Source organism: Manacus vitellinus, unplaced genomic scaffold, assembly GCF_001715985.3.
Source record: "Manacus vitellinus isolate BGI_N305 unplaced genomic scaffold, ASM171598v3 scaffold_6_pilon, whole genome shotgun sequence".
NCBI lineage: Eukaryota > Metazoa > Chordata > Aves > Passeriformes > Pipridae > Manacus > Manacus vitellinus.
In genome coordinates, this window is record NW_021940750.1 from 15,411,611 (window position 1) to 15,533,506 (window position 121,896).

Here is a 121,896-nt window from a genome sequence, read left to right on the forward strand (position 1 = left end):
TTCAATAAAACCAATTTGGATACAATACTCAGAACTGGTACTTACTGCAATATCCAGTGTTGGTGACAGGCTGCCTGGAGTCCTGCCAATGCTGATTTAGCAGTATATGCCAGCTCAGTGAGTCAGAAACAGTTTTTACATGTGCCAGCTCAATTGTGCAAGGTTGCTCAGAAATCTCTTTCAATATCCAGGCAGAATAATTGCTGTATTTCCAATCTACTTTCCTTAGGAGAAAGGAAAAAAGGAAAAGAGAAGCATCAATAGAATAGCTTTTACTATCAATTTTGTAGCCTGCCATGGAAGGTCACTGCTTTGAAAATATTTCACTGTAAGTGAATATTTAGGTCATGTGATAGTGGGTGCAGCTTTCTGTTATTCAAGTATGCGAAAGAGAAAAATAGTATTTGAAAGAATAAGTGCTATGAAACAGCAAGAATAAGGGTTTAAAAAGTCACTTGCCTTGGAAAAATATAGAGTTTAGCAGAGACTGAGGAACATACATGTGTATTTTTATGTAAATTTAGCTAACATATCATATCTGAGAGCAAAAGTGAAAGACGGAACACAGGTATGATTTTAAATGTGTCTTTAATGAAATGATGTGGTAACAGTATAGTTGTAGGGATGTTACTTTCCCCCTCAGTATAGAATGACTTTGTAGAAAATGGGTTTCAGACCAATTCCTGTAGAGTTCCTCTGTTCAGCTCACTATGAAATATGAAAACAGCATTTTTAAGAGTCAAGTCAAAATAGATATTCAACATTTGCCTGGGACAGCATCATTACGTACTGGTTGCATAAAAAACAAATTGTAATTTAGGACACCAGAACCCAACTGGAATAGGTATGTATTGCTTTATTTAAAAACTAGTAAAAAACTAGATAAGAGGATAAAATTTACATTCTAATAGTCATCAAAATCAATAACTGTTACTTAACAAGTACCTGTCACAAGACTGGTTCAGTGTAAAACAAAGAAAAGTTGCCATCTACTCGAATTTTTTTATGAGGAATTAACAATCTCTGTAAGAGAAATGTTGTTTAAACACCTAAACCCATGTTCCCTACCCCAAATAGGTGATTTTGAAAACAAATTCTCCACTTCTAGGCTTTGAATGAATAACCGACATGCTTTGCAATGCTGTTTGTTACCAAGGGCTGAAGCACCTCCTTGTGCTCCCACCTGTCTTTCTTACATGACAAATGACCCTTGACTCCGATGAATTTAAGAGTCAGATAACTTCTGCTATTTTTAACCTCTGAAAAATCCCTCTCAGTATTTTGTACCAGTCTCTCTTTCTTATCTGCTTCCACCACTGGCTCTAACAGAGGCAGATGACCCTCCCATCAGAATTCCTACTTGATGAGTTTTCTATGCCTGTTTTCTTTTATTTCATGTCTCAGCTTTATCACACAGGCCTCTGTATCTAAGGCCTAGCTTATGCCATTCTAATCACTTGAAACACTGAAAAACAATTCCTTTTTATTTTTTTCTAGATGTTATTTACCTTCTACACTTCTCCAAAAGGAAATGCTCAAGAGTTCTTAACAGCTGATGCAGTGCTTATAATAATCACTTAGATAATAAAATTAAAACAACACCCAAAAAAATTTTTTTTAATACTGACCCCCATTCCTTCTTAAATATGGCTCCCAATAAAAACTGAAGCAAAAAGATGCAAAGGGAATTTTTTTAAGTTCAAAATTATATTATCATCATTAGCAGAAATTAACCTTTCAACAAAATCATCAATTCAAATTAAATTTCAGTATATTTTAAATCTAAAGCAATGTCAGTGTAAGTAGGCTGATTGGATGGGGCTAAACCAAGACTGGATGAGGTTTTGAGTGCTTCAGCTTCTCCTTTAAAATACCTGCATTGAAAGACACACTCAAAAACTGTAAGTCCAAAACAGTGCTAAAAACAATAACATCAAACATATCTTTAGGTAGAAAAAAAATTTTTTAAAAAAGCTGAATTTGCAAGTCTCCATGTAATCTCTTGTCTGCAGGTTGATTGTTCATAAACTCCATTTTCACAATGCAAAATTTAGCTCATGACAGATCTTAAACTTCTCTCAGAGAAACGTAGCCATCTGAGAAATGTGGTGGGTGTCATTGCAAAATATTGCATCATATAATGATATTACAAGTGTCATAGTGACATGTTATGCCAGACCTGTGGTCTGGCAGTCCGTATAGCTCACCTACTGAGCTGCGCAAATACTAATGGGGGGGCTGAGAGTACCATGCCCTCTTTGCAGGATGGAAACAAGGTTGGAATAACAGAGGTAAACAACTTTGACTTCATTTCTGAATTACATATATCTTCACCCAGGCATATATGCATGTTCAAAGGTTATAGGGACCAGAAAACTTCAGCCTAATCAGGCATAATCTGAAACTCAATATTAAAATGATTTGTGTAGTCTTCTTTATTAATCAGAGTTTGTAATTTTTTCTATACTGAACAAAGTCTTATTACTGATGAAAAGTCACAACACGTTTCTGCACAGTTCCTGAGGAAAGTGAATGTGTTTGTCAAATTACTTTTGATATAAAATATGTAAGTTTTCTGCAATAACAGCTTTGAAATGACTGACGAAATAGGGAAGGTTCGAACAGCACTAGTTAATCTCATGGTTGACATCTGCAATACTGGGCACTGTGTGTTAATTATGTTGTCTGCATGGGTGGCAGGTCCCTATGATATTTGTGTACAAGTACACAATTTAAAAAAATAAGAAATGTGGAAACATGGAATTTTGATAGTGATGGATCATTGAATTCCCAAGACAGAATATAGCTGGTATTCTTAAGAATTCCCAATGTTACATGTGACAACCATATAACTATTCCCATGCTTTAATCTCTTCCTGCAGTATGAAGAGTGGAGTAAGTCCAGTAAATTAATTCAGAGGTTATAAAACCATCATCCACTAAATCAAATTTTCTTCCAAAAACTAGAGTGTGTAAGGCAAGGTGGCCGTTGACCTGTAGAAAGAAAAGATATACATAGCATAAGTGAGCTAATGTGCAATGATTGGAGTGTGGGAGACAGTCTGGTCCAGTCATTCTTTTCTTCCCACTCATCCTAAACTGTTTCTACCTACACTACTGCTTTCTGTTCTTTTGAGGAAAATAACCTGGGGTATATTGGAAATCAGTCAGAGCAAGAGAGAAACTTTTCCCCAATTGCTATTAAAGGAGCCTGATCAAAAGAATTAGAGCTGGAAATTAGCTGTGATGGGATAAATAAAATCAGGTTCCAAAATCTGGTTGGGAAAGAACACCATGTTCAAGGGATGTGATAACACTTCCTTTGCAAAGCTTTTGCTGTTTCTTCTCTATATATCTACTTTAAAAATAAAAATGTTGTATTGCACTTAAAGAGAAAAGCACTGGTTTTGTCTAAGCGAGACCAATTTCTTGTAGTGGCCCTTTAAGGCACCTCTCAGTATGTAGTTTGGGCTATATAAATTCAGGTACACTTTTTTTTCTACCTGTTTTTCTCATTATTATGCATTATACTTATATCACACTCTAATATCTAATAACATCTCTTTAGGCAGAAGTTACTAGAAAAAAAGAAATATATGTAAATTGTCTTATGTAAAATTTTTAGGGTTTGAATATATAGAACTGCTCTTCAAAAACATTTACTTCAATCTTGATTCTGTCTCTGATTTGCTATAAAATGTCAAATGCAATGTTTTCCTCAGATCTTCCAGTAACAGTGCTTTGGTTCTGTCCTTTCTAACTAGTCTATTTGGAGATGTTAGAGCATGTCCTCTGCCATTTCCCCTACTACTCAGCAAGTAAGGTCCTGTTTCTACTGATTACACTCATTTAATATATTCCCAGAGACCAGAAGGGGATGAGAGCTTTTGCAATCACCAAAAGATCATGTGCCTTTCAGTTGTTTGTACGCTTGTCTTGCCAATTTGAGCAACAGCGATATTATCATTCAGTACTGATAGCCATAAAGCCTCATGTTTTCAGATTGCTCAGATGTTGTGAGACAGGGTATCCCTGTTGCTGATTAGAGTCAGGTGAAGTAATTTGAATAAGGCAAAGTAATTATATCTGAATGTTCTTGGCTGCAAAACTATGTCACAGATTGAGCGTATGAATGGTAAGATTGTACCTTTGGGCTGGTTTATGACAGTGGCAAGTGAGCACTCTTTTATCCCTAGTGAAATCTGCTTACACTGGAGAGAGTTACCAACATACAAGAAAGCAATAAATTAATGGTCCTGACAAATCTAAAATTCGATATTTGATTTTACAGATTAAATATGAAGCTATTGAATTCAATAAATTTGAAGGAATCATCGGAATGGGGAGAAAAAAACACTGAAAATAAACAATCTTCATTATTATTTAGGTAAAGAATATATAAGGTTACACTGTAATCAAGGCTTTATCTGTTCAACTAAAATGTGTGAACCTACATGGGCAAAAATGTAGACATTTTTGCATTAAACTGATGAAAACTTTCCAAATTTGCCCTCTATAATTTTTCATTTTACAGATACATATCTGTCAAGCTCATGATTACTAAACGCAGTTCTGTCACATTAAAAAAATGTATCTGTGACAAAGATGAGATGACTGCGAACAAGGCCAGTGACACTGAGCTACAGCAGGACAGAATAAAGCAGAAGGTTTGATAATGAGAGCTTACACTTTCCAGCTATTCTTGAGGACCAGAGGGAGGGAATTATTTGGCTTATGCTGGCAGCAATTTCCCTAAGCCATGTGAGATGGCATACCTCAAGCTGTTGCAAATGTAGGCAGAACAACCACAGGCCATGGCTCTTGGTTGGATCTAGATTCCCCAGGGTATAAAATATATTGAAAAGGCTCCTAAATAGGGGCTGATCACATAATTTGACTGTTTGAATGGAAGTCCCACATATTCTTCAATCACGAATCCTTGTTCACAGCTCCCTTGAAGTTTAATAATCACTTCTGATTATTTTTTTAAAATTAGATTAGCTGCTCATAGTTACAGTTTTACAACTGTAACATATCAGATGTGTTAAGCAGAACTTATGGACTGTACCCTTTTCTAGGTTCTGTAAAGCTGCAATGGACAAAGGTTATTAAGTTCCTGCTGTGTTTAAGTTTCCTACCGATCAGTTTTAATAAAATGTTTATTTCTTCAGAAGTGTACAGTAGCCACATTAATCCTCAGTCCTTGAAAACTTAAAACTTAAGCCAAGATTTCCCAAAGAACATTTGAAAACAGAAATATATTAGTATTCATTTACGGGTATTTAATTAGCCCATGATTTATATTTTTCTGTAAGGAAATTGTGATTAATTGCAATGGTTAAAGATTGTGTTGTGCATTTTTCAGAAGTGATAATACTTATAGCTTTTTGTCCTTTATACTGTCACTGCAAGAAAAAAGTCATTCAAAGTTTTCAGTTTTAGTGAACAAGAATCACCTTTAACGAAATACAAAAAACATCTATTCTTATGCAAATTCTATTTCAGACATCTAAATGACCTCTTTTGTCATTCCTCTACAGGAGCTGATTGATTCATGCTACTAGTCTAAAATATACATACAAATCAGAGCACTAAAAAAATTTTCTTTTCATAATGTCAGATAACGTAAACTTTATTATAAAATACTTCGCAATTACATATATTGTATTTCAATTTAAACCCAGTCAGGTGTTCTGCAAGGATAATATGCCCTAGACTGAAGTAAGGTACTTATACTAAAAATGTACCAATTTTATCCACCTCATTCTGTGAAAGTAGGTAAGAATGTAAATGTGTGTATGTGTGTCTGCTTGTGTGTGTATCATGCAGACCACTTGTAAACTGTCATGAAGATTAGTCACCTAATTAGTCACTGTATATTATTTTTTAAAAGATCCTGATAGAAGATGCATTGGCAAATGTTCAGACCATCTTTATGTTATTATATCTAATTGTAAACATCAACACATTTAATTATCATGCAAGCATGAACAATTATGCCATTACTTTGTAAACATACATGAAAGGTTATTCATCACTGCCATATATTACAAAATATTAGTAATATCATGAAATAAAACCATATCAAACTTTTTCCCCAATCTTTGGTCTACTCATCATTTGAGAAATTTATAGTAATGAGGTCACTAACATGGAAGAGTGTTTTTTCTGAGGGAGAATATATATCTGTTCTATCTGAAACTGAGATGTTCTATCTGAAACTGAAGATATATCTGCATTATCTTCCCATTAATTCCTCTTTGAAGTTTTTTATACAAATTTATACATCCTTGACAATATTTAGTCACATACACGCCACCACAGGAAACAGAAGCAAACATCCATTTCCCTTCTGAAGAGGCCTTATGAAAACTGACTTAGACATGTTTCAAGAAACAGGGGAGAAAAGAATCTAGGATCATAGAAGCCAAACCAAAATCAAAATGCTTTTCAATTTGTTTGAAAGCAGGTAAGGAGTAGGCTAACAAAAAGGTAGTAATTTTATATTATCATGTTACGCATGCTCCTACACATAAAAGATACTAATTTTACTAAATATCTGGACTTAAAGTTGTCTAATGCTTTACCATTTTAATATTCAAATTTGACTTACATTTAAATTTGCTAAATTTTCAAACTCTGGACTGAAATTCTCAAGTCAGGTGTTGGATGCCAAATACTGCATGGATGAAAACTTGCTATTATAAAATTCTTTCATAAGGAATTCTTAGCCCATATGTGCTTTGAAGGAAAAATCTCAATTTTGTCCAGCCAAATACAGCCAAGTTATAAACTTTAAGATATTACAATTCATCTTGTACTAAGGAATATCACATACTAGATCTCAGTAAGAAGATTTTAGAATTGAGTGATATAATTTCCTGACCAATAGACATACTTAACTAACTCAAAAATTGAGTTTGTGCACTAGGCATCCTTCAACTCTACCCAGCAGCCAACATGCCCATACAGTCCAATGTATTCCAATTTAAAAAGTCCAGAAATGGTTTAGGCATGTCAGATCCAAACTGCATCCATTCTAATACACCTGCTAAGACCACAGGCTCATTAGCTACAGAGCATCAATCTGCCAACATAATTATACTATTTCCCACTTAATTGCTCTGGAATTCTTCTGTTGTGAGAAAAAATACCTGTGAAGCACGCTGGGAAAATGGCTGTAACATCAGCTTAAAGAAAATAGCCTATTACTTACCACCTATTTTTTCAGATATATTACTAAAGTTCTGTTCTGTTAATTACATACGAGAGATATATATGCATTATTACTTTACAGCTAATTTTTGCTATTTATTTTCTGCAGGAAAAAATAAAATCAGAAGTTGTATGTATTGCAGTACAAGAACGTTAACTTTCTAAGTTCAAAACTTAGGAAACCTAAGAAATAAGGTTGATTCAGCAATGTTAATTCAGCCCTCACATCTACATTTTAGTTTGTAGTTCCTTATTTATCTGTTCATGGAAGAATTTTTTTCACATTCTGGCTAATTAAATAGAATACATTCTGTTCTGGAAGCATATAAAGCATAAACCGTGAGGGACAATAATGACCAAAAGAAAACTGATTAATCCATCATATAACTAGGAAAGTCTGTAGGACCAGGGTATGTCTGGAAATGGCAGGTGAAGGATAATGGATTTGAATCATGACAGTGAGAACTGCATCTACCACAAAGTTCTAATGTGATGGTAATTGAGACACTTACACCAACATTTTCATATGGCTGCTAATGGCTGCTAAAAATGGCCACATTTTCTAGGTACCTATTTGAGTCATCCTTGGCAGATTCATAGAAGTGCCAAGTGATCGCAGCTGGGCTGAAATGAGTTGGATCTATGCTTGTTATTTAAAATGCTCTAAAAATTCAGGTCCAAACTTGTTCAATTAGCAAAATACTAGTGAAAACATGATAATTTTAATCTCTTTCAAATATTTATTTTCTTGCACAGATTCCTTAATAGGGGAAGAATTATTTTACAAGTTCTTGAGGTTTTAATCATCTTAGGGTTTTAATACAAAAATTTTTTGTCATTTTGATGTAGCTTACATAGGCAGACTTAAATGCTCAGACTCAACCAATAATACACCAAATTATCTGTGCCCAGCGTCAAATTCAGAAATTACATTAATGCTTGCAATATTGTTTTCACTTTCACTAAGCCAGTTGAGCCTCTGAATGAATTTAGCACTGTAATGTTAGACTGACTGTAAATCTTAGCTGGTTTAATGAAGTTTCAGACGAGCATAGAGATGCTATTTCTATTGCATTTATCCAGGAATTCACTTTCTTGCTTGTTTTCACTGTTCCTACACCCACTGGAAATGTGGAGCGTCTTCACCATTTTCAGAAACTTACAGACAGCATCATGCAAGGACATATGTTGAAGACTGAGATAATCAAGCATACATCAAAGATTTCAGTTTCTGACCTCTGGGCTACTTCCAAGCTAGCTTTCATCTGAGATGTGTTTTTATTTTTTTAATTAATTAAAGTAACTGACAGTTTATTTCCTGGTGGTAACAAGATCATATTTATAAACAGGATATATCCTTTATATCCTATTTTGCAGCAACAGAATTTTAATAGGAAATCTTGGCTGTTTCTAGCTAATGAAAGAAATTAGCCTGGGAGGATCACAGAAGGGTTGAGGTTGGAAGGTCTTTAGTCCCACCCCTTACTCAGGCAGGGTCAGCTAATGCAGGTTTCTCAGGACCAAGTCTAGTCAGGTGTTAAGATTGTCTCCAGAGACAAGAACTCCACAACTTCACTCAACTAACATACCTGTATTGAAGTTAGCTTATATTTTTTCTATCTTATTTTTCTTTCTCAAATTGCTTGAAGTCCTTGCTACTAAATAGTTATACCATTATAACATAACAGGGATGAATATTCATCGGTTTTCATCAACCTCTAACCTACTTCTTGGACAACTAATTTATTAAATCAAATGCAAATTAAACACAGTACCTTCCAAGTCTGATAATCAGAAGTGGCAGACCAAAATCTTATAGAATTAAAGTCACAATGATTTTGACTGAATTAAATTCTGTATTTATAGATTTTCATTCACTGTACAGATTTTAAACTGTATAGTCTGCATTTTCTACTCAGGTGCTGAGGCTGTAAAGGTGTAACCTGTGCTTAAATTTAATGGATTTTATGTCCATTGAATTCCAAAGCATTAAAGTTTCCTATGTTGTAAAGTTTCCATGTTTCACATGGTTGTTCTGCCATTGAAAAAGAGCTGGTGTTCGTAGTCTGAGAAAAAACATTTTCATTAATTTTGTTGAATATCATCTGTTCTTCCTGAAAATTGAGCTTTGAGCACTTACAATGTATGACCACTGATAAATTGATAGTAATATTTTTACTGTGATGGGTTGCCAGCTACTTTCTTTTTAAACTCGAACATATTTTCCAAGTTATTGCTTGGGCTAACTGTTTGGCATTCCTGTTCCATTATTGTTTAGGTAGGTTTTTCTGGATTCTTTTGCTACTGTTTACTATTTTTTGCTGAAGAGCATACTGAAATTTGGCAATAAAGCATATGTTCTTCTTCCTATAAAGCTCATGATTATTGATTCTGATTAAATATTGTGAAAGATATTGTAATAGTTCTGTACATTATTCTCTTGGGGAGACTGAAGAGATAGAAAAGTCTGTAGCTAACACAGGCAGTCTCCCTCCATGCAAAATTCATCATTGACTTTGTAGCTATATGCTCAGACTCTTCAGTCAGTAAGTAGTGCTGGTGGTGCAGGACAGGGTATGCGTGTGTGAGTTGTAGGGCTATGGCGAGATATGGGCTTTATTATAAAGGGAAGTGAGCTTTCAATCAAAGGAAAAGCTTTGATCTTGAAAGGGAATGTGGGAAAGGAAAGAGAGAAGAACAATACCCTGAGCCTCAAAGTGTCAAGTGATGGAAGTTTCAGTGTTGAAGTGTTGGTCCTGAGTGCAAAATGATCAAACAGGAGGAAGAGGAAATGGGATAACATGAAATGGGATAACATTTCTGAAGACAGAGCTTAATTTCTCTTGGAGATCTTAAGTATGAGCTCAAAATGGTTCAATTATGTTGTCAAAACTCAGAGCAGAAGAAAATGTAAAATAAATCACATATAGAATTGGTGGTGTGCATGTTGACATAAGAGGACAAGGCTTGAGCTAGATGTGAATGAATGAAATTGAGAGTGAAGACAGGGAAAAGGTGACACTGATAAAAATTTATCCCAACCTGTCCTTACTACAAAATGTCAGAGTTTTCTATTTTAGTACTGAAAGCAAGATGAAGAGTGCCCCCTTTTTTCGTTTTTTTTTTTGGTTGGTTGGTTGGTTCGATCTTTTTTTTTAATTTCCGGCCAACTTCCATTTTCCCTGTGCCAGAATGTTTCCCTGAGAACGCCTGAACACAACACCCCAGTTTTTCACTTTAAAAATACGATCAGTCTGCAAGGAGATAGAAAGAATCTTCAGATTGCTACTGAGTTACCAGTTAGTTTGGCATAATTTTCCACATGACCTATCTTGGATGATATTTTAACTCACTTTCTGAATGATGCTTCCAAATGGAAACCTCGATCTTTAATGGTTGATTTTGCAGCACCAGACAGTCTCATAATTTTGATCTGAGTAACATCTTGGTCTGATGCTTTTCATATTTGCTGTGTTTGCTTTCAGCTACACCAGTGTAAATATACTCATATTAAGTCTCTCAGCCTACTGAAGTACAATTCATTTTGAATTTTGGTCTATCATATCACAAGGTACAACAGAGGTTCAAAACCCACACCAACTTTCTAGAATGTGGTTAGTCTTTTGGTAATCATCTACCTTCATCAGCTGATTGAATACTTAGTATATTCTATCTGACAAATAATTACTGATTTTCAGGCAAAATGATTCCAAATATCTGTCATGACAGCTAGAAAACTAGAATCTCACCAAAAGTCTCTGGATGTAAATATAGATTTGATGTTTTAAGGATAGAAGCGGTTGGTCAGAAAGGGAAACAAAACCATTCATCTTTGACAGAAAATATAAAATAGATTCTGATTTCCTCATCCCTAATTACCTAGGAATGACCTGGGAATTCCATTTGAGCTTAAGTCCAGTGGGAAGAAAACAACACAATCTACATTCTCTTGGATCCTCAAACGTCTGCCATCCTACTGGGGTGACAGTTTTTCTTCCTCTTTTGGCAAAAGAGGAAAAGGACATTCTTCATCCGTTGTGTCAGAGAATATATTCCACTATCATTTAAAATGCGGTTTTCCCCCATACTGAGTAAGCTGTAGTATTTAGCTTCCTAAAACAGCCTCTGGATAGAAGTGCAATGTGTTCAAATAGAGTTTGCTTTCACATGTGCAATTTGTTTGTGACTCATGAATCCCCATCAATATGCCTTCTGTAGAAGATGTTATAAATGGCATCAATCCTTTACTTGTATTTGAATCACATGCATAAGGCGCTGAGATTTCATAAGATACCAAGCAGATTTTGGGAGGACAGCAGTTTTCAGCTTCAGAACAAAAAAAAAAAAAAATCATTTATGTGCAAGATTTCAGTGTAAATTCAATGTGAAAGAGCAACAGAAATTCTTGACAATGCCTCCTCCCCTTCAATCCCTCCTGCTGCCTCTCTGTTGTCATCCTTCTTAAGTATCACCTCTCCTTTCCATCAGGACTGGCACTCAAGGATAACAGATGGCAGCCTCAAGATTGTAGCACCCTTTAATGTCTGCCCTTTACTGTCTGGCAAAAGTGTTGACATTTCTGCCTTGAATGAGAACTGAAAACATGTAAAAATATATTCAACATGAACATTCAGTGTCTAAGATGTTTACACACTGCTAATGGGCTTTGACTTTAATAGAATGATCCTTAGGTCTGCAGAACCCACAGTCAGGTGTGAACTGTATATTTTCTTCTGTTATTTCCACTGCATTAGAGAAATAACCAGCCTTGTTACCCATGGACTTAAGAGCTGTGCATACTATTTCCATCAGCAAATATGAAGGCACTGTTGTGAGTTTTCTTGCAAGCATCAATCAAGCTACGGGAGTACAATCTCCTAGAACTGCCCACAGGAAGTTCTGTCTCCTCCTCTGGGAGGAGTCACTAAATGGGTAGGATCAGGAAGAGATAAACTAAGAAGCTCAGGTGCTATTAAACACTGGAGTCTTGAGCAGTTACTGAATTTTAATACTCATCATCACAGGTTTTTGTCTTTCATAGTGCACTGATGTTCAGAAGATAAATTGTATAAATGACTCTTTGTTGCTAAAAGTAAAGTTAATTTATTTGTTTGCTGAACTGAGCACAGAAATAATGGACTGAATTGTTCGTTTCTAAGAGTAAGCTTCAGGGAAATCTCTGGAATTATTTTTTTCTTAGGGACTCAAAATAGGTGCCTGAATTCATAAGACCAGTATTTCTGTAAAACATTAAACTCTCTCAACGTACAGTGGAGCAGAGCTACGTCACAGTATTGGGCATTGGCTGAATGCCCCCCTGGCACTTTTCAAGGAAGCACTGCAACTCCTGCAACTCATTTTTAGCACCAATTTATTTCTGATGGAAATTAAAAATCCCTGCCTCCTCTTCATCATAAACTATTAGATAGATCTTACCATAAGGTTTTTGAAACAGCATTTCATGTTTTATCCGTTTGTAGAGGGGTTTTTTTTGTTATTGTTTGCCTTTTAAGTATTGTCAGTTGTTATAAGGTAGAAATTTCCCATTAAAAATATATATGCCCCTTCAATCTTCAAATATGTGGAACAATTCAAGTCATATGGGTGACAAAATACAGGACATAATTTACAAACAAATCCCTCAAATTAATGTATACTGCTTAAAGATTTTGCACAGGAGGACTACACACGTCTGGGAAATGTGGACTACTTTCTGCTTGCAAACCCTGTATTTTGACAGGCTGTATTATCTTGAGATAGAACGTCAGAAAAAGAATGAATAATTTAATCAGAAATAAATGAGACAAATTGTGTAAGGGACAGTACATGGATTTCCTTCTTGAAAGCTGAAGTCTGCCCATGCTTCACATGACCGGCCAACCATTCCACACTAAATGGTGAGCTGATCAGAAGCAGGTTTCTTCCTGCTAGTTTTTAAACCAAATAAATAAAACATTCAGATTGCTAGGAGATGCAGTGAGTTGTTCTGTGGATTTAAAGAGGCACATAGCTTTTAGTACCCTTAATAAAAGCCTGTAAAGTAATTTTAAAATTACAACTACTATCCGGTTGATCTGAAAATTTTTAATCCATTTTTGTATTCAACAAAATAATGAAAACAGTAAGATTCACTTCCATAAAAATATTACATGGATTTACTTTTTCGCAAGCAAGCTTTTAACTGAAATAATATTCCATACATTCCATTGCTTATCTGAAAAAATTGAATACCTTTGTACTTCATTAGACATCTCCCTTCTCTGCCTCAGCAACATGAGGAACTGTAGCCCAGAGTTATTTTTAGATGGAGTGAGCAGTGTGAGAAAATCTGTGTCTTATTTAGGAAAAAATACGTATATTAAGAATTAAATGTGAATGGTCTCCTTTGATCAAAAGTGTTGGAATAAGCATGTGGGACACAAATGCCTGATGTCGAGGCATGCTGTTCCTGCATTGCCTAACTGTTCTTTCAGATTTCAAATGCTGTTTTATTTAATCTTCACATTAGAACATGCTGAGTGATAGGGTTAGAGAGACCTAGTGTTTTTAAATTTGCACGTCTAAATCCTGTTTATTGGTATTTTGATGACATCTAGTGGTGACAAAACTGTTAGCCGGATTTCTGTCCTATGTTGATGTAGCAGGATCATCACATTATGAAGAATGCTTGTAAATGTGGGTGTAAGGCTCGCATTTTGTAAGATGCAGAAGAAAAGGCTCAGCAACCACTCCCCTCTTTCACTGTCTAATCATAGGGAACAGCAAACTTCTGGTACTTTCAAATATAAAGAAACTTATTCTTGTAGTTTATTTTAGGATTTCAAAGGCAAGTTCCACTGATACTGTCAAAAGGGGTAGCAAAATAGAAAACTAGAACCAGGGTTAGACGAAGCCATAGTGAATCTATGCTAGCCAGCCTGTTCTTCAGTCTCCACCCACTGCCAACAAGTTAAAAATATTGTGTACAAACAGGAAGTGTTTGCCTGCAATAAAGCAATACCTGGTGCTGACAAAGAATCACACGGTGGTTTTGGATGTGTCTAAATGAAAGAGAGCAAATCTCAGCTGCCCTAGTTGTGAATATCAAACCAATTCTACATATATTAGATGGTTGCCCTTGTTACAATTCACCTATATATCTGCAAAATCTGTCTCAGGCCCAGTGTATGTAATAAAATAAAAAAAAGGAATCGAGCTGTGAGAATTCTCTTCCCCCTCCCTCAGAGAATTAGTGTTGAATGAATAGAGATACTTTGGTTGAACAGCACTACTTTCTACAACACAAATGTTTTACTTTTAATAAATATTTATGAGGAGTTGGCAGGGGAGGAAGAGGTTATATTTTGATGATTAGAAAAAACAGTGATTCAATAAATGACATTAACTTACTAGCTTCTCTGCTTTTGTTTCAAAACTATGAACATGTAGTGAGAGAGTGTGTGAGTGTGCGTCTGTGTGTGTGTGTGTCTGTGTGTGTGTATGTGTTTGAAAGAGAGAGAGTGTGTGAGACAGGTGGCAGTGGGGTTGCTATAGCAATTACTTGTCACTAATGATAGGAGGGTAATTACTGCAGCAAATTCCCACATAGCTATTCAGCACACAAGTTAGACTATTTCCCATCCCAAAATATTCTTTCTGTATGTGCAAGATTACCTTTTTCACCAGATGGCTACTGGCTACATTTCTAAAATTTAAAATAGTGTAAAACCAGAAGTTCATTAATTATGGTTTCGCTGGAATCAGCATTTAGTCGCCCCCATCAATTTTGAAAGAGGCAGTGAAGTTCTGTCCTAGGAGGTATACTTTTCTTAAGGTGCAATACAAAATTTTGTTTTTCAGAACACTTTTTGTAAGTTCAATGTCAAAAACATCTTGAGGTCACCTTCAATGTTGCATTCAAGAAATCGAGATTAGTATGTGATTGAGTCTGACTCATCACTTAATTGCACAAGATGTAAATCAGGTTTTCCTGCAGTGAACTAATAAAATTAAACTATTAATAACTGTGAAAACAACTACAAATCAGGCCATGTTCGAAGGAAAATAGACACAGGTATTGAGAAACTCATTGACAGAGTTTCTTTGCAATATGTTCATTAGCATATTTTTCATTCCCTTTCTTTCCATGATTTGTAGCTTAACAGTGGGTTATCACCTTATGCAAATCAGAAAACCATCTACATTGCATTTCATTTTTAGGCTGGTTCATTCTACAGTATTTAAAACATTTCCAAAGGAATAAATATAGATGCAAGTTCTTTGCTAACATATGTAACGAAAATTTTTGCTTTTGTATAATCTGCACTAATAAAATGGTCTCCAAAGATGTGTATCTTATTTCCACAAAAGCATGATGTTACCTAAGCTACAGTATTTCTTAATGATTCTTTCTATCCTTTTACCTTCCTTTTACTGAAGGAAATACAAATTACAGACATTATTTTTTAATTAACTGGTGGGAAATATGTGGAATTAAAAGCTGCGTTAGAGAGTTCATTTTTTGCCCCTCAGCTGGCTGGACTGTGATAATGTGAGAGAATATACAATATTTTCTCTCTTTTCCAGAAGATGAAGTAATGAATTTCAGAACTAGGGGCTAGAAAGGTAGCACCTGGGCTTCCTTGGTGGATGAGATTGTCTACTATGCCATATTGAACAAATGTTTGATTCACTCCTACTTGTGTATTTCTTTCTGATTCGCTTGTTATGAAATTTAAACCTGTACATCTCTCTGGTTACTCATATTAAAAAACAGTACGAATCTGCTTAAGCTTAGTTCACTTTCCATCCAACGTTGCATTTTATTAATGTGAAAAGAAAAAGATAACTGTTACTTTGTGTTAATAATGCTAGAAGAAACCTTTATAAAATGCAACTGTTTTCAGATATTTTTTGGTACAGTTATTTCAATTCATAAATAAAACCAGGTGAATATGCTGGAAGTTAAAATCCAGCTGGTGACCTTGTACAAGTAAGTAAAATAATACTTGCTGTAACAACACAAATAATTGTATGTTTAATAAGGATTTTCACAATTTTGTTTCCTTTGTGTATGCCTCTAGTGAGGTTGCTTTATAATCTGCTTCTGATGTGCGAATCAGTAAATCTTATGAATCAGTTTATCCTCAAAGACAGCACTTGAATTCCCAAGGATTTAATGAAAAGTGCTTTCCATTTTTCTCACTAAAAATATATAGCTTGGTGCCAATTAAAATTCAGTGCACAGTGTATCCAGTAACCCTGATAATCAGTAAAAACATGTCAGAGAGCAAAATGGTTTCTCCAACTGAATGGAAATCTCAACGAGCAGTTAACCTACAATAGGAAGAAACTCATTACTAGGATAGCTTGCTGCCTTACAGCATTTGAAAAGCTGATTAAAGAAATAATGACGGGAAACTATATAAAATCCTGGCAAAAGTGACAGGGAGGATAATGACACATATTTCAGCTTGTACCAATACTTATTTTGCCTCAGAACAACAACAAAAAATGTTGATCAGACTGCTGCATGTTACATCAATGTACAAGAATGACAATTTCTTCCCTAAAACGCCACACTGTTTTTATTGTTTCAGCTCTTTGACTCTTGCTGACTTGAGTTCAAGTCCCAAACGGACTTCTGATCAGCAGGGTAGCTGATTTCAGAATACGGAGAGAGAGAAAATGTGTAAACTTGGCAAAGTACTCCACAAGCTCCAGCTTGCAAACCTCACAGAGATTGCAGCCCATCCAGCTCGCAAGCTCTCACCTAATATAACATGCTGTAAGTTGTGAAGAAATGTGTTTAAGTATAAATAGTCTCTACTAGCTTCAGGAAGTAAAACTGTTCCCTTAGTTTAGTCAACACATTGCTTGCTGTGGAAGCTGAGAGGCCAATGTCCTAGACTCACCAGTGATTTCTCCCTGTAAAATAAAAGTTACCAATAATTGTGTGTATAGTATTGTCTATTAGGTGGTGCATAAGGGCTTGCATTGTATGTACATACTGTAATTGTATAGAAAACATTACGGAGTGAGCCTGCTTTTAGCCTGATGCCTCATACAGTGGTAATTAAGGAGAACAGTCTTTTGATTTGCTACTATTTGCAGTTCTGTAGGAAAACTGAGTTTAGGCTATCTTGTGCTGTGCACTGTTGCCATGTTTAATCTCCTGATTCGCTAGGAACAATTACATGCGACACCTATGGGGAATTTAATTGCTTTGCTCCTGCCTTTATGGCAATTGTAATTATGGTGTAGTACTATTGGGGGGGTGGGGCGGAGGAGGAAGAGAAAAAAATGTGATGTTTTTTAGAACATAGCACTGAATAATATCAAGGTTAGATTTATACAACAGCATAGCTCCAAGAATTAGCTTCCAGAATTAAACCTGTGCTTCTTTTCATGAGAGGCCAGACAAAGTAAAGCACTGGTTATTGCAAATATTCTCATGTAAAGCTTTCCATTCAAGCCTATCAAATGCATGTATCCTCCCAATATATGTGGGAGTTAGCACAGCTTCTTTTTTTCCCCCTCCTTCTCCAGCTGAGGAAACTAAGGCACAGAAATGTGCTGCCTGATTTGTCTTTATGAAAAATCCAAAGGAGAGCAAATTAGTATGTAAGAAATTTTGAATTTCTAGCATTTCCAAGCTCCTTTTACTTTTAGTGGATGCAGCTTTGAAGGAAACATAATGGGCAAAACACATGGCTTTTTAAGCTATAAGACCTTAAAAAAACCCTGTAAAATGGAACATAATAAATAAATGAAAAAATGTTGCCGTGCACTATTCTGCTGATAAATCCTGTTGAGTAGAATTGAAAATGTCATTGTCTGAATCATACTGCATGATCCCAAGCAAAGGAAGTTGTAGACAGGATTATCCTATTGCATTCTGAGGGAAATTTTAAAGAGAATCCAAAGAGCAGTACTATATTAGAATTTCTTTTATTCCTTGTAGAAAAGAAAAAATGATCACTGCTTCATTTGCAGTAAGGCCTTTTGATTTCTTTTATCATCTAGATGATTTTCAGAACTGATCTTGATGGCAATTCAGTTAGAAATTAAATTCTCATCAAGAAGTCCTCCAGTGGCTTCACAAGTTAACACTCTTTGAGAAGTGGTGTACAGATCAAAATCAGGACAAATGCTCCACAGAATAGAGTCTGTTCTGGCTGAAGAACTCCATAATAATGCAGAGGTTTACTTGTCTCAAATAAACGCTAATCAGACAGAAGTGAAATGCACTCACAATTCTCCATAAGTTACCTGTTCACCTTCAACACCTGCAGTAGTTCCTTTTAAATGATATACAACATGGCCAAACACGTGACCTGTAGATAGCAAAAAGGCAAACCACTCCTTTGGTATAATTATACTGTACAAGAAATACATGTTTAAGATAACTACTGGGGTTTTCTCTTTGCAGCCTATCCAACATAAGTTTAGTCATGTCAGCGAAGGTATAATGCAACAGTTGCCTGTATGAATCTTGGTAGCATTTAGACAATGTGCTGCAAAAGTGAAGGCACACAGTACATACCCCTGCAGATCTGCTGCTATGATTAACCTGAGAAATTTTGTATGAGAAAGAAAGTAACTAAGAGAAATGTGTTTTCTTCAGATAATTATCAACTTCTTTTCATACTGACATCAACAGAACTGACAAGATCTCTTTGAACGTCAAGAGTACCTTTCTGGAGGTTTTGCATTCTTTCTTACTAAAAGAAAAAAATATCTTCGTTGACGTTTTAAGCTTTTCCCAATTTTCATCTTACAAAAGGTAAGGAGTTGATGGAAGACCCTTCCAAGGTCAAAAGGAATAATTCTCATACAAGAGCCAGTATAATTTTTTCCACAGAGTATATTCTTTTTCCTTTCTCTCAGTTAGTAACTGTAACTCCATATAGTTATGAAAACAGCTATAGCCTTTTCACTGAATTAACAGTTCCATGTGTAAACGATCCATATCCATTCTCCCCACCTTTTATTATGCTGTAAAAGGCTTCTGGACTGGTACAAGACAGGTCAGGTTTTCCACTCAGAACACAGTATGTGTGTTCACAGTCAATGTGATGATCTCCTTGAGAAGTCAGTACATGGGAACTATCATTTGAAGGCCTGTATTTGGCCACTATCTGGCCAAACAACATTGGATAAGTCACTTGCAGTCTTTGTTCGAATTTCTTGTTTATAAAGCCATTATCGACCAATATTTGCAAATTGCTTTGTGTTTCTGTTGTACATTAAAAGTCATTTTTGTTTTTATTTTAAAACCATGTTCTGACTTTGTTTCCTCCAAATTTACATATCTAACCCTCAATCAAGCCCAAACTGCATCCCTTGTTTTGCAATGTTAACAGTGCAGGCATAGTACAAAAGAGAAGAGACTCCAAACAGTGAATCTGAATGCACTTTTAAACATGCCTTTCCATTGCAGATATTTACAAATGAAACCCTCTGATGCAGCATTTAATTCCCACAAGAAGTACTATTCTCATTGTATCTTCTGTCAGTATACAAGCTTCTGCTGTGTTACTTGTATTGCCATTTTCAGCAGGGACTCAGAAGAGAGAAAGGATAGGAACTCAGACAGAATTACTAAACTGAAACACAAAGATAATGAACTCTAATGCAACAGGACAGCAAATTAGAAGACTGGGAAGTTGTTAGCCCATGTAAAAATAGGAAGAAAAAGAGCTTTATTCCATACTTTTCAAGCATTCTTCAAAGCTCAGAGAGCCTACTAAACGACGCAGTCCAGTTAATCTGCCTAGAGCTCCTCAGTTCGGCTCTCTTTACAAAAGAAATCCAAGCAGACATTTTTAAGAGCAATTATTTTTTTATGAAAAGGAAATAACTAAGACCTAGAAAGGCACATTAGGGGCTAGGAGACAACCAATCAGGAAATGATTTAAAATGCCCATTCAGCTCAATTTGCTTTAAAGTATTTCAAACCCCCTGAATACAGCAAATTCTACAAATAGCCAAGTGGCTGGGAGACATAGTGCATATTGCCAAACAGATTTAAATGCAAAACCAAGACTCCTGTTTCCCAAAGCTGTGGAGGGTGATTTTAACACTGTCTAGTCTTAAGGCAAAGCTAGTCTCTCTGTTTTTATGCATTCCCTACCAGTGTCCTAATGTTCCCCTTCTGTGCAAATATACCTACAGATAAACATATGTATACAGAAATTTGGTAGTTCCAAAAATGACACAGATTTGGCAAAATTGTGTCCTTTTTCACAACATTATCAGCCACAAGCATTCAAACATCATAAAATACCCCATGTCCTTTGCTTTGGGACCGAAATTATAAAGATTTGAAATTATACATTTAATAACATATTTTATTTACCTTCCATTTTGATAAGTCTTGTGAAAATCTAGATAATATATTAATTTTTTTAGAAACATGAAGTTATGAATTTATGTTTTCATTAAAACAAATCCTCAGATTCCCCCTCTATACAAATTATTTTAGCAGCTGAAACATACAGAAATGCATCACATATCACAAAACTGTGATAAAATTTGGAAGATGACAATATTGGATCCATGGGTTGCACTATAGTTTTATTATTCTAGAAGTTTATGGGTACTGTCATATGAAAGGGTACAAATCTATTATAATCCTGACCTTTTCAAGTAACTGACATTCTGAAAATGTTCTGACACTTATATGGAATGGGAGAATTTTATTTTTATTCTGGAAAAAAATAAGACATCTAAATCTCTAAGTCTGGATAGGAACTTGAGAATTGAAAGAAATGAAGGCAATGTTTCCAGATTTTTGTAGGGAAAAAAAAAAAAAAGCACTACCACTCAGGAAATCAGATACTCAGCTGTGTCTATGGAAAGCTACGACATAATCTTTCTGCAGAATGAGAGAGTCCTTTGAAAGGCTTCCAAGACAGAATAATTCAGAATATTTCTAACAAGACTATTGATTGCAAAAGCACATTTCCTTTCCACTTACCCACACTTTGTGATTTTAAAGGCCTACACGATAATGGTGAAGTTATATGAAGCCTAAAAACTAGTAAAAGCTGCACACAGAATCCCCGATATCTGATCAAAGGCAAGCTATTTCATAAGCAATCACAACTCTTTGAAAGATAAACTAAAACCATCTATTAAGAGATAATATTTGAAATAATGTCTGCTAAATAAAAATTACTAAATGGGTATTAAAACAGAATATGAATATAGTCAAATGGCAAATATCAGATTTTTTTCTAAGACACATGGAAACAATTTCAGAGATTTTCAGTAAAGAAGCACCATGTGACACACAGTAAAACCAGTCAGCTTCCATGTTTCAGCACAAGTTGTACCACACAGTGTAAAGAACAGCAGAAGTTTATTAATAAGCATGTAACTAGAAGACACCTGCCATGATGACCACAGTTGTGCAGAAAAAGATTCTTTCTTGGATTTCATAAAAATGTGCAGAAATTTTTTTCAGATGACATATTTTCCACATTAAAGAAGGATTAGGAATTATGATGACCTCGTGGAAAAAGGTATAAATTATGCCTCTTTTATGTGTAGATGGATGTTGCATAATTCACAATGGCTTTTTTCTGGAATACTAGCCATCCTTCAGATTGTGAAACAAAAGTCTGAATGCAAAACCCAAAGGTGGGTCCTCATTATCTGAAGAAAGAGGTGGGGAAGAAAAACACCTTAACTAGCTTGATGATGTCCAAAATTACAATATATGAAAAGTATAATACTGAAAACCATGTGAAATAGCTGTATTACATGTAAGATTCAGATTCATAACCATTCAGACTAAGTAAAAGCTGACCATGACTGAATTCCCAATCATGTGACTGGAAAATCAGCGTTTACCACAATAAAGCAAAACTATTCAAGAAGTATTATGGAATAAGAGCTCTAAGTAGGTGAACAAAATTCCTCTTTACAGAAGTGCTGTAGAACACAGTTGCAAGACATTGGTGTGAAAACAGAACTACGGCAAGAATGATAATTGCATGTAGACGAAATGTTGTGACTTCAACCTTTCCAAATAATGGTGAAGTGATTCATTCCATGGTCATGATAGCTATTCTTGCAGTCTGGTCACACTCATTACTGAGGATCAGTCCTCCAAAAAGCACCAAACTAAAGAAAACTAAAGCTTACAATTATGTCAGGATACTCAAAATACTACAGCCTATGTTCCTTCACTGACAAATTGTTACCTAATCACTAATAGTGAAAGTCATTGCACACACAGAAAAGAAAGAAGCCTAGATGAATTAATTGTTTGGATAATAAAGCCCTGAGATTCAATATTTAAATCCTATGAAGAAATGTCTAGTGGAATGTAGAATCACTTTGGCTACAAATTTGCCTGTCTCCTGGACTGTGCTGCTAAGTGATTTTACTGGGCATTTGTTGCTGGTTTTATTTGGCATTATGTTTAAGGTTTCATTTGCAGTAAGTGTTAAGCAAAATGAAGTCTCAACTTCAGTGTTCAATTAGTTTTATTTAAACATTAAAATAATTTACTGTTTCATGGAATCTACCTTCCTTTTAGCCAGGTTTTATATACTTTTTGTCACTACCTTTTCCTATCCTTCAAAGGATGTTTCAAGAAAAATGTTTATAAAAATCTCGTTTTGTTCTGCTAACCCTGAAAACTAAACATGTTTCATTTATTTTTAAATTAAGTGAAAATTAGCCAGGTGTGATAGATAAGTTTTCTATACACAGGTCTAAATATTGACAAAAGGAGACATGTCACAGGAAAAATCATCAGTCTAGCAATTATCACGTTAGCATGTTAAGCGGAAAAAGATGTGAAACTTCCAAATGTGTCAATACAGATTATTTCATTTCCACCAGCTATCAGCTATACTGTGAACATCAGTGCCTTAATGTCTACTCAGCAGCAAGTTAGTTTTTGCAAGCAAATATCTTAACGTGACACCCAGAATTGTCAGATCTCTGGCAAAACCATGTGTATCCCCTTAAGAAATCATCTGCCAAGTAAATATTTGACATTTCTAGAAGGACAGATAGTACAGAGATAGAGCCAGAGGACAGGGACAGGAACAAACACTCAGCTCTCACAAACATGGCAGTGACTTTCAGGTCCAAACCTGAGTGGACAGGGAAAAGAGCAGAAGGAGCTGGTCACCATGTCCCCAGAGAGGCAGTAGTGGCAAAAATGTGCTAAAACTCTTTTGAACAGTAGGTCCAGAAACCAGCTGCGATTTTAAGGGCTGGTTCTGCCAATTTAAATCAGGTCTCCTTCTGTACAGTCTTGATCCTTTCACATTTCCTTGCCTAAAACTTAAACAGGATTGGCAGCCAAAGAAGAAGCATTTTCCTCACTTTCTTCCAATCTCTGCTACTCTTTCAGATTCCCTACATATTAATAATTTCTCATATAAGGAATGTATTTGTAATATTCATAATCTAGTCAATGTCACATTATTTGCAAGTCAGTTTAACCTTTTCTGTTGCTGTTGTCCATCAAAAATTTTTCCAAGAAGTTAAATTAAGGTGCTCTCACTAATGAGCAGCAGACAAAGCAAGAAAGATAGAAAAATGATCCATGTAGTTGAACAGGGGGCATTTAAAACACATATTTTACTTTACAATGTAAATAATTAATTTCAAGATCCCTGAGTAGACTAGTGCTTAAATAGGTTTTAAGTTCTAACTCTTTCTCTGGTGAACAATAGTACTGGCAATTTTGTAGCAGCTTATGAAAGCCAGAATCACAGAATAATAGCTCACAGGATGCATTATTTTGGAGAGGGAACTTACAGAAGGTTGTCACCCCAGTGAGAACTAACAGCGTGAGATAAACACACTTGAGACCAATAACACTTTCTTGCAAAGATCTCATATAATCTTAAGAATTTTTAATATAATTTTTAAAATTTACTTTTGAAAAGCCAGTATTACATGATGTGTGCTCAAAACATGACATATTTTTGGTACTGATTAATCCAACAAGTATCAATATAAGGTCGGCAGCATGGACAGCGCCTCAAACAAAGCCTGGGACATTATAGAGAAACAACAACCGATTTCATTGACTTTGCTTCAGACCATTACTGAATGACTCCAGGCCACACGTGCAATTTGTATGGTAGTTTTGTTAAGACCTACAGTACTCAACTATTGTTTTCTGTCTAAATTATGTCCCACCTTTGCAGACTAGGAGGCCCTGTAGAATGCATGTGGGCAAGATAGAATTTATGATGTAACTTGATCACAGGTGCTGGATTTGTTTATAACCGCATTAATTGTACCATGGTCTAATAGACCTTTTTAGGTGAAGAACAACAAAATCTTCTTAATTTTATTTGTACTGCTTTTTTCTTAGAAGCATCCTTATTTGACATTTTAAGCCTATTTTGCCTTAGAAGTACATTATGCAGGCTGCTGGCGGGATAGGGAAAACATTATTCAAAAGTTGAAATTACTTTTCCAAGGAAACAAATCTGCATATGCTAACTTCTAATAAGTACTGGCAAATTATTAAGATGTATTACCCTCCCATATATTTCCTTCAAAATTTTACTATTCTTTGACTTCTAAGCAAGAATTCTCAAACACATAAAACAGTGACAAAGAGATTACTTTCAGACAAATATCAGGATTTTTATGTAAAATGCCTCAAGGAACAAATGTTTTTTTCCTATTTTTCATTGTAAACAGTTGGCATGGTATTAAATTTAAGATATTTTAATCATCCCATTCATCTCTTTTTCATTGTCCTCAGGAGTCCAGGGCTTGCAATCCCTTGGCACAAATAAGAAGTATTTCAACATAAAATTTCAGAAGCAAACAAAAAAGATATTTTAATATTTCCTTTATATCTTTTTTTACTCTCCCTTGGTGCTCAGCATCAAGCAAGATTTGGCCCCAAGTCATGGAGATTTTAGGCAATAGTTTCCCCATGCTTAAATTTTAAAAGTAGTTGCCATAGCAACTGCCAGACACGGCATATGGTGCGTCTGTTACCTCCAAGATAACAGAGCAAGTTCTAAAGAATTTTCTTTACAATATGTTAAGAACCTTTGTACTTTTTACAATTTTTCAGAGTGCAGTATAAGGTACTGTTGTTCCCTGACATTCTCTTCAAAATGAATGCTCATTTTGTAATTCTCTCTTTCATATTAGGGAAATATTTCCCTCTTTCATGTATTTCTATTCATCCAATATTCAGCAAAACAAGAAAGAATAAAGTGGGGAAAAGGACACATCTACTAAGTTTTATCTAAAGATTCTACTTAGTTTTGCTACAGTGTTTCCTTCACAGTGAAATCCAAAAGACAAAAAAAAAAAAAAGACACAAATCTTATTAAAATTCCTCTATTATATAGGTGCTGGGCATGCAGACATTTTGTGGAACTCTATGCAGCCTTCAGCCTTTGACTCCTGTACATGCCCACCTTCTCATTTCAAATGAAGAATTAGTATCTGTGCTAAGCGGCCTCAAACAAGAGGAACTCAGAAACACACCTGTCACCTCTTGTTTGGTATGTAGTACATGCCCCTTGGATAGCAAAGACCTGTATTGCAGACCCCCTTCCAAAATGGTTTGTTTTTGCTGTGTGCACCTCCTGAAAAGAAAACCCCTAGGACAGCTTGTGGGTGGGATGACACTTCCTACCTTCCTCCACACCCTGAGAAGATCCCACTGTCCAGCAGAGCTCTCAGCAGTTCAACCTTTCAATGCTTGCCTTGCTTTGCAGGATCCCATGCAGACTCAAGAAATAAGGGAAATAGGCCTTTATTCCTCCTTCTGCACCTTTGTGGTTGTATAGATCGAGACAGGATTAAAAAGAATAGTTACTAGGATACATAATAATGTTCTGCTCTATAATTCTCTGTCCCCTGAGTCCTTCATTCTGACAACTTTCTGCAATTCAGGCACTTTCTGCATAAATCTTCTAAAAAATTAAAAAATAAAACCCCACCAAAACAGGATGTAAGAGTGCACATTTAACTCTCCCTCTGAGGAGAAGTTAAAAAAAGGAATGAACCATTCATTATACACTTCACTTAATGCACAACTACATGATGCTGACACTACTCTGATGAAGACACAAGATAGTGTAAGACCAGAGTAAAATATTTTAAAGGAGACTTTGCATGTTTGTGGGGTTTTTTCTTGTATTTAGTCTTCATTTACCACAGTTACTTCTCAAGGATGGGGTGGTCATTTTGTATTTGGAATTGCATGTAATTGCCTTCAAGTAATACTTGTTTTGCAAAGAAATGCTTATATTTATTTAACAAGTTGCATGGTTCATTAGAGTAATTTATAGTGGAGATTTTTTTTTTTAAATCTTCTTTTGCTGCCTGGTCAAGGGAAGAGAGAGACTAAAGAGCATAGCAGCAGGTACTATTTCTGAGCTATAGCTTTCAGTGTAGCTTTCAGTAAAGGCTGAATGATTCTGTTGTGAGGAAAAAAAAAGACATTTTTGCTGCTGAAAAGAGACTAGGGACAGTATTTTTTTTCTCTAGTAATAGCAGTTGAAATTAACTAATAAGAGGAAAATACAGGAAAAGCAATGGTAGGAACTCCAGATTTTCGCTGCTAAATAGCATATAAGAGAAGGTGGGTCATGTGTGAGTTTCACCTCATCTTGGTGATGCATTATTGATTTATTATTCTGTAGCATTTAGAAGAAGAAAATTACTCATGGTGTCCTGACTGATTGAGGGATGGTGAGAAAAATATTATAAATACGTTAATTTTAAAAAATATTATTGTATTTATCATAATGTAAAAATTGTGATGAAATGAAAATTCTATAATGCAGGAGACATAGTTGTCACTCTCCATGCCTCACTTTTATTTTATGCTGTAGACAATATCAGACTGCATAAGTAGATCATCAGTTAAGTTACTTCAATACCCATGAATGCCATGTTTCTCTCAAATTGTAATTTCATAGGTTCTTATGCCTTAGTTTTCCTTGCCAGCCCATGGATGGCATTATTTGTTCCATTGGACATACACTTGACATTAGATCTCCACAAGTTCCTAAAGAAACACATACTTATTCACTTCCTTCTTCTAAAACAAGCTCTTTCCACTTAATTGTGATTTTTTTCTAGTTCTCGTCTTGGCAATCAGCAAGCAAATCTCCGTGGACATTGGCTGTCTGTACCAGCCAGCCACCAGACCACACAGTGCACAAGAAGGGGCTGAAAGAAGCAGTTCATTCAGTCCTGAGAAGAACAAACAAAGGGAGATCTTAGTGACCTTCTTGCTGTCTTCAACTACTTGCTAGGAGGGTATGGAAGAACAGAGCCTAAGTCCTTCTAGTGGACACAATTATAGGATGAGAGTTGGTGAGCACAAATTGTAACATGGGAAATTCCAAGTATATAGTAGGAAAAATATTTTCATCATAGTCAAACAGTGGAACAGGTTTCCCAGAGAAGTTGTGGCATCGCCATCACTCAAAACTCAATCAGGCAAGGTACTGAGTAACCTAATTAAGTTGATCCTGCTTTGAGTGGGGCCAGATGACCTCAAAAGTTCTCTTCCAACCTAAATTATGTTGTGATTCTGGGATTCTATTCAGTTCAGGAGAGCTCAGCAGGCAGTGTTTGCCATTGAAAAAACTACTCTAATTGAAAATCTGAGTATGTCTGACAGAATAGGTCTCTCTTATAAGTGAAAGGGTGTGATTTATTTAAAGTAGTTTGTGCCACAGAGGGAGAGGTTGCTATTGTTCTCTTTTGGATGGTTTTTTCCTTTATTAGTATAGAGTATGTTGAATTTAGTAAAGTTATTCCTGGTGAAATTACAAATAGCAGAGAATCAACTCTTAAACATTAATTTACCCAAAATAAAATAACGCTTAAGTTTCCTTTCAGTATGGCTTATTCTATTTCAGGAAACATAGGACCCAATAAGTTATATGCAAAGCCCCTCTATAATTAAGTGTAAGTGAAGTATACTGCTACACTGTATTAGTGACTTGATATAAACATATTTTCCTCCTGAATGGTTATAAACAGGCTCACCATAACCTCATTTTTAGCTTTTTTTTCCACATTATAAATTCATTTTTCTCTTTGCAAAATGTCACTTTCTTTCCAGCAGGTTAATCCCAGGAGGCCTGGTAACTACAATTACTCCATTTAAATATTCCACAGATCTGTTAAGAGTCAAAAGAATTCTGTAGTGTCAGTTTAAATATAAATATATATAATTCTAGTTAATAGTCATCACTTCAAGTCTGTTATGAAAACTGTATTACTCATTCAGAGTGTGTGTGATGTTATGTATGCAGCATTTGTTGCAGTATTTTCATTGATTTATTGGTTAAAAAAACAACCATACTAATAGCAACATATCAATGACCTCATGCAGAAACCAATGCTTTACACAGGTTAACTGGTCTATAAGTGTTTTTTCTCATTACTTAAGGAAAGAGCACCAGAAAGTTCCTAGCTTTTCATACAGAGAAATCTGAAAGTGTATATACTACTGTAAAAGTATATACCAGCAAAATATATTTGATGCTTTTCATGTCTATAACATTTCCATCTAAAGAAAATACTTTCATTTACCAGTGACCAGAACCTTATTTTTTTCTTGGTGGGTGGTAGGGAGGTTTGGAGAAGTTGACAATTTTCTGCTACCTTATAAATAGCCTGAAAACACTACACAGTTAAAAGACAAGTCTCTTAATGGCTTCAAAACTAAAATTGTGATGTTAATCAAAAATAGAACACAGTTTATTTTCTTCAACTTTAGTGTGCTCATCAGGTGTTTATTTACTTTTCCTGCTAGAATAGCCTTTGCAAAACAGGTAGAAGTGTAGCTGTTTTTACAACGAAAGTTTCAGAGTAGCAGAATGAATACCTTTATGCCCAGCAAACACAACTAATACCAAGGAATAGTATTCTGAAGCTTTTTATCTCCATGACAACCCACCTCAGATTCTTCAATAAAATGCCACAAACATACTCATTTATATACACCTACCATGTGTTCATAAATATCACCAGTGTTGTGTATCTTAAAACCATACTATCGATGTCCTCTCAGAAAACTAATCAGTCAGCACTCCAGCTAACAACTTCATTTGTATCCTTCTGCTTATATTAACTGTTGAATAAACAGTTCAGTAGAATAAGAACACAAAGAAATACATACAAAATATGGCTCAAACATATAAGAACATTCCTCGAGTTTGGCAATCATAAGGAAAAATAAAGAAATGGGAAGAATTACTTCAAATACCTACACACCAGAATCACAAATTGCACAGCAGAACTATTCACAGTACTTTTTCTGTCTCAGAAAGGAAATAGCTAACTTAAATATTATAAGCAGAGTGCTCACTAAGCTGTGTGAGTAAGGATCTAATTATTGATATGAGTCACTTACTGATGTAAATGTCGCTTAAATTAAGGCTGGAAAAATCACAATAAAATGTTTAAAAAACTGTCCCAAGACCAAAGTTCAATTTAAGCCACTCTGGGAAATGCGATATTACAGACATCTACCCAGGTAAAGGAAACAGATACCCACTGCCATTTGCTCAGCATTCACAAAATTCAGCAGTTACACTCCATTATCTTGCCTGGTTTGTGTTGTTAGGACTGATTCCCTGGGCCACCCATGCTGCCACAGCTGTAACATACGTGCTGGGGAGATGCATGGCATCGGTGCAGAGCAAAGTATTGTCACAAACGAAAGAATACTGTATGTTCAGGCCTGGATGAAAGCTTGCCAAACTTTTATGCATGGCCTGAATGGCTGTCGTGAGTTTACTGTGGCCGGATTCAAACCCCTAAAAAATTGCTAAAAGGTGAGAGAGGTTCACAACAGGCAAGACAGATTTTTTATGAGGAATAATATTAAATTTATTGCTAACAGAATAGAAACTAAAAAGTAATAAAATACACAGTATTAAACACACTTTTAACCACCCCTTGGCCCCTTGCATCAATGAAGGAGGAAAAAGTCTCAGGGCGATAGCTGAAGTCTCTCTTCATCAGAGTGCAGGGGGTCTCCGCACCCCTCCAATGGTCTTTCATGGGCTGTGAGGGGGCAACTCCCTTCACCATGATCTTCACCACATATCACGGAGAGTTAAAGCTCTGAGTCTTTTTGCTGCTACATGGGGTCCCTCCCAGGGGAATAAATTCTCGGGGGACCCCTCCAAGTCAGGACCATACCTCCCCCCAGTCACAGGTTTTGGGGTTCATCTCAGTCTTTATACCCTGATAGTTTTCACCAGAGTCCCACTCAGAATAAACCTGCTCAGCGTGGCTTCTCTCTCTATCTCTCTCCGAGTTGCAAATTTGAGTGGCGGTGGTAGCTGTGCTGGCTGTGCTTCTCTCTCCACTCCGCTCCTGGGCACGCTCCGTGCCATGCGCTGCTGCCGCTCCTCGCTCCATCTTCAGTTGCAGGGGGCTAGTAAACCCACGACAATGGCTCACAGTAGCTGCAACCCATACCTCCTACAGCCTCTACCTTCGAGAGGCAGTGTGACCCCTACCCCAACTCTCCGGAGCCTCCACTCCAGCACATTCTTGCCAGCATTTCCACATAACCTGTTTTAACAATCACTCATAGCTAACACCCCTACCCAAACACACAGACTTCATTAGTCGTGGTTAATTGCACATATTTCAAATACCATTTGTACCTGTTAAGCCACTCTGCAAGATAATAGCTGACAAACCAGGCATATCTCTTTTTCCTGCCTTCTCCCAGGGTGTGTCAAAGGGTAGCCTAACATCAGCATCAATTTTGGGAAAAGCAAAAGAAAAGGGGAAAAAAAAAGTCAGAAGCAGCTTTCAGCTGTGGGAATCAGCCTTATCTGTGGCATCACAGGCCATCCCTCATTTTGGCATGAGTCTGCTCATCACAAGCCATTTTATCCCAATTTGTATGGTCAGTGCATAGCAGCTGAAATAAAACACCTGTGAATCTCCCTGCCAGTCTAGAAGCACAGGTTATAAACTCAGCTGAGAGAACTCTGAAATACCACCAGATATCTTTACTGATAGACATGAACGAAAATTCTGTGCGTTTTCCTCTTCTCTGGTCCTTTCTACCATCCCTGCACTGAACTCCACTATGGAACAACACCACATTTATAGGGGAACAAAGGTCACTTCAGCATACCCGTATTTCCATGGTATGTCACAGGACTCAGGGCATATTGAAGACCTTCAGCATGCATATGAGTGATTTGGTCCCTAAAAGAGTCTCAGAAAGCATTATGAATGCAGGCTCGTTGGCTCCTGTACCTTGCTAGAAGACACATAATAGAATTGTGCTTCAGAAAATGTGAGGGGTCAGGGCAGAAGGGGTTCTTTGCAGTCTTGGACTAACAAGTGCTGCACTATCTGGCTACTCTGAGACATTCTCCAGCAGTAATCTAGTATATAAAATAACTCTGCCTATGCATTTAAGATTAGCTGTAAACTCAATAAAAATGCCAGTTTTAATATCAGCACAAACTTCTGCTTTTGCTTTAGGTGTCCATCCAAAAAAAAAAAAAAGCTTCCTGCAGCCCTCCTATAATGCATCAATACTAACAATGCTGTCTGTCCCAAAAACCTCCAGTGTGGTCACTCCTATTCCTATGACTCTATCAGTAATGAAGACATATTTGCATTCTAAAATGGCATTGCATTATACTATCAAATATTGTATTCCTCAAGTTTCATAGATAACTGCGCTAAATTATTACATTTATTTTCGGACTTCAGTACATGAAGTCTGCAGTCCATTTCACTGCAAGCCAACAAAATAAGTTTGTCAAGACATATTCCTCAAAATTTCTTGCTTTGCCCTGTAACTTCTTCATATAACATTTTCCCTGCCTGAGAAACTGCAATATGATCCAGAAAGTCATCTTTCCTTTAATTAGACATTTGTGCTCAGTCTAAACATGGCAAAAGGACAGGAAGTCTAAAAGCTGAAAACTTAATTGTTTCCCTAAAGAAGACTTAAATATTTTCTCATACTAAAAAGGTTCTAGAGTGTCAGGGCTATATACAATACTTTATAAGGCAAAACGAAACCTTCCTACAGAAAACCCTCGAAAAAAAACCCTTGAAGTTCTTCCTCTTCTAGCTTTTTCTCACTAATGGTCAGGTGCATCACTTCAAAGTTTTCATTACCATCCCTACATTAAAATGACAACATAAGTCACCAAAAGACAATGTACAATATATATTTCATGCATGTTGAATGCCACTTGCAGTGTCAAAATACTAATGCTTGATTGTACTATCTGTCTAGACTGAGCATCTAAATTTCATGCCTAGAGCTTCCCTGAAATGCTTAATTTTGTAAGCCAGTGCCGATGGTGCCAAAAAGGGCTCAACTACATTTTTTAGGTAGTCACTACTCAAGCACAACAAAAGATAGGAGTTGTCTTTTATCTGCATTTCTAAGATGTAGACAGCCCAAGGTTGGGGAGTTAGAGCAACCACTAGAGCAGAAATCATTGTAGAATATAAACCTAAAGAGATTAACCTTATTGTTTTCTCACTGTTTCTTTAAGCCACTATTAAAATAGAATTAAAAAGACAGAGAGCTGAACTTCTCATGGTGCCTGAATATAGCCGAGAGTAGCTTAAGAAAGTCACAAGTCCGGAGACACTAAATCTTATTAATCATAATGATATTTTTTACATTATAGCAACCACATTAGTAACAACTTCATTTTAGATAAAAAACTCTGCGAACATGTGTTTCTAATGGAAATCTAATATAGGGACCATAGGTTTTACATGGAATTAGCAGAACTTTTGAGCTGCCAAGGCCCAGTGCAGGTTATTAGAAGATTTAGCCATGTAACTCATAGTAAAAATAAGCACTTTCTTCCTACTGAATGAGTTTAAGTTCTAAACCAATACTTCACTTTTTAAAAAAAAGTTTTATCTGTTCATTTTATAACTACTGCATCCCAGTTAATTCTCAAGTCAAAAATACTGTTTGTCTAGGATCCTAATGACATTTACAAGGCCTACAATTAATGAACAAAAGATACTTTACCATCTCTCAGTGTCTTGTCCGTATAAAAATTATGTACCGCACTTCTACAGAAATGTATCTTTTCTTCTGTTTAGTTTATTACCTACAGAAAAGAAGTTTTACATAACTTTTTATGTCTTGTAGCTGTAGTCTCTAAACTATATGCAGCTACTTTCAATGAAAAGAGAAAAAACTATAGTGGGAATAGCTTTAATGTCATATTTTTACTAGTGGGTGTGAGAAGTGATTTAACTTACAGGTACTGATTATTTAATTGTATTGATATAGAGCATAGAGCCTACCATGACTAGTGAATCATTCAGACTGACAAGAGGAGGTGTAAAAACCCTTCTTGCTTCTATTCTGCCACATCCTTCCAGTTTAACAAAAGAAAAAGCTTTATTCACAGGTGGGGGTTAGTAAGCCATTAAAGTTCTTGATAACAGCTATGAATGCATAAAACAAACATGTCAAATCCATGCAGTATAATTCTGAAATTGATTGGATAATCAAACAAACTATTCCAAGAGATGACTGTATCATCAGATGCACAATAAAACTGACTGTGAGCCTACGGATGTTTTAAAAATAATCTTTGTAAACTTTACAAAATTAAGCCTGTATAGTGTGTTCCATTTCATTTGTTAGTGTGTGGTCTTTATTCAATGCAATTGTTGTATAAAGCCATTTGTTTAGATTTGAAAAGATACCACAAACTATTAAAGTTTTAGCTACCTCATTGTGTATGAAAGTAATTGCACTGTGTATTTTTAAACCTATGGCCCTGCAGCAGTAGTTTTCATCAAGGAACCTGACTCTAGTCTGCAAAATAATTGTTTTTTGGACAATACTTAACCAAAAACAAATATCAGTCACCAGTGTGCCCTGGCAGTCAAAAGGGACAACTGTGTCCTGGGGTGCATCAGGCACAGCATCCTGATTGAGGTAATTGTCCCACTCTACTCTGCTCACCTTGAGTATTGTATGCAGTTTTGGGCACTGCAATATAAGAAGGTTATAAAGCTATTAGAGAATGTCCAAAGGAGGGCTATGAAGATGGGGAAGGGTCTAGAGGGGAAGCCATGTAAGGAATGGCTGAGGTCACTTGGCTTGTTCAGCCTGAAGAAGAGACTGCAGTTTACAACTTCCTTGTGAGGGGAAGAGGAGGGGCAGACACTGATCTCTTCTCTGTGATGACCAGTGACAGGACTTGAGGGAATGGAATGAAGCCGTTTCAGGAAAGCTTCAGGCTGGATAATAGGAAGAGGTTCTTCACCCAGAGGATGGCTGATGGTTGGAACAGGCTCCCCAGGGAAGTGGTCACATCACCAAGCCTGACAGAGTTCAAGAAGCATTTGGACAACACGCTCAGGCACATGGTGTGATTCTTGGGGTGTCTTGTGCAGTGCCAGGAGTTGGATTGGATGATCCTTGTGGTCCCTTGCAAGTAAGGATATTCTATGATTCTAAGAAAAATAATTAACAGAATTTAGATAAATTCTCAGTCTGGCTTTCAGCAACCTGAATAGAAAAAGCTACCTATAGATAGGTTTGAATATGACTATTTGTGTTCTACAGTAATACTATAAAGGAATAATAGAGCTCACATTTTAGATATTTAACAAAGCACAGGCTTCTGGATCAAAAAAGTCTGTTTTCCTTTTCTTCCTCATCAATTTTATCTTTTTCACTAAACACAAGATGATGAAAAGCAAACAAGCAAGGGATTCACCTAAAACTTTTAATCTCTTTTCAATATCATTTTATGATAAGGGTAATCAAAAATACAATGCAAATCATCTGCTTTCTTTAAATAGTTATAATTTTTATTATTTACAGCCAACAATAGATTTTCAAATTATACTTTTCCCATCATTTTTTCTATAGTATTTAAATAATGCATACTTTTCTGTTTGTGTGGTTTTTTACTATGTAGTATGCATATAAAAAATTTTTATCTTCTATTTTCAGTATCATTACTATTTCCTTTATTGGTATAAATCAATATTCTAGAAAGCTGAGTAAAAGCAATATACTGAAGGCATTAACTAATGTGCCTAGTAAAAGAAACATTAAATGTAAGATGAGCTTTTTATTTTTATTTGGGTTTTTTGTTGCTATTGTAAGAAGAAACAAAGTAGGGTAAAAGCTGTATTAGAAGAGATTCAGCATTGGTAAAAGAGTTATGACCTAGTGATCATATTCACTAAAAGGTGAGAGTTCCTTTTAAGTACTGCCACATACTTGTTTTGCCAGAAATGAAGCGGTTTCTTCAACAAATTACTACAAATCTGCCTAGTACTTGTAGTCCAAGAAAAGCAATGTTATTGAAAGGAAACCTTATCTTCTTTTTTCATTTTGTACAAAAGATAACCCCATTGGGTCTATTTGCAGGGCAAAATCCTCAGAAAATGAAGCTGAGAATGGTTGTATATTCTGCACAACTTCAGAAGAGACATATTCAGAAGTGGCCCATTGGAAGAAAGTTGGCATATCTGGACAATTCTTTAGTGAAAACAAGTTTTATTTTACAGAAGCTAGACTATACTAAGTAATGCAACATGAAAAAATTTTTACAATAATCCTGGTCTAAGGTGAACTTTGCAGATCCTGACAGAGGAATCTTTGTGCTTATAAATTTAGCACAATTTACTCCTAACAAATGGGATTTCATGATTGTTGATGATATCCAAGTTGCTTTTCAGAAAAGTGCATAACAGTATTTTTATTTAAACATGAACTAAAAACTATAAGTCTGGCAATTCACCCTATTTATCAATTTCTAATTAATGAAAAGGATGAAAACATTAGAATTGAACTTACCCTTTGAAATGACAAGGCTGAAGAGAATCATAAGAACAACTTGGATACATGAATACGGAAAGTGAGCGCTGATACAGGATGTTGTAAGTCTCATAAAGAATTCTATTCAAATATTGCTATTCAGCATCAAATTGTAAAAAATCCTTTTAGATGAGGTGAAAAATCATAGAATTTTAAAGCTCAAAGAACAGGTAATGTAATTATAACAAGATACAGGGGAGCTACATAAATTATCATATTCCACTTAACTCAGTGATCATAATCATTTTGCAGCTCTATTATATCGAGCTATGAAGAATAATTTAGAAAATCATTGACTCCATCTAGTGGTAATTTTCTGTAATTTTCACTTGCAACTCTGCTTCAGTAGAGAACTAAATTCCAAACTTTAGTTTTAATTTGTTACAAGCCAAGAAACAACAACAGATAACAACAATCCAGAAAATCAATGGCTAGTAATGCCCACATCTCTTCCAAAACCAGTGCTCAAGATATTCTGCAAAGAAATTCAACATCATTTTTCATACACTTAGCTTGGGAAGCTGAGAGAGGGAAATTAGACAATTTTGACTAGTGCCAGAACGTGGACAAGAACCTCAGCTTCCCCAACAGGGTTGTCCCCCAGAGAACAAGGATGAGGGAGACAATCTTTCTCCCTGCATGGCTTTGCCTCAGATCACCAGTAGACTAATGGTGACTGATATGATGAAATGAAATGAAATAAATTAATGAAATGAAATTGTATTTTTCTTTTTTATAACTTAGAGGGGGTAGTCGTATCACTACAGCCACCACCTCAGTCATTACAAGTAACCACATTTGCAGCCCTCTGAGACAATATAGACTCAGACTTCAGAATATGTTCTGCTTATTCAGACCCCACACAATGTACAATTGAATCAAAGTGACAGCATGGCATGAAGAAATTTACACTGCCACTCCCCAATCTACCTTATTCCATAAAACAAAACAGAACAACACCAAACAACAGGTCAAATCCCCAGGGCCATAACTGTAATTTTTCAAAAGCATTTAATCCAGATGAAGTAATTTTGGATATTCTTGTTTATATAACAACTAAAATATAAGTATGCCTGAGAAGTCTGAGAGAAGTGGAAAGCAGTAATGGGGAGGCTTCCACATGTTTATTCAGGGTCATTGAAATGAAAATTAAGTCTACAGTGATCAGAATCAAAGGAACCACAGAGAAAAGTGATTTTAACATTTTGAAGGTTTGGGGCTTTGAGGGAATTTGGACATCAAAAAAGGTTAATTTTTATTTCTATTTTTACAATAATACTTGTTATATTCAAGCAATATGGTGGACCTCAGGAAGGAGGCCCAGTATTCATCTCCAGAGTTTCCATGACAGGGCAACAAAAATGTCATAAATACTGTTCTATTCTATGTAAAGTCAAATACATAACACTTCCCAATTAATAATTTGGAAAGCAATCAATAAATTTTGAACAACTACGAGAAAAATATCAGTTACTGACAGAAATAAACATAATTCCATAAGCACAAGGATTGGGGTTCAACTCAAGTTTGATCTGATTATCAGTCATAGTCTACACAGCCATAACACCTATGACACTGAGCAAAGGATGAGCACTATAGTAAACTGAGCTTTCAGAGCTAAAATTTGAATTATGAAAACATTCACTGGTGAAATTACCCAAATATTATTTTGAATGAGTAAACTTGGCAAACAGAGCGGTCTCCTAAAGGCAGTATAAATATTACATGTCATTAAAAAAGGTTGCTTAGCCTCTGCTGTTTTAATCAACCACAGTTGATTTACAGAATTTCTACACCTGAGCCCTCTCCCACTCTAACCTATCTTCCTTTGACAAGACTACTAATGAAAATTCACTGAACTGAAGAAATTTTTAGCTACTAGCATTCCTTCTCCCAACCCATTATGTTCAGTGTTCAGTACATTGCTTCTAGGACAAAGTAGTTGTATTCTACATGCTGTCCTTGTCAACTCCTGTGAATGAACAGAGCATTTTTAAATAATTCTCTAGACAACTGAGAGTGACTCTGTAGAAAACCAGTTAAAAAAATGCTGGAATTTCATAGAATAGTTATCTCTCAGATTATCAAAACAAACAAACAAAAAAATAGAGGAAAAGTTCTTTTTTAAAAATTTTCAAATAATGGAGATACAGGGTGACTTCAGGTCTTCATATGAGCTAACTGCAGCCTAGCAAGGGGTCTGTCAGTTAGGATATATGACATCCTCTACGGCATCTTACTAATAATTTGGTATAAGTAGTTTGATCTGATGATGAGCTCGCTTCTGACTGTTTATAAATGAGATGTAGATCAACACGACAAATGCAGAACTTGAAAAAAACACAGTAACTATATATTTCATGGTAAATCATGCAGCATTACAGAGCTGTAAAAAACCCAGCTTATTAATGTATTAAAAATAGCAGTGTCAGGTACCGGCACTTTTCTATTTGCCTTTTAAATTATACCACAGAGATGATCCCCAGTGCATAGTTCTAGTACTGCAGTCTTATAGCTGTATATTAGAACCTTCTTCTCCTATTACAGTCATACCTTAGAGAAAGGAAAATTGTCTGAACAGACCTCTTAATAAGCATAATTTCCCAGGCTTCTAGTTAAAAAACTATCTATTTCATAATAAAATTCTTCATTTGTAACTATTTGTATTTTTTAAAATAATAAAGGCTGTTCTCCCTTGATAATGATCAATAAAAGAATGTATTCAAGGTATTAAGTAATCTCCTGCTATTTTCAATCTTTTGTCTAGCCAATTTTCATATCTTTGGCAATTTGAAGAATGTGAGAAGTCTGGATAATCATGGATTGTGCTAGTGAGTTTTAGCTCTAAATTTCTGCAATGAGATAACACTTATGAGACAACATCTCAACTTAAACTATTTCTGTTCTCCAAAGAAGGTCTTCCTCGATAGAATAGAGGATAGTAAATTAAACACAGAATCCTTATGTAAGTGTACCACAGCTAAATTCAGGTGCAGAATATATCATAATCATTAAAACAATCAAGATTTCAGGTTGTCTAGCCATTTCAGAGTTGAGAATTTAACCTCATCTCAGCACTTGAGAAGAAATAATAGAGAGCTCTAAGAACAAATTTTCTTTCTCTGTAAATACAAAAGAAGACATTAGTAATAAATACACAAATGAAGACTCGGACTCATTTGTCACCAGTCAATAATGCTTCCTTGGCTGCTGTTTGTTCATCTGATATTTCCCTTACATCTATCCACAAACTTCGTAAGCGCAGGTCCTTCCCCCACAGAGTCTTTATTGGGGAAAAAAAATGTAGATATTGCAACCCCTTGATATCTTCCTGCTTTTTACTTTTACCCACCAAAGCCACGCTATTGCTCCCCTCCACAACTGGATAGGGGAAGAAAGAAAATATAATAAAAAGCTCATGAGTTGAGATAAAGAACATGAGAGATCACTCATCGACTGCCTTCACAGGCAAAACAAACTCGATTTGGGGACATTAATTGAATTTATTACCAATCAAAATCGGAGGAGGATAATGAGAAGTAAAAGAAAATCTTAAAACACCTTCCCCCCACCCTTCCATCCTTTTTCAGGGTTATACATTCTCTTCCCTCCCTCCCCCTGCCCCTCCCTGCTCGGTGACCCAGGCAGGCAGGAAATGGGGATTACGGTCAGTTCATCACAGGTTGTTTCTGCCGCTGCTCAACGGCAAAGGAGTCCTTCCCCTGCTCCAGCGTGGGGTCCCTCGCACAAGAGACAGTCCTCCACAAACTTCTCCGGTGTGAGTTCTTCCCACGGGGTACTGCTCTTCACGAACAGGCTGCCCCAGAGTGGATTCCCCACAGAGTCACAAGTCCTAACAGGAAACCTGCTCTAGCGTGGGCTCCTCTTGAGGCTAACATCTTAAGAGTCAGAAATATTTAACAATTTGCCGAGAGAGTTACAATGAATGAGAAGGGGGTTATGAAACCGGGTCCTGCCTTATTATTGCAAAATGTGGAATATGTAAAAATTCTATTAAGAAAGGATGTTCTTTGATGTTTGATCTTTGTATACTTTTAAGCCTAATCAATAAGAAAGGAGATTTAATCTGTCAATCAGATAGCAACTAAAAAGCAAGCTCTAAGTGATGTCCAGGTGTTAGAAAGACAAACTACTTGTTGGCCTTGTTTAGGTTTGGGACTTGACATGCTTCAATGATCTCAGACCTACAGGGAGGTTAACAAAGGTTGGGAAGAGTGTACCACTGATAGTAGGCATAAAGAATGCAGAATTTACGAGCCACAAGGACTTTTGTCAGAACTCTCAAGATAAGGAAGAAACTGATAAAGCCAACTCAGCAATTGTACTGAAATCAGCTCCGACTGGGTAAAAGGTAACTCCGGCAGGGGGGGATGGCGACCACTGACTCAAGAAACTCACAGACTCAAAAGAAGAGAAAGACTCAGCATGCAGACTAATTAGCATGAGAAGCAAGAGACTCATTAACCACTAGAAGAGAGAATGCTAATTAAAAGAGAAATATGTAACTTGTAGCCAAGGCATATTTATGCCTTTAGTTGTTAAAATGTATAAAAAGTAAAAAGTTTTGATAGTTGGTGTGCTTGATTTGTGGAAACCTCCACCTTGCACTCCGCACAGAATAAACAATATCTCCTTTCTAAGCTAGACTCTGTGTCTGTATTTACAGAGCTCCTAAAATTGGCACACTGTCTCCTCGGGTCCCTGCCAGGAGCCTGCTGAGGTGTGGACTTCCCATGGGGTCACAACTCTCTTTCAGGCATACATCTGCCCTGGCGTGGCTCTTCTCCAGGGGCTGCAGATGAGTCTCTGCACCCTCATCGACCTCCATGGGCTGCAGGGGCACATCCTGCTAGCCCATGGTCTGCACCATAGGCCAGAGGGGAATCCCAGCTCTGTTGCCTGGACCACCTCCCGTCTCTGCTTCTCCACTGACCTTGGTGCCTACAGAGTTGTTCCTCTCACATATTCTCACTCCTCTCTTCTCTGGACACAATTATATCTGCAGAATAATTCTTTTTCCTTCTTAAATATGTTATCACAGAGGCGTTACTACCACTGCTGATTATCTCTGCCTTGGAGCTGACTGGCATTGGCTGTCGGACATGGGGACAGCTTCTGGCAGCTTCTAACAGAAGCCACCCCTGTAGCTCCCCCCCAACTCCCTCCAAAACCTAATCATGCAAACCCAATACCTTCTTAAGTGAAATAAATCACAAAGACATCAGTGAGGCCATCACCATTTTTCTTCTGCTTTTGTCAGACTCCAGAACTAATGTTTTGTGGTAAAATTCCTATATTAGCATCTAAAACTTTTTAAAAGACATGAAGTTTTATAAATCAACAAAGTTGCCTTGGGCATTCTGGACCTTGAAGCTGGTATCTTCATTCATACATAATTCAAAGGCATTTGTGCTGCACAGGACCACTACTGTACTCTGGACTGGTTTCTGTCTTGCCTGGGTCTGATGAAAACAAAGTGTTTGCAAAGTGTCCTGAAGGATGATCCACCATTGCCTATGAAGGCAAAATTAGTGTCTTGATTGTCACAGTTAAACACAAAGGTCTTAAAAAACCATGTCTTTAAAAAAAAACAATAACTCACTTTTGTCAGGGCAGCTTCTTTTTTGGTGTGTGAAGATTTGTCTGTACGTATCTGTAAAAATTGTGAGGAACTTAACCATCTTAGTTGTGAATTATGTTCAGAGCATCGGTATGAAAGGAAAAGAAAATATGATTGACTGGACATTAGGTGAAAGGAATTTAGAGTCAACTCTGCATGATGGTTAGCCCTCAATGACAATTCAGGGATGTGTTTCCCAGTGCTTCCATGCTTTCCAAAATCTGAGTCTTCTCATTGAAGATCAGCAAAAGAATAAGTCCTAGTCTATTAAGAAAGAAAAACTAGTATTAATCACCTCTCCAGTAGAGTTCCCCATGAGTTTTTGGCAGAAGTAACATGCTAACAAGGGAACAGACAAAAACCTTCTTCAAATTAAAATTTTAAAAAATCATCATCTAATGTGCACTTTTGATTAATTTGATTAATTTGAATTTTTACTGACTTCTCTGTCCAGTGACTGCTCCCTCATCTGAGTCTTCTTGGACAGCTTAAGGTAACCTGTTTCACTCTTCACTGTTTAGTTATTACTGGATGAATAAGCTGACTAAAGTCTACCCAACTGAGATACTTTGGTTCAGCAGATTTCAGCTAAATTTGCTTACTTCTGCTTATTTATAAAACATATAAGATTTCTACAATAAACTAAACAGAAAATAACAGCCCTTAAAAGAACAAGCCCTACCCACCTTTAAAATAAGTATTTATTTCAATGCTCAAAGAAAATGTTTTATATTCTACTTAACCTTTATAGGTAAGATTCCAAGGTGGATTAGGAATTTTATAAGTAAAGCCACCTATCTCCGAAGTTATGTTAAATATTTGTATGCTCAAACAAACATCTCAAGAAATATTAAACTGTTTTAAAGGTTTAAGAAATACTGGAAGACTTCAACATGCAAAGAACTAAGTGGTAGTAGAACATGAAAACATTTTACCAACTAACTATTTCCTCTAAAGCTACTTACTGTGCAAAAACAGATACACTTTTCTTTTGGAATATTTTGTAAGTCTCTGAACCAAAAGTATTTTTCTTTACAGAAACTAATTCAGAGAGCTGAGGAAGCTATATAAGACCACCTCTCTTTATGACCTAAGAGTGTTCTTCTGTCCTTTAAAATACAGGGTGTATCTTGCTCTTGGAAAAGATGTTGTGGCTGGCTATTTGCATCTTAATCAAATACTTCATGAAGTATCATCAGCATCACCCACAATCTGCGATCAATGACTCTACAAAATGCTTTCTGCAAGATAAATATTAGTGACATTTAAATATAACTTTCAAACATAAAACAAAACATGAACTATTCAAGTAAAACAACACATTTGCATCTACAGGCTAGATGTTCATTCGGATTGGGAGAAGTAGAAGTTTTGTGACTATTTACAGGATGAAAAAGGAAAAACTGTTAAAGTTTTTTTAATGAACCTAAAAATCTCAATAAACTATCAAGTAAAGAAACAGAGATACATAAACAACAACTAGTCATCACATATAGAAAGACAATTTTAAGTATTTTGTCAACTTCAGGAAGGATAGCTGATACAATGTGTAATCACTTTCACCTCAATATCGATATCATGGTTCATCTATGCAATGCAACTGCCCTGGGCAGAGCACTGGCCATGGATCACAGTGTCCAGATACATCAAAAGAGAAGCACTAATTAAAATTTTAGCTTGGAAATGAAAAATTGTAAGCAATTTAGCTTCTGTCCCACCTGAAAAGCTGAGGAGCGGAACAGCGTTGTTGCATTTGTACAGGCACATTAAGCTCCTGACCCGGAATGAACACAGCAATGCAGGCAGCACATCAGCTCTGCAAGGGGAAGCCTCACTGACTTGCTGCAGGAGAAATATCACCCCTAATCACTGCTGCTCACATATCTGCTTATTATCAGAGCAATCCAGTAAGTACCAGGAGACCTGAAATTGCTGTTTTGTGAGGCAGTTCCTGCTGCCAAGAGGTGGTATGTTTGAGCTCAAAAGACATTGAGAACATTAAAAAGTGACTTCATACCAAAACATTCAAACAAGAACCAGAAAATATAATAGGGGAGAACTAGGAAAAGAAACACTTGTGTTTTGTGGTAAATAATGAGCTAGTACTTTTCAAAGGGTTATGTGAGAACAAAAAAAAGAGGGAGTTCATAATTAAAAACAATATATAAAAATTTTAAAGTAGCCTGGCCATCTTCTTCTAAGAACAATTAAGAATAAGGACCTTATTAGTTATTCTTTTAATTTTATTAATATATTACCATGCAAATTGAGCATAACATGCTGTCATCATGGTTAGGTCCTAAAAACTTAATAAGCTATGCCATGACTGAGCATCTCCATACGTGATTTGGAGTTTTAGACAGCCTACCATATTTCAGATGTTTAGAGGATGATGTACTGCTAGTCAGAGTTTTACATAAATATAGAAAAATATTTGAGGCTCATTAAATTAAAAAAAAAAATCCATAAAACCCAGGAAAACACATAGACACATTCAAACATTGATTCTTCCTTTAGAGCTTTTTCTCCCTTATGCATAGGACTACTTGAATGACTGATAAAGACTGAAAGAAAACAAAAATGTTCCTTTTATTTTTTACTGAGAATAATAATTTTTGTAAATCTAACATATCAGCTGAACCAAAATGAAACATTCTGTATATGGAACCTAACAGCATATAGCAAAGAAAATAATGGTATATATTAAAAAAGATGGGGGTAGTATAATAACAGTAACATTATTTATTCAGTAGACCATTACTTCGGACAGTTATCCAGAATGTGGCAGACTGGGGGCTGACTCTCAAATGATATTAAAGCTCATCATTCCCACTGGTAGTGTGATAATTCCTTTTATATATTAGAATACTCAGCAAGCTAGAGAGGATACAGACAAGAATGATACTCTATACTTCTTGAAAATGTACATTTGTATCCATATGGGAGAATGGAAGCTATTCCGAATTTTTCATATAGCAGGTAGGTTGTTGGTTATTGGATAAAATGGCACACCCACCATACTGAGGTACATTTAGGAAAAACAATGTAATTTCTTTAAATTCTTTTTTTAACAAGCAAATAATTACATAGAATCTATCTCTACCTTCTGTCCTGTTCCCCATCCATAGACATCCTTCTTCTTTTTTTTTTTTTTTCCTCAGAAGTACACACTGAAAAGGTATCTGATTAACAGCTGTTTAACATAACAAGACTTGGGCAACTAGCTAAGCCCCAGATACACAAACGCAGGATATAACAGAGACAATGCCAATCGGAATCTCGGGCCACTGATGGCCCATTGAAGGGCCCAGTCTGAAGGAGATTAAACTGGAATTTTCTAACTGTGTTAGAAAGGTACATAGTGTGTGAACAAGCACAGAAAAAAGGCAGTGGGACAATGGGGCCAGTTATGTGAAAACGAGCTGCTGGTCAGCACACATGCCTGGCCAAGTCCCACCGAGGTTCCCAGGTAAGCCCTGTGTTCTGCCTGCGTGTGCCGCTAGCGAACTTCAAACCAGGGTAGGTAGTGAACAGGGTTCGTGGCCTAGGACCTGGATACTGGGAAGAGCTTGAGTCTGGAGTTACTGCAGAGATCCCGGATTCAACAGCCAAGCTACCGAGGGTATAAAGGTCTGCGCTGGGTACTGGAGAGACCTGCCTGGGTAGGGAGGTGGGGGCGAGGTGGGAGATCTCCCACCGACACTGTCCAGTGTATGGGTGTGGAACTGCACCCCGCTCGGCATTCCCACTGGGTAGACCTCGGGACTGCGGCAGCCCAGCTGTACTGGACAAGGAAGCAGCACTGGCGTGCGTCCCGCAGCCGCTGGAATGAGCTCCCTTGTGATGCAGTGCACTGCCAGTGGCACTCCGGTGGCAAAACATCAGCACAAACATCAAATACAGAGCTTTAGTTGGGAAACTATTTTACTGCAGCAAACGCACCCCGACCCAGGCTCCCGGCACACCCCACGCCGTGCTGCGGGCCCGAACGCGCTCCGCGGCGGGGCCGGGGCCGGGGGCGGGGCCGGAGCAGCTTCCGGCGGGCGGCGGATGTTGGGGTTTGAATTGGCCGTCGGTTGGTGCGCGCGGAGGATCGCGGGGCGCGCGCGGTGAGTGGCGCCCTCGGGGGCTCCGGGCTCGGGGGCGGGTGCCGTGTGCCGGCGGCGAGGGCTCGGGGCGGCGCCGGAGGGGCGGTGTGAGCCGCCGGGCAGGGGGGCGGGAGCCTCTTCCTTCGCCTTGCGGGGAGCGGCGTGCGGCGGCCTCTCAGCCCGCGCTCGGGGGAGTCAGTGCTGCCTGGCTCCCGCCGCTTGGCTGGTGGCAGGAGGTGCATTAGTAACTAACCAAAGGGAGCATCCTCGTCTTCCCACCACGCTCCTGAGAGGAAAAACTAGCGGGAGGCGAGCGGGGTCCCGGGGAGACTCGGCCGTGCAGCCGCTGGCGGCGTGCTGGCAGGACCCGCCGGGGCCCCGGTGCGGGCCGGGGCGTCGCGGCTGAGCTCCCCCCGAGGTGCGGGCAGCACGGGCTGTCTGAATCCGGCCGGGATCCTCGTGACGCGGCGGGAGCTCCCCCCGTGCCCGCTGTCGGGGATGCGGAGGGACGGGTCTCTCCCGGAGCGCGGCGCCGGGGAACAACGCGGGATGAGCTGGCTGGAGGCTGTGTGTAAATTCGGGACACGCAGGATGCAGGGATGGGCTCCGGGAGAGTTCCTTTGTGTGCTGGGGATACCGCGTGTGCCTGATAGGTGCCTCGTGGGGTTTTTGGTTTTTTTTTTCTTTGCCCATCCTGTAGTTAAAAGTCTCCAAACACCTGACGTCCCGGAGCAGTTAAGAGTTTCAGAATTTAGCAAAACCTAAATACCCACTCTGAGGACTTTTCTAGCCTGTTTAGGCGAAGTAGGTACGTTTTATTTACACTGGTTTTGTAGACTCTGGGACATAACGTGTTCGTTCTTGTCTCGCATATCTGACTTGGCCGTGCTGATCCTCATGGAGTGAGATGATCATTTTAAGGAACTTGGGGGGACAACCTAAACGTTCCAAAATCTGCCACAGACCTTTTCTGCTCACAGTATCAAAAGCCTTGGTGAGGTCGACAAAGGTTACATAGAGACCTTTGTTCTGTTCCCTGCACTTCTCTTGCAGTTGTCTGAGAACAAATACCATGTCTGTGGTGCTCCTGTTGGCTCTGAAACCACTCTGACTTTCAGGTAGGATTCCTTCTGCTATAACGGGTATTAGTCTGTTCAAGAATATTCTTGCCAGGATTTTGCCAGCAATGGAGAGCAGAGTAATACCACAGTAATTTGAGCAGTCTGATTTAATTCCTTTCTTCTTACACAAAGTGATGATGACTGCATCACGAAGGTCTGATGGTAGTTCACCGAGTTCTCAACAGCGTAGTACAAACTCGTGAAATTTGGTGTGGAGTGCAAGACCCCCATGTTTCCAGACTTCGGGTGGAATTCCATCAACCCCAACTGCCTTGCCGATTTTCACCTGCTGTATGGCCTTGAGGGTTTCTCCTAAAGTGGGGGCAGTATCCAATTCGTACTTTACTGGTTGTTGTGGGATGGACTGAATTGCTGAGTCTTGGACTACACGGTTGGTACTGAAAAGAGTCTGAAAGTGTTCAGACCATCGATTCAGAATGGATGTTTCAAGGCCTCATAGAAACCTTTGTGATCACCCGGATCTGTGCATAATTGAGTTTTTCCAGCTAGATCTATCCACCACTTGTTCTGGATGTCACATTGAGTTTTTCCAGCTAGATCAATCCACCACTTGTTCTGGATGTCACAGAGTTTCTGTTGGAGCCTGCTGCATGCGTGACAGAAAGGCTCCCGTGACAGGATGGCAGTGCAAGGTGTGCTTGGTGGGCGGTTCTCTTCTTCCTCAACAAATCCTGGATTTCTTGATTGTTTTCATCAAACCAGTCCTTGTTCTTCTTGAGGGAGAACCCTAAGGATTCTTCAGAGGATTGCAGGATGCTGTTTTTAATATGGTGCCAAATTGTCTTGCAAACAGACCGATGCGAAATGCATTGTTTCTGTGAAAAGCCCCATAGGAGCCTCAGTGCATGGGGCCTCAGCGATTTTTCTCGCGTAACTTTTAACTTTGAACTTCGGGTTCATTTCTCTAAAGAATTCGAGAAAAGTAGAAGGAATTGCGGGTGGGAGTGGTATAGCGATTTTTTTGTGTGTGTGTGTTTTGCTGAAGCCAAAGAAAGTTAGGAAGATGGTTTCTGATTTCAAGCCACATGTGTGCTTTTTCCACCTGATAAAGCTTTTTACAACAAAGTCTGGTCTTGTGTGGTCATATACAGATAGTACTTTTGTTGTATTACCCTAGGACTTTGGTGACTGTGGAACTGACAGTGACCGTGCTGGGGAACGTGTGTGAGCTTTGTGGTTGTCTTTTACTCCCTTTGTACCGGATTAAGTATATTTATTCCTTTGTAGTTTAGAAAGAGGAAAATGTGTTTTTGTGAAAACTGTAATCGGTTATTTCATCTGACTGTCGGTGCAGTGTGTGCTTTTAAGAGCCTCTTCTCCTAAATTGGTTGTGGTGCTTTTTGGTTTGTTCTCCTTTTAGACCGCTTTTTGGCAAAGGTCTTTTGTGTACAACTACTCTGGTCCTCTAAAAGTGCAGTGGCATAGAGCAGTTTCCTTATGCCTGAGACTTCTGCCTCCTTTTATTTATCTTTCTTTCTCAATAGAACTATCCTAAAACTCCAGTAAATGGCTGCAGTACTTTGTTTGCAATAGTTTGGATTAGCCTGAGGTTTCTCCCTGAAGCTGATATCTGGCAATCATCAAAACTAAGTACCAGACCACTGATAGGTCGGAGTCTGTCAGGCTTCTGGTTTGGACCTTGGATTTGTTGCTGGCTTCTTCCCTGCCCACTTCAGCGTGTGAGGAGGGAGTTATCCGCCTGCATGAGGTCAAGCATGGATCTGCAGGCAATCACCCATGATTCTTGGCTTGCAAAACTTAGGTAATGCTTTCTTCAGCTTTCTAAGGGAAGGCAAGTCAAAGATCTATACATATGTTCCTAGAAGGGTTTTGATAAAGAATTATCATCTTAGTGCTGCAGTGAAGAAACAAGGGATTTTGCTTGTTCGTTTGTTTTTTTTCCAAGGTGGCCTTTGATGCATGGCATGGCACATAGTGAAGGGCAGCTCATGTGATGCTTGAAAGAAATGTGAGTTAGGTCGATGTTTTTGAATAAATTATTCTCCACTTCAAAATGTTAAATGCATAGTTCTAAGTGATGTAAATTCCCCTGTATGCGTGTCCCAATTTTGGATTCTTCTTTTTTTTTTTTTGTTTTCTTTTGTTTTGTTTGACTTTTTTATGGATCAGGATGTCTTTGACTAGGCCAGGATCCTTCATTTTCTCCAAACAGTAGAGACTATATTCAGTTACATCATTACCCTACACAGTTCACAGTTATTTTTTTATTCCAAGTTCTTCGTGTTAGTACAATCTTTACTTAAGCGGAAGTCACAGCTACTGCCTAGGTTGTCCTTGGACCATTATTTTTGATGCTTAAAATAAGTAAGAACTCTTCTGTACAATTGTACATAATTATGTACATTTGTACATAATTAGCTGTTGCATTGGACTTTTTTTTGTCTTTGGAAAATAAAATATATTGTGTGTTTGTTAGTTTGGGAAAATAGTTAAAAGCTGCTGTATGTTTCATTTTTCAGAAAAAATATTCTTAGACTGTTTGCATCCTGCTTTCTGAACCCTTATCTCTCAAAATAACGGTTGAATTCTAATATTCTTTTATTATAGTTCCTGCTTTTAGTTTATTGAGGTTATGCTCATCTTTACAATTTTAAACAAAATGTAAAAGAGGTATATAATGGCCATTAAGGTACTGGATGTATTTATTACCTTGTTTCTTTTTCATGACAGAGAGCCAGCCAGAAGAACTCAGGATGAGTAAACCAAATAATACTGACAGTCAAACTACATGTAAGTAAAGTTTTTATTACATAGTTTCAGAAATATTTAATCTGCATATATAATGCCAGTTGTAACTGGTTTTATTTGGGCTCAAAGAACAGGTGGGTTTCAGTAATCAAGTTACAGTGCCCAGTTCTGGCCCACTCAGTACAAGAAAGACAAGGACCTACTGGAGAGGGTTCAGCAGAGGACCATAAAGATGGTTAGGGGTCTGGAGCATCTCTGTTATGAGTGGAGACTGCAGGAGCTGGACCTGTTTAGTCTGGAGAAAAGAAGGCTGAGAGGGGATCTCATTAATGCATATAAATATCTCAAAGGCAGGTGTCAAGATGATGGTGCCAGACTCTTTTCAATGGTGTCCAGAGACAGGAAAAGGAGCAATGGCCATAAACTGAAACACCAGAAGTTCCATCTCAATATGAGAAAGAACTTCTATACATTGACAGTGGCAGAGCACTGGAATAGGCTGCCCAGGGAGGTTGTGGGGTCTCCTTCTCTGGAGACATTCCAAACCCACCTGAGAGCATTCCTGCTCTAGGTGACCCTGACTTGGTAGGGGAGTTGGACTAGGTGATCTCCAGAGGCCCCTTCCAACCCCAACAATTCTGTGAAATTGCATTGGAACCACTTGTCTCAGGACATGAAAAAGAACCAACTAATAAACTTTGTTGGATTTGTTTGCTATAATTTGAATATTTTAAAACGGTGTTTTTCAGTATTTTAACCTTGTGAATTCAGCTGCCAAATCACACAGAGCTGTGTTTGAGATGTACCATTCAGGGCTTCCTTGAGCTGAAGCAGTACCCCTATTCTTGTCACTATTATGACTGTTCTTGCTGTTAGAATATTGTTAATCTGTCTTTTATTTATCTACTGTGAATTAAAGGGAAGCTGTTAAATGTCTGTGGAGGTATGTTAGTCGGCTAGGAACTTCAGTTAGTGAGTAATCCTCAAGGTTTTAGTTAAATCCAATGTTGTCTCAAAGCCTTCAGTGTTTTAAAAGCAGTGGTAGCATATGACTTGGCACTGTCAGGGTACCATTCATATGCTTTTCACTGTTATCGCATAAGTAGACAAAGAAATAGTTAAGTCGATTCATGGATTCTGATATGGTGATGACTTTATGTACAATACTAAAAACAATTAGATTATATATTTCATATGCACCTGGACATTGTTGGCCATTTGATATCTTCAGGCGTTTGGGGAAGAACATTTCAGCTGGGAGCACAAGCTGCTTGTGAATTTAGCTTGGCTCATGGACCTCTCCTGAATCAGCAGGCTGGTGAAGTATTTTCTTTTTAGTAACTAGAGAAGGAACAAATAGTACTCTATTCTGTATCTACTATAAAATTCAACATTAAGGAAAGGGGTATCTACTGTCCTTTATCCAGGAATCTACTTGAAAGTGCGTGTGATTAAAAGAGATGAAAGCTACTCCTCTATAGCTGATCAGTAGTAATTCCAGTACATTCACTGTGATAATAAACATGATTCTTTGTTTTAGTCTGTGTTCTCTGTGGACAAACAGATGACTGCCCTGAAAAGTATGGAGAAAAAAAAACCTTTGTGGAATGCAATCTTACTGTTCATTATTACTGTTTGGTAAGTGTTGGTGTTGATCTTGGAGTTTTATGTTTTATCTGGGAAAAACAAATGTAAGTGCAAAAAGTATTTAATAGTAATAATCTGTCCAGTCATTTTAACAGTTTTGTTGTTTTAAAGCTTGAACTGTGAGCTTTAACTCATTTCCTTGAAGGCTTGTACTTGTCAGGTGAAGCAGATGAAGTAAGTAAATCCCAACAAGCTTTTATTCAAAGCTAAATTCTATTCATGGTCCATTTAAATGAATTTAATTCTCCCAATCTATCCTGGCATATAGCAATGAAGGTACATGTTTGCACCTACATATTTCCTTCTGTAAAAGAAGTGTAGTTTGAAAATTTGGAATGTGAAAATTTCACCTCTTGTGGGAAAAAATAGAGAAAGGTTTTCTTTTTCTCATTTAGTTCTTTTTTGGCTGTGAGCTATTCTCTGAGGTTCCACAGGACTTTGTAACAAACAATAATCCTACTTCTCAGTTAAGTAATACATACCCTACTGATCATATTGCTACAATATCACTAATTAGTAAAAGTTTGTAATTTAAACAAAGCTATGGATATAAACTGCAGTTGAATAGTTACCACACTTGACATTTTTCAAGCTTCATATTCTTAAAGGTATACTTCAACTATCTCTCAAATTCTAAATTTTTGCAGGTCTTTAAAATAATATGACTACCTAAAAAAAAGCAAACCCACACAACAAGTTTTTTGTTTGAATTTTTTTCCCCCAAGTTTAAAAAAAGTCTCAGCAGTATCGGGAATAATTTGGGGGGTATGTTTTCTCAACAAGTTTTTTCAGGAGTGTTGATTGTAGGTGGCTTTATAGGTTGGATACCGAATCCTTTAAAGACTAAGGAGAGTGGAGGTTTTCTTAAGTTAAACAAAGATAGAGTTTTATTTTCTTAAATAAATTTGAAGCAGCTGGAAGGAAATATAGGTCTGTTTGCGATAATTTTGTCTTATATAAGGCCATATGAAACGATAGGAAGAAGTCCTATCCTGATGGAACAGAACAGCTAGGAAAGGGCATGCTTGCAATCCTGAGCCTTACAATTTATAAGATATTTTAACTGCAGGAAACTCATCACAGTATCTTTTATGGTGTGTCTACTTTTAAAAGCAAGCAAACAAACCCCCTGGATTTTAGTTAAATATAGTGCATGTTATATAAGAAAAGAGTTCTAGAAAGAGACCAATGAGTGGTGCAGTTTCGGGTTTTTTTTGCCAAATGTCTCACAGTTGGAAAATATATTTAATTGGTTTTAATACATAATTTTACATTTATTTGACTAAAATATTGATAAAATTGTTTTTAAAATGATGCTATGTTGAAATTATAAAATGAGATTGTAAAGAATAGAGAAGGCATCAAGTTGTGAAACTGTTTAGTTATTTGAAGATTGTGATGTAGCTCCCTAACTAACTTTGATCTAAATTATCTTATGGCTCTTTTGATTTGCCTAGTTACTTGATTCTGTGTTTATTTGAATCTCCTCTAAAGCGAATTACTTTTCCTCTTAGGTAGCACTTCAGTACAGTTACTTCCTACTGTGCTTCATTATCTCCACAGCACAATTGTCATTCATATTAACTCAGCTAATTTAATTTTACTTCCTCTGAAGATTTATATGCTGAAAGTAATTGTTTGACAATTATCTGAATAGTCTGTATACTTCAAAAAGGAAGGCAAAATACACTGTCTCGGGATCTAAAGTATTACACAATACTTTGATGTTATGAAATATTTATTTTCATGTTACTGGTTACTATTCCCTACTGTCATATCAGACAAAAATATGTAAATGTTTTGGATCAGCTTTTTAATCATTTAAATATTTGCATACAAGCTTTGTTAGACTAAACTTCTCTCTTACTTGAGAAGCACAGTGTACATCATTTTAAATCTTAAGGTAGGTAAATGTTTTAAAATAATTAATTTCTTTTCATAGTTGATGTCAAGTGGTATTTGGCAGAGAGGGGAAGAAGACGAAGGTGTGGATGGATTCTTAATCACAGATATTAGAAAAGAAGTAAATAGAGCTGCAAAACTGGTAAGAGTGATGTCTTTGGTATCATCATAAGGGAAAAAGTAACTTTTAAGTGCATTTGGTGTTGCCTGCAGGATTTGTTTTCTTTTCTTTTTCCAATGGACAGTGTGCCGAGCCCATTCAAGAATCTGAATTTTACATTTAAGTAACATGTCTGTTGAGTTTTTGGAAACCATGAGGGAAAATAAAACCTGCAGAAGTTGTGACGACCCACCCTTAAATGGCAGGAAGCACCTAAGACTCGTAAATGCTTGTTGGGCAAAAGGAACGACTAAAGTCAAAGGGTCTGAAAACAACTAGAAAGTTTTGTTAGTAAATTATGTGCTTGGCATGGAAATTGGTATGTTAGTCCCTGACCTACCTATATAAGCACACAGCAGTGGGTTTTGGTTAAAGGGGTAGGGTGAAAAGCAGGAGAGAAATTAAAGAGGGAAAGATAAATTAAAGAAAGAAAGAAAAAGGAAAAGGATTAAAAGAGAGAATTAAAGAAAGAGAGAAGAGAGAGACATTACCAGTCCTGGTTCCAGTATTGATCCAGCTGAGAGAATGTCAGTCCTGGTTTCAGCATCTCTCCAGTTGTATCAGTCCTGGGGGTGCTGCCTGGTCTTGAGAGGGAGGGGTACTTTTTGTGGACAGGTTTCTCCACCAGGAAGATGAGTTTCTCTGCCCTTGAAGATAGATCTCTTGCTTTCTATGTAAATTAGTTATCATACGCAGTCCGTTCTTTCCAGCCTTTCTGAAAATGGGTTGGAGGGCTTTGGGGGTCTTTGGTGGTCTTAATCCTTACCCTATAATTCATGCTCACTTCCTGCCACTTATTCCTGTGCTTGTGCTGTACTGTGTTGTGGTTCTTTCTTACAGAAAAGTGTTGCCCCATCTTTGCCTGGCATCCCTTTTCCAGCCAAATCTTGTTCTTTCCCATGTCGTGTTAATACTAATAGTCCTTGGTTATTACCAGCAACTCTTGTATTACTGACAGTCCTTGGCTGTCTCCATATCCATCCAGTTATTAGTGTTTGAGACATACACATTAGTCCCTTATCTTCTAGGAATTGAGAGCTCAAAGGCTCTCACTTTGGACCGCTGTTTATAGGGTCACAAGAAAGTGAGTTTTAGTCCTAGTAATTTTCCATCCTGGCCACAATTCGAGTCAGTAACTTTCTTTGAAGGTTCAGTAACAAAAGTATTATTCCTCTTGGGTTGTTAGTCAGCCAAGAAAAATATGTTTCCAAGGATATTTGTTAAAAAACAGGAGCTCATTAGATACCTATTAGTTCCTGGGAACAGTGTTTCTGATAAGCTCAAGAGAGACTTAGTCCAGGTACAGTTTATCAAGGCCAAGGTCTAAAGAGCATTTCTCAGATCACAGTGTGGCCTAGGGGGTGGGGATTTGCTACCACAATGCGTCCTGCAACCACAGTCAGCTTCTCTGGGCCTCTAAAGTTTGCAAATATTTTTATTCCCTGGGTATGTTGCAGATAAATGAATATTAGCAAATTACACTTTCATAATACCTCCAGACATTGTGCTGAGCCTCAAGCTGGCAGTATATAATTTTATAGATGCAACTAAACTATAGGTACTAGTAAAATAGCTTGTATTTTAACTTACATGTCACGAGACAATATGCATATAAACCAATACATAAAGTCTGTGAAATAACTATATATATTTACTCATTGAAACAGAGCTAAACCACATTAGTCTTGTCATAGTTACAATCTATTAGCCAATATTCTTTCTTACACACTATTTATAATTTTTCTATTGGTTTAATTCCTGTAATTTTACTTGGACTTTAGATGCTAATATTCTTTTATTTCTAAAATTATTTTTAGAAATGTAATATCTGTAAGAAAAAGGGTGCTTCGATAGGATGTGTAGCTCCCAAATGCAAACGAAGTTACCATTTTCCTTGTGGGATAAAAAGGGAATGTATTTTCCAGTTCATGGAAGACTTCAGGTGAGTTTTGGGGTTTTGTTGTTTTCCATTTTCAATTCATTATATTTATACAGGAGATGGCTTGTTTTTTTCTTTACTTGTAATTGGATAGGTTGTTAATTATAAATGACATAGGGTTATCTAGGAAAAAAATATTGTATTTGTGGAAGACAGGGAGGCCAACAGTTATATTGCATACCTAATACCTAGAAACTAAGTTCTCAACACTTCTAAATACATAATTTAGTGCTTCTACAAGTAGTTAAATTCTTTATAAAATTGATCATTAAATTCCAGACTCTGAAATAAACTGCATAATGACTGATTTGGGGTTTTTTTTGTTTGCCTATCTCCTGTGCCTTTGTTGAAATGGCAGAGGTTCAGGTACCTATATCTCTTAGCAATGACAACACACTGTGTGCCATTCTGTTGTGTTTCGAAGCTTACTGGAGATGGACTGCAGGAGAAATGGATTTAACATCAAATGTCTAAAAAATGTTTATTTTCTTTTGCTATCATCTATCTAGCATCTTGGCTGTAGTCAAAATGCTCGAGTGTGTTATTCTGCCTACTGTGAGCTGAGTTTGCAGGGTGGATGGGTTGAACTCTGGCAGGCACTTCAACTTAAAAAATGACTCACGTTACATACACATGTAAAGATTATGCAGTTTCAGAAAGGTTTCTTCTAGAGCTGCACTTCTTGGATGTCTTATGTCTTTAAAAATTTGCTAAATTATAAAATTTATCGCACTACCTAGACTGCTGAATCAGTATGCAAACTCAAAAGTTTCTTCTTTAATGTCATGGTAACATTGAAATACAGGAAGAACTTGGAGTTCTGAGGACAAAAAACGTGTTATTTGGACCAGAAGTTTTGAGAGAAAGGACATATATGACCTCTATAATTTACAGAGCATCAGTTGGCGCCGTGATTCTTCCTTACTGTCATTCTGTTGACTTGCTCTGTTAGATACATAATTTGTTTACATGTGTTGTAGTTTAACCCAGACAGGCAGAAGAGCAAGCACAGCTGCTTACTCACTACCCTCAGCAGATCAGGGAGAGAACTGGAAGGGTAAAAGCAAGAAAACTCCTTAGTCAAGATAAAGACAGTTTAAGTAAAGCAAAAGCTGTGCACGCAAGCAAAACAAGGAATTCATTCGCCACTTCTCATCAGCAGACAGGTATTCAGCTATCCCCAGGAATGCAGGGCTTCATCATGTGTAGCAATTAATGTCTCCCTCCTTTCCCTCAGCTTTATTGCTGAGCTTGATGTCATGGTACAGAATATCCCTTTGGTTGGTTGGAGTCATATGTTCTGGCTGTGTCCCAGTTGCTTGTGCATCCCCAGCCTGCTTGCTTCTGGGGTGGTATGAGAAACAGAAGAGGTCTGGACTCTGCAAGCACTGCTTAGCAATAATTAAAACATGCCTGTACTATCAACACTTTTCTTCACAGGTCCAAAACACAGCACCATCCATTCAAGCTGCTATTCAGACATTTAACTCTATGTTATATTGATAAGGGAACTGTAAATTATTATTTTTAGATCTTACTGTTGGGAACATAAACCAGTCCAAACTTTTTTGGATAAAGAATCTACAGGAGCGTCACAGTGCACAATATGTCTGGATTTGGTTGAACATCTTCCAGCATACACTGTATTGAAAAGTCCTTGCTGTAAAAGTGCTTGGTTTCATCGAGAATGCTTGCAGGTAACACAGGTTCTCCCTTGCTTTTTGCATCCACAGAGATCACATTTCTTCTCTGTTTAAAAACAATGGAATAGCTGCTTAAAATTGTGTGAAATTGCTTAATGTTAATTGAGATAGTTGGTATGGAAATAGGTTTGAAGGACAATGCTAAAATTGTGTTACGGAGACAAAAAAGGATTTTGGTTTTTTAATGCTATTAATTTTTCCTCTCCTCACCCCCACGTTTCTGCATGTGTGATACACACTTCATGCCTTCACTTATGTTTAGGAACTGAAGTTCAACCTAGGTAGTTACTTTCTTGCAAATCATTATGTGCAGAATCTGAATGCTAAAAATGTCGTTTGTCCATCATCAGTTCTCTTTGCCTAAGTCCAAAGCCAGAAAAAGTTACAATTATTTTTGGTAAATTTATTCTGGATTTGGAGAGGTTGACTTGAAAAGGACTGTGCTTTTGTTTATGAACCTTGATCTAGCATGTGATCTCTCTCCCTTAAAGGAAGAGAAAATGCTCACCATTTGCATCAGTATCAAGTGATATCATGACTGATGTCAGCTTTAACATCCGTGTGAGGATTGCATCCTTGAATGTAATGTTCGTCAATATTAAGACATTTATTGGCATCTTAAGGATGGTAGTAATTCAATAATTGGTTTGGTTTTTTTGTTGTGTTTTTTTTTTTTTTCTTGACACAGTATCAAGCTTTGAGTGCTGGGATATTTTTCTTTAGGTGCACAGTATGCAATAACATGGACAAATTTCAAAAAGAAATGTTGAGAATGGGCATATACATTCCAGAAAGGTAAGTAATTTTGTGATAATCACTCCTCTACAAAAACTTTGATACTCTATAGAACTGCATCTATTAATATATGAAACTTTAGTTCTACCTTCAGTTGTAGAATTGTTCACTTTGGTAAGGAGTAGCCTGTTTCCTTTTAGTTATGCATAAAAATTGGCAAAGGTCAAATTATCTCAAACATAAAACAGAAAGCTCTGAAAAGTCATTTTTAATGCCATGATTCAACTAGGAATCCAATAAAAAGATAAAAGCACTTCATAAATACAATAATTTTGCCTTAACATAGAGGTTGCTCGGAAGTGTGCTTTCTGTGCCCAGGTTTTCTAATTATCTGAATTTCTATCCAGACAGAATTGTAATTGACTGATTACTTAGCCATACAGCTTCTATCTTCTGCCAAGGTATTGCTAAGGATATGTTTAGCATAATAACTGCTTCCAAAATTCTGAGTTGTTTTTCATAAGTTTCCCTCACTTGATGAGGCTCAAAATACGACAGAAAGTGATCAGGATGATGTTTCTTTGTTAGAAGTAGTATTCTCTAATAACTATTATTCTTCAGAGAGTGCCATTAATTTCCTCGAGTCCGAAGCTCAAGATTTTTGAGAGGAAGTAGAGTCAAAATATTTGATGAACTTTGCCATACTGGCCTGGAAAATTCTGAGTTTACCTTTCATGAGTCCATTTTCAGTGGTAACTTGAGTAGGTTACCTAAACAAATATCTGTGTTTCTTGTGAGAGAGAAAGTGAAATAATGTGAATCAGAGCAAACACACACTGAGGTCATGTGAAAAATAATAAATACTTCATATCAAAGTAACTGTACACAAGTCTGTCTGTATTTTACAGTATTATTTTAGTTACTAGACTTTTTTCTTCCCCCTCTCAGTTGTCTTAACCGTTGCTTAGAACATTGCTGGTTGAAATATATTCATGTGTTTATTACGTACTCTGTATTTGGAAAAAGATGTAACCCATTTAAACAATTGGAAATAGAATTCTAATATCTGATCTTCGGCTGTGTTTATAGGGACGCGTCTTGGGAACTTGAAGAGAATGCATATCAAGACTTACTGCAATGTTATCAACACTGTGATATTAGAAGATGTCTCTGCAAGAAAGGAAGAGACTATAATGAACCTGATAGGTATGATGCTTTAGCAGGAAAGTATAACCTACAATAGAATAGTTCTTTGGTGTGGTTTGGTTGTTGCCTTTTATTATCATTATAATTTATTTATTTATTTAAATCCTTTGATACTTTTCAGCATCAGGTTTTAATGTCAAGCCAGCACACTGTCTAAATAAAGTGTTTATTTTACTCCATATTTCAATACTAAATTTCTCTAACTAGGTTATGAAAGCCAAGAAAACCAACTTTAATGGCTTATCGGTTATCTTGTCCTTGTTCTCATTTGATACAGAGCTGAAATAGAATTTGTGCATCAACATAACACGCAGATTAGCTTGTACGTAAATGAACATTGTGTCTTTCATTGAGTTTAATTCAGCAATTTAATAAGTGCTAAAATACTTAGAGCCTTTACGAGTAATTATTGTTAAAGTACTAGACTTATGTGAAAATTAACTAGCTGTGTAAAGGCTAGTAAAACCAATCTAGCTGCAAGCTGTCCCGCTGCATGCAAGTGGCAGATAGAATACTACTGATAGTGCAATAAGAGGTCATGTGAAAGGCTTTATTCTGCTCTACCACTTGCTTAATTTTTTTTTAATAAGTTCATTTTCTGCATGAATTTTTGTTTTGTTTGTGTGCTTCTGAAATTTTTATTTTTCATTGGTGTGAGTAAGCTCAAAGCTGTCAGAGCCTCTACTTTGAAGACTTGTTTCTGTAGTACTGTGGTGGTTATTCCCTGTAGACATTAGCTTTGCTTTATATGGTTTTGACCAAGCATTCCATGGTTCATTCATGGTAGGTGTGCACCTCAGGATTTACTTTGCCTTAAAAAGTTGTACCTTAGGCTTCCAGTATTTCAACTAATCAGTCACATTTTTCCATTGTATGTTTAAGCAAAATTGAAGAAATCTAGACAAAAACATAGTAGTCATTAATAAAAACATAAAATAAAAAACATAACGCTGTCATTAATGAAGAGTCTTCTTCAGAATGTAAGAATCATCATAGCATCATAAAATGGTTTGGGTTGGAAGTGAACTTTGTCCTGTCACAACAGGCCCTGCTAAAATATCTGTTCACCAACATGTCAGTAGTTTGAATTTTTCCCAAGAGGACTCTCCTGTAAAAAAAATTACCATTTGGAAAAGTCAACTGGTGGATACCCATAAGATAAAGAGGATTTTCCTGACTAGCAACACGAGGAGAAAATACTACCTGTAAACTATTGACAGGGGAGCACACTAATTCATAGCTTCATTTAATACAAGGTCCTGAAACAGGAGCTGCTTTTTTCTTCTTGTGAGTACATCTTGTATGAAGATAGTTCCACTTGATTATAATAATTTCTACCAGATTGATTAAAATTATGCTTTGTTAAGTTTAGTGTCTGGATTGCACTTACTATTGAATAGCCTTCATTTTAACTTTTCTTCTGTCTAATACTAAATACCTAAGTTTTTAATTTTAGTAAATGGGAAATAAAACGTTGTCAGTGTTGTGGTTCTCGTGGGACTCATTTGGCCTGTTCATCTCTGAAGTCATGGGAGCAAAACTGGGAGTGCATAGAATGCAGAAGTATCTTGGCAAAATCAGGTAAAGTTATGAATGTGATAGTGACTTCTTAAACGATAACTTTAAGTTACATAAGCTAGCAAATATACTAGTTAATATAATTTAATCATACAGGGAAGTACAGCAGAAAGAAAAAGCGTGCTTTGGCTACCTCTGAAGAGACAGATGGGACGACTTGTTTGATGGAAGAGCCATCTCCAAAGACCCCTCGGCAGTCATCTGGATCCCAACGCAATTTTCTACTCCAGTGTGTAATTTTCTGTTTTCGAGCAGAAACTGATTATTACATAATATTCAAACATGAGGAGGCGATGGCTTATTCTGTAGGAGAAACTTCTTACGCTAAATTGCTAATTGATTAAAACTAGAGTTTTTAGTGATTGAAGTTTTCTGAGTAAGCCATGAACAATAGTTATATGGATTTGGTGGCATGAAAACCACTTTTTAGTTTGATAAAAATAGATTCTTTCTAAAGGAACCTTAACAATTTAGAGGTAACTGAGAATATACAAATGGCAAAACTTTAAGTTTGTTTATTGGGTTTTTTTCCATTTTAATAGTGTTCTAGAAATCTAACTTACAAGTGTTTATAATAATATTTTCCTGTGCTGAATTAAAATTTTGTCAAGTCTGTAGAAATAAATGATTTTAGTTTTTACTTAATGTATCAGTCAGGACTTCCATCTCATCTATGGGATGCAACTAAAAGCAGATCCTGAAACCACCATGTAATAAAATACTGAATTACTATTTTTAAAATTGTAGTTCAGGCACTGGTGGACTTCATGGTAGGGGGAAACTATACAGCTATCTTCCAATAAGAAGTGGTTATGCATTCTTCAATTGTATCTCTTCTTAAAATACTGTTTTGACTTATAGATCACCAAAGATAATGTACCAGAACAACTTGTCACCTTGCTCACACCTAGAACGTCCAGCATCCAACAGAGTGACAATGTCCTTACCTCCACTGATGTCAAACAGAAACTGGTCCCTGAGGCAAAAGTATTTTCTTTTAATTTTTCTTATGTTGAAGAGTAATCTAGCATATGGCTTTATACCATAATTCCCACAAAATATCAAAGGGGGGGGTGGAGAGAGGAGTGTATTGTACCTATATATATATATATATATCACACAGACCCCAGCACCTGCAAAAACATTTTCCCAGGGGACTTTACTTACTAATTCCCTGGGCAACCTGAAGTTTGCTCTCCTCATGTCCAGAACTGAGGTTTTGCTGGCACTTCTCCTGTCAACAGAGCTTTTAAACTCAGCTGGCTCATGGTCACTGTGGCCAAGACGGCCACCAATCTCCACTTCACTCACAAGGTCCACTCTGAGTTGGCTCCCTTAGAACCTGTTCCATAAAGTTGTGATCCAGGTTTCTTAGGAGTCTTCTGGCCCAGATTGTACCAGCTGTGTGATATATTTATGTGTATAGATGTATGTATATAGTCACTGGAAAAATGGAATGAGTACACTGAAAACCTGGAGTCATAGCTCAATAAAGGCTTCTGCTTTTTATAAATGCTAGAGGGGTGTGAGGAGAAAAGAATGATGATACCTACTGAGAATTTTTAGGTCAGGTAGTAAGGGGATGAAAACTCAGAAATGTATATTCGTCCTTACTAAAGCATGGCTAGTTATTCTTTAGAAAATAGGGAATAAAAAGAATCCTAGTTGCTTTCTTCTAATTAGACATGTTTTGAATGTTCAAGGTTTTTGCACTTGTAGCATAGGCATAGTTCACGACTGTACTAAAACCAGTGCTAAAACAACGTTTTAATATAAAATATTCATTTTAAGGATGTAAAATTCTTTATCTGGCTGTGAGTAGTTAATTGATGAATTCTACCTTATGAGCTAAAAATTCTGATGAAGGAATTAGTTACTTCTAGTAGATCGGGTATTTGAAACATTTGGTTGGAAGTTAGAAAACAAAGAAGAGGTCTTATTTTTTTATATAAGAACTGCAACATTTCTTCCTATTCAAATGTCTTTTTAATTATAGCAACAAAGATTATTCTGATTTGATTGAAAATATCGCTTTAACACAAAATGGTAAAGTTCAATTTCTCACTCGTTTTACATTGTTCAAATGTAGACTGACAGCGTGAGAATTGTTTGTCACTGTGTTGGTGTCATTGATTTATAAAAATCACTACTTGTTTTATGCCAAGGTAATTATTTCTACCTCCTTTTTTCTAGTTCTTAGAGGTACTTTAAAATTTACTACTACAGAGTTAAAATTTAAAAAATCTACACTGAATATTTTACTGATATAATTTAGGCCATACCTGAATGTGCCATAGTGTTTAAAGAAGTGTTCTTCGTAATAGATTTGTAAGAATGTTTCCTGTATAACTGTTGATAATTATGAATCAGAGATTTCATCTGAAAATGCATCTAATTTTCTCATAGGCATTTAAGAGAGCGAAGAAGGGAAGTTTGTAATATTCTGAAGGAGTTAAAGGAACAGGTTAATACAAAAACAACAAGGCTTAACATCAATGCAGACGATATCTGGAATAGTGCTTTAAAAGGATTTAGACAGCGCAACTTCAGTCCTACAAACACCATTGAAATAAATTTCACAAACTGCAAAAATAGATCAAAGACAGATACTTCTGCCGCATCAAAACACCGTTTCTTCCAATTATTAATGCTTCACCTTCAGAATTCATCACTGTTTGAGGGCTCTTCTGCGAAGAATTTGTCCCTTGATTTTCAAGGTAATTAAATGCTTTGTTCAAAAATACATTGAGAACTATGTAACTTTAAACATTTTTTTAGTCTTCAGCCAGTATGAGTGTCAGTTCACAAGTATCATCTTGATGACAAAAAATTGTTTGGATTTTTTGTTTGCCTTTTTGTTTTTTTCAATTCTGAAGGCAGTTGTAGTGTGGATTTGTAATAGCAAAAAAAAATTGGTTTAGTTGGAAATGATGACAACGAAGGAAAAAATACAGCAAATAATTAGACTTGTTCTTGTCAAGTGAATTCCTTTCTTCCTTACTCACTTTTTCTGCTACTTATTTTCCTTTCCTCAAATTTCTAGGACGTTATCTCTTACGGCATGCTCCCTAGAGACCCCAAGTTACCTTCTTTGAGTTCTTATGCTTCAGAATTAAATGTGCATGTGGTACAAAGTGGAAGAGGAAGTTACATCTCCCAAACCTTGAATAGGGGCTGAAGAGTTGAAGTAAAATAATATGGTACTCCTATGTAAAAATGTGATCTTATTCTTTCAACCATCAGGAGATAGCAAACCTCATTTGTTGCCTTTCCTAAAATAAGAAGAAATTGCATTATGACACTTTCTTTTAAAAAGTGAGGATCACAAATCATTTCTATGCATAAATAGCAAATATATTCTTCTATTTACAGCTGTAAAAGAAAACCTTTATTTCGAAGCTGGTAAAATGATTGCAGTTTCTCTGGTTCACGGCGGTCCATCTCCTGGTTTCTTTTCCAAAACACTATTTGATTGTCTTGTCTATGGTCCAGAGAATGTGAAGCCAGCTTTGGAAGATGTTGCTGACGTTGATGTAGCACAAACAATAAAAATGGTAATATGCAATAAGTTATATTTCTAATTCGAGACCATATTTGGAGATAAAGACTTACTGAATAGAACTTTCATTGAAATTAAAAAGCTTTTTTTTTCACATATATACATGCATGTAGTAAACCAATTTCTACTTTTGTCTTTTTATACAGATAAAATATGCAAATAGTCTGTCCAGCCTACAGTCTACAATACATGACTGCTGTGAATTCCTTGCTGCTGCTGGATGTTTTAGACCTATAACAGCTTTGTGTGATAAGAACATGCTGGTGAATGACATATTGATCCATCATGTAATCAAGAGAATTATTTCACCCTTAGAAAGGTTTGTTTTGTTTGAGTTTTCATGCTACTTTGGTTTTTTCCTCACTGAAATACTAAATAATATGTCACTGAAACTATCTTTCACATGTTCTTACTTATTCTTCATTTTAAACAATGGAGTGTACTGTAATTTTCAGTGGATTAATTATATGAAGGACTAATTAAACTGAAGGACTGAAATTATTTCTCTACATATCTGCTCTGTTCCACTTTTTGGTCGCATTCCTTTTTCAGCCTTGTGAAGAAGGCAGATTCACAGTTTTTAAACTTTTTTTTTCACTTTTAAGTTTTTAAAGCATAACAAAGACTACAAAATCTCTTAAGCTTGTGTTCATTTTTAACTCAGCATTGTTTGAATTTAGAATTTTTAAATTTTAGAAATGTTAAACATATGTTTCAAATTTTAATGAGCTTTCCAGAGTTCTAATCAGGGAGTTTGTGTTTGCCATTAGGAGGGCAATAATGTCAACAAGCTGATGTGCTTAGAACATCATAATGTCAACAAGCTGATGTGCTTAGAACATCATAATGTCAACAAGCTGATGTGCTTAGAACATCAGCTTTGCATTGATGTTTCCGTGAGGTAGTGATGACCTCATTAGCTGGAAAAGCTGCAGCTGTTGACTATTCTTTGATTAATCACTGACATTACTTCCAATTCTTCATCTTCTCAGTAAAAAGGCATTAGATGCTAATTATTCTAATATAGCTGGATTTATACTTAAAGCATTTATAGTGTTACCTTTGACAAATTTGAATCAACTGAATCTCCATGAGCTATAAAAACTAATTTTGAATGTGAGGATTTTTTTTACAATATTACAATAAAGTTCAAAGCAATTAGTCTTTCAGTCAAGGCCCTCTGGCATATTTGAACAATATATATCGTATTTTAAAACTTGTCAGTTGGAAAGTAAAACATAATAATTAGCCTGTTTGTTTATGGGGTAATGTGGTTTTGTGCATTTTTGGAAATGGGCTTAAATGTGCATAAGTGAGTAGAACAAGAATTTGCTTGTCACTATCAAGGACTGAGAGTTGGTCATTTTAGCTGTTAAATATTCTACACCCTGACTGTACACTTTCAAAATGTTTTTTCTGAATTTTATTGATTCAGCCTATTGGTGTGTAAGAAATTATGAGTAAACACCTGAAGTAAAATTTTAATTGTGATTATGGCAGCCAAATTGTAAAGCCAGTTGCTTGAAATGTTCTTGTCCAATGCACAGTAACAAGTGAAATTTTTTTCAACCTACAGAGCTGTTGGGTTCTTTGCTTTGGTTTGATTTTGGTTTTGGAGAGGCAAGTGTGTTTAAATGCATGTAGTTAAATTACAGAGTCAGATTGGTGTGTACGGTGGAAGGGACTTCTGGAACTTATCTTGTCTACCACCCCTGCTTAAGCCAGGCCATCTAGAATCAGTTGCCCAGGACCATGTCCAGACAGCTTTTTAATACTTCTGTTGATTTAGGCTTTACAGACTCTCTGGGCAACCTGTGCCAGTGCTCAGTCACCCAGACAGTAAAAAAGTGGGTCCCGATGTTCGGATGGAACCTTCTGTGTTTCAGATTGTGCTCAGTGCCACTGGTCCTGTCACTGGGCACCACCACTTAAAAGAGCTTGTCTCTTGACTTCCTTGCACACTCCCTTCAAATACTTGTAGATATTGAGATTCTACCTGAACCACCTTTTCTCCAGGCTGAAGCATCCCAACTCTCTCAGCCTTTCAAGTGTGGCCGTACCAGTGCTGAGCAGAGTTAAAGGATCATTTCCTTTGATCTGCTGGCACCATAATTCCTAGTACAGCCCAGGATACTGTTATCTGCATTTGCCACAGGGAAAAATAATAGCATATAAGCACATGCAGACTTGCAGAAGCTAAGCAAAGGCTATCTTTTAAGACATCTCATTTTACCTAAAGACAAGGAATTTTAACTGTTTTCTGAAGAGATGTTTGTAAGAAAGAGATTCGTTATGTTTTATGTAAAAGTTAAAAGTAAACTGCACATACAGTCAAGTACTAGGAAGTAATTTCTGCATATCACTGGTATTTCTTTCATCTGCCCAAAAAGCTCCATAGGAACATCTAGATTGTTAAAATGGGAGTTAAACATATTTTGCAAGCTAAAATGGGACTACTATGTAGACCTTATTGACAAGACTTGGAGACAGCAGATGGAGATTTATTGTATCCAATCTTGCAGCTTTATAAAACAGAGAGTTCTGATGCATGGTCACTCTTTTTCTTTTTTTTTCTTTTCCCTCTCCTAGTTTTAGGCAAGGTTTGAAAACTCTTGGTATTCTAGAGAAAATGCAAATGCATCCAGATGCATTCTCTAGCGTATTGTGCCACAAACCCGAAAGACTTTCAGCAGAAACTATTTGTGATCTCTTTTCAATCCATTCCTCATCAGATGTAAATAAAGTTAAAGGTGCTGATTTTTGGATGGGCTATTTGCAAGATGTGGAAAGTAAGTAATTTTTTTTTTCTCTCCCTTTCCCTGTTCAGGGTATATATATATACAGGGTTTGATTTATAGAGTTCAGTGGGATAAATAAATCCAAGGGTTTGCAGTCACTGGCAGTTCCTAATTGTTGTTCTTCACCCTCTTTCTTACTAATTAGAATTTCTGAAACTGTTGTCCAATTATAATCAAACTTTAGAGGGGTCAATAAAGGAAAGATAGGAACTAGAGTTCCTGTGAATTTAAAAAGAAAACAGAACACAAGTGACACAGAAAAATCCTTTATTAGATAGTTTGTCTAAAGTCTTAAAGCCCACTATTTTCTATCTTTTTCTTACAGAAGAGTTTTTTTCTATTCACTTAAGATTTTTCAGAACTAACCCAAGTGAGTTTTGCTTGTTAAACATTTTCTTATTTAGCCATAGAACTGCATATTTATTCAGCATATTGATCTCATTTTGTGTGGGCTTTTTTTGATCTAATGCTTAGCATGTAGGATAATGGTTTATGTGTAATAGACCATCAGTGATAAATAACACCTAATCCTGTTTTTTTAGGTGGTGAGTCTGTAGTGACGTTTGAGGATATTCTGCTGTTCGTAACAGGCTCCTCTTCTATACCATCCATTGGTTTTGATCCTGAACCTACTATTAAATTTTTGCGTATAAGGTATCCCATTGGAAACAGACTCCTGAATTGCTTAGAACTCCCTATAACAAATACATACCAGCAGTTTAAAAATAAAATGGAACTCACCATCAGGAACACATTAAGAGCTGAAAGTGAATAAGTATTTTTGCAATTAAACTGGATGTTGGAAATTTCAGTTTTCTGCAAGAACATCTACTTCCAATTTGCTACTGTATTTTTGGACAATGTACTCTCAGTCTTTTCCCACTTTTCCTCCAAAGATATGGTAAAAGTAGTAATATTGTAAGATGAAAAACAATTTTCAAATCAGAATATGCTTTATTTCTTGAATAATTCTCCTTTTGAAGTTGACTTGAGTCAACAGTCTCTTGCAGAAGTATTTTAAATATCTACTTTTGCTGTAGACAAGTATAAGTACCAAACTCTGTAACAGGTAAGTCTGTGGATTGTATCACATACTTCAGTAACTTATTTATCAAAGGCAAGTCGGGCACATCTTGAAGATAATTTCTGTAGGGCTTTGTTTCAAGTAAAACTGTGATGCAGGTGTTTTGAAATCTTTTTTAAACTGCTGCAGCTTCTCTTTCTTTCTTGATCCTGGGAGAGGTGCTAATCTTTTTATATTAAGACCTATTTTCATCACTGGGTAACAAAAGCAGGTATGCCACGTTGCCCCTTAATTTTTAATTATTTTTTTTTTATTTCAAAGTCTAAGGAAATTATTACAAGCCTTAGATCAGATATTTCTTACTACTTTCAAGTAGCTAAAACATTCTAATCTCATCAAAGTCCCATCATTAGAAATTTAAGAATATAAGAAATTAACACAGGACTAACAGTGTTTTTTGGTTCTTAGTCAAAAGCATATTAAACTCTACCTTAAAATTAAGGTATGAACTCTTGGAGAATGTAATTTGACTTGTTTATATACTAAGCATTTTCTCACTGTCTATTTTTTCCTCCAATAATGTTCCATGTTTCTCATCTCTGCATAATTTTTGAGTCTCATTCTTCCAATAACTTCTTTGTAGTCTTAGCCTTCAGAATGGTCTATTGCCATTATAAGGAGAATGGCTTGGTGCAAATTTTTTTTGCATAATAAGGATTCATATTGTATGTTTGTATTTTTAAAATACAGCAATGAGTCTCCTGCAAATATTGTACTTCAAAAATGAGCAGAGTACCCAGTGCAGTATTCCTTTTTCTTGCCTAGTTAAAGATAAATGTCTTCTGTAATATTATGTGATTTTTCTGTGTGAGAAGTACAGAACTTACAGGAGTACCAAACAGAGTGTGAATAATTTTAATGGACAATTCCTGGACTTCCGGCATCTGCAGTGACAAGGGAAACTGTTCAGAACTTGGAACTAAATAAACTACATTTTAAAACCTTCAATGGAGAAAGAAATACAAAGATTAATGTGAATACAGGGCTTCAAAAACATACCTGAGATAACAAAAGTAGAGTTCACACCTTTTATTGCTTATTTCCTTTGAATTTAGCAGTTGAAAGGGTTTTATATAAAGGTAGAATTAACCTTTAGGTCAGCTGTAGGAAATGTTAACTTTAAAACCTTTTGCTGTACAATGCTATATCCAAACACTGAATTTGTAAAATTATGTAGTATCTAATATTGCTTGAAAGGGTTTCTCTAACATAGAATTGGTTCCCATTTTCTAATACTGATGTCTATGCATTCAGGACAAGTTTTCTTTCCTTTTTTGTTGGTTTGATCAGCTCTATCTAGACATTCCAGTATATTCCAGTTGTATTCCTCTCCTCTTCGCGTTTTCAGCATTTGTTTATATAGACCAATCTTGAATTTATTGAAACTGTTCATTAGAATTCCACTGAATAAGCTAACTACCGATTCATCAAAACACAGAAAGGTCTCCCTTGTCCTTCAAATGTAAGAGCAGTTTACATAGCTAAAAGGACCGTCAGGTTTTTTATTATTATAGCAGGTATCTAAAGTGCAATATTATCGAGTAGTTTTCATTTTACATAAACATAATCTGAGGCACACCTGGAAATTAGGGAATTTGCTTAGTTTCAGTATTTCTGTAACAGAGAGAATAATTGTATATACATTAGTTATGTAGTAAATATATTCTTACAGAATTTGCATCTTCTGTAAAATTTGTTGGCAGTGCTCTTTGTGTTTGGCCACAAAACTTCACCCCACAGTTTCTGCATCAAACCCTAAGCATCCATCTGGAATTAGCATATCAAATAAGCTATTTATTTTCTAGAGTGATAATTTTATACTAAACAATAGTATATTAGTGGGTTTAGTATGGTCTCCTTAACAATGCACATACAATAAAAAACACCCTCAAGTATTTTAGCTCTATGTTTGAAAAGCAAAGGAATAAGAAATTTCTGACTTGCTTTCACCCATTCAAAGGATGCTTACCAGAAAAAGCTATTAGCATTTTTAACTAACTGGCTTAAGAGTGAAATGGAGTCAAAAGGAGAACTTCATTTATACTTAGTCTAAATGATTGTGTGCTGCAATTTTGACATTTTTCATTAAGATGTTCAGCCTGTGAAGACCTGAGGGTTTTGAGAGTATTGGTCTTTAATTCAGACTCACATTTTACATATACATTTTGAAAATAGTATTAAAAAAATGTTTTAAATAGAGAGAAATGCAACTTTGGAGCCTACAAAATATTAGTTTAAAGTTTATCTTGATTCTGTATTATATGGTATAGCATTTTAAAGCTCAAACTTTACTGATTTTTACTTAAGGGAGTTCCTAGTTGGACAAAAGAAAAATTAAAATGCTTAAACTTTTGAAGTGTCAAATCATATGCATACAGAAAGTAGTTTTTGAAACATTAATGTATGTAAAAAAACCCAAACCAACAATTCAATCCTCTGATTTTTATATTGCATAAACGATGTTCTTTTTAAACTTATGGTAATTAAAAAAATGTAATTTTGTAAATATTTTTAGCTCTAACTTGAACTGCCGGATCAGTACCTGAACTGTTGCATCTTCAAGCAACATTATATGTGACAGGTGTAGCATCAATTTTGAAATAATCAGTAATTGTGGGAAATGTTATGTATATGTTCAAAGTGCAATAAAGGGTTAAATATGGAACTTTCTTCAGCGTTTTTTTTTGTTAACACTTACAGGGTTAAAACCCATTAAGTTATCGCTCTTTTCTGTAATTTCATTTGTGTACCTATATAAATATATAGCATGTTTATCCAGATATCCAAAACTGTGTTAGGGCGAATGGGGCTCTTCCCACTGTAGGATGCTGTAAGAGCATGGAGAATCCAAGGAAGGCTGCCTCTGGAGATGTGCTACCTGCGGCAGAGGCAAGCAAACTCGAAACTATCTTTTCTTGATGACTTTATTTATAGCTAGCTGGCTGGTTTTGAAACTTCAGTCCTTTCATGTACTGAAATCTGAGTGCAGCTCAGCTGCTTGCATCCGAGCTGTTTCAGTTCCCTCCGTGAAGCTTCAGTGAGAGAGCAAACACTGCTCCTGCGGCTTTTTGCTCGGGGGTGGGGAAAGGTGGAAGATGCCGTAGTCAGCCGGGCTAAAGCACAGCCCCGCTGCCGGACCGTGAGCAGCGGTTCCCGCACGGCCGCTCCCCGCGCACCTGGCGGGGCCGGAGGCGCGGCCGGGCCGGGCCCCCCCGGGCAGGGGCCGCCACGTGTCCCGGCGGCTGCGCAGGCGGCGGGCGGCGGGCGGGCGGGGCGGGACGGCGGGCGGGAAGATGGCGGCCGGTATCGGGACAAGCAGAACAGTGAGCGCCGGCCCGCCGTCCTCGCCGTGCGGCGCCTTCCCGGGGCTCGGGGCAAGGGAGGGAGCCGGGTCAGCCGCACGCTGGCCGCCGGGGGCGCCCCTGCTTCCCTGCGGGGGGGCTGTGGGCGTCGCCTCGCCTCCGCCGGGGATTCGCACCCTCTCTCCTGGCTTGGGTCTCCCGGCAAGGGGGTGGCGCCCCTCCACCGCCCTCTGCTTCGGCAGGCAGCTGGGGCCGCCGCTCCGCCCGCCTCTACTCGGGGGCCTCGGGCTGCGGCTTTCGCCGAGGAGCCCCGGCCCCGCTGTGGCCCCCGGGCCCCGGCCGTAGGTGCCGCCGGGGTGTGGAAGGCGCCCCCGGGGAGGAACTTGAGCGGGCCCGGGACGGGAACGGTGTCTTCTCCCGCGACCATGGACGCGCACCCTCCGTCTTGGTTTCCTCCTACCCGTGAGAAGGATCAACGGGAAATAGCGTTAAATAAGGCTGCTGTTGTGATGCTCGTGTTAAGACAATACTACGTACTGACTGTCAAGAAATTGAGAACACGAGATTAACAACTAATGATGCAGGTTTTCTGTGAGTAAAGTGTTTGTTATTCAGTCCCTTCTTACAGATTGCTGAGTCCTTAATTGACTCTTTAATCTCTGTAGAGCCTTGAATATACTCCTAAAGCATAGAGGATGTCGACTCCATAGTCCTGTCTACTTCCCTTGCTTGCCAAAGTTGAAAGTAGTTTGAGCTGTAATCCTGTCACTTTCTCATTGACAACTGCGGTATCTTTGGTTGTATAGACGATTCTGGATGCATTTATTTAGCATGAAATGTTTAAAATCATCTGACTAAAATAGTCAGTCTCTGTGTGTGCCTCAAGTATTGACTAGTATGCTCCATCTTTTTGTACCAGGAGTCCTTTCTGCAATCTCATTCCTATGTCCATCTGCCATTGACAGTGCTACTTGATGTTCCTTTCCAATCTTTTGCTTTTCTTCTCTTTTCTACCTGTCTAATAAAGCCCATTTCTTTGTGCTCATGTTCTGTACAGCTTTATTCTTTTCTATTGTGCTTCACCATGTTCATGGAGTGGGTTGGGTTAAGGATCATCTAGTTCCAACCTCTTCCCTCTCTCGGCAGGGACACCTACTCAAAGCCCCATCCAACCTGGCCTTGAACACTTCCAAGGGATGGGGCATCCACATCTTCTCTGAATAACCAGTTCTAGTGCCTCACCATCCTCATAAGGAAGACTTTCTACCTTATATTTAATCTAAACCTACTCTCTTTCAGTTTAAGGCCATTCCCCCTTGTCCTATCACTACAAGCCCTTGTGAAAAGTCCCTCTCCAGCATTGTTCTAACCTGCCTTAGGTACTGGAAGGCTGCTGTAAGGTCTCCCCAAAGCCTTCTCCAGGCTGAACAAACCCAGCTCCCTCTGCCTGTGTTCTTAGAAAAGGTATTCCAGTGTCCAGATCATTTTGCTGGATCTTTTCTGGACTTAATTCAACAGGTCCACATCCAGAGCTGGATGCAGTGTTCCAGGTGGGGTCTCACCAGAGCAGAAGGGCAGAATCCCTTCTCTTGCCCTGCTGGCCACGCTGCTTGTGATGCAGCCCAGGATACAGTTGGCTTTCTGGGCTGCAAGTGCACATCGCCAGCTCATCCACCAACACCCCCAGGTCCTTCTGCTCAGGGTTGCTCTAAATCCATTCTCTGCCCAGCCTGTATTTGTGCTTGGGATTGCCCCAACCTAACTGCGGGACCTTGCACTTGACCTTGTTGAACTTCATGAGGTTTGCACAGTCCCACCTCTCAGGCCTGTCAAGGTCCCTCTAAATGGCATCCCTTCACTCCAGCTTATTGAGGAGGAATTTCTTCACGGAGTGGATTGTTAAACATTGGAATGACTGCCCAGGGAGATGGTGAAGTTACCATCCCTGCAGGTGTTCAAGAAACAACTGGACGTGGCAATTGTGCCATGGTTTAGTTGACAAGGTGGCGATCAGTCAGCAGTTGGACTTGATGGTCTCAGGGGTCTTTTCCAACCTAAATAATTCTGTGATTCTGTGACCTCGTCACGCAGCTTGATGTCATTGGCAAACCTGCTGAGGGGACACTCAGTCCCCCTGTCCATTTGCTGACAACTGTTACTTGATTATTTCAGTCAGCCTTTACCACTGAACCTGTATTGTCTTCTCTTGTGTCTTTTGCAAGGAGATAGATTCAGGAACTAAAAGATACATGGAAAAAGGGAAAGATTTATTATCATTTAGTGTTTGTATTACCACGTATGTACACCATCTGTTGTGACCTTTATCCTGGTTCATAACCAGTCAAAGCATATCATTGTGCAAGCACAGTAAAAGTATGATCCTTGCCCCAGGGAACATTCAGCATAAAAGTAAATGAAATGGCAATATCAGTACAAAAAAAGAAACTCAGAGACTTGCTGAATGTTTATCTTGATTGTCACAGCACATAACTAGTCTGATTACCGTCTTCCTTCACAGAGAGCTTATGCTAAGTTTTACTTTAGATGATAAACTGCAAAGCAGCTGTTTCAGCTCCAGTAGTACCAAAATACATAACCGTAGAGCTTTAAAAAAATTGCTCATAATGGCTGAAGATGTCACCAGTGGCGAGGGACCAAAGAATCCAGGAGCATTCTGTAATCAACTTTCAGGACTGCTCCACTGGTGTTTAAAAAAGAAGAAAATAAAAAAGTATGAAGGAAGTGGAATGCTGGTTTCCAGGGAGACTCAGCACTCACTGCTGAGTTGGATTTTCCCACAGTCACGTTGCACTGCTAGTAATGTGATTTGAAAGGACAGTACCCAGGAGGAAGCAGGGACAGGCTGCGAAAGAGAAATTCGGAAACATTGCCTGGATGTGAATAGATAGTGTTAGGAAAGCCGAAGTTCAAGTGAAGTTGAACGGTGCAGCTAATGTCTAGAGAAATGAGAAGTGCTTCTGCTGCAACATTAGTAGCAAAAATGTGAATAAGAAGAAACGTTGGCTCATTGCTAAATAGACCTGGTCATTTAGTGGTGATAGGCACAGATAAGGCTGAGGAACACAATGCTGCCTTTGCCTCAGTCTTCAGCAACGATCTTCCAGCCTTTGTGTCACTTTGGAGTCAATCATGGAGTGAGTCCTATTGGAAAATACTTCTCATCACATGAAGGAAAAGGCGGGTGTGGATCTATGTATGGTAAATCATGTCTGACCAACCTAATTGCCTTCAGCAAGAAAATGACTGGACTTGTAGGCAGTGGGACAGTAGTGTGTCATTTACCTTGACGTCAGCAAGGCTTTTGATGTTGTGTTCTTGTATCCAGGTTAGGATGTTACAGACTGAATGGATGAGCAACTAGATACATAAAGCAAAAAGGCTGGATGATCAGGCTCAGAGGGTTGTGATTAATCAAACATAATGTACCTAGAGGCTGGTAACAACTGGAGCACCGCATGAGCATATTCTGTGACCTCTCCTGTTTCAAATCTCTTATTGGTCACCTGGAGGAAGTGTCAGAGCGTACTCTGATTAAGTGTGCAAGTGACAGCAAACTAGGGGAGCCTGTTCTACTTGAGGGCAGAGCTGCGACTCAGAGGCACCTATATGGGCAAGAGGAATAGACCAGCAGAGATCTTTTGGAATTTAACAATGACAAATGTAAATTCCTGCACCTAGAAAGGAAGAACCCCTTGCAACATACAGGCAACAGTGTTTTGTCAGACTAGAGAGCAGTCTGGGATTGCCAGACTGATTGGTGGAGAGCAGCTGCCTGCAAGGGGTCTCAGTGGATGGCGAGCTGAACGTGAGCCCACAGTGAGTGAGCCCCTGCATAGCAGCATCCTGGGCCATGTTCACAGGAGCACAGCCAGTAGATGGAGGGGAGTGATTATTTCCCCTGCCCAGCCCCAGGAAACAGTGTCTAGATGCTGCATCCAGTTTGTGGCTACAGTGCAGGAAAGCCATCCAACAGTTGGAGGGAGTCAGTGGGGACTACCAGGGTTATCAGGGGCTTGAGCAGTGAGACGAGGCTGTAGCAGTAGGGCTAGTTCTGCCTGAAGGAAAGGTGGCTTCAGGGGTGACCAAACAGCAGCTCCCCAATACCTATGGGCAGCACTGAGAAGGTGGAGCCAGGCTCCTTTGAACTGGTGTATGGCAATAGGGTGAGGGACAACTGGCATAAACTACATAACATAAATGAGATGTTCAAACTGGATATAAGGAAAAACTTTTTCCCCACAAGGACAGTCAGTGCCACAGGTTGCACAGTGTGGTTGTAGGATATCCGCCCCTCGAGACTTGACTGGATAAAGCCCTGAGCAGCCTGGCCTAGCCTCACAGATGACCCTGCTTGAGCAGTAGGTTGCACTGGAGGTTTCTCAAAGTCCTCTCCTGCCTGACCCGTCCTGTGATACTGTAAATCCCAGGGAACTGCACTGAGTATGCTCACAGGCTTCATTCAGCCAGAGTCAGAAGTTAACTGTTTCTACTGCTTTCTGTTTATGAGCAAAGTGATATACATTGCTCTGATTTTCCTCTTTGCAAAACCTTGTGATGATTTTGGTTATGAGTTTGAAGAGAATAGCCACTAATTTATAATGATGCAAATAGTCCTTTGCTGTTAGTCAAAGATGGGAGAGCAGCACACAGTGTGTTGTTTAATCAGGTAACTGAGGAAGAACTCATTACTTAATAGATTTATACATTAGCAGTAGGTGAAGGAATCTGCTTTGGTTTCTGTGTTGAATGGCAAGTTACATGAAAGTTCATTCCTGTTTCAAAGAGTTTTCCTGCTGCAAATTAAGGATGTTTTTGTACCCCTTAAAGCAGCAATTTCCTCTTATGACTTCTCAAAATGTTTTAAAATGTGTATTAGTTTTAGTCAGGCATAAAGGTATTTTTTGTTTGTGTGTATAGTGTTGTTCCAGTGGAGTAGGAAAAGCAGATCAGGGAATAAAGCAAACTAGTTCCTCATGTCTAGAATGCACCTTAAGGAAGGTACTGGACTTATTTTAACACAAACCATGTCATATAGCCTGTATAACTAAGAAGAGTTAATGTTTTGGAACTTGCTTATTTTCCTTTTCCAGTGTCTTCTGGACCCCATAAATTCTATCTGACATAAGCCACTTGTCAGTCAAAGCTGTATAAAAGTAATGAAAATTTGATTTGTTGCCTTTATATTTTATGATGGTTTTCCTCTCAAATGAAATGTTTAATGAAACACTGCTAATGTGTTTAATCACTGTTGTTGAAATGTAAAGAGAGTAATTTGGCTTTGTTTTCCAGTGGCTTTGAAACGTATGCTGAACTTCAATGTCCCTCCTGTTAAAAACAGCACAGGAGAACCAGTGTGGAAGGTAAGAACTATTTGAACAGGAATATGAGAATCTTTTAGTGTTCAGAAAAGTTCAGATTTGCGAATTTTTACTAACTCAAGTTCATCTTCCCTATGTTAACTTGTACAAAATATTTTTTCCTGTATTATAAATATACGGAATTGATTATCAGAACTGCTGAGAAAAATTCAGATGTTGTTTGCTTGATGACTGAAGGACTAAATGACTAACTGATTCTTTAGGCAATATTTTACTGAGTAACTGAGGAGGATATTTTTGAAATATACTTAGATCTCATTCATACCATTGGCAGAAGCTTGCATGATACCTTATAGGTAAACTCAAAGTCAGAAAGAAGCCCATACAAAGGGAAGAACTATTGTTAGCCTTGAACAAGCTGAGCTACCTTTATTACCTTTAAAATGTAACTTGTAGTTCATGAGATGTTGCTACTACAAAGCATATATTCTGTCTCTTCATCTGTTGTCTTTTTTCACTAATTCCTCTCTGCATCTCCTACTGTTTTCCCCCAAATGCAGTCAGAAAAACTCTGCACATACAATAACAAATTTCTGACAGCAGACTTGTTTGTCAAGACAGTTTGCAGAAGATAGACGTGATGGTTCTTTTTCCCCCTTTTTTTGACTGAGTTTCTTTTTGTTTTTTTTTATATTTTATTTATTCATAAGCACAAATGGAAGTCCATGACAAATTAATGATTTATTTTAAATTGGTAGATGTTTAAGCACTTTTCACGTTAGGGTAGTAGTTTCCTAAACCTGAGTTGCTGCATCCACTGTATCCTATATTCTCCAGTATCCACTTTTTACAGCACTTTTTAAGATGATGTGTATCTATTTCAGGTTCTCATTTATGACAGATTTGGCCAAGATATAATCTCACCTTTGCTGTCAGTGAAAGAGCTGAGAGATATGGGGATCACTTTGCATCTGTAAGTGTTTTTTAAAAATTTTGATTTTTTGCTGAAGAGAACTTTTTTTAATATTGCTGCAAATCATGAACAAAATAGTGAAAAATAGCTACTAAAGTTTATATCCTGACTTGTTCCTAAAATCTGATGGCATTATTCAGAATCAGGGAGTGGAGAGAGAGTTCCAAACACTGTTCAGTAGAATTTCTTGCTAAGTACAGGAGGCCCCTGTTCAAAAATTACCCAAGAGGTATTCTTTTGGAATCTGTCTTTACAAATGCCTCTGTAATCATATATGTTAAAATTATATTGACACAAGCTGTTTCATGGGACTGTGTATGTTTTCTGCTTGTCTTTTTACACATAGAATTTAATTGTCTGCTGTCAAACATATGGAATCTTTAAGTATTATTTTAAGACATTTCCCATTTCTCTTTCCCCAGATTACATTTACTTAGCTCATTGTCATTCCTTAACTGTGGTAATAATCATGAAGAAACTTTGAAGATACATTTATTTTTTCAAAATTTGATAAACTTTTGCTAAGTGAAGACTAGAAATAGAAACACAGTTTAACATGTTAACACATTAGCAGATATGTGAGAAAAACATCTAAGAACCTTACCTTTAAGCAGGAAAGGCAAGTTTAATAGAATGAGATATGCAGGGGTTTTTTATCATGTCAACAGTTTGCATGTGAACTTTGTGGATGCAGTATTTTAGCTTCCTCTGAATGGATAATCTATTTTTGAAGATTTCTAAAGCCTTTTCTCAAGCTTTGAATAAACTTCGGAGACATCTATTAATATATTCAGCCAAAAATTATACAACTGTGATTTTTTGCTTTTCTTTTCGTGTCTCATTCTTGCTAAAAATATAGCTAAATATAGGACAACATTGTAGAAAATTACATTTATCTGTACAAATAAAAAATTTCTTTAACTTTTTTAATTTTACACATATCAGAGAAGCAACACATTAAAGATGGATTTTTTGTTCCTATCAGGCTTTTGCATTCAGATCGGGACGCTATTCCAGATGTTCCAGCTGTTTACTTTGTAATGCCAACAGAAGAAAATATTGACAGAATGTGCCAGGTAACTTGCATGCTTAATGTTTCAGATGAGTGGGCACAACAGTGTGTTAAGTAATTGTGCAGTCACTGGAGTGTGACTGTTCTATATATAGTTCTTGTGTGTGTCTAAACACCTTTGCTGACATTTTCCACACGTAAGCACATATTTGTCATAAAAATATTACCCGAAATGTTTACGTGCAAAACTTCAATTTCCCAGAAAATAGAAGGGTAAATATGTCTTATGTGTTTCAGAGAGAGAGTGTAGGGAGTGAAAAGACAAGAGACAGTGGGTACAAACATTCCATTTAAACATAAGAAAAAGCTGTTTTAATGAGTGTAGACAAACACTGGAACAGATTGCCTGGAGAGTCTGTGGAGTCTCCATCCTTGGAGATGTTCTAAACCTGACTGGACACAATTCTGAGCCACCTGTACTGTTTGACGCTGCTTTGAGCAGGAGGCTTGGGTTAGACTAATCTCAGTTTTTTACGTTCTCTGGGAGGAGATGGAAGGTTGATATCTTTGCCAAAGTTAAAAAAAGAGCAAAGGGTAATTTTGGTCAGCAGTAAGGTGTGGAATAGTGATTACTGTCTTTTAGATTAAATTTCATTTCCTGTTTTTTTGCAGTTCTAAGTTAGGTTGTTTATATCTGGATATGTAATCAAAACACTGTGCAGAGCTGTATGAACAGACAGCCAAGCACTTCTGAAAATTCAGTTTGACTGTGGATAATTGTAACACCACATAGTAAAAGTATGGATTTTTTTTAATTAGTCAGAAATATATTAGTACTTTTTCAGGAAAAGGGTTGTGTTTTTCCTTTTTTTTTTTAGGATCTTCGAAACCAGCTTTATGAATCTTATTATTTAAACTTTATTTCTGCCATTTCAAGAAGTAAACTGGAAGATATTGCAAATGCTGCTATAGGTGCTAATGCAGTAACTCAAGTGGCTAAGGTAAGAAAGTCTCCCAGTCCCTAATGTTAACACCATTTCAGGTGTTATTGCATTCTTACTGTCAGGCATCCTGGGGAAAAAAGGGAATCTACAGTCATCTCATTAATGTAGCTTAGTACCATACTTCAGCTTAGTCAAAAGTCCAAGTGCTGCAAGACTTTTGTGCTAAATGATAAGAGGTTTCAGAGTATTCCTGATCTCATCAGCTAACAGAGTGCCTTCAGTGCATATATGTTGAGGTGAGGTTTTAACTCCTAAGTACACAAAAAGAACAGTATGAGTGCAGTTGTCATTTTAAATAATATTTCATACATACACACTCTTATGAGTACACTCCCATACCTTTCTGAGTTAAAGGCAGGTGTTAGGTATTTACTCTTTTGTTGGATGCCTGTACCAAAACCTGTAAATTAAGTTATTATTTTCATATATAATTAAATATATTTGCTTTTTCTCACTCCAGTTAGTACTACTGGCATGAGACAAAGAATCTGTTGTGAAATGAAATGAACTCTACTTGTGTTGTTTAGGCCTTAGATCCTCAGCAGGAGTAAGTTGGTGTAGCAGTGTAAACTAACTTCCTTAAATCTGTTTTTCCGGTGTGATATCCCATGAGTAATTTATTCCATAGAGAGATTTAATTTTTTTCCTGAATGTATGGGTATGTTACAGAAAAGTTAGAATTCATCAGCTGTAATGTTGTATTTTTCAGATAGTGCCCTCTTCCCTTTCTCCTGCCCGAGAGCTTCGTGCTGCTTATGTTGTAGTCCTTCATGTTCACAAAAAATGGTCCTATAATATTGAAATGTCCTCCATACGTGTTTTTTAGTGATATTTGGCTACTAAAAATTTGTCCACAGAAACAATTGAACTGTTCTGGCACTTTTCAGTGCTCTAATATTTTGTATTAATCACTCAATCCTTACACAGGCTTTTTAATTAATAAATTATATCTTGCATTTCTTTCTTTGAATAGGCATTTCTGTGAAATGTTCAAGATCAGGTAGCAGTAAATCACAGATAGGTTTTTTATGCTTCACTCTGGACTATTCTGACCATTATTCCTTAATTTCTAGGTGTTTGATCAATATCTTAATTTTATTACTTTAGAAGATGACATGTTTGTATTGTGTAACCAAAACAAAGAACTTGTTTCATATCGTGGTAAGTAAAATTTATATAAAAATTTTACCAGAATGTCTGAATTTGAAATTTATTTTTGAAGAAAGAGGAAAAGACAGGAAATTATGTGAGAAATTTTAAAGGTAAAATAAAGCAAACAAGGGTGGAATTTATGGCATGAATCCTGAGATAGTGCTTGACTTGAGATCTGTGATAAGATTTGGTTTGATGTTTCCTGTTGGCTATTATATTCTTGTCAGTGTTAGTTATTTAAGAGAAATGTTGCTACGTGTCTCCTCTTCTGACCTAAATGTATGAGGGAAATCTCTCTTATCTGTCATATGAAATGTTTTATAACTTGATAATAATCCCTAATCTAGAGACTGACAGTAAATTTGTTGCAAAAAAAAAAGAATCTCCATTACAAGAGGTGGAATTTAGAATTTTTAAATATAGATAACTGCATACTATAATTCTTTTTAAATTGCACAGGTAATTTTTTGAGGATTTTTTTCCTGAAAAATGTTTTCCAAGTGGATGGCCATTTCTCTTCCATAACATGTGGTTTCCTAGGAAGTATTTAGTAATGTAGTACTGATACAATCCAAAAGTTAAAGTATGCAGTCAGAGAGAGTTGGAAACAATTATGTAGTGTTCGACCTCAGACAGTAAGCAATAATTTTCTCCCAATTTTTTTCCAAAAAAAGGGAGCAGAAACTAGTATATGTGCTAAGAGGGGCATTTCATGATTTAATCTCTTCTGCAACCAAAGCTGTTGACTATTAACAGCTCTCAGGTAAGAAAAGGATTGTTTTCTCTGTATGAAAGTGGCATAACCTTGCTTAACCCTATTCTTAACTCTTTCCCTTGCTATTTTAGCCATTAACCGACCAGATATAACAGACACAGAAATGGAAACGATAATGGACACTATTGTTGATAGTCTCTTCTGTTTTTTTGTTACACTTGGTAAGTTTCCAAATTCTAGCATATTTTCCATATTCAATGAGACAACCAGAAGTTTAGTGATTTAATATAGAAAATTAAAGGCAGAATTAAATCTGTGACCAAAATCTCAATAATTCACAGGGTGGGATAATGATCTTGCTCAAATCATTGCTTTATATCACTGCAAAGTCCAGTAAAGGCTGTCCCTTCATGGAAGTTGAGTCTTAGTCTTCGGTATCAATGGGAGAAGAATATTAAAATGCAAAGATTTGGGATTACTGTTTTTACAAGATCCTAGTTTGCAATAAAGGTAGTAGTGCTTTGAGTTTGGACTTGTAGCACTCAAAAGAAACCAAACTCAAAGAAATAGAAGAAAAAAACTCACACAAACCCTGCAAAAATCTAACTGAAATACTCAAGGAATAGGAAGGTGCATTAATTTTACTTATTTTATTGTGAGTTTTCTTGATACTTAGCTCATACATTTTTCATAGTGATGATGTTTAATCTAAGTTCTAACTGAATTTGGTCAGTCTGAGATAGCTTTCCTACAAGGGGAGCTGGGGATTGCTGTGGGGCAGTGTGTTCAGTAGAGATTCTCTTGGACCTGTTCAGTTCTTTCAAGTGTTAGTGTGATACAAATTGAATGTCTTTTACTCAGTCACTTAAACTATGGTTTTGGAATTTTCATATTTGTATAGGTAAGTGAGAAACAGTAGCTAAATATTTTGAAACCTGAAAGCCAATGGAAAATGTGCTTTTGAAAATAGCATTACCCTGCAGTGATGGATATATTGTGGTGGTGGTGATATACTTCCTATTGTTTTCAGGGGACTTCTGACCTTTTGAAAATAACTTTTAATGCTTCTTTGTGAGATAGTTTGTCCCCTCCACAATACAATAGCTGTCTTTCTAGTGCGCACTATATTTCTCGTTGTCTTGTATGAGGTATTCACTTACTTTTGTAAAACTTTAGTATTTCTATATAGTATTTGTTTCATAAAGACTGCAAGAGAAGAATTTGAAGCAAGTTTGTATTCATCTCAGAATGTTAGTGAAATTTGTTTATGAAAAGTATACTGATTTATAATCTGAAAATTATAATGCACGTAGAAGTCAATATATCTTTTATTAGGCGCTATTCCTATAATCAGATGCTCAAGAGGAACTGCAGCTGAAATGGTGGCAGTGGTAAGAACTGTTTTTCTAAACACCTATCATTGATTTAAAACTTTCCTAATGCCATGTTTAGTTTTCTCAGTACTAGACAGAGATCTAGTGTTATTGTATCCTTTTCCTTATGAAGGAAGTAAAACTGGAAAGGAGATACGTCCATTTTCCTTTCTGCTTTCAATTCCATGGAACTCTTCTGTAGAAATTGGGAGCTATGGAATGAGATGATTGGAAACTTAAATATAAATAATCAATCCTAATCTAGAGTTTATCAAGATTTTCTGACATTATGATTAAGATACATCTACACAGTTTAAAAAGTGGCTGTCTGGCCTTGTGTTTTTCTGTGTGTCTTAGCAAGAAATTTTTGTCTATCTTACTGGGAAATCCCATAAGTACAAGACAAACTAAGCTGACATTGAACTTGATCATCAAATAGGGATGAAATGACCAAACTAAATCACAATGAACAGTATCTACAGCACTGTCTTCATTAGGGGTCGCTGTGCTTCATTTCTTCCGTCTTCTTCACATCTTCTTTGTCAGTGAAGCCATGATACTGATTAAACCTAAGCATTCAGTGTGCATGCATTCATATTGAGGATAATCTCTTTTTTTATGATACACTTGTGTGGCAGTATCTGACAGCCCAATTTGCTGGTTCTGCCTCTTGGTGCCTCCTGCTGGTATCTTCTGTTTGCCTGTTTAGGGAAAGGTAACTGTGCTGATTGTCTGGGAAGAGATTAGTGGACATAAAGGAAATATCTTCAGTGTGGTCCTGGATATAAATATAAATGCTGGAGGGAGAAAATAGAATTAAGATTGATTTCTTTCCCATGTGCAGTGGACCTGGTCTTCCTGCAGCTAAGACTTTTATAAACTACAAAAAGGGCACAATAAATCTTTTAGTGTTGATCAGATAAAGAGGTTAGGAAACGACTGTTTTGTTAAAAGTGGTTTTGTTTTTTCCTCTCCTCAGAAATTGGATAAGAAGCTCAGAGAGAATCTAAGAGATGCCAGAAACAGTCTTTTTACAGGCGACACACTTGGAGCTGGGCAGTTCAGGTATTGTGTTAGTAATAACTATGTATCTTTATTTTTCATATTTCAGTTGTCTGAAATATCTCATTAGGATAAGTCACCACTGTACTGAAAATTGTATTTATTAGAATTTGTTTCAATATTAAAACAATTTATATACTCTTAAAGGAGTTTTTCAGTCTTCAGTTTTCAGTTTTAGCATAACCCATTTTAAAACTTTTATAGCTAATAAGTGTACGGTCCTAGGGCAGTAAGTCAAAAATAATCTAATGAACCAGTTAATTTTGTTCCCTCTCTAAACCAAGCTTATACAAATACACTGTTTGCAGGACTATGATACGCACTTGAATGTCTGAACATATCTGTTAGCAACCTTTAGTCCATTAAAAGCAAGAAAGACCCATTTTCTTATTTGTGCACACTGTTACCAGTTGTAGTTATGTCAAAAGCAAGTGTTTCTCAGCTGATCCCTATATACACCAGAGGAGAACTGCTTCAGGATGACCACTTGGATAATTAGATGGTTAAGGTCTGTTAAGTCATGACCATTTGAATCCTTTGTGGATGCTTGCCTGCATCTGATAATGTGTTCTCAGTAGCGTCCCTCTGTACTGTTGTCCCCAGATAGTTGAATATTCCACAGGCTGCCTTAGGAAAGTGTATTATGGGAGTTTATACTGTGCATGAAAAGGTGAGACATGTATTGGCAAGACTGTAGCTGAAGGAAACTGTTATAACCTAACTGGATATAAAACAGTCTTTTATATCAAATTAAGAGCAGAATTTGGATAAAAGGCACAAAAAAATCAAGGGCGGCAAAACGGAATGAAAGGAGGGAGAATAGTTGTGAAATACCATTTCCCTCATTTTCATGGGAACTGAATTGTAACCACTGCTTTTCCTTCAGTGGCTGTTTTCCTGATACTATAGCATCATTACCCACAAAATTAAAATGCAAGGAAAGGGAAACACTGGAAACTTCAACCAATTAAATGGCTTCAGGTCTTTAGTTTGGTTTTCAGAATCATTAAGGTGACTAAGGTTCTTGAGATTATGTATTAAAGTGAAAATACTTACTGCAAGGAATTTACATGCTTTTACTATGTGCAAATATACTTCAGTTGGCATGTTTACTGTAGGGATAATGTGCTTGAGGGAAATGGTGGTAATAATTTTCTGTCAGTTCACAGTCTTCCTGTCTTTGCTATAGATTTTTCATGTAGCCATAACCCAAGACCTTTAGGCATGAATGCATTCTTTTATCACAAAATTGAGTATTGATAGAATTACTACAGTGCATCTCAGAAGTTCATAATTTTTTTTTTCACAGACTTTATGTCCAAGCAAAGAGAAAAATGAAATTAAAAGTTCTTGGAAGAGAGATTTTATATTTGAGGTTCATAATGGGGATTAAGGTCGAATATTACCCACTCAGACAATTGTTTGGAACTCAAATGTGTATCCACACAAAAGATGTATCAGTTAATACCTAAAAGGCTAGTTGCTGTTCAGTGTTTTGACTTCTGTTCAATATTTATATGTTGGTTCACTTAGTACAAAATAAAATAATCTTTTTATCATTACTAAGATTTGATTCCTGGAATTTCTGGCAGTGATCAGCCCCAGTGACTTTGGGGAAGGCTAGAGGAGCTCAGCAGTAGGCAATTCTGCTTTTAATTTGAAATATAATGTAGAAGGTGGCTGATATCACTCAGGATGTTACAGGGGTGTTTTAATCATGTTTAAAGAAGTACTAACACAGTGTCATCTTTTCAGCTTCCAAAGGCCCCTATTAGTCCTTGTTGACAGAAACATAGATTTAGCAACTCCTCTACATCATACTTGGACATACCAAGCTTTAGTGCATGATGTTCTGGTAAGGATAAATCTGATTTTTTTACCAAAACTATTTTTTCACTCAGTTTGTTCTTAATACCACATTCTCTCTTGATCCAAATCTGTTTTGTCTGTTTTATTTGGAAGTTATTTTAGTAAAAAACACTTGGAAGATTTTCTCTAAAAGGTTTACTTAGGAATAATTTCTAAAATACTTAAAAAGTTGAAATCTTGATGTCTTCAAAAGATAGATAACTCAGCAATCCTGGCCTTTTAATGTATTTTTTAACCAATTTTGGTTTTAGTTTGAATTTCTAAAAACATATTTTCCTGTATTTCTCCACAAGGTGGTGTAAGTGTTCAATACAGAGATGCTAAGGGGTATATAACCCCACTGGAGGAATCTCAAACAGATTTTTAAAATAATTTTTTTGAAATTCGTATAGCCTTAAACTGCCTTTATTTCCTCAAGTTTATTTTGTAATACCAGTAGTAGAAATGTACTTGAATGAAAACTAATACTGCTTACCTAAGATTTATGCATTTTGTGTGTAGGTATGGAGTAAATAAAAAATAATAAGAATAATTAGTATCTGGAGGCTTTTTTATACTGAGAGTTTCTCATGAAAATAATTTCAATATCTGCTTTGAGAAGTATTTGGAGTTTATTTTTGAGACTGTTAGAGGAATACATGAAATATGCACGTGCACATATGTGTTTTTATACAGGGTTGATTGTGAACTTGAAAGGTGTTTGGTTCCCTGATCATCCCACAGAACTGTATGGTCATACACAGAGTGCTGTCCAGAAACTTACATTGCTACAATGAAGACATTTCAGCACTAGTGGGATGTTTTAGGACATTTGTAAATTCTATTTTATGTGATTAATTCCTTCTGACAAGTGCCTTTCTCTTAACTTAAAGAGTGCTTTTTACGGATAGAGAATTTTTGGCCTAGTTTCTTTAGGGAAGGCATATGTGAAAAGAACAGTTTGCACTGAGTTTTCTCCAATAACTGGCTAGAGACTTGTCAGTAGAAGTGCTGAATTTCTGCAGATTTCTTTTAAAAATAGTAAAGAGTAGGGTATGGAAACCCAAATTACAATTTTTACAGGTGTAAATGCTATTGCACAAGGTCTGTGCTAATTTCAGTTTGTCACCTGCTAATCATTTAATCAGCAAATGCTCACTTGCTCAGTAGTAAAACCATGTGAAGCTCCATCTATTTGACTCCAGCTCATCTGCCGTGTGGAGAAGGTAGTGTTGGGTGGCCTCAAGCATGTGTTGGGATAGGACTTCAGTGCATCAAGGTGCAGAGTGATCATATACTGGAAACTGAGGACAACTAGTACTACAAATATGCTGGGGTATCAGACTAACACTAGAAGAATGATTCGAGGATTGTTGGATATTTGTCTGTACTGCATCAGGCTTCAGTAGTTTCTCTGGAACAACTTGTTAGATGTAGCATCTTATTTTTAACTGAGTGGATAGGATTATGAATTTGTTTAGTGAAATTCTAACCAAGTTGTCTATGATTCCATGGCAAGGGCAAAAGTTTAATTTAAAAACCAGTCAAGTTATTCACCTTAAAGGCAAGCTTGCCAGGCTCTTCATGCACCGAGCATAATATTTCATGAAAAAACTGCAGTAGCATTTTAAGAGGCCATGAATTGTAACCGTGAAAGTGTTACTAAGATGTTGGTTATGTGAGCTGTACTTTGAAACAAATTGTTTTTCACATAAGGTCTCAGTTACAATAGACCAGGAATTCTGTACAGTGTTGAACTGTATGCTAACCCAGGCACAAAGTTGAGTGTTGCATCTGTTTAGTTTATAACCGTGGTGTTTCTACACATAAACAGGCTTATGAGAAGAGATTCCTATTTCTAAATAAAAAAACCTTTCGGGAATGGGTACAGAAAAATGAGAGGTATGGATAGAAAGCCTTATAAGGACAAAATGGGGAGTTAAGAGGAGGAACACTAATCAATAAGAATTATTTTCGGAAATTCTTGTAAATGCAAAAACTAACTTGAAAACTCAGGTCACTGGTGAGTTAAATTGAGCCAAAACATAGATCTTCATTAAAAACTACAGCTAAATTTGCAATCAAATAAATTTTTTCCCTTCAAGTTTTTATTGAATATGTGTACTTGAAAAATACTTTTCTATTCCTAAAACATTAAACACATCTTGTAAGATGAGGTTTGTGCTCATTGACTGTATGAGTTTTCTTTGAGTAGCTGCTTCTACTAGTTTTACTTCTAGATAGTTTTGTTTCTATTCTGGCATGGATCATTTGTAGTATTTAATTTTAAGTCCTTGCCAAGGGACAACTAGGAAAATTTTAAAATTTGATTTGACAGTTTCACTTACAGTGATCTGTTTCTGTATACTTTAATGAACATAATAAAGTGGGGTTTTATTTCTGAAAAAAATACCTGTTCTAAAAGGTTCATGACTGATTCTGTATAGCTGAAGATTTGATTCTCTTTATCATTGTTTGCCAAGCAAACGACACCTTTGAAATTTCTATGTTCATGCATCTGTGGAAGAAGAAAAACTGTATGGAGAAACAGCAGCTTTTTTGCAAGCTTTTGCTTTAGGATGCATTCACTATTTCACTAGTGTTTAAAAAAATTAGGGAAAGAGCTGTGAACGTGTAGCTAAGTAGTCTAAATAATTGCTGTTGCTGTTGTCCTGAGCTTCTTGGCAGCTTTGATACATTAGTTATCCTTGTGTAAGTGAACTTCAGCCTTAGAAACACTTTTTGTCTGCAACACGGGCACCTTTATGCTTTAGTTTTGGATGGTTATTAGAGCACAGTTTTTGCTAAATAACATGTTTTCTGTGCAGAAAGCTGAAGTTCAGTGTCAGGAGATTGCTCACATATGAGACAATCAAATGTCTTTGCTTAATATTTATTGCTTGTTGGGTGTATTTTTAAGTAACTGTGAATACTTTTGGAGTTCTTATATGGCTGTTGTTATTATCTAGTTAGCTAGTAAACTGTTTTCTGCCCTCTTATGAAGTTCTAATAAATAGCTGTGTTAATATTTTTTTAGAAAATATTCTAGAAGATATTGGTTGAGTATGAAAGACTGAATAAATAATTAAAAACTGTCAAATATTTATATAAGATTCCTCTTTATTTTAGGATTTTCATTTGAATAGAGTTAACTTGGAAGAATCGATAGGAATGGAAAGTTCTCCAGCAGGTGCTAGACCTAAGAAAAAAAATAAGAAGTCCTATGATTTAACTGCATCTGATAAATTCTGGCAAAAGCATAAAGGCAGGTAAGCTGTGTAGGTATGCAGTTTATAATAATTTAGTCAAAACAAATTCTAAATATTCTTCATATTATGATAGTTCTATTTTTAAGCTTATTTGAAAATATTTTATAAGTTTGGAGGGGTTTTTTAAGGTGTATTGGGTCTGGCTGAGATGGAGTTCATTTTCTGCACAGCAGCCCTTACAGTGCTGTGCTTTGCATTGGTAGCTAGAAAGGTGTTGGTAACACACCAGTGTTATGGCTACTGCTGAGCAGTGCTGGCACAGCATCAAGGCTGTCTCTCCAACATCACCCCTCACCAGTAGTCTGGGGATAGGCAAGATTTTGGGAGGGAACATAGTCAGGAAAGCCGACCCAAACTGACCAAAGAGATATTCTGTAACATATGATGTCTGTTCAGCAATAAAAGCGAAGAGAAAGGAGGAGGAAGGGCAGGGCATTCGATTTTTTTTTTTACGTTTGTCTTCTGGAGCAACCACTCTGCCTACTGAAGCCTTTCTTCCTGGGAAGTGGCCAGACATCGCTGCCAGTAGAAAGTAGAGAACCAAATCTTCTGTTTTCCTTTGCTTTCACAGATAGTCTTTGATTTTTTTCAGCTGCCTATATCTCAACCCATGAGTTTGGGGTTTTTTCCATCTTATTTTCTGCCCACCCAGTCCTACTGAGAGGAGTGGCTTGACCCAACCTGCTCAAACCAGGGTCAACCAACCACATCATTGTCAATATTTGTTGCCCATGTTAATTGTTTATGAGCTTTTTGTTACAAAGCTCAAAAATGTTCATACCAAAATTACATAAAATTATCGAAAACAGTGAATTTATCTTAGAAAGTTAAAGTAAACCTACAGTGAGATGTCATTTTCACTGATTTGATACTGGTGCATGATTTCTGTATTGTTATTTCCAAAAAGGTTTGGTCTGGTTCTAGTGTTTCAATTCGTTATTTAACTGAGCCTAATGCAGAGTATTGCATTAGTCCTTTTCCAGAGGTAGCCGAGTCTGTTCAGCAAGAACTGGAATCTTACAGAGCCCAAGAAGATGAAGTCAAAAGACTCAAAAGTATCATGGTAAGTTTATCACCTGTATGTGCTCTATGTAAAGCATTATAGGACTTTTATAGATGCTTAGCACACCCTGTCATCCCACACACAAAAATTGCCAGTGCATGCTGAATTTTAGGCATAATACAATCCTAAAAGTAGGACTAGAAGTACCGTATTTCATGAGAAGGCTCAATTTCTTGTGTTTAATGGCGTTGCAGTTATATAATTTCGTACTTACTGAAAAACGCTATCCAGACATTAATCCCGTTGTGCGAAAATAGATTCTAAATGTGTTGACTCTGTATGCATGATATTTGTACTTATTATGACTGGTTTATTCCTCTTTCCAAACCCTTCCTCAAAACCCAGGGTATAGAAGGGGAGGATGAAGGAGCAATAAGTATGCTTTCAGATAATACAGCTAAGCTAACTTCAGCTGTCAGGTAAGTGATCAATAATGCATTATTGTTTAATTAACTGGGAACTATTTCTGATTTCTTCTGTTCAGCTCAACAGTGTAGTTTAAATGTTTTATAACTCTGATAAAGTTAAATGCAGGATAAGTGTTTGCACATGTAACTTCCACAATATGTATGAGCCATCTACACATGGCTCTGCATTCTTTCATTAAGAAAATTGTTAGTGAAATCCACTTCTTGAAGTATCTTCTTGCTTTGCGCAGTGTGTAATTAGTTACATTTTGATTCATGTAGTTACTATAACATCTGTTTACAAGATTATAGTTATTAACAACTCTGCATGAGAAATTTACTCTCCTGCTTAAGTCTGAGATTTAGACTTGTTTCTCATTGTAAATTTGTTTTTCATTCCACTGATGCCTTGGAGAAGGGAGATGTTTAGTTTGCTGCCTTTCACTAAGACCCAGTCAGAAGGAAGAAGAAACAGTAATTATTGTGAGGATAGATGGGGTGATGTGCCCAGTGTACTGTGAAATCCAGTGTGCCTGCATTAGTTAGTTGTCTCTTAGTGAGTTTCGAAAGTTGTTTTGTATGCTATGCCTAACTAGGATTTGATTGGAATGACAAAGGATGTGTGATGGATCAGACAGTTTCCAAAAAGCAAGCAGATATTTCCATGCTTCCTATAAACTGAGTAAGACACTGAGTATCCAGAGTGCTTTTGGATTTGAAAATGTGTAGATCCCAAGCAGTCTTTTATAAATGTGATTGCCAAGTGCCAGCAGTGGAAATCATGTAGATCATAACACCTTAAGTAACAATTTTTCTACAAAGTAAATTTAACCATTCTGTTTCCCATTTCGCAAAAGAAAATATTTCAATCACAAATCCTGCATAGAGAATTATGTTCTATGCAGAAGCACCTGTGACAAATTTCAGGATATCTAGAGGTTCTGTATTTATTTGACAGATGTTATTATTTAATATAATTTTATAATTATTTGACAAAGTTTGATTTTTTTACAGGTATTATTATTTGGCGGATACTGACACTTCTATATGTACCAGAAATGAGCTAAATGTAGTAGCTTATTTGTTTAGGTTAGCAGGGCGTGTATCTGTTGTTGGTCACAAGCTTTCAGTGGAAATATTGAATTACCCTTTATGTATATTTTTTGCTAGTCAAGGTCAAAAACCTAGTTGACTACATTACGTGTGACTTATGTCTTTATGTTATTCTGTTATGGTTATGAGAATCATTACCTCTGTACTTTGTGATTTCTTAGCTCCAATCCTGTTCTATAATTTTAGATTTTAATAGTCTTTAGAGATTCCTTCCAACCCAGAAAGTTCTATGATTCTATAATTCTTTTTGTACCTACTGTATACAATACACAATTCAACTAATAGTGCAAATGAGCAGGTTAGTTTGTATTTAATCTCTTCAGCTCTCTTCCAGAACTTCTGGAAAAGAAGAGGCTCATTGATCTTCATACAAATGTTGCAACAGCTGTTTTGGAGCACATAAAGGTATGGTTGCTCTCCAACTTCAGTTTTCTATTAGTACTGCTCCTTAACTGGAGGAATATATTTGAGCTGGTGAAGATAAGAAAGTGAGTCTTCTCAATTGTGCTACCTTTTCAGAAATTCCTGTGTAACATCAGAGTTGAAGGGTGACAGAGAATGAATTTTGAATTCCTCTGCATGGAAAATGAAGACATACCAATTCTTATCAGAATTTACTAATATCCTCTCAGTCTTTTTTTAATGGTGACCACAACTGCTGTTGTGGGTTGAAATCTTTCTAAAATAAGTTTCTGATGGAAATGTTTTGTTTATTTTAGAGATGTGTCATGGCAAGTCATTACTTCAGTCTAAGCAATTTTCTGCTCTGTATCTGTTTATCAGAAGGGCACTGTTGACTCCTCACCAACAAAAATAATATCTAGAGGTGTGGCAATTATGACACAAGTTACTGAAGTGGTCTTTCCAGCAGAGTCTGTGTTAGATGTCTTGTGCATAATTTAAGCACTTCAGAAGGATGCTTGTTCTCTTTTCTGTTTAACTATGCTGCTCTTGTGTCAGAGACCTCACAGAGTGTTTAGTATCAAGTGAAGAACATGGTTACTGCCAGGATAACTTGGAAAATGGATCTGTTTTCACAGTATGAGAACAGAAATTATAGATGAGGCTTTCAGAAACACTGAAATTCTGTTTTTGGAAAGTAGTTCAAGTACCGAGTTTCACTAAAAATCAATAATTAGAAAATTTTACCCCAAGCTGTTTATAATTCATGGAAGGCAATGTGTTTTTAAGCTAGCTTTAACATTTGTAAAGGGCATAAGATCTGTCCTCAGTTGTTACTGCGACTGAATTTTTTAAGTACAATATATGAACAAAGGATTCATTCTGAAACTTAAAGAATAAATTAATTTTACGTATTTTTAAAGTTGGGGAAGAGATATTAGTGTGTCTCCCTGTTTAGCTTATTATTAGGGGGCCAGTTTATGTGCTTTTGCAGTATTAGGCTTGTAAATTTTCATATCTGACAATTTTAAACCAGTACATAATACCCTTGACAAAGTAGAAGTCAATAATGTCAGTATTTTGATGCCTTGATGTAAATTCACTTTTCTAAGAAGATACTGCAGGCCTACACCAGTATTGTTTTATGTGTTATTTGTTGGAAGGAAACCATGTTTCAGAGCAAGATGTAGGATGGCAGTAACATCAGTTTTGATCACCAGTGTCCTATTGGCAATGGACTGAAGTCAGATGCACTTGTTCATTCTCCATTAGGTGATAGCTACATACTTTTGGTTAACTAGAGGTGGAGGGAATCCTCCTACAGATTACTACAGCACTCAACTAGCCCTTTGGCTCACTGCTCTGACAGGGAGCCTGCTATTAGAGAGTTCTGTAGGATTGGTCATCCATTTCTCCATGATTCTTAATTGTGGAACTGCAAGTGCTCAGGCTTCTTACCTTGTTTTTGTATAGCTGTAGAAGAAGATCATGAGACAAATGGCCATGCAGTTTCTTCAATACATTGATGATATGTGCATCTCTATCATCTTTTCTTTTGATTTAGAAAGCATCAGTTCATCTCCAGATATTTAAGAAACTGTCTTAAACTAATGCAGAAACACGTGTTTTTTCTGTTGCAATTTGCCTACACTAAAGCCTTTTCACTGAATGAATGTCAAGTGTATTCCAGCTGCTTTCTCCTGACCATTTTCTCCTCTTTTTTAACCCTTTGGTGTTAGAAAAAGTAACTTTCTGTCTTGAGATGTGAAATTTTAATATGCAGGATGATACGCTAGCTAATGGATTCCTCTAGAATACTGTAAAAAAAAGGGCATTGTCTCAGCCAGTACTTTTAAAAGAAATTCTCATGGCACCTTGAGGCTATGGTTAATAGGTTTTATGTACAGTTAAATAATTAAACCAGATTAGGATAAGAGAGAATTTTTTTTGCAAGTGCTGAAGTCATGAGGAACTAGTGAGGCACCATACTCTTCTTCAGGTTACTATAGTTTCTCTTTTAAAATAATCTGGGAGTGCATTCATACCTTAAAATAGACTATATGCATTGTCAGTTGTGGTTTTTTGCTATATTAATGATTTGAGCATTTTTCTTCACTACATATATGAGGATGAATGCAAAGAGTACGTGCTTTAGATACACTGAGTGAATTTAATTTTTCTTGTGGTCATATTTTAATGTTTAGTTTACAGCTGCTTTCTACATTCTGTTGGATTGTTTTCTAAGACACAACAAGAGGAAACCAGAAATTAATGACATACTTAGGGGTCCTGGCAGTTTTCTGGCTTAAGTCTTTAGTGAAATAATGGAAAGTATGCATCACTTTTTCACTAAGTGAACCATCAAATATTTGTTGTCAGTGCTTAGAATAAATGCATCCTTGTTTTGCACTGATGGATTTTTTTCTCTGCTGAAGCTGGTGACTGAAGGACTGGACCCAACAGAAAACAGATTTAGGGCTAGAATTATGAATACCTAGCTGCTTTAGAGTTTCAAGTAATGCTTATCTTTGCATGTCATTGTAATTTGAATACTAGGATTACTGATGTATGTTTAATCATGACATATAAAAAGGTGTACATGTACATTTTTCTAAAATGATTAGTTGGAGAGGGGGTAGATTAGGTAACCTCTTGCTAGAATTATACATGTGAATTTATGTGACAGATTTTATGTGAATTATCTGTCATAAATTACATTTGTTTGGTTTAGTTTTTTTTTAATTCCTGCATAATTTTTTTCATGTATCTCTGCTTTTGCTTGATCTCAAGGCCTGATATTTGAGTGACTCCATTATTGGGATTGGCAGTAGCCTTTCAAATTTTCAAATTCTTATTTTATAAAGGAATTCCACTATTTTAACTACTCTATTTTAAATAAGGTTGCATTTTTGTCTTATACCATGTGTAGTGGGTTGACCTTGGCTGGATGCCATGTGCCCACCAAGCTGCTCTATCACTTCCCTTCCCAGCTGGACATGATGGGAAACCTGTGGGTTGAGATAAGGCAGCTTAATAAAGTAAAAGTGAAAGTTTGCATGCACACAAGCTAAGAGGAAAGTAACAAGGTTTATTCTCTACTTCCTATCAGCAGCAATGCCTGGCCACTTCCCCAGAAGCAGTGCTTCAGCACACTTAGCAGTTGCTCCGCAGGCAAACATTGTAAATGATGAATGGCCTCTTTCACCCTCCTTTCCTTTGCCTTTATATCTGAGCTGACATCATATGGTATGGAATATCCCTTTGGTTAGTTTGGATCAGCTGGCCTACTTGTGTCCCCTCCCAGGATATTGTCATCAATGGGGGGAGGAAGGACTATTGAGAGTGCTGATGCTTTTGCCAGCACTGCTCTGCAGTAGCCAAAACACTGATGTGTTATCAATTGTTATCAACACCCTTCTAGCTACCAATGCGAAGCACAGCCCTATGACAGCTGCTATGGGGAAATGAACACCATCTCAGCCAGACCCAGTACGTTCTCACTCCCATGGTCATCTGTGGGCTGCATTCATTCTCTAATGTTGTTCAGTAAAGTGAACGTTGTTCATTGTTCAGTAAGAGAAACAATACGTGTTTGTGAAATATATATGTTGCAGTAGTCCATGCTGGTTTTCTGTCATTCAATAACCTTCCAGCAAAAACAACTTTTTCTGAGTTCAGTTATGGTGACCTTTCCATCATCATTCTCTGCAGTTCAGTTGAAAGGGAATTGGCTATGACTGCCACTTCCAGCCTTCTTCCAGAGTTTCCCTTCCTCTTGATAGGAACACACTATAATTACCTGACCAGCCTCACTCGTTCTGGGGGCAGTTATTTCTGGTTGTTTTCAGTCAGCATCTTTGAGAAATTCCTCAAGTAGTTTCTTAATTTCTTCTCTCTTCTTCTGCATGGTCTCTGTCTTTGTCCCTAAAGTTAAGAACTTTTGTACTGTAAAAAGGATAGGAGAGCTTCCAACAAGTCCTTACAAAAATGACACTCTAAGATATTTCATTGAGTCCTGCTTCCACTTCTTTGCTTAAAAAAGAAGGAATTTTATGTTCATTTTGGAGTACAGCACTCAAGTAGACTTTCCCATGTACTTCAGTAATTTTCCCTAAAATATGTTTTGGCTTACAAACAGCCTGTTTCTAAAGATGATAAGTTGAAAACTTTCACAAATATATTTTAAAAAAAGCAAGGTAAAGTGTGGCACTTTAACTGCAATACAGATCCTGTCCCTGAAATGGTGGCCAGAAAGGTCTCTTGAATGAGATTGGTATGGAAAAGATGTCGTAGTAAGAAATCAAGAGCAGGAGGCAGAAAAGGAATAACTGTAAATGTAAATGGATCCTTATTTTATTATTTTTTATTTTTATTTATTTTCTTCACCTTGTTTGCCAGTTTGGCACCCATAAAAACCTCTCCTTTGCTGTGTTTTTTTATTGAATCTACAGGGTTGTTTAGCTCCTAATCCCCAGCTTTTCCTCTTGGCATGTCTGTGAGTTTGCCATTGAGTGAGCAAAATTGCATTTACTTAAATTAAATGAGACATCTGCATCTTACCAGTACTTCCTAGACAAGTTGGCTCTTCAAGAAGTAACTGTCTGGTTGGTGTGGCATGTCTGGGATATCTATCAAAAGGTAACTAGTAGTGTTCAAGGCTATTCAGTAATCCATATAAAATTTGATTAGGTGTCCATCTAATTCCTAAAAACCAGTATAAAAAAATACTGCCCTAATTAGCACCTTTGCTAGTAACTTTCATTAGTTATCTAGTGAAGAAGCAGCTGATTAGACATATCGTAATGATCCGTCTCTTGTTCATTGCATCAAAAAGAGTCTCAAAAATTGTATAATGCTGCTTATCTCTGATGTCCCTATTGTGGATAGAAAAAAAGAATAGGAAGTGGATAGAAAAAAAATGTGGACGTTTTAGGATTTTCAGTTTGTTTGGGTTTTTTTTCTCCAAAAAGTGCTAAATTCACGTTTCTTTGCTGCTGTTAATCTGGTTTTTTCAGTAGTCTTAGTCAAACAGTCATAAAGTTGCACGTGACTGAGAAGAATTTTACCTAGCTTGTGCTCCAAGTAAGTTAACAATTGTGAATCTGTTCTTACAATTCAAAGTAATTCATGTTTGAATTACATAATTTTCTTTAAAAGTTGATCTGTAAACAAATACAGAGAAGTAGTGAATCTTTTTATGTTGGACATTTTTACATGCCATCTAAATAAATTTGTCTTAAACAGATCACCAGCTAAGATAATATGGGCATGACCAAATTCAACATTAATATATTTATCTTAATAAGATTAAGTTTCCACATTTCAAGACAATCTCTTGTTTATTGGATACCTTTTGTCTGGGAAAAATAATTTAAACTTAAAACCATTAAATTTGGCTTCACGTAAGGAGATACAAATGTAGTTAAAACACAAAAAGTAACTAAATGTAATGGAAAGACTAGAAAAATTGTAGTTTCTTTGCAATTGTTTTATGTCTCTAGAGAGATTATGGGAAACTATAATGCAGATAGTCTCCAAGATACTGTAGAATTGAAGTCTCAGAACATGTCTGATGTGCCAGATAACAAATTGCATCTGAATTTAGGACTTGGAAAAAGGCTGGTAGTTCAGTTCTATTCAGACTTTAAACTAGTGTAACATAACCACTGATAATCACATTAACTTTGGCTAACTACTCTTCTAACATAAGCTCAAGAAGAAGCTCTGTCTCTTTTTTTTCACTTCATGCACCTTCTATGTAGTTACAGTCACTATGACAATCAAAAGAAGACATTCTTCTGCCCCTAAAAGTAGCAAAGGGTCATTTTTTGAGCACTCTTCAAGGTAATTTACTTTATAAGCTGTAATTACAAGCTTCCACAAAAGGTTTAAATTAAGATGCTGTTTTGCAAGTAATTGCTTGTCAAGGAGTTCAGTAAATAGTGACTGAGAAATGGAAGTGTTGTATCACCTGCATCATAAGCTGATTGCCAAATGCTTTCAATGTAAAAATATTCTTTTATTTATCCACTCCAGGTCTTTACAATATCTTAATATCCTTAGGTTAGAGAAGTACCTTTTTTTTGAACGGTGGGGAAATAAGTTTTTGAAATTCCATTTTCTTATTTGTGATCTCAGGAATAATTCTAAATAAATTCAGAAACATGTGAAAACCAGACTTCTAAAGTTTTTATGTTGCTGTTGTTACAACAACTGCTGCAGTGGGTAGAAGGTCCCATAGCAGTTTTGCATGCTTTGGCATTATCAGGCAAAATTCCCTGAATCACTTAACCCAAGAAACGCACGGGTGACTCTTGCCTCACTCTGGCAGTATCATTTCAGTCTCCCAATGGGTATGCTGTGGAGCTGAAACACTTCCAAAGCATTAAGATGGAGATCTATTCTGACAGTTTCCTTTTCAAGCCAGTACATAGCTGAATATGTCCAAACACCAGGATTTAGTTAGTTACCAGATATTAAGGTTTTGTAAGCTGAGTACTTGTAACGTTTGTTTTGATGCTACATGTTAATGTTCAGACACACATAATGATTTGCACTGTAATGGAACTTTTTAAAATAAGTTTTGGATTGCATTTTTCTACTTTTAGATTGTAAATCCATGATCAAGAAGTGCCAAGCTTGTTTGTGCAGATGTGCTGCAATGCAGTCAGTAGTTGCATGGCCATGTGATATATTCCAGAAAGCTTTTGCCTCCATAATTTTGTGTAGTCCCTGTGTCATCCTCCCTAAAAGAGAATTTTCTCAACATCTGTATGTCATTGTATAACGACAGACTTGTTTTCCAGTGTTAGGAAGATAATCTAATAATAAACCTATCTATCTTCGTTGTGAATGAACTATTCTAAGTCTTTGATCTGAGGTAGTATTTCATTACCAACCCAAGTTGGCAATTGCCAACTTTTCTCTGGGATGATACCTTAATGTATAAAGGAATTTCCCCCACTTACCTGCATTGAATAATTGTCTCCTTGACTGAGAGACTGGAGGTTCAACATAAATCTGACATAATAGTCACTGACCATTATTTTTTCATTCACGTTGGACATCCCTTTCTTAACTTGCATTTTCACTTTTAGTATGATAATTACATATACATCAACATCCTGAGAGTTAATAGAAGCATATTATAATGCAAGGATTAGTTATTTTTACTGATACTTTATTTAAAAATAAAATTTTAAAAAGAGTCTTGCTACATACCCTTTTAAAGAGGAAATAAATATTCTTTGTGTTGAGATGTTAACCCTAACACTTACTCCTAAACAGAGTCGAAAGCTGGATGTGTATTTTGAATATGAGGAAAAAATAATGAGCAAATCTACTCTGGATAAATCTCTTCTGGACATGATTTCTGACCCAGATGGTGAGTACTTCAAATCTGAACTTTGTATACACAATAAATCTGTACCTGCTTGGACTTCAAGGTTGGTAGAGAGCTTATGTGCAACCTGTGCAAGACTTGTAAAGAAAACAGCTTCTGATTGATCTTCAGCAGCAGTCTAGAGAGTTTAGGATTTCAGTTGAGTAATATCCAAAATATTAGCAACATTTGCAATTCCGGTAAAATTCTTTCCCAACTCATTGTTTCTGAAAGTCAAGATATTTTAATTTTTGTGTTTTTCCAGTATTTGTTAGTACAACATGGAATTCTGTTGTCTGAAGAGTACTGATCCTTTAAAATCCTACTGCATGTTTTGTAATGTATATATACCTCACAAACAGAATGAAAAATGGCATTTCATAGAATTTGGTTAGATCAAGGGGCTGCAATGAAGGTAGCTCTTGCTTGTGTGAGGAAAAAGATAAAAGGGAGAAGGTGGAGAGAAGGGGAGCTAGATGTAAATTGGCCAGTTCACTGAGACTCAGCTGAAGCTTTGCATGCATTGACCCAGCTATGGCCTGTCTGTTTTCATTGTCTAAGAGCAATGCATCCCAGCTTCTCTTTCAGATGTGGTTCATACATAACAGAGCATTGTACACTGAGGTTACTCAGATTCTCGATTAGCAGGAGTCATTAAGGGTCTTTCTGTGAAAGGTTGAGATCCAAATGAGTTCTCAGCTTTTTGTAGTATCATAGCATCAACTCGCATTCAATCTCTCACAACCTGAGGTATGTCATAACCCTGTGATGGATTTCAGTATGATCGGATACCAGTTAGGTGGAACAAATAACCTGCAGAGCAAGATCGTAAAACTTAAATTGTAATCACTGACCTGTCTGCATATTGGCAAAGTATATTGGCAAATCCCACGTACTTAGAGACCCAAGGTTCCTGCTCTTTTCCCAGTATACTCTTTAGAAAATGTTTTGTTACTGCATGCTTATGTGTGTAGTCTTTTAGCTACCTACTGGACTTAATGTTGGCTTGGAGTTTGTATAATGATGCATATTTATATAAAGAGTATATATACATCCTGCTGACTTTTTACAAAAGTCTTTTAGTAGTGTCTGTGCTATATAATCAAAGGCAGTAGAAGATTGGTAGAAGTCTTGAGCTAAAAATTTACAGATCTCAGATCAAGTCTAGAAACTAAAAAATTTTCAGAAAATTTAATGTCAAACATCAATCTGTAATTCAGTACATACATTAATTTTTAATATGAAGTTAATAAGAAAATGTATAATCTGTACTTTTATTAAGCAACAATACAAACTAGTCCTTTTCAATGTTAAGAATTAACTTTTCATGTACTATTTTGACTCAGCTTTTACGTTTGCATAAACTTAGATATGAAAACAGAAATTTTTATGCTTGTTTGTATGTCCTACTGGATCAGTTACTTTTTACCTGAATCCACATTTTCTATGCCTTTTTAGATTGCAGTATAAAGCAAATTGTTTTCCAAGACTGATGTATCATCTCAACATTCCCATTAGCAAGATTCCTGGGTTTTATGCAAGAGAAAGATTAGATTTACAAGCTCGAGTTTTAGTTCGTAAGCTAAGTATTCAGGTTTTCATGGTAGTATGTTAGCATTTTATGTGAATTGCCTAGTTTTAAGATAAGTTCATATAACAAAGGGATTTAAGTTAAATCATAGTGATTATTCCTGGGCGTGCTTCTTGTAAAACTGTCCAGACTCCTGCTGTGTGATTCACTGAGAAATACCAACTCAAAACATTTTGAAGGAATAATATATCACGTCTTCCAGTGCTCCTAGCAGTGAACTATTTGTTTGCATTATCTATGGGGATACTTGTCTTGTGGACTATGATATCTGCAGAGCTCTTCACAAAAGTACTGAGCTGTGATCACTTAACAGCTTCATGGACTAATCTACCACTCAGGGCTATTAGTTGCCTCCCAGTTCAGTGGGTATTACTGTATCATGGAGTGACAAAATGGGAACTACTGGCTTTTCTTTGCTAGTAGTTAGCTAGTACTGCTAGTTAGTCAGTAGCCCTAAAGGCTGCCTGCTGGTTTTTGAGTGGAAAATACAATTGGTCTGTTCTCCATTTGCTAAGTTAAGTTTCTTCAGACTGTTTAGCCGTTTGGCTCTCTGTGCTGTCACAGACTACAGCCTAGAAAAAAGGTAGTGAATATTTTACAGGCAGCTGACCTGAGTCTTTAGGCTGTTTACTATGATTACATCAGTAGTATGTCAAGAGTAAAGTACTTCTTCCAAGCAAAGTGTTTTTCCTACAATTTAGTAAAGTATACACAATACAGTCACATTTATTATTATTATTATTATTATTTAGTAAGACAAAATATCACTTAGACTCATATGTGAGTGAGACCACTTACACTTCTGTGAGCACAAACTTTCTAGGAGCATTGTAGGCACTGCAGACAGGCCTGGAGAGGAAATGCTATTACATGCCAGCCTAATCCAGTTGAAACTGAAACTTAGTGATGAGCAAAGTACTGAAACGAGCCATAAAGGGGCATGCTAGAATCCAAGTTTCCAAGTCAAATACAGAAACTAGAGTCAGTTACACTGTATATTTAGAATGTTTAAGTGAATTCCAGGTGGATGTCTACCTTGAAAGCTGGCTTTTGGTTTAGATAAATACAAAGTTTCTTCAGTTCTTGATCTTCTGACTTACTGGTATTTGGTAAAGGTTAGTGAAACCTACTTTCCAGAGAAGATTGTACCAAGTCATAAATGTTCATTTTAACGGCACTTACTCTTAACTTCTGCCAAACTAAATATATGCTCACTTACAAACAAATGTTGCAGATTAGATTAGATGATCTCCTGCTAACATGATCCACATTCCATAGCAGGAGAAAAACACCCAAAACAAACAAACAAAACAGAAAAAGAAAAAATAACAAAAACAAAACAGAAAAAAAGTCTATTTTCTTAACCATGAGTACAAGAAACTGCATTCTTATATTGTACTAAAGATATCAGGTTTTTTAATGAATTTTAATTTGAAATGTTTGTTTTGAGAAGTTGTACTTCTGAAATCTTCATTTGAAACTATAGTCTTTATTAACAGTGATTCTCTTATAGACAAAATAGAAGATTGTGTTCAAAATCTGCTGTAGTAGGTTATAGTTCAAGTCATGGCCACGTCATCATTTTGGTTGGAGAGGTAAATTTTGATTGTCATATTAATAATGCTTCCTAAGAATAGGAAGTGTTTTTCTCCAACAGACAGTGTGACATATGATTCAGGAGGTGAAATCCTTTCTGAAGAGAAGTTGGAAATTCAGGCGCTTTTTTCCTGACCAAAAGTTCATATAAGCGCTTTTGTGAATCTCAAGTATTTCAGTACAGTCAACCATAGAGCTGTGTAAACAAGTCGTAGACGTAAACAAATGTGCTGTGGCTTTTACTTTTATGATTTTTCTTTAGTCTACTTTTTCATGGACCTACTCCTAGCTAATGCTTGCACTCTCCACATGAAACAAGTAATAATTCCACTGCATAACTTATTTATTAAGGTATTTGAAGAATAATACTCACTACAAGCAAAAGGGAAAAGTGTAAAACTTTCAGAAAGAATAGTATATCTAACCCAACTTGTAATAATGTTACTGTATGTCGTTCTACCAGTTTTATACATTGAACAGGCCCCTGGTTATAGATATAACAGTTATGGTCATAACAGTTATGGTCATAACTAAAGGTCTGCATGTACATATATATGATTACTGAAGAGCAATTAATGTAGCAGCATAGTTATAATGAAGTTTTTTATTATTTTTTTTACTGCAGCAGGAACCCCGGAAGATAAAATGCGATTATTTCTCATCTATTACATAAGCTCAACTCAGGCACCTTCAGAGGTTTGTATGTTCTTTACAGCTTCCAAAACCAGATTCTACCACACAGGATTTTTTGTATTGTTTCAGCAGTAAGTAGATATTTCTGCTTCTTTTTAAAGAGAAGTATGAAATGCCCAGGAAATATTAAAACTTTAAATAAATTTTGTAATGTTACAAAGAAGTCTGCTCACAAAGCTTTAGCCACCATTTCAAAGGATATGAATGGCTAGTAAGAAGGAATATTTAGATCAGTTACTGCAAGACTCATCTTGGCATGCTGTCTATTATTCTGCTCCACTACTCAATAGAAGTAGATAAAGCAATATGACTCTTTTCACTCTATCTTTGTATATTAAAGAATAATTGAGTCAGTTGACTAGCAGATGAATAAAGGAGAAATACATCTTGTGCCAATATCTGAATAATTCAGGAAACAATTTCTTAATATTTCTTTTGAATTTAAGATTATTAATTTCAAGGAAAAATCTTCTTGCACTGTCGAAATATTATGTGATGGAAAAAATGTTTGGTTAGGCAAATAGAAAGTGTTCTTATAAATGTATATTAGCTCCTCTTCATTTAGTATCTGCTGTTGTGACATTCTACAGAAACCAACATTCTGTCAGGGATTTTTTAAAAATGCTGATATAAAGACTGTTTCCATATCTGAAAGTGCACAGGATTTAATAAGAGCTGCTGTTGGCAAATTTTATTTTAAGTTATATTTTCATACTTCGTAGGAAATAGAATTAAGACTCATAATTAGTTTTTAACTTACTTTGGTTAATGCTATAACTTTGCACTGCTTGCTTAATATTTAGATACAGATATTAGAGTACCTTCAACCTCATGTAATTCTCCACTTCATAATTGCAGATTGATTTGGAGCAGTATAAAAAAGCATTGATGGATGCAGGTTGTAATCTCGCTCCTTTGAGCTACATAAAACAATGGAAGTAAGTATTTTCTTTTTTATCCTATATGAGGCTAGTGGGTCATTTTGCAGAACCCAGCATTGTATTCAAGAGTTGTGTTACTTCTCATACATCATAAATTGTCCTTAAACATTCATTCTGGTATAATTTTTTACTGTTATGGTACTACATGCAAATCTTATTTTAAAACTAACCTCCAGTAATGCCAGAACACTATTGAACAATGACACGTAGTAGTGCCCTTAATGATCCAGGACAGAAACAACTTACTGAATTAAATGAAAAGTTGTGCTAATTCAAACTCCAAAGGTTTTTTTGTTCATACCAAAAAGTGATGCTGCCTATCGGTTTTTCTAGTTTTACATGGTAGCAAAATAAAGTGTTTGTTTTTTAAGTCTCAAATCTAATTCCTATTGTATTGGTAGACAAGAGGGACGCATATAATAAATAGTTACTTCCCAAAAGAGTTTGAGATGCAGAAGTTTTTTCATTTTCAGATGACTAGGGGGGAACATTCTACAGCCCTATGTGCCATGAGATAAATATTTGATTTCTATCACTGCTTTCACAGGGCTTTCACTAAGATGGCTTCAGCTCCAACCAGCTATGGAAACACAACGCCTAAACCATTGGGGTATGCTTTTGATTAATCTTCTGTAAGCCTTTGAGTTCTTTTAGGTTATTTTAGTAGTACTGAAAGTGTGATTAGTACTATACATGGCTCAGAACAAAGTATGTCTCTATTTGTAAAAGTTTTAAGTTACAGACAATTACAAGCACTCATCTCCCCTTAACAGTGCATAGGAAACACAAAGAGGAAAGTAAATGGATCTGTGACTAAATCCACAAAGTATCTTAATATTGTGCTATCTTCACTTATACATTAAATTCACTCTCACAGGAATAGAATTCAGCACCAGGAACTGCATCTGTGACATCCATCATTTTAACCCTTACATAGTCAATGGCAGAAGATAAGAACAGCCCTGTATATTCAAAATCAGTTCTCTCTTGGTCTTGGACTGTCAGGGATGCAAGAACACACCGCTCTTTCATTACAACGTCATGGACAGGGTGTCTGTCTGCTTGTCAAAAGGCATAGTTATTTGTGCTAAGGGTACATATATCCCATCCAGGGTATAGGACTTGAGTCTTTCCATGCTTGAGAGGATTTGAATCCTCATACCAACTTTACTTTCAGGAGTGTGCTGTGAGTGTCATAAGGAATCCATGGCGCAGTATGGTTGGAGTGAATTCCGGTGCTGTTTCACTTGGAAAAATTGTTGGAGGTGCTCAGCATCTCTGCTAACTCTGATTAGGACTCTGTTAACTGTGATTAGAACACCCACTTGAACACTCAAATGCTTGCTGAAGTTGTAAAATAAACTATTCAGTGGGTTAAAGACTAGAGCTCAAGACTCCTCTTGATAGGCAAGGATCTAACTGCCTGATTATAGATGCATTCCCATACATTTGCTTGCTGTGTGGTATGAAGAATATGTTTTATGAAAAATTGAATTACTTGGTACTTAAGTCCCATCAACATTAATGGAAATTGGATGTCATATAAAGCTTAAGAATAAAAATATAAAAAAGGTCTTACACATCATCTTTATTTTGTTTTTTTCAGTCTGTTTTCACGTGTTATGAATACAGGATCACAGTTTGTAATGGAAGGAGTGAAGAATTTGGTACTGAAGCAACAAGTAAGTTTAAAAAAACAATAAAAAAGTCTGTTACATGAGTATTGTGAATACTTGGGAAAACAGATTTCAGTACCTCTATCATATTAATAAAATCCATTGTACATAAAAAAGTAAACATAAATCTCTGGATAGATCTATCACTTTGGAACTTCCTGTTTTTACATAAGTAACAAATAATGTTCACATTTTCTTTGAATCCCTCTTTGTAAGGAATTAGATTCCAGTATGTGCAATTAAGACTGATTTCAGCATTATAAGAAGAGTAGCTGTGGAATACTCAAAATAGTATTCCACATAAACATAAACAAAAAATCTGTGTCTTTACTTAGAACAGTATGTGTTAAGTGAATCTATTCCAGAATGATTGAAAGGCTGAAAAGTGTAAATTCTCTGTTCAGTTACAGTTCAAGCCTTTCTAGTTTTCCCACATAAGTAATGTACAGCAACCATAATCTTGTAATGTGCATGAAAATCAAAATGTGTTTATAATGACATGGCCACCTTCAAATATTTACTAAGCTTTATAAAATATTTCTGAGGATAATTTGCATGCAAATGTCAATGTACACCCCCCAAAAGAAAACAAACAACAACAAAAAAGAAACTGGTTGTATAACTTGCAGCTGAAATTTTGAACTGTGGTTCCCAGAAGTACTTCCCTGTAGAAGACACATTATTTTCTTCAATATGTACTTTCATCAGATGCCAGTAAATCAATATTTAGTTTATAATCTTGATTCTGTAATATTTTGACATCAATGTTTCTAAGAAAAAGATCATCAAATTCTTAGTTGAAAAATCAGAATTTAGTTTAGAAATACATCATATCAGAACTAATTAAAATGAAATCTTAATTAAACATTTATCTTTTTGACTTACTTAATCTTATCATTGCCATTGTTTGTTTATTTACCCTGTTAAACATATAATTTACGCATGAAAGGTATCAGCTATCTTGTAAAAATGGGATCTTACTTTTGTAGGTTATTCAATGAAGTTAATTGTGCAGGAATTTAACTGTGACTAGATATGATAAGTTGCATTACAAGTTACAAATCAGTAGTATACCACCAAAAATGGTTGAGGAAACTTTTAAAAATGCAGCTTGCTTGGAAGTTATATTTTATAGAGAACTGTTCAGATGAACTCTTACTTATAATAAAAGAAGATAATTATATTCTAAAGGAGACTTCCTGTTCTTTTATTTAACATTTTGTCATTTCTTTAAATGTGTGGCTTTAAAGAGTTAGTATTATTCCTGACAATATGGCTTGCATTGTTTTGAGTTCTGAGTGAGAAAGAAGTCAATTTGCCAATGTTTTCAGGATATGCCTTTTCTGGCTTTTAATTCCTTCTCTGAGTATTTTAGCTTAGCCAAATAAAATGCTGTTCTTCTCATATTTTTAAGCCTAATGTAAGTCTGTGGTATTTTTATTAAAGTTAACTTTATTTCTCCTTCAGTCATTTGGGGATTTACATTCATTTTTTACTAAGCGTTTTTCAGGGTACTGTGTAGATCGTCCTTTGGAATGTCCTTTTGATATATTCTGTCAACAAGACACATTTCCAATTCTGTTGCTATGTAAACTCACCCTCAGTTTATTATAACTGAAATAGTTTGACTGTTTAATACTTCAGATCTTTTGTCCAAGCTAAAATTTCCCATCTTAAATACGGAACAGTGGTCTTGAATCTCGCCTCAGTTTATTCCTTTGCAGTTCATCCAAACATTTGTTGCCAGGGTTGTTTTTTTTACCCATTTCTTTGACAACATTAGTTCTTGCTTAGGATCACACCCTTAATTATCATCTTCAGCTTTAAAATTCTTTCCTTTAACTGCAAAGAATTTTTTTAATAAAAGTTCATGTGTGATCACGTCTGCATATGTTGCTTATACCTAAATACAGTTCTGTTCCCATCTTCACACTTTTTTTGTACTTTACCTTCATCCTCTGGCTAGATGCACCTCAGATGTTTGCATTTTCTGTACAGAAGAGTAATTTAGGTGATGATAAATATGCTTAACCTTTACAAAATATAAGAGGGAAAATGTTGAAATTAGTATTTCAAATGCTCTGTAAACTCTTCCATAAATAATAGTGTACCTGCAAATAGTTCTTAGTAAGCATTTCAGCATTCCATTAACTTCACATTATGTTTTACAGAATCTGCCAGTCAGACGCATTTTGGACAATCTCATGGAGATGAAGTCAAACCCTGTGAGTACAACTGCATTCATACAGAGAGAGGTGGAACAAATGAAATCTTGAGGCTGGGATATATAATATAACAGGGATAATTTTTTTCATGATAATGCAGTTAAATCCAATCATGCTGTATTTCAAGAATAGAACCATTTTCATTACTATTTACTAAGACTTTTTTTATTGAAATTGTTTCTAAACAATGACAATTTATTGTGTCTCATTGGAACTAGTATTTTTGAGGTTTTTCCTGGTCTGAGCTTCTATTACTCTTCTGCTGTACTGAGCTTCTGTTGCTCCTAAATTTCTGTGTTAAGCTGTGGGTTGAAGTTTTCTTTGCATCAAGGTGATTTTTTTTTAAAAGAGCACAATTTCATAAGTAAAGTAGTTACAAAGAGGCATATTAGAGAAAATTTCATTTCCCACATCTTTAAACTGTGCTATATAGAGGAAAATATTTTACTACTGATTCAGTCATTCTGTTTGCAAGCAGAGATGGTTGTTGTCGGGAAAAGTCCTCTTTTTGGCTTGTTTCTGTGAAAATTTACTCAGACTATTTGAAATTTATATATTACAAACTTCTGAAATGCTTACGTGTTATCTAGATAGTCAAGGCATTTGCTAGAATTTACATCTAAAAATAGCCCTGTGTCTGGTTATGCCTAGTATATAATCAATGCAGTCATTTTTCTTGCCGTGTATTTAGTTCCTGCAAAACTCTTACATATGACCAACCTGTTCACATACTTGTCCTGAAAAAATCACCTGTTAAAAGTTATTTAGAAAGCTTTAATATGTTTGCCACATCATATCAATCTTCCTCATTTAATGACATCCGCATCAGACATTATATTTATATATTATATATTTATATGTATTATATATATTATAATTGTATAATTATAATATCTCACACTTGTTAGTAGATTCAAAACATTCTTAGTCCACTTTCACCTTCAGCTATTAACTATATATAAAGGGAGAAAAATAATTGTAAAATATGAAAATTATCAACATGCAAGTAATCCTTTATTCTCTTAAACTGTACTTCATTGATGATATGTGTCATGATTCTTAAGTGATAATTTGCTTTCTCTTAACAAACAAAGGAATTGACACTTTTTTCAGTGTTAGTGGATTGTTGTTCCTATTTGCAAGAGTTGCAAAACATGTACAGAGCTAATTTTAGCTAGTCAACCAGTAGATGTCACCCAGAACACTTACCACAGAAAGCTGAAATTAAAACTACAGAAAACTTACAAGTAGGTGTAAAACAAAACAATATTTTTTCAAAATAAACACTAGCTTCCTTAGGCTACAAGTTTAGGAGTTGATTTGGAAAAATTTACAAGTCATATAGGGTGGGGGTTCTGAGTTGATATTGCCACATTTTACTTAGTAGAAAACAGCCAGCACCACTTTGATAATTTGGAAAAAATATTGATCTTCTGACTGAAAAAAGCAGTCATTGAGCCAGTCTGTCAGTCAGCAGCTTCACATTCCACTGGCATGTCAGAGACTGATATTCATGGCCTGAAACAGGGAGAACTACTTTTCAAGTCATAGGAGAACAGGCAAGCCCTAAAAAATGATTTTCGTAATCTGCAAGAAAATTGACAGCAAGTTTTGGAGTAAATTTCAGCTAACAGAAGCAAGCCAGAGAGTCATTGTGGAATATATTTAGATTTGCTGTACCACCAACAGAAGTGAAATTGTATCTGGAAAAAGTCAATGCGTAGATATACACCATTGTGGCGGCTTCTGTGTTTATCTTCTGATATTTGGAGTCTTTTTCTGTTCCCCAGAATAGAAAACTATTGCACTGCAGGCAAAATACAAAGGCAGGGGAAAAAAAGCCCTCGTGATTTAATATTTTTACAACACAGAAAAAAATCTCTATTATGGTTCATTAAATCTTATTAACCACAGTGATCAGTGTATGAATAAAAGTTGTAATGCAAGATTAGAGCAGATTATTGAGAAGTCAAACAATTATTACAATGAACATAAATAATTTAAATTAATTTCTAGATATGAACTGCAACAATAAAGTAAATATATAAAATGTACAACTTGTACCACAAATATTCACAAATATTGTCAGTTGAAATCTTAAACCTATTTAGAATGATACCCTATGCAAAACTCTGTAAGGTTGTCTGTAAATCACTTTGTGAGTTACTTGTCCCTGCTATTTCTTTTGTCTCACAAGGACAAGCTTACCAGCAAGGACACAGGTCTATACCTGTGCTTTCCAAGTTTTTCAGAAGCAGGAACAGCAAGAACAGTTCTTACGGGCAATAATACCATCTTGTAATTTTTTTAATTTGTGTAGATTAACTATAGTTACATTTTTTCTTGAAATACTTATTCAGAAGCATTCCTTCATGACCTTAAAGTAATCTGTTACTTGGGGGTTTTTAAAATAATAATATTTGTTGGTCAAAGCAGGTTTTTAAGGAATTGCTTTTAAGATAATGTTTTCACAAAGGAATGTTCTGTTCATAAATCTACTAACATACTTGCTTTGTTTTGGTGTCCCTTAATAGATCGATTAAAACCTTAAATCTTCCTAAAACAAAACAAAAAAAATCTTATTGTCAAGTGTACATGAATTTATCCCATAGGTATGAAAATGATCCTCATTTACTATAGAATTATGGAGGTTCTTTTAAGTATCTTCTACAAAATAATTTGATTATTGAGTTAGGACAATCTTTGATAAGTAAAGCTTCACAAAGGGGTTTAGCTTCAGTGAATACAGAATGTACATTTGTATTGACTTAAGAGGTAGATAGATCTTATTTGTGATATATATTAATGAAACTGTATTTTGGTTAATACCATCCCTTTTAGTGTATATGGTATCTTTCAGATTTGGGATATATTGTAGGATTACCTTTCATGCATTACAAAATAAAATTCTAAAAATAGAGGGTTTCCTTAATCCAAATTAGTCATCTTAGATTCTGCAGAAAAACAAATACATACTGATAGTTAATGACATTTCCATGGGATTTTTTCCATTTTAATTTGAAATCTTGACAATTAAGTATGCAAAAGTATGCATTTTCTTCTTGAATTGTTTCAGGAAGTCACAATTCACACAATTCAGTTGTGTGTAAGGAAACAGCTATACAGTTGTTTTTGTTGGCAAGCTAGCTGTTTCTTAAAGCAAATAAAATCAAATAGAGTTTCTTTTCTCTGTACCCTCAGAACTGGTTTCAACAGGAATGGTGTATTTAAACAACAACAAAAAATAAACTAATTTATAACATTTAGATTTCTTAGCCACTTTTCATGTGTCTACTTATACAGGCTGACAGTGAAAAAACACAGGAGTAATACATTCAGGAATAAATGTTTGTAATATGTGTATTAACTCTCATTTTTAGTTCTGGCATTAATCTGTAATTCATTCTAACAAGCAGAGAAAGTGCAGTTCTTTATCCCAGGTAAATGTTTCTCAAATACCTCTCAGTTTTAGTTTATCAATCTCTGTCCATTCCCAGCTCTCTCATTACTTCAAAGTCACTATATCACCTTTATGTACAAAGCTGCCAAAATCATGAATGCTGGCAGACTACAAATGTAGTTGAAATTGCCGGTGGAGCATATAAAAGCATTTTACAGAGGTTCAGTGTGAAATTAGATCTAAATTAATTTTTTTTAAAGCCAAACTTCAGGATAAGAGAGTTATTTTATGTAACTACATAAAAGTTCTTAATATAAAATAGATTTATTTTCTGTGTGTGTAACCACATGTATATTAAATATTTTTTAGTATTAGAGGTAGTTATACTTTGACTCTAATAAATTCCCCAGATAATCTGTCTGCTACTCAAGAAGTATTTTTTCTGTAGTACAGAATCATCAAAAGAGAGGTCTTTCCATGTATGCACCCAGGTGAACTCAATTGTAGTCGTGCATACAGTTTATCCACAGAGTACCTGGATGAAAATGTAGTGTAGAAACAGCAGAAAGCCAAGTAGTTGTCAAAAGGAGTTACTAAGAAGTTTTGTTTTTCAACCATTATAATTGGTAAAAATCCTACTTGTTGCCAATAAAAATATTGGAAGTACCTCAATGTTTTGTGTGAAGAAAAAATTTTTTTGTATAGTTTAGACAGTCAGACTTTTCAAATGCTTGTGGAACACATTTCTTCTTCAAGAGCTTAATTTTGGTTTAATAGTAGTCATAAATCATGAAATGAGAAGGATAAGTTACATAACAGTAGCAGATTTTGATCTGTCTTGTATTTAGCATTCATTGCCACAGAAGTGTTTTGTTTTATAATGTTAAAACAATAGCAAATCTCTGTAAGCTGGAAAATTTTAGCATTTATAACTAACCGTGTGGTGTTCCTATAAAGCTGATAACACCGTACTTTTTCTTTCTGCATACTGCCTTTCTCTTGGGATTTATTATGCAACCAGTGTATTTTTTGGAAAGTGTGTGATAGTCAATTTTAGATGAACCGGAAATAAAAAGCTTAATAGTACCCTTACAGCTTCTCACTGCTGTTTATTCTGTATTGGTTCAGTTACGTCCAAACTTTATAAATATTAGTGGACACCACAATTAATTTTGAATTATGTGATGGGAAATTATGTTGGTTTGAACTATGTTTAACATAATAGATACAAGCCAAAAAATGCCAAACTTTTGAGATAAAAACATACTTTTTAATAGGAGACAGATGACTACCGGTATTTTGACCCCAAGATGCTACGAGGCAGTGACAGGTGAGTTTACTATGAGTTTTGCTTCTTTCCTTGTACTCTGTGAAAAGGCTAACTTAAGAAATCTGGTTTTATTTTACTTGCTGACTACAAGTAATTAATTTTAGTCATTGATTCTAAGTCAAGACAGTTGGTGTTGAAGGAATTCACAATGGGAACTTGGATCAACCAGATATATCTTGTAACACTGCAAAAAAAAAATCTTTGTTCCAGTGACTGAACATGCTGCTAACATGTACATCAGTTCAGTCATGGGAATTTGTACTAGTATTTAGCAATAATAAATGTTAGAGTTATTCATAGTTGTACTGCTTGGTTTCTCTGAAACTTTGTGGTTTTCCACTGTTTGAAAAACAACCCGCTAAAAGTTGACTGCATTTGCTTTTGTGTGGGTAGGTGCACATTTTATGTTTATGTGCATATGAAGGGAGATTTGGATATAGTTTATTTTACCAGTAAAAGAGAGGAAGAGGAATTACACTAGAAGTTTATAAATTTTTATCTTTCGCTTTGTATCTTTGATCAATAACTGGCTGATAGTCACACCTAATTTAACATCCTAGAAACAAAGATACTTTATTTTAATATACCTTCTAAAAATAATTTTCGTCAAACCTGTGGGAAAACAATCAGCTCATTTAGTTGCAGGAGTTTATTAGGGGACAAATGTGGATAAAGTAGGTCCAGACTTGGTTTTATTTACTTGGTTCATCTGTTCTTGAAACATGGAAAGTAAAAAACAAATTTCAGATAATATGTAAGTTTTATTGAAAAGTATTGCAGATTATGTAGTTTCAAAGATAAGCAGATTTTGAAAGTGTCAGAGAAGAAAATCACTAGTATTTTGTATTTTAATTTTAACTTTCGTTGTTTTGTAATGCTTTTGTAGCATTTCTGGTGGATTTTGTGCAAAAGTGCAAAGATTTGTTTCACTAAAGCCAAAGAGTTTTTCTCGTGTACATATACTTTTTTACCCACTCCGTATAGTTCTAATGTTGCTCTAAACAATGTAAAAATAAGCATTTACAGCAGTTCATAAACGTGCCATTATGTGTAGCTGTAATAGTCATTGCAGGGAAAAGCTTTTAATTTCTGGTTTGGGGTTTTTTTGGGTTTTGTGCATAAACTTAAGTTATATTCCTTAAATCATATTTGATCATGACAGCAAAACTCTTAATATAGCCATATAGGGGTTTGTCTAATTCTCCCTTCAAATATTTATGTAGATGATAAAAAACATAGGTTAGCTGGCATGACAAAGTATTACTTGTTTAAAATAGTGAAATCAAATAATATAATTAATGGGACAATATTAAAAAGTGACTAATTTTATTTTCTAATCTAGTACTATTTTAAAAAATATTGGCATTGCTATCTATTATGTTTTAAATAGAGTAGGAACTGCATTCCTGTAATTCAGTCTTAGCTAAAGAGTACCTTTATATCCTGTGTAAAGCCTATGTCAAATATAAACAGGCCTCGTCCTCTGAAAGGATGACACAAAATGTATGTGGATTTGCTATATGATATTCAAAAGAGAGCATTGGGGTAACACTTCTACTTATGGGGAGTCTGCAATATTCATGACGGACAAAGCAACATATTAGACATAGCCATTCTCTTTTAAAACCTGTTTTTCTGGTACACTGGAATCTGTGTTGAGTCAATTTTTGTTGGTCTCTCAGAGAAAACTTCTTGGAATAAGAGAAAAGGTAAGCTGAAGGGGAAAATGTAATGCTTTTAATCCGTGTTAGAACATAAGATGTATTTGAGTGCCTGGGGCTACAGATAGGAAGGTAGTGGTAGTGTGTGAGCAAAGGGCAGGAGGGCAGACTGACCCTTCATAGCCTTTTCTTCGCTTTCCCCTTCCTCCTGAAGGTGCAAGGTTTCTCCCACTGTCCGTGCTACCTGCCTGTGAATTCAAATGGAGAGGAAGAGTCTGTACCACCAAACTGTAACTTACCTTTTCCTCCCAAAATAATTCTGATCCCACATACCTCCTGCCTAGAGTAGTTTTTGAGATTTTGAAGCTATATCCAGCCACTGTAAACTGACTGGCTTACCTGGTTAAGATTCCAGTAGGCAGGATTTGTAAGTGCCATGAACTGTGCTAATGCTGGTGACATTTTTTACTCATGGTATTTGCTCCTAGGTAACAGCACCATAGTTAGAGCTTTTAAACTCTGGAAGAGTTGTTGTCATAAAGCTTATGATTCAAACAGCAACCTTAAAAATGATGAAGTAAGACTCCTATTTACTCATGTATTCAGTCCTGTAGAATGAATTGTTTTCTGTAACAAATAATTTAAATAAAACACTTGGAGGATGAATGCACAAAGGCAATTATTGTTCTATTTTATACTTTTGTCTAATATTATATAGTATTTCATAAACATGATGTGTATATTACTTATTTTGCTTATTTATATTCATGTCTAATAAAATATGAACTGTATGTTTTTGTGTGGTTTTTTTTATAGCTCAGTTCCAAGAAATAAAAATCCATTCCAGGAGGTAAGTCACATAGGAATTATTTTTTCAATGTGTTAAAAATAAATACATCCTGAAGTACCAGTCATTTTTGATAATCATGATTAAGAAAATGAGAGGCCTTGTTTGCAAAAAAAGCACTTAAAACTAATTATATCTAGTATTAATTATAATTAGCTGTTATTCTGAAGAAGGCTTTTCATCTTCAAAGAACTGTGTAAGCATGAACTAATACTGGAGAAAAAAAATCTAGCAAATTCTTCTGAAGGTAATACAAGGACTTACTAATATCCTAATTGGGTACTGAGTAATTTAAAACCCCATTTTTATACCAAATCTTGAGAATGTTCTCTAGATTTAATCCTCTGTCCAGCCTTAAACAGCAGTCTTGACCACTGATGTACATGACTATTTTAAACAGTCTCTGCAATTAAAGGAAAGAAGCAAAATAATTAATGTTGTCATTTCATACAAATGCTTGTAACTTTCAGTATTTTTCAACATAAATATTTGCAAATAGTAGAAGTCTTACTTACCTGACCTGACTACCAAGGTTCATAAGCAAAATCTTTACCTTGGCAAAGACATACAAAAGTCTCAGATTTCTCCTGAAATGTTCTAATTATCTTCCAGAACAAAAGAAATACCATGTGGTATCATATATATGGCTAACAGATGGTCATAGCAAAAATGTCAGTAATAACAATACAACTATTAAGTCTCCTTTGTCTAGTCATTAATTGTTCTCTTTTAAGCGTAGCCCAGAAAATACTGATGGCCTTTACCTGTAATATTGTAGATTATTACAGGTAAATAAGTGGGAAGTGGGAAAGCACAAAAAAAGTAATGTGTTGAAACCATGTCTGTATCAAGTACTTCTTAATACAAAATTGTGATTATTTCTGTTTTGGATTTAATGATTTGCTATTTTGCTACTGAAATTATGAGAATTTCATTGCATACTCTGATAATGTGTGTGTTGCCTTTTAGGCCATAGTGTTTGTAGTCGGAGGAGGCAACTATATTGAATATCAAAATCTTATTGACTACATAAAGGTATGTGTACTTCTTTGGTTGCAGTATATAACTTACTGATAGAAACCAGTCATAGCAGGTTTTCTGTAATATTTAGCATTTGGAAGATCAAGTCTATGAAATTAGCCTTAAAATCCTTGTTCTATACAGAGTCTGGGAAAAAAGTACATAAGAAATCAGTAGAAATTGTGGATTACTAATTCAGACCAAGAAAGACCTGTTTCTGCTATTTTGCTCTGTTGTACTTTGGAATTGAGTAAATAATATGCATTCTTCTTTATTTTGTCTTCATACACACCAACATGGTTGAAAACTGTAGCAGACATAGCTAAGTGAATTAACCTCTCTTCTGTACTGATACATTAAATGCTGTCAGTTTGGCTGTTCATACTGTTTTAGAGTCCTGTTACTAGTTTTCATTTGCTGTTCTTAAATAAAGCAGCTGTAGCATATCGTAACCTTGAAAGTAAGGAACTGCTCAGAATTCTTTAGTTTTCATAAATATTACAAAAGAGATACTACAATGCTTTTTTATATGCAGCTTAGGAATGTAGAGTCAGTTCAAAATACAACCTGCAGATTACAGTATCTTATTTTATGACAATCTTACTTGAGTGTAAAGGGTTTCAAAAGCCTATGTAAATACTATGCTATCTGTCAAAGCAAATATCAGATTAGCATCAGTATCTAAGTGCTTATTACTTACCCACATTTAAAAGTTTTCACTCGTGAGTTAATGGAAGCTCATTCTTGTTACACTGCATCATTTATTCTGTGTAGAAATCATAAGATATGCACAAAGAAAACATAGGCACAAAGAAGAAAATACGTAACCAACTGTGTAACAGGTCTAATTTCTCTGGTTCCAGATGACCAGTCTAGCAGAACACAAAATCAGTGGATGGAGAAAAGTTAACTAAATCATTACAGTTCCTGGGGAGCGGGGATGGTATTCCAGCACTTTCCAGGAATAAAAAAAATACAAAAGGAATCTTAGTAAAATTTTGAAGAAGGTAAAAAATTATTTAAGAGCAGCAGCATGCCATTCTTTTTTTCTGATCCTAACCTTATTCATGGTACAATTGTCCTGTCCTGTGGTAGACTGGATTGAGGCTTTTCACACAAAAGAATAAATATGGAGCATTAGTCACTGAAAAACACTTCTTCCAAAAAACAAGCACATGAGGGCTTTATGTCCAGGTAAATCATGAAGAATGAAAAGTCAGAACACGTGTGCTGAGTTTTCCCCTCTAACAGGCAGCCATTTTGGAACAAAGATGGTCTGGATAGGGGAAAGGATAGAAGAGGAATGGAAATTAAAGTCATTTAGACTTATCACCATCCTTGATAACTAATTCAGTGAGGCATCTGCCTGTAGCAGAGTGCACTGTCAAACATTTAGCTTGCTCCTTAGTTTACCCAAAGCCACTTCAGTACCATACGAATTCAAAAAGATGCCCGGCAACATGTGTATTTGTGGTGTATATTTGTTACTTCCTACTAAAAAAAAAATCTCTGAATTCCCTAGAGGCTACTACACTTCACTGATTATAGCTGCACACTGACAGAACTGAGGTTTGCTGTGTACGTTTATATACAGGGCATTTGTAAGATGACAAGTTAAGCACTCGGCACTTCATACAAAGTGACAGGAAACTGTAGTTTCTGAGAAATAAGAGGGCAAACAGGAAGTCATTTGATAAACAGAGGGAGAGTACCGAAGGAACTGAAAACTACATGAATGGTAATGTTAGATCTTATGGAGAGTCAGAGGCTGAACATACTTTTTCTTCTCCTGGAACCTGTGAACAGTTGTCACAGCTAAAGGGTGCTGTACGTTTCTCCGATCAGATGGTGTACATGAGCAGTGGGAGGTGACCTCCCAAGGGGAAAGACTCCTTCACCTTTATTCCACTTAGCCATTTGCTCTTCAGAAGACAAGATTAATGAAAACCTTAATTCTACCACCACCTAGAGACTTGGGTGCCTCTCCCAGGTGACTCTTACAGGCTTATCCAATAAAATTTGCTTTTCCATATGGTACACTTCCAGCCTCTATAGTTTCAACAGATGTATGTAGTTTATTAATTATTCTCATATTCAATCAGTCTTCCTCCAGATTAAAAAAAAGAGAAAAATCAACAACCCTTGCTTGAGAAAATCAACATGTTCTTGCAAGCAGATACCACAGAGATTTTATTCACTGCTTTATTTTTCTAAGCACTATCTGTTTTGCCAGTTTGCATCTGAAAGCACAGAGAAAATATTTTAAAACTTTCTAAAACAGGAAGCAATGTTCATTCAGCTTTGACATTCTGAGGGTTTTTTTGTACAAGAATTAAGAGGAACACTCAAATCCAATTATTTGCAGTTCAGTGCTAGAATGGACTATCTCACAATATCAAAAAGCAAATATTTATAGTGTCATTAAGGCAGATTGTGCCTTAAAATAAATATATTGGCCAAGATCAGTTCAACATGCTGAAACCATGTCACCAGAATTGCAATCCATAGGAAGCCTCCAAGGGAAGGCTAGCATACTGTTTTGTACAAAAGAATGTAGCATATCCTTTCATTTCCTTTTGCAGATGGTTAGAAAAGTACTACTTGTTAATCTGTTCCAATCACAAGAAATTTAAATCAATCATAGTTTTTCAGTCATTAAGAAATACTGGACTTTGAAGAGTACTGAAGTTTGAGGGTTTTTTAGATATAAAGCAGTTTCAACTTGGCTCCAGTCATTATTTGCAGATATAGCTCTTTGTTTGAATAAACTAAGAAATGAACATGAATTACATACACATATTTAAAATTACACTTTTAGAGTGTGGCAAACTGGAAGTGTACCTTCATGTTTCTTAGAGCTGCCTGAAAGGCAACAGTCTCATTTCACTGTTATTTGTATAGTTTAAAATTTTAGTACAAGGCAGAAGCAAATGTTCTCAATCACAGTATGGAAAGGGGAATCTGTCAAAATACTGGTTTAGAACACAGATATCAAGATTTGAAAGAATGGCCTGAAACGTCTGAAGATGAAAGCTCAAGATCCTGCTCAGCAACAAGAATAGCTTATTACTACAAAACACTCAATAAAGATGAGAACTTGAACCAGGATTACCATCTCCCCAGTAGGCATCCCCACCAGCTAAGGACTGTTTAAATCTGCTTCTGGTACTTTCTGCTGAAATGGCACAATTAGCAGTTTATGTGAAACAATCATTTTGTCAATGATTCCTATTTTGCTCTTTAATAGGTAAATTTTACCTAACTAATATGGGAAAAGGCAAAATAATTTAACAGTGAAACAGATTTCTCAAGCCTGTGCTAGAACTCTGAAGACTCAGGGAATTATTAACCCAACACTGGAAGTAAACTCAGTCTGAAACTATGTATAACTTAAACTAATTTTCACTTCCCAAATGCTAACATTGCACTTTGGTAGCATTACTATATCTAGCGAATACTGTTAAACTGCAAACTGAGTTTATTATGCATCTGAGGGAACTTAACATTTTGTTTCAGAATTCCTCTAAAAAAAAAAGTGCTGTTTTAATATCATCATCATATGGAAATAAACTACAGGTGGAAGTTTTCAGGCTTTAACCCAAAAGAAACAGTTAATATGTTGGCACTATTCTTAGCGAATCGCCCAGTTATTCTGGGGAGTAAGGCTTTACTCAAGTAAGGTTGTTAGCTTCCTGAAGCCATTCATAGATAGATCGGAGAGCTTTGCATTCTAGTGAGTTTAAATGTATAAGATGTCCCATTTTTCCACTTTCTACCTCTGGTCCTTTATTTTCCACTTCAGTTTATTTACAGGCTTTTTTCCTGCAGTGGAGCAACTATTCATTTTCCAGCCAAAAGCATAAGACTTCAACATCATCAAGATTTTACTGGTTTCTTTTAGTATATAATTAGTTTAAGCCACTTTTGCTCTCTGTTAAACACTTTATTTCTTATGGATTTTTCTTTTTTAGGGTAAACAAGGCAAACATGTCCTGTATGGCTGCAGCGAACTTTTTAATGCTACGCAGTTTATAAAACAGGTAGATAACTTTGATAACCTCTGTAATATTTATTACTTCTTTAACTGTGTGTTGACTTATATAACTCTACATCTCTCCATGGATTTTTACCAAAAAAAACCTAATTTGTGAAGATTTAATACATATTCTTGTTAACCATTTTTGTTTGCTTGAAGTGGGGGCTCGAAGCTGTTATTTTTCATTATCTTTTGAAGACTGTGTTGTGAATGTGAGTTCACAGGTAATGCAGGAGAACAAGTTCATAATTGCCTTTTTAGAAATCCTAGTGAAAAAAATTGAGTTAGTTCTTGATACATTCACAAATAACATGTCTTTCCAGGCTGTTCTTGCAACAGTTAGAAGATCTTTAAACCCTTGTCCTGGTTTATAAATATGTGTGTGTATGTATATAAATGCTGGCCTAGTGTAAGCTTGTTGTCCATACCTATACTAAAATCTGTATTTTAGTGTTTTTAAACATCATCATCACCATTACTTCTCTATGCCTCATTCCATTATAAATAAAAAATAAAAATTATTCATGGTAGTCAGCAAATAGCAGTCCTTCAGTAGCTGTCACCACCTATGTTTTTATGTCCTACTAAGATGAGAATAAGTTGTTATTCTAAACTACATTTTAAAGAATTAAATTAATTTTTGTTGCACTTGAAGGAAACAAATGGTACTTAACAGCTTTTAACTCCTCATTCAGCTTAATTAACCTTTTTTGTTGTCTTGACTGTGTACCTGTGAGATTTATTCAAATCTGAAGATTTGAAGCTCAGATCCTCTCCTCTGAGGGTATGCATTAAATATTCTGTTAACAGCATACTTCTGGTTGTCAGAGACAAACAAAGCTTATAGGACAGAAATATTTACGCTATGAACTGGATATTAGTTTGAAAGAATAAGATTAGCAACCTAATGATTTTCTGTCTCTTCATGTTTAGCTGTCCCAGCTTGGCCAGAAATAAGACTGAAACACCTGGATGGCAGTGTGACAACAGAATCGTTACCACATTCAGATATCTTCATATCTTTAATTTTGTCATTATATTAAAACTTAAACCCGTTTCACTAATATGATAACTTTTAAAAAATGTGTAATTAATACGGTGTATATCAGCATTTCAGAAATAAACCTTAAAACCTGATATATTTTTGGTGGGGGTCAGTTTTACATTATTAAATTTTAAATGCAGTATTAACTATGGTATATGACAGAGATGGCTGAAAAGCATGGCATTTTCAAGTTCTTATATGTAAGTTTCTGATACAGTAAATAGGGCAATAGTTTCAAGAAAAGGTCAAATCTGAGATATTCGGGGATATGTTCTTCTCGAAACCAGAATATCTTTATTTAACAAAATTGAAAAGGACGGAACTACCTTTTAGGGCCACAGACAAACAGCCTTAGTGCTAGAGAACTACTTCTTCTAGTTCTTACCCTTTTATTTTAACCAAAGTCCTTAGATTTGTGCAGTCTTTGTTTGGTGGTCGAAAGATGTACTTAAAGATACCTTCAAGTTTCTGATGCAGTAATTTAGCTTT

At 36.2% G+C, this 121,896-nt stretch overlaps 2 protein-coding genes across 4 annotated transcripts; both read left to right on the top strand.

Moving 5' to 3' along the window:
- The first annotated feature begins 49,605 nt into the window (after positions 1 to 49,605).
- On the top strand, positions 49,606 to 70,600 carry G2E3 (G2/M-phase specific E3 ubiquitin protein ligase). 2 transcript variants are annotated; one of them, XM_018082880.2, is made up of 15 exons: positions 49,606 to 49,662; positions 51,161 to 51,258; positions 53,210 to 53,311; positions 55,147 to 55,271; positions 56,800 to 56,965; positions 57,660 to 57,766; positions 58,796 to 58,912; positions 60,369 to 60,493; positions 60,587 to 60,719; positions 61,352 to 61,477; positions 62,897 to 63,207; positions 63,863 to 64,044; positions 64,196 to 64,368; positions 66,639 to 66,838; positions 67,390 to 70,600. In XM_018082880.2, exons 1-15 carry the CDS (start codon positions 49,626 to 49,628, stop codon positions 67,620 to 67,622), a joined length of 2,235 nt encoding a protein of 744 aa, XP_017938369.1. In that variant the 5' UTR covers positions 49,606 to 49,625; the 3' UTR covers positions 67,623 to 70,600. The 2 variants fall into 2 exon arrangements, with proteins under 2 accessions (XP_017938369.1, XP_017938370.1); XM_018082881.2 differs by lacking the exon at positions 61,352 to 61,477.
- A 1,005-nt stretch (positions 70,601 to 71,605) lies between these two features.
- SCFD1 (sec1 family domain containing 1) lies at positions 71,606 to 121,497 on the top strand. Of its 2 annotated transcripts, none has more exons than XM_018082865.2 (25): positions 71,606 to 71,824; positions 76,544 to 76,614; positions 77,457 to 77,545; positions 78,531 to 78,621; positions 79,436 to 79,558; positions 80,635 to 80,722; positions 81,560 to 81,649; positions 82,764 to 82,819; positions 83,781 to 83,866; positions 85,619 to 85,718; positions 88,841 to 88,980; positions 89,953 to 90,043; positions 90,389 to 90,462; positions 91,887 to 91,968; positions 99,253 to 99,349; positions 103,162 to 103,229; positions 104,085 to 104,164; positions 104,715 to 104,777; positions 105,774 to 105,849; positions 108,015 to 108,068; positions 112,746 to 112,798; positions 115,276 to 115,309; positions 116,276 to 116,341; positions 120,298 to 120,366; positions 121,296 to 121,497. In XM_018082865.2, the coding sequence occupies exons 1-25, from the start codon at positions 71,809 to 71,811 to the stop codon at positions 121,317 to 121,319; spliced, it is 1,881 nt and encodes a 626-aa protein (XP_017938354.1). In that variant the 5' UTR covers positions 71,606 to 71,808; the 3' UTR covers positions 121,320 to 121,497. The 2 variants fall into 2 exon arrangements, with proteins under 2 accessions (XP_017938354.1, XP_017938353.1); XM_018082864.2 differs by having other exon boundaries at positions 71,607 to 71,824; positions 103,159 to 103,229.
- The last annotated feature ends 399 nt before the right edge of the window (positions 121,498 to 121,896 follow it).

Coding starts and splice junctions, on each gene's coding strand:
- G2E3 (XM_018082880.2), top strand. CDS start 49,626: ATGAGTAAACCAAATAATACTGACAGTCAAACTACAT. Junction 60,494..60,586: donor AAGTATCTTGGCAAAATCAG/GTAAAGTTATGA, acceptor TTAATCATACAG/GGAAGTACAGCAGAAAGAAA. Junction 61,478..62,896: donor AACTGGTCCCTGAGGCAAAA/GTATTTTCTTTT, acceptor ATTTTCTCATAG/GCATTTAAGAGAGCGAAGAA.
- SCFD1 (XM_018082864.2), top strand. Junction 76,615..77,456: donor CAGGAGAACCAGTGTGGAAG/GTAAGAACTATT, acceptor TATCTATTTCAG/GTTCTCATTTATGACAGATT. Junction 104,165..104,714: donor AGCTACATAAAACAATGGAA/GTAAGTATTTTC, acceptor CTGCTTTCACAG/GGCTTTCACTAAGATGGCTT.